The 143023-nt window shown below is 49.3% G+C and overlaps 1 protein-coding gene and 1 pseudogene across 1 annotated transcript; one reads left to right on the top strand and one right to left on the bottom strand.

Annotated features, from left to right (window-relative positions):
- The first annotated feature begins 56274 nt into the window (after positions 1-56274).
- On the top strand, positions 56275-99596 carry CLIC6 (chloride intracellular channel 6). Its single transcript, XM_049629257.1, has 6 exons — positions 56275-57734; positions 90357-90466; positions 91023-91148; positions 91718-91824; positions 92397-92578; positions 99181-99596. Exons 1-6 carry the CDS (start codon positions 56652-56654, stop codon positions 99340-99342), a joined length of 1770 nt encoding a protein of 589 aa, XP_049485214.1. The 5' UTR covers positions 56275-56651; the 3' UTR covers positions 99343-99596.
- A 36228-nt stretch (positions 99597-135824) lies between these two features.
- Positions 135825-135958, bottom strand: LOC125922283 (uncharacterized; annotated as a pseudogene).
- Positions 135959-143023: the final 7065 nt, after the last annotated feature.

Genomic DNA, 143023 nt, shown 5'->3' with positions numbered 1-143023 from the left:
AGTGCCCGGTGGTAGGGGACAGAGCTGAAAGCGACCCACACGCTTGCTCCCACGACGGGTGACGGGGAGGGGCCCAAGGAACCTCACGGATATAAAAAATCATTTGATTCATGTAAGAGTCAGAAATTCTAAAATTAGGGATATAGTGAATAAATTCTAAAATAAACTTTGCACGGATGAAACACACGGTTGGGGTTTTTGTGGCCTTTTTTTGTTTTTTGTTTTTAACATAGAACATGCTGAACATTTCCAAAGAAATTAAACCATACCATATTGGTTTACCGTCACTCTACTCTTTGGGGGTGGGTGTCGGGGCCGGTTTACACACGGTTCAAGTTTGAGAAACCACATGCCTCTGACACTCGGGTGAGGCTACAAATGGCCTGAGAATGCCTGGATTTGACACTGCAGAGGAAGCCGACTGCCGCTGTCCAGCTGGAATGTCGCATCTCACGACACGCTGCCACAGACTGACTTGTAACAGGAAGAGGCAGAAACACGGCCAAGGGCCCACAGTCTTGGGAGCAGAAGTCAGCCCCCAAGTAGCATCAGCCGTGCTACCCCGGACACGGACACTAAAACCATCTCCATCATCCAATTCCTATTGAATGGTATCCTGTCTACAAAAATCGGTTCTGGGAAGACAAGTCCAGCATGTGACATCTGGAGACTGAGCAGCCGCGGAAAGGGAGGCGCACGGAGGCGAAGGGAGGCAACCCCAGGTTAAAGCACACACCCCGATCCCGCGTGTCACCTCCCAAAGGCTAGGGCTCTAGGGCAGACAGCCAATCACCCTGCTTTCCAGCTACGAGGTCAGACACCACTCAGAGAAGGGAGGCGTCAGACCACGAGCCTGACTTCTAGTTTAGACATGAGGCAATCGAGGCACGGATCTGGCTCAAAATGGAACCCAGCGGCCAATTACTCAAGGATCTTTTCATGGCCCAACAACGCCTCCGGTCAGGCAAAACCCCTTCCAGGTAGGACAACGGTCCCCAACCTGGACTCCCCATTAGAATCACCTGGGGGAGCTTCCCGGGCAATTCTTTCCAGGCGGTTCCCAGTCCCTGAGACTGCAGCTGGTCAGGGCGGCCCGGGTCTGGACGATTTTAGAGCTCCCCAGGGACTCTCGTGTATGTAGCTAAGGTGCGATCAGTCGTCTCTGATAGACAGAAATCAAAGCCACCACTCAAACTCCTTTTAGGGCTCTCGGAATATTTCCTGTTATTAAAAGAAAGTCATGTCTGTATCACGAATCTTAAGTGGGCATCTGTTTTAAGGAAGGTGAGTTTATTCACTAGAGAAGAGTCATTTTTTTGATGATTAATATGTTCTGACTTAGCCTTTGGGCAAAGCGCTAGCAACCTAATACACAGGGGTGCCTGGGTGGCTCAGGTGGTCGGGCATCCGACTTTGGCTCAGGTCAGGATCTCCTGATTCACGAGTACAAGCCTCGCTTCGGGCTGTATGCTGCTGTCAGCACAGAGCCCGCTTCGGATCCTCTGTTTCCCCACACCCCCTCCTCGGCCCCTCCCCCCCCTCAAAAATCAATAAACATTAAAAAGAATCAAATATGCATTCATCTTGCAGACAACAGATAAAGCGGTATTCGTTTCTATTACCGTATGGAACTATATTTGCTGCTGGGAAACTCACAGAGCATTTTTTGAGAACTCCTCTAAGTTTCTAGTTAGCTTTTATTCTAGGGAACCAGTGGACCACTGCCGACAAGCCAAAGCACCTCTAATTACTGCTTCAAAGTGCTGCTTTGCTTTCTCAGTAAAGCAAAAACAGTCTTGCAGAAAGAGGACGGTAATGGGATATGCTACATTAATATTTGTACAACAGGAACTAATTTTATTTTCATAAAAGTCTTCATTCATTTGTAATGGTGCAAATCTCTAGTAATATTACTAATTGAAATTAATGACCATACAGCTTCAGTTAGGTGTTAGATAAGCATTTAATGAACATGTTCATTATAAATTATTTACAGCATCGATGATGACCCAGCTAATAGAAACAAATTCCACCTATCAGACCTAACTGTCAGGGCTAGAAAATGACCTCTGATATACATTCCCAAATGAATTGGTGCCTCAGGTCGATTTCTTTCTTTCGGGACTAAGAGAATAATACAAGCCTGGGTGAACAGTCCGGCACAGCCCTTTTCCTTCCCACCATCTGCCATGGTCTGGGTGTTTGTGGTCCCCCCAGTTTTGCATGCCGACATCTTAACCCCTGAAGGTGATGGTATTAGCAGATGAGGACTTTAGGGGGGTATTTAGGTCAAGGATGGAGCCCTCTGGCTGGGACCAGTGCCCTTATGAAAGAGCCCCCTGCCCCAGCTCCCCATCCCTGCCATGGCTTCAGGACACAGCGAGAAGTCTGCATTCCAGAAGAGGGCTGTCACCCGTGCTGGCCTCTGGAATGGTGAGGAATAAATGTCTGTTGTTTATTTATTTTATTTCATTTTTTAATTTTTTATGTTTATTTTACTTCTGAGAGAGAGAGAGAGAGAGAGACAGGCTGCGAACGGGGGAGCGGCAGAGAAAGAAGGAGACACAGAATCTGAAGAGGCTCCAGGCTGAGTTGTCAGCACAGAGGCCGACGCGGGGCTCGAACTCCTGAACTGCGAGATCGTGACCTGAGCTGAAGTCGGACGCTTAACTGACTGAGGCACCCAGGCCCCCCATGTCTGTTACTTATAAGCCACTCAGTCTGTGGCATTTTGTTCTAGTGTCCCCTAACAAGCTAAGCCACCATCACTCATCCAGGTGGCCTTCTAAGAGGCTGTTGAATGAGAGGGGACCACCAGACACCCTATCCCCTGCTGGCCCTGCGACTTCTGTCAGCAATGCAGTTAGCGGCATGCCCACTAGGGGTCAGACCACACTGACCTGATGGAGAAGGACATATTCATTACACCACCTTTGGGTGATCTGGCCCGGTTGGGAGAGAGAAAAGCCTTTAAACTAATAAGGCTGTCAGAAGCCACACCTTCCCACCTAGAGGGATGGTTTTAGCTAAAGGAGAAATCTCTTTTTACTGGAAGGCTCACCAAAGGCCACACGGGGATTTCTGCTCTCACCGCCTCGGTTGCCAGAACTATTTGCCCTCCGAGCCTCTGACTAGCCCAGTGCATTTTGCGTCTTTGCCAATTGTTTGACATCTTACAGGACCCTATGGATGCACAACCAAAGCTCATAAAGCTCCCCCACCCCCATTCTGACAGACTCAAATAGAGTCTCTGTCCTTTGGTCCATCTCCAACACCCCATCAGAGTCCAAACACTTCCAAAGCTCCCTGAGACAAGGAAAGGCAAGAGCCGCCTAGGGGGTCTCCTTGCTTCCTCTCTTGACCCCCCCACTCTCCTTGTCCAAGAGACCTTCTCCACTCGGCTTGGCTGTTAGAATAACATCTGAATCCCTCCCATGGCCACCAAGGCCCCTCATGGAACCATTCCCCCCGCTGTGTCGAACCTCAGTCTCCCCCTACCATCTCCCACTCGGCCACGAGGGCCCCTTTGCGCCTTCTGAATTCACTCAGCTCACCACTGCCTCGGAACTTCTGTACTGGCTGTTCCCTCTGCCTGGAGGCCAGCCACGCGAGATCTGCACCGGGAGCTTCCTCCTGCCAGCCCAGTCCGAGCTGTGCAGAGACACCTTCCAGGGCCACTCCATCTAAAGTGGCCCCATGCTGACTCCTCTCTGCACGTCCTCTTTGCCTGCACCGTCCCCAGGGCCCTTCTCTGCCCTCTCTCCCCTTCTCCGGGCTCTGGAAGGCTGAGCCCACCTATGGGACTGTATTGTTCGGGGACCCCTGCCTCCTGGCTGCCAGCTGGCTTCAGCCAAGGAGATCAGAAAGCCAGGGCAAGCGGGGGGTACTTCCTCCCTGCCAGTCCCTGCCACAGCATCTCAATCCCATCCCTTCACATCTGCCTCTCCTGCCGGGCCGCTGCTCTCCCCAGGCTCCAGCAATGCCACTTCCTCCCCTCGATACCCCCCCCCCCCCCCCCGGGGGACACTCTTAGTCCTGCTGCGATTAATCAGTTCTTTACTAAAACCCCTTCAACCACCACAGTGCTCCCGTGAGGACTGATTCTGACTCAGCCCCCATCCTCCCCTGGGTGGCTCTCTAGCCTACAATCCTATGTTACTTTCTCCATTGCACTTCATACTATCTGAAATGACCTTGTTCCCTTATATTCCTCTGTTACCTAACCGCCCCCCCCCAACCACTAGAACATCAGCAGGAAGCTCACTGTGTTCGCCCCTCTACTCACTGGGCCCAAAACAGTGCCTGGAACGTAGTAAGCACTCGATAAACCGCAAAAGAATAAATGAAGGAATGAACGGTAGCCCACTGCCTGTTCAAAATATCCCCTCCTTAGTAAGCCCTTCCCCGATCGTCATTACTAAAACATCAATCTCCCTCCCCTCCCAGACGTCCACTCCTTCCTCCCCTATCTCCTCCTTCCTACTTTTTCCTATAGCACTGTCGCCTCGTGACAGACTCAATATTTGTTCACTGTCTGTTGCCGCCCACAAAAAGGTCAGCCCCGAAAGGCAGACTTGCTGTTCCATTCACTGCTGTGCCCTCAGAGCCCAGAATAGCGCCTGGCCCAAGCAGAGTTGCCAACATTTGTTATAAACGAATAGCTGGCAAAGCGGACCAAATTTCATACAAAGCGATCTCAGGAATGTCCCCCACACTTAACTGGGAAAACTGGAAAACCACGAATTGCTAGACACCCAAGCAAATAAACGCAGTCTCACATGACCTGACCTGGCTCCATCAGAAGGACAGCCTCGGACCCCCGGGGAAAGAGACCTGAAATGCTAGTTAGACCTTGGCCGCGGGAAGAGACAAGGTTTGAGAGTAAGACGAGCGGGACCCCGCACTTACGACAACTGTTGCTTTAGAAAGCACGCACAGGAAGTTGCCTAAGCACACGGCCCTTGTGAATCCTTTCTGAAAGTGGATGGGCACATAAATTACAAATCAATGGGACTCCAGCACACCATTCTCGGCTCCACAGTGGCGTACCTCTTGGCAACAGCTTCCTACTACAAGTTCATAGACAGTATACGCAGACCCAGAGCCAAGCATGGAAAGCATCGCTTTTTTTGACGGCTGCTCTCCTCCTGAGACATATCTCTTAGAGACAGGCTTTATTCTGCAACGCCTGCGTTGTCCAAATCCTATTCTGCACACTAATTGTAGATTGGAAATAGATTCCTCCTCCCTGCCACCACCATTGATTACTCATACCTGCCCCCTCACCCTCCTAAATTTCTAAACTGGGTGGATTAAAAAAAAAATCAACTCCCCATGTATAGCGTGTCCCAATGGTGGCAAGTCACCCCTTCAGAGAGCAAGATTCCCGACTGTTCTAAAGGCCTAGAGAATGGGTCCCTTCCCCTCAACACCATTCGACCGAAACTAGCCAGCCACAGGATAATGAGCAACCACAGATCCTCACCCAAACATTGGTTTTTCTTCCAAGAGTGCAGATTGAGAATGCAGAGACGCTGTCCTATTTATGAACAGTGAGTCACGTAGCCGCTCCACGTCTGTTTCCTCCTCCCGGTGAATGAGGGGAGCCCCTTCCCCAAAGGAGTAAGTGCCTCCCGAGCTACCTTACATGCCCCGGGGGTGGCCCTGCGAGCTCCCGGACACGCCGGGTGCTAATTCATCCCGAGATTGTCTCTAACTTCACTCCCCCCAACCCCTACCCTCCCCACCCGAGTGGACACCCGGGGGCAGGCGCTTGTCTGCGAGGTGGTGACCGGCCACCGTCAAAGGCGAGGCGCTGAAAGCCCCCCTGCGGGTTGCGCGCGCGGCCCGGCAGGTGCTCAGGGACCCGGGACCCTCCTGGAGCGCGCCCCCGCCCCACCCGGCCGTGAGTGGACCGCGGCAGGGCGGCCGGGGGCATCGCCACGTCCCCGAGGGTCGCCTCCCGGCCCCGCCGGTGGCCCGGGCTGGAGAGGCTGCCCCGGGCCGGCCGGGACCTGGGCGCCGCGACCCGCGCCGCCTCCTCCGGGCAACAAGTGTCCGCCCTCCACCCGACGGCCCGCCCGGCCCGGCCCTCACCCGGCACAGGCCGTCCACGAACACGCGCGGGTCCAGGTGGCAGGCGATGGTGGCGCTGGGCAGGTCCTGCAGGTCCACCTCTTCCATCTCGCAGTCGATGAAGCTCCAGTCGCCGCCGCCCTCGTCGGCCTCGGCCGCCCCCGAGAACTGCGCGAAGGGCCGCAGCGTCACCCCCGGCTGCGCTCGCGCCTCGGCCGCCTCGGCCGCCGCCCGGAGCCGGGGCCCGGCCACGGCGTCCTCCATCCCCGCGCCCGAGCCCGCGCGCTCCCGTCGGCTGAGCCGGGCTCGTGCGCGCGCCCCTCGCGCTCTCCCGCGCGCCGACCCGGCGGTTAACCCCCTCGGGCTCTCGTCTCAGCCGGCGGCGGTCACCACGGCTCCCCCGGACGCGGCCTCCGCGCGCCGGCCCCGCCCAGCCCCGGGGGCGGAGCTCGGGAAGGACACAGCCGCGGGGCCCTTTAAGACCGGCCCCCCGCTGGGTGATTGTATCCCGCCCTCCCAGGAGAGAAAGCCAATAAAGAAACAGGATTCTCCTCACGTGATCCTCATTCGGCCGCCCTCACCCCGAAGCCTTACGGTGGCCATGCTGGTTAGGGGCACGGGCCTCGTCAACCAGTGCCGCTTTGCCGCCGCCTGGTGTCACCTGAAAGGCGCAAGGCTGCGTCTTGGGCGCCGGGATGGTAGCTGGAGAGGCAGCGCTTCTCTGGTTCCCAGGCGGTGACGCTTTGAGGCACAAAGGCCAACTTTGGGGGATTTAAGCGAGATTCAGTTGTGGCTGTGGCTCCGAGGGCATTGGCAAGTGGTTAGATGCTTACCGTATATTATCACATATAGTCGCAGTAAGGATTGAACTAGACCATGACGACAATACCTTACTGTTATATTTCAGCTTATTCGTCATAATATCATTGTTCAAAGTTTATGTAATCAGAAGTAAATTTTTGAGTTACCCCTTTGTGCTACGCACAAGAGGAGATAATGAAAGAAGCAAAACATTGCGCCCTACCTTTGGGGAGTTTATAGAGGGAAAGCACGAATTCTCAACTAAGACTCTCTTTTTCCCCCTGCAAAATAGGTAGATTTTTTTTCACCGTGAAAGACCACGTGGTACAGTCAAAACTTGGGTCTGAATATCAGCTTTGCTGTTAATTGCTTGGACGAGTAACCTGAGTTTTAGTTTCCTCATCTGTAAAATGAAGTCATGTATGGTAAGAATCCAGTAAGGGCCCAATACTTGGTAACTCTGTTCAAGTGTAGAGTTCTTTGGAAGGTGTGAAATTAGACCGGGTGGCCATTGTGACAATCTTACGGACGTTTTGTGGTCAGGAGGAGCTTAAATCCAAGTGGGGTAAGTAATCCGCATGCAGAGATAATTCATAAAATACAATGTGATACGGGATTCGAGAAATCTAGGAACCATCCTATACTGCTGGTGGGAATGTAAAATGGTGCAGCCACTTTGGAAAGACGGCTTGCAAGTTCCTCAGAAAGTTCAACACAGTTACTGCAGGACTCCGCAATTCCTTTCCTAGGTAGAAACCCCACAGAAATGAAAACATGTCCACACAAAACCAACATCCAAAGGTTCGTAGCATCATTATTAAAAATAGCCCCGAAGTGGAAATAACCCCAAATGTTCATTCATCAACAGATGAATGGGTAAGGGAGCCGGATAGCCATGTAATGGAATATTATTCGACCACGAAAAGGGATGAAGTTCTGATACATACGACAACATGATGAACCTTGAAAACATTATGCTAAGTGAAAGAAGCCAGTCACAAAAAGCCGCCTGCTGTATGATTCCATTTATATGAAATGTGCAAGAGAGGCAAATCCATAGAGACCGAAAGGAAATGAGTGGTGGTCAGGGGCTGGGGGAGGAGAGAAGACACAGCGAGTGCTACAGGGTATTTTTTTTTTGGGGGGGGCGGCGTGCGTGACGAAAATGCTGTAAAACTGGACTGTGGTGAGGTTTGCACAGCTCCGTGAATATACTAAAAGCCAGTAAGTTGTATTTTCAAGAGTGGATTTTATGGTATGTGAATTATATCTCCATAAAGCTAAAATTTACAGGAAAGAGAATGTGATAAAGGCCACAAGGGGTTAGATGGATCGTGGCAGAGTGGGTGACATTGCAGAGTCGAAAACTGTGTAAACTTGGCCAGACATTCTGAAAAGGGTGACAGAGGGGGTGAGGCACCAGTTTTGGAAAAACAACACCCAGCCAAACGGTTGCTGGGTGGGTCCAAGTTGTCATCACCCTTAGGACAGGATGCTCTTTGAATCCTGGCTTAACCCTAAGCCACTCAGAGCAGGCAGAGGGGGCCTGCGGACAATGCAATGCGTAGGAGGGGAAAGCACGCTAAGAAAAAGAAACCTGAAATGTACCCAGAGCCGGCCAGGTGCTGAGCTAAGAGAGAAAAGCAGGAGTTCAACCTCACGCAAGTGAGAAAGACAAAGTTACCTGTAATTGACTTTGGAAAGGAGTCCGTCATTTCTAAGACTCAACAGACAAAGTCACATATTCCTTCGGTGACTTTGGATTCCCACCACCGTATCTCCCTCTCCAAGCAGCAAAGTAAAGGTGGCGACATTTTCTCTTGGTTGTCTGTGCGATTCCAATAATAATACCGATTTCATTTAGGCAGCTTTTACTTAATGGGTGTACCCATAAACCAGCTGACATAATCCCCACCAACAGGTATTATTACTTCCGATTTTTAAAACTGAGGCTCGGAGAGACTGAATGACCTTCCCAGGAGCAAACAGGCAGCAAATGACAAAGCAGAACAGAGGCCCGGCTCTCATCCTGTGCCGCCTCCGCCCCTTGGGACTCTAGGACACAGAAAAAGGGGAAGGAACCAAAGAAAAACAGTGGGGAGAAGGAGAGGAGAGGGAAAAGAGAGCAGAGGAAAAGGAGAGGAGAAGAAATGAAGCGATGGGAGAGGTAGGAATTTGAGAGCAAAGGTAGAAGGTGCTTGTGATTCAAATTGGGACAGGGTGACAATCCTAAGGGCACACTCTCAGATACTCCGGGCCAGCCCTGGCCATGATGCTTGAGAGACAGACAGACTCTCTCGATGAAGGGCATTAAGATCACACCTTCCGCATCTAGCTGCATGCGCGGGGTTCCTGCCCTATTGCAGGCAGCACACTTCGTAATAAAATGTCAGATTCTTTCTTCCACTTAGAAAATAAGCTTTTAGGGGTGCCTGGGTGGCTCAGTGGGTTAAGCGTCGGACTTCAGCTCAGGTCATGATATCGCAGTTCGTGAGTTCGAGCCCCGTGTCCGGCTCTGTGCCGACAGCTCAGAGCCCGGAGCCTGCTTCGGATTCGGTGTCTCCCTCTCCCTCTGCCCCTCCCCTGCTCATGCTCTGTCTCTGTCTCTGTCTCTCTGTCAAAAATAAACATAAAAAATAATCAAATAAAAAAAGAAAATAAACTTTGACAGTAACTGCCATCTTGGTCATGCCTTATAAATTTCAAAAAGGCAGACTCCTGTGTCTTCTCCTCTCGTGGACACCAATGCTAATGATCAGTGGCCTCTCCCAAGGAGGCAAAAAACAGGGAAAGTGTGCTGTCCACAGCACAGGTGGAAACTAAGCAAAACACACTGCTTAAGTCTGCAGACATTTTTAGGGGTGAAGTCAATCAAACTCGGGGACAATCTCTTAAGCGCTGGCCTACCATCCAACATGTACAAAATTCCAAAAGTGTGCCTGGGAACTCTTACCTGTCCCTCTTTTTCTAACTGTGGCAACGGGATCGAACACCTCTCCCTGCTCCCTGGTGGGGCATCTGATAGAGAGCCTTCCCTTCTCCCTGGCTGGCGGGAGCAGATTTGATCCAGATCCTCGGATACCCCGAAGGGAAAGGAAGCAACGAGCGAGCGTGAAGAGCTGCTCTCGGGGATTCTTTTTTCAAATGAGGGAGGGGACAAAAATTCTCATTAATATATCCTACCATTTCCTGTTCGTTCTCGTCCCCTAACCCTTCCTTCGTGTCAGCCATTGTCATCACCGACTATAAAGAAGAGGCACTCAGAAAGCCATGTTTGGTTATTTTTGTTCTTAGCATCTGTCTCTTACAGTTAACGCAGCCCAGTTCTGCAAACATCCCTGTGCGCGGAGATGACAGCCTATTCTTTGCCAGGTGGGAAAATTTCACTGTGTGACACTTTTGATTGCTTTCTATTCTGTTCTGGAAATGAGAGGGGGCTGTGTGCAGTAGGCTCCCGCTGAATGCCTCTTAAATGAACCAGTGGCATTTCTGCACGCTCTTGAGACATTAAGGACACTTAAACATTTTATTTAAGAGGGAAGGCAAATAGCTGACTTTCTGAGTGTTTGCTGTCACAAAGAATGAACTCTTCCAAAGAGTGCTCAGAGGAGTAAATCCCTTAAATAACTCATTTGAAAATTTCTGTTTTGTTACCCGCCCCCCCATAAAACAAATAAAAATATATGCTGCTTCGTTGTTGTTTTGTTTTTGTTTTTTGGGGAAAGGAACGTTTTGCCCTGATCAAGCCTAATCAAGTTTCATTCTAAAATCCACTCTTTTTTTTTTTTACGCTTATTTATTTTTGAAAGAGAGCGAGATAGATTGCGAGCAGGGGAGAGGCAGAGAGAGAGGGAGACACAGAATCTGAAGCAGGCTCCAGGCTCTGAGCTGTCAGCACAGAGATCGACATGAGGCTTGAACCCACGAACTGTGAGGTCATGACCTGAACCCAAGTCAGACGCTTAACAGACTGAGCCACCCAGGCACCCCTTAAAATCTACTCTTAAAATCCCTGTTGTCTTCAAAAAAAAATCCCTACCGTTTTTTATGATTTTCTGATGCTTCTTAAACCAGAAAGCTAGAGTTATAAACTAGGTTTTAAGAGAGATACTGGAATTTGGTTCCTTTGCCTTTCCAGGTTTAGAAAATTCCCTGGTTTCCACATCATTCTAACTTCTCTTTTCAGGGTAGCTGACACCTGTGTGTGTGTGTGTGTGTGTGTGTGTGTGTGTGTTTTAATTTTTTATGTTTATTTATTTTTGAGAGCGAGACAGAGCACACGTGGTGGTGGGGGGGCGGGGGGGAGAGAGGGAGACAGAGAATCCGAAGCAGCTCCAGGCTCTGAGCTGTCAGCACAGAGACTGACGTGGGGCTCGAACTCATAAACCATGAGATCATCATCTGAGCCAAAGTCAGATGCTTAACCGACTGAACCACCCAGGCGCCCCTCCCTTGTGTGGTTTTACGTGAGTCGGGATTCTTCTGGTTGCAAGTAACTGAGACATCCGGGACCAGTTTAAACAGGAGAGAATTTGAACTAAGGATATAGGTGCCTTGTGGTAGCTAAGGGCAGCCATGCAGGCAAGCTGCAGGAAGGTCCTAGAAACCGGACTTCAATGGCTATCCAGAAGCCAGGCTGTCACTTTGGGCCATCTTGAGGCCATCAGGGATCGAGGATGGGTGCAGAGGAAGAGGGGTATCCACTTCTGGAACTGGCAGCCACGTATTTGCAGTGTGCACTCATTTTTCAAAATGTCTTCCTTTGCACTGAGCTCAAATCACGAGTCCTGTCATAGTATCACACAATCTCCTGCGTGGCTTCACAAGCCAGGGACGTGTGTTCTATGTTTCATTTCTGTCCCTTCTATCACTGTGGCTTTGGGGGACCACTCGCCCTCTCCCACTCTCCAAATCCTCCTGTGTAGAAAGGTGATGTAAACAGCTTCCTGACAGAAGTCTTGGGGAGCTAGTCTTGGGGAACTATTCAACAGGCTATGGCAGCTGCTGCCTCAGGACCATTGCACTTGCTCCTCTGCCCGGAATGCTCTCTCCTAGAAGTGAGCGTGGCACTCTCTCCCTTCCTCAGGTTTTTACTCATGGTCTTTCCTGGCTGACCTAGCTGAAATCCTTTTCCCCGTACACACACACACACACACACACACACACACACATCCAATCCCTCTTCCCTGCTTTATTTTTTGCTCCTTAGTGTTTATCATCACACATCTACGTTTTATATTTATTTATGACCCACATGTAAATGTTGCATAAGCACTAAGCTATTATTTAATACACTAAGCACTGCTGGGGTATCAGAGGCAAATAAGGCTCCTATGCTATAGGGTAAAATCAAAGAAGGAACCCATCACCACGGTTAAAAAACCATCTGCCCGGCACAGAGGAGAGGCTCAGAATGGACGATTATAATTACACTCCTGGTCTTGGGTCTCCCCCTTGAAGACCCCCTTCTCTCTTCTGTGTTAAAGTCCTTTAACAGTAGGATGACAGGATGATCCCCTCTGGCGAGCTTCTAGGGAATGAACACGGGTGGGGGGCGTGGCGTTCTGCACCAGTTAGGGAAGGTCACTGAAAAGATATAACTGCCCACTGACTTGTGAGCTGGCCCCAGGCACTCAGAGGTTCCTCATTTCCTCCCCTCTCCTTGGAATGTGGGTTCCCCTTGGCTTTCCTGCTCTCAGAGACTGCTCCAAGGACACGATCTTGAGATGGTGATGCGGTGTTGAGGACACCTATGCAGTACACATGACTGAAGCTGGTTAGGGCCTCTTTATCGGCTTCTAAGATTTGGTGGGCAGGTGCGGGGATCCATTTTTCTTGCTGCCACCCAAGACAAGCCTCGCGTCTAAATTCCGTTGCCTATTAAACCTGCCACCTCCCAGCCTGGAGTGGCCCGCGTCTTTCTTTGGTCTCTCCCCTCCCTCTGCATATGGGGGTGGGTTTCAGATCACGCCTGGGAAGCTCCCAAGAAGATTGCCAACCAACAGGGTCTAGAGACCAGTGAGCGCTTCTCTTCAGATTGCAGGATGGATGAGACATTGATGACTAGTCGCCCCTCACCCTTCAGTCTACCGACAGCCCGTCCTTGGAAGGTGCCTGCGTGCATTCCGCTGGCCTGTTCTGAGATCTAGCTGAAGTCACTGTCATCATTCCAACAGGAGAGATTTCCTTTTAGGGAGTGAGGTAGGATATCACTGGTACCTCTCCCAGGGCCTTTCCTCAGGGGTGTTTTTTTTTTTTAATGTTTTATTTATTTTTGAGACAGAGAGAGACAGAGCATGAATGGGGGAGGGTCAGAGAGAGAGGGAGACACAGAATCGGAAACAGGCTCCAGGCTCTGAGCTGTCAGCACAGAGCCCGACGCGGGGCTCGAACTCACGGACCATGAGATCATGACCTGAGCCGAAGTCAGACACTTAACCGACTGAGCCACCCAGGCGCCCCTCACGGGTGGTTTTTTAACCGTGGTGATGGGTTCCTTCTTTGATTTTACCCTATAGCATAGGAGCCCTATTTGCCTCTGATAGCCCAGCAGTGCCTGGTGTATTAAATAATAGCTTAGTGCTTATGCAACATTTACATGTGGGTCATAAATAAATATAAAACGTAGATGTGTGATGATAAACACTAAGGAGCAAAAAATAAAGCAGGGAAGAGGGATTGGATGTGTGTGTGTGTGTGTGTGTGTGTGTGTGTGTACGGGGAAAAGGATTTCAGCTAGGTCAGCCAGGAAAGACCATGAGTAAAAACCTGAGGAAGGGAGAGAGTGCCACGCTCACTTCTAGGAGAGAGCATTCCGGGCAGAGGAGCAAGTGCAATGGTCCTGAGGCAGCAGCTGCCATAGCCTGTTGAAGGAATAGTTCAAAGACCAGTGTGGCTGGAGCAGGTGATCAGGGCGGTGAGTAGTGCTGAGGTCAGAGAGATGGTAGAGTCAGGTCATATAGGGCTTTGTAGGGCACACTGAGGACTTTGGTTTTTACCCTCATTGCGACAGGAGCCAGTGGAGGGTTTGAACAGAGACCGACTAACACGAGCTGACTTTCTTACGACTGTCAGGAAGGCTCACTCAGGAGCTGTGCCCATGGGACACTGCGTGGGAAACCAGTCTGAAGTCTGTTACAATAACCCAACAAAGTGGTAAGACGCTCTCTTTATTTTGAAGGTTTAGCCAACGGAATTGCCTTCGTGTATTAGCTTCTTATCAATACAATGACAGAATAGCAAAAACTTAGTGGCTGAACAGCACACAAAAAATTAACTTACAGTTCTGGAGGTCAGAAGTCTAGAATGGGTCAGCAGAGCTGTGTTCTTTTTGTAGGTTCCAGAAGAAAATTCACTTCCTTGTCTTCTTTCAGGTTCTAGAAGCATCTGCATTCCGTAGCTCATGGTCCCACATCTCTCCAACCTCCACTTCCACCATTGCCTCTCTCTCTCTCTGACTCTGACCCTTCTGCCTCTCTCTTATAAAGACCCTTATGATTACAATTGGACCCACCCAAATAATCCAGGAGAATCTCCCCATCTCTAAGATTAAGGTCAGGGGGCTGACCTTAATCACATCCGCAAAGTCCTTTTTTTGCCTGTACGGTAACATATTAACAGGTTCAAGGTTGTAGCATGTGGAAATCTCTGGGGGGGGGGACCATTATTGTATCTACTATACTTAAAGAGAGGGGTCAAGGTTGACTCTGAGTCTTGGGCCAACACAGTCGCAGAGAAGGAGTCACCTCTTACCTAGTTAAAGACTTCGAGAGGAGCAAGTTTGGGAGGGGGTGTTATCAGGACCTCACAGTGGGGCTGCTCAGTCTGGAGAGACCACTTAGACCGCAGGTGGAGCCATCCAGGAGGCAGCTGGGTGGAAAATCTGGAGTTTAGGGGAGAAGGTTGGAGGTACACATGTAGGAGACGATGCTCTCGATGGAATGTAAAGGCGTGAGGCTGTCGAGGTCCCCTTCCGAGTGAGGAGAGGGGCCTGAGCTCAGACATCGGTCATCAGTGGTGCTTGCAGAGGTGGGCTGAGAGGCCAGGGAACCCGGGGGCAGGTGGGGGCATCCTGGAAACCAGAGACGGAAGGGCTTCACCAAGGACAGAGGGGTCTTCTGCGTCCCGTGCTGCCAGAAAGTCAGCTCTGAGGAGGATTGGGAACGGAGTCGTGGATGTCACACTTTGGAAGGCGATGCTGCCTTGGCGAGAAAAATTTTGATGGAACGACAGGAGATAAATGCCCAGCGGGAGGAATAATCCGATCCAATGGGTCGCAGCAACTCTTTCAAGCAGCTGTGCTATAGAGGCGGGCAGAGGAGTGGGACGGGGGATTTCTGGAGCCATCTCTGCGGGGATGGGAGGGGCGGGCACCTGGTACCCGAGTGGGGGGCGCTGTGACGGTGTGGTGGAGGCGGGAGGCATTCTCTGCGGCGTCCACTCTTGCTGCAAGAGCCAGACTGGCAGGTGTCACGAGGGTGCTCAAGGCACCCTGAAGGGACAGCGGGAGCTCCAGGTGGCACGGGGTGACACAGCCCCGCACACCTTCTTTGCTCTCAGGATCTGGCCGTTACTGCAGATCCCACATGGCATCCAGGGTTTAAGGCAAGAGAAGAAAACAAGAAGCCGTCTTCCAGGAATGCAGGGGAGTCAGTACAGTAGGGGAGGGTAGGATGATTACATAGGCACACAAATGTGGCATGAGTGCATATAATATGTAAATGTGTGATTATAATACATGCATATGCATTAGTAGATGTAAACAAATATATCTGTATACAATATGTGTAATATAACATACCACAAAATAATTACTATCAATAATATCTGGGGCGCCTGCGTGGCTCGGTCGGATAAGCGTCCGACCTCAGCTCACGTCATGATCTCGCAGTTCGTGGGTTCAAGCCCCGCGTTGGGCTCTGTGCTGACAGCTCGGAGCCTGGAGCCTGCTTCGAATTCTGTGTCTCCCTCTCTTGCTGCCCCTCCCCACTCGTGTTCTATCTCTCAAAAATAAGTAAATGTTAAAAAAATTTTTTTAATATCTAATATGTACTATATGTAATATGGTAGGTGAATACATGTTCATCCATCATCTATGAATATAGAAATATATGCAGATATGTATGTAATAACATTAATAAACTATGCTATATACAATGAAAAAACATTCATTTGTAAATTATCTCCCTCACTCTATTCATATGTGATGCTTATTATAAAGCATACATAGAAATAGAAATACTAAAAGTGTAAGAAAAGAGAAATAAATACAAATTTTTAAATGTTTCTTAAAAAAAGTTTTTTTTCATGTTTATTTATTTTTGAGACAGAGAGAGACAGAGCATGAAAAGGGGAGGGGCAGAGAGAGAGGGAGACACAGAATCAGAAGCAGGCTCCAGGCTCCGAGCTGTCAGCACAGAGCCCGACACGGGGCTCAAACTCGCGGAGTGTGAGATCATGATGTGAGCCGAAGCCGGATGCTTAACCGACTGAGCCACCCAGGCGCCCCTACATGTTTATTTTTTTTAAGTAAGCTCTACACCCAGCGTGGGGCTTGAACTCCTGACCCTGGAATCAACAGTCGCACCCTCCAGCAGCCGATGCACCCAGGAGCCTCATGTTGATTATGTTTTTACCCTCATCTTTTCCAGCTTGGAAGATCCAAAAGTCAAAGTCTTTATCAACCATCAAAAATCTTTTGTTTTCTTGGGGCGCCTGGGTGGCGCAGTCGGTTAAGCATCCGACTTCAGCCAGGTCACGATCTCGCGGTCCGTGAGTTCGAGCCCCGCGTCAGGCTCTGGGCTGATGGCTCGGAGCCTGGATTCTGTGTCTCCCTCTCTCTCTGACCCTTCCCCGTTCATGCTCTGTCTCTCTCTGTCCCAAAAATAAATAAAAAACGTTGAAAAAAAAATTAAAAAAAAAATCTTTTGTTTTCTCAAAATTCTTCTGTAACTCTCGATTACTTATTAACGATGTCTTACTGTGAGTGATGTGATTACCCAGGCTTCATCCTTTCGGGAAATCCTGATGGGCCACTTGGTGGGTGTTACGTACTCACTCTGCTTACTAAATCAGGATATTCATTTCCCAATCCCAAACATGCGAGAGTTTGTTACTATTTATTATTGTGATGCAGTTAGTAAATTTCCATGCTCCTTGGTGTCCGTGTGTTGTTCTTGCAAATTAGTTGGAAGTTACTCATTTTTATATGTTTCACAAATGGGTTTTTAAATGCACAGAATCCCCTGGAAGCTTTTTAACAGGGTGGGAAATGGAGTTTCCAAGTCTTAAAGTGTGAGCTACGAGAGGTTTGATAGATGTCACTGTTTGTTGGCAATAAAATCACTAATGATAGAAAGTTTTCTTTCAAAGTGCTTTCAAAGTGTTCTCCCCGTAGTACACGTTTCTGGCAGAAAGTGGTTACTTTCTCATTCACTGGTAAATGTTGTCTTGACCCTGAAGGGCCAGGTTAAGTCAATCTATTTGAACTACTGACAAAGCGCAAATTTCACAAGTTGGCTGGCAGTTGGTCACACCCAGAGTGAAGTGACAGCTCCGTCCCTTTCTCTCTGTCCACCTCTGGTTGCTTCCTTAGAAATAGCTTCATACTGCTGTTTATCAGGCATCTTTGTAAGGCACTTGTCCGTTTTCACGAGGATTAGTTTGGTTAAAAGCTAGGTAACATAATCTGCAAATTCTCTAATTGGGAATTTGGGATCTACAGTAACGGCCAGATTCTGAAAGCAAAGAAGGTGTGTGGGGCTGTGTCACCCCCCATGTCACCTGGAGCTCCCGCTGTCCCTTCAGGGTGCCTTGAGCATCCTTGTGACACCTGCCAGTCTGGCTCTTGCAGCAAGAGTGGACACCAGGACAAACCCACATGGCAAAGCGGCAGGGCATAATGTCTTCCTTCCTTCCTTCCTTCCTTCCTTCCTTCCTTCCTTCTTTCCTTCCTTCCTCCCCTCCCTCCCTCCTTTCTTCCTCCCTTTTTCTTTTCTTTTAAAGATAGAAACCAATATAAATAAGAGTCCCCATGTTTTTTTACTTATCCATTGAGTGACCTTGACCTAGTAGGGCAAATACACAGAATGGATAAAACTCTATCAGGGACAGCTCCTTCCACCTGAACTGTCTCACTCTGACCTGGGACTGATTTCTGGCTGTGGGGCGCACCGTGCTTTACCGAGCTCTGTCCCTTCCACCTTCCCAGCCTATTACTGGGGTCCAAAACACAGGCTAATTTTCAAACACCACTTCAGATCAAAAGGCCAAAATGAAAGTCATCATCTTTCCCATCAAAGCTCACTCACTCTGTTCTGTTTCAATTTGCACTCTGCAATCTGCTCTGCCACCAGGAAAGCGGGAGTTCTGTAAACTGCTCTCTCTCACTTACATTCCCGTCCCCCCCCCCCCCCATTTGCCACTCCGGACGGCCAGTCACCACATCCTGTCCAGGCCACCGCTTCCTGCGGAATCACACTGGCTCAGTTTACCCCATTGTCTTTATCCCTACCTCCAGTCTCTTAGTTCAGGACCACAGCATTTCTTATGTGGATCGCCTAAGCTGGGTAGTTTAGAGCCAAGGACTTGGGAGCCTTCTCTGTTCCTGGATGAGTCAATCACTGGGAACTTCCAAGGATCAGGCATCCAAATAAGGATCATCAAATTCCCTCCCTCTTCTCCCTGCCTCAGAGGAGATCTGGTGTCCCTATGCCATCCCCTATAAGTTACTCTGTTTATCGCCTTTATCAAATACAGTGATTGTACTGCATTGCAACACTTCATGGTCTTTCTTCCCCCTTGTATTGCAAGCAACAGGAAGAGTGGGGGTTCTCCTTGTATGCTGCGTGATGCCAGGCACACAGGTATTCAATACTCCGTAATTCTAGCACCTTCCTGTGAGTATCTGTGAATCCCAACCCTAAGCACTGAGTGACTGCCGTAGGAATGAATGGATGATCGGCAATATCCCTCCACCAAACAGAACAGCACATTTTATCAGACTGCTTCTTAGAGTTTCCATCAATTTGCAAGCTGGGGGACACAAACCAAAGTACACGAAGATGTGTATGATTCGTACACTGTTTGGTGAGGAAGCAGACACTGTAGCCCTCAGACAGTCTGGCTCAATCCAGGAGCTCGTTTTTTTAATGCATCCCGTAGAATAAACTATTCCACAGTAACAGTCGCAGTGGATGTATTGCAGACAATCTCTTCACCTCTCCCCCTGCCCAGTTTAGGGGGCAGCTAAACATGGTAAAGGGGTCTGTTTCCAATCAGTTTCCTCCAACTTGCTTTCATTTGCCAGTGCTTGCTTGGCTTTTTGTGGAGCAAGCATTTTTTTTTTTTTTTAATTGAAGGGTAATTAACGTACAAGGTTGTATCAGTTTTGGGTATACAATATAATGATTCAACAGTTCTGTACATTACTCTGCTCATTACAGAGCTTGAGGAAACTCCCTGGTAATCCCCCTTCCCAGGGCACCCCAGGTGAACCCTGACCTGCCCCCTGCCCCTTAATCTTCAAGGGCTTCCTTGTTCTGTCTTCTCTTTACATACTTTCCCCATTGTTTTTTTTTTTTTTTGGTAATTTTTTAAATGTTTATTTATTTATTCTTTTGAGAGACAGAGAGAGAATATGAGCAGGGGGAGGGGGCAGAGAGAGGGAGACACCGAATCCGAAGCAGTCTCCAGGCTCTGAGCTGTCAGCACAGAGCCTGAGGCAGGGCTCGAACTCACAGACTGCGAGATCATGACCTGAGCCAAAGTTGGATGCTTAACCAACTGAGCCACCCAGGTGCCCCCATACCTTCCCTGTTCTTAAATTATTGCTTTATTACCTGATATCTCTCCAGAGTTTTAATTCAAGTAAAAACGTTTGTTGGAAGAGGGGGCGCCTGGGTGGCTCAGATGGTTAAGTGGCCGACTCTTGATCTCGGCTTAGGTCGTGCGTTCACGGTTCGTGTGTTCAAGCCCTGAGTTCGGCTGTGCACTGACAGGGCAGAGCCTGCTTGGAATTCTCTCTCCCTCTCTCTCTATTCCACCCGTGTTCTCTGTCTCTCTCAAAAAATAAATAAATAAACTTAAGCAAAAGCTCATTGGTCTGCTGGGTGACCTCTGTGGCCTCCCAAGCAATTTTACTTTGATGATTATCATGCTTGCCCTCTGATGTCTAGTGAGCCTGACTTCCTTCAGGAAGAAGGACTAGGTGGACAGAGTTCATTTTCTTTGCTGTTAAATGACGCATTTTCTGAAGGTCTCTCCCCCCGTGGGGATGCCGAGTGGCAGTGCTGTGCGAAGGGGGACAGGGGTTCTGGGTGAGGTGACTGTTGGCCTGTGATCTAGGATGGAGCCTGTTATCGGCCCGTGGACCTCCAAACTGCCAGAGGGAGAGGCCTTCACTTGTGATGCCAATACTAACGAGTCAAGATTTTGCTTCCCTCGGAGAGTTTGTTCCATTTACTGGAAGAAGCATCTGGGTTTTTGCTGTATTCTGTTCACTGCGTGTGCGTGCCTGTGCACGTGTGTGTGCGATTGTATGGGCGTGTATGCGCATGTACATGTTTGCATGTGTGTGTGCACATGTATGCGTGTGTATTTATGAGCACATGTACTTGTGTGTATGGGTGTAACATGCATGTTGTACATGGGTACGTGTCTGTGCGTGCTAGGCATGTGTGTGTTCGTATAGGTTGCGTGTGCATATGCGTGTGTGTATGCATATCTGAGCAGGTGTGTCTGCACACGTGCATGAGTGTGTGTCATATGTACGTGTGCGTGTGTGTGCGTGCACGTGTGCATGCATACCCATGTGTGCATGTGCGTGTGCCCATACCCATGTGTGCATGTGCGTGTGTCCATGCCCGTGTGCATTGACTGGGAAGGCTGTTCCCTATACAGAGGCTTCAAGTAATCCCTGCTTCCACCCCAATCCTCTGGGAATCCTGGCCCTGGGGCCCCTCTCCGTTCTCAGGGCTACAAGGCTCCGTAGAGATTCTAAACTCCCTCCAAGGCCACACTTGTTGTTTGGGTTTGTTACTTTTCCTAAACTGGCTGGAGGAGGGGCAGTCTGAGCCCCGGGGTGTGGGCATGCCCAGGGAGTCTCCTGTCTCTCACCCCCAACTACTTTTCAGGGCCCATCGTGGTGTTTCTGGGTCCCCTGTGGGACCAAGGCCCTCTCTCTGAAAACGGGAGGCACCATTGCCATTTTGTTTTATGCAAAAAAGTGTTTTCTTCTATTAAAACCACTTCATCTGAGACTTTGAATTTAGCTTTAGCCAGGAGAGTCAGAGGCTAATTTTGCTCTGAATGTGGACTCCCACTTAGCATGTAAAAGGCAGATCCATTGATTGAGGTCAATGGAAGGCAGACTGAGTGAGTGGGGTGTGTGTGTGTGTGTGTGTGTGTGTTGGGGGTTTGCTTTTACACGGTGGAAGCTCCCTTTCTTAGACTTCCTGGGACACTTCTTTCCTGTTTCAGGAAGAATCAAGAGTTTCGCTAGAAAACAGCAAGGGCCCCAATGTCATAGATGTGTTGAAATTAAAATGTTCCAACCAGCCCTTTCCTCCAGCCAAACTTCTTGATAAAAATCACCTAATAACACGCAGTCTCACTGTACAATCCTCTAACTGTGCCCCTTAATATTTACACAAGTTGAAAACTTATGTCCACACGAAAACCTGCACAGGAGTGTTCATAGCAGTTTTACTCATAATTACCCCCAAATTGGAAGCCAATAAGATGTCCCGGAGCAGGTGAATGGCTTAACAAACTTGGGACATGCAGATAATGGAATATGACTCAGGGCTAAGAAGAAACGAGCTTTCCAGCCACAAAAGATCGGGAAGGATCTTAACAGCATATTGCTAAGGGAAAGAAGCCTCTCTGAAAAGCCTACATGCTGTGTAATTCCAAAGACGTGACATTCTGGAAAAGGCAAAACCAGGGAGACATGAAAAGACCAGTGGTTGCCAGGGTCTGGGTGGGAATGTTGGGGAAGGATGAACAGGGGTTACACAGGGGATGTTTTGGGCCGTGAAAATACTGTCTGACATTATTATTATTGAAAAAAAGTTTTTTTGATGTGTATTTATTTTTGAGAGAGACAGAGACAGAGCATGAGTGGGGGAGGGGAAGAGATACAGGGAGACACAGAATCTGAAGCAGGCTCCAGGCCCTGAGCTGTCAGCACAGAGCCCGATGAGGGGCTCAAACTCATGAGCTGTGAGATCATGACTTGAGCCGCAGTCGGACGCTCAGCCGACTGAGCACCCAGGCGCCCCCTGTCTGACATTATAATGAGGGGTATGTACCATTACCCATTTGTCCAAACCCATAGAATATACAACACCAAGAATGAAGCCTAATGGGAGCTACAGACTTTAGTTCACGATGGGATGGTAACGGAGATGCGCCTCACTAGGGCAAGATGTTACCAACAGGGGAAGCTGCGTCTGGAGAAGGGATAGATGAGAACTCCCCGTACTTCGCGCTCAGTTTTTCCTGTAATCTTAAAACTTTGTTTTTTATTTTACTATTTATTTATTTTTATAATTCTTATTTTTTAAAAAGCATCTAATAAGATGGCCACGGAACACCTGATGGAAACCAAAGAAAGTCAGGGAAACTTGCTCGAACAAACTAGTTGCAAATGGTACCTCTCCAGGGCAGCATTGGTGAAAACGTGTCAAAATGATGATTTGGTTTTAGAGTGGCTCATTGTAAAGGGGTGCGCCCCCCCTCCTCTCCCCCCAGCTACTTAAATATGGAGAGAGGGAAGCGCTCCCTCTGCTGAAGCCTTTCTTAGCAGGTGCAGGGGAAGGGCGAGCAAGCCGTGGAAACACTACCCCCTAGTGGTGGAAGGCAGACTTTCAAAAGCGCGGCTTTGCACAGTTCATTTTCGGTGATATTATCCTTATGCCCACATTTCTTTATAAAAGCCGGCGGAAAGAAGGTTTGGGGAAGGAGGGAGGTCAGTGGGAGGGATAAAGACAGCCTGGCTGTCCACGTGGCCACGTACCTAACATTGTCCATCTGATAGACCCACCAAGGCAGAAGGGGTGAGACGAGGGGAGCCCAGAAGGCCGCTCAACAGGTGTAAGAGGGATTCAAAAGGCACTGAAGGCTCTGTTTGCTTAAAAGCATCTCTGCCGCGTAATCCTGCTCGTACACACTGCTTGTTGTTGATTCCTGGTGTATACAACAGGCCAAAGCGCAGAGATACCCTCGTTCACTGAGTCTCTAGTGGGGGCCTATTCTGGCCAGGCGTTCTTGTGGGTGCTTGGGAGGAACGGGAGGTCTGGAAGACTGCCCGTGTCGGCTGGAAGTATGAGCAGCTTTCTAGCTCTTTCCTGGGTGCAAAGAGATAGACGCCCTGACTGGGAAAGGGGAGCAGGAATGGACACCTGGGGGTGTGACTCTGGAGCTGGAGGAGAGGGAGCTTAGGGCTCTTGGTCAAGAGGGTATGTTTAAACTTTTAAAATATTTATTTCGTTTTGAGAGAGAGAGGAGAGAGAGAACAAGGGGTGGGCAAGCAGAGAGAGACCCAGAATCCGAAGCAGGCTCCAGGCTCCAAGCTGTCAGCACAGAGCCCGATGCGGGGCTCGAACCCATGCCCCGTGAGATCACGACCTGAGCTAAAGTTGGACTTAACCGACTGAGCCACCCGGCAGTCCCTGGGTATATTTAGAGAGACAATTGCCAGGTGCATGGGAGACCCACAGGGCAAGAGGCAGGGAGGAGGGGAGAATGAGTCAGCCCCTCTCTGGCTCTGCTTCAGGCCTGCGGGGACCAGCCGATTCAGCAGCTTCCAGTAAAACACTTAGCTGGCCAAGCTGCTGGTTGTAGGAGGCTTTGCCTCCATGGAGGAAAATCCCTATTACAAGGGGCTCCAGGCAGAGTTTCAGCCCTGCAGCTCTTTCCCAGATTAGCCCGTGTATCCGTTTCCTAGGGCTGTGGAAGTGAAGCACCAGGCACTGGGAGGCTTAAAACAACGGAAAGGTACTTTCTCCCAGTTCTGGGGGCCCGGAGTCTGAAATCAAGGTGCCGGCAGCGTCCTGCTGGCTCTGACGCTCCGGGGGACGAGCCTGCCTGGCCTCTTCCAGCTTTTGGTGGCTTCTGCTGCCCCTTGGCTCCCGGCCGCCTCTGCCTCTGTTGTCACATGGCATCTCTGACTCTAAATTCCCCTCTCCTGTAAGGACCCCAGTCACTGGATTCCAGGCGCCCCCCTGCCCCAACCCAATGTGACCGGATATTGAGTTGATTGCCTCTGCAAAGACCCTGTTTCCAAACAATGTCACAGTCACAAGGGCTGAGAGGTAAGACCCCAACATTCCATTTTGGGATCACTCTCCCCCCACCGCACCTGCCCGATTTGCGTTGTGGAATAATCCCCCAAGAACTGTGTTCTTTCCCCTCGTGCCAGACCCGCGCATGGTTCGGTGTGTGATGTCAGGAAAATGATGTGGGAAACAAAGGCAGAGGGAAATGGCAGATAAAATGAAATTTCCTTAGAACCTGTAGCCCACTGACAAAGTAAAATGTTTCTCCAGGAACCCTTGCCATCTTAATGCTAATGCTTCGCTAGAGGAGAAAACAACCTTAGCTTGACAGTCCTGAGGCCTCCAGTCTCCCTTGAGTCTTCTTTAGCATATGAAAGGCTCATTGGAAACTTCCCCTGGACTATATCTCCCTCGGCCCCATGGTGTATAACCAGTCTCCCGGGGCAGCTCTTTCGTGCCCACTGGTCCTGTCCCCGTGGTGCCTTAATAAAACCACCTTTTTATGTCCGTCGATGGATGAACGGATAAAAAAGATGTGGTATATATATACAGTGGAGTATTACTCGGCGATCCAAAAGAATGAAACCTTGCCATTTGCAACTACGTGGAAGGAACTAGAAGGTATCATGCCAAGCAAAATCAGTCGGTCAGGGAAAGACAAATAGCATACGACTTCACTCCTATGAGGACTTTAAGATGCAAAACCGATGAACATAAGGGAAGGGAAGCAAAAATAACATAAAAACAGGGAGGGGGACAAAACAGAAGAGACTCTTAAATATGGGGAACAAACAGGGTTGCTGGAGGGGTTGTGGCAGGGGGGATGGGCTACATGGGGAAGGGGCATTAAGGAATCTACTCCTGAAATCATTGTTTCACTAGATGCTAACTAATTTGGATGTAAATTAAAAAAAAAAAAGTGTTTTTAATGTTTATTTATTTTTGAGAGACAGAGAGTGAGACAGGCTGTTAGCACAGAGCCCGACATGGGGCTCGAACCCACAAACTGCGAGATCATGAACTGGGCCGAAGTCACACGCCCAACCGACTGAGCCACCCAGGCACCCCTAACTTGGATGTAAATTAAAAAAATAAATTAAATGAAAAATAAAAAAAAAAATTAAAAAATAAAATCTAAAATAAAATCACTAAAATAAATGTTTGGTAGAAAAGAAACAAACAAACAAAACTCAAAAACCACCTTTTTGCACCAAAGACGTCTTCAGGAATTCTTGCTTGGCTGTCAGCTCCGGACCCCACGAACCCCACTGTCACCCAAAAAAACCTCATCAGAAAACACAGTGGTTTTTGGTGCTGGTGTTTCCGGCCCTTTGGTGTGCTGTGACTTTGGGCTCTTCTGAGTTAAGGGGAATCTCTGGTGGGATGTTTCTGTCCCAGCAGACGGCCAGGTGTTGGAAGCCTGCTTTTCTGCAGCCTGTTCCATCGCTACCCTGAAACCTGGTTGATAATCGGAACGGTTCTTCTAAAACGGAAAACCGCAAGTTGGTGTCGTTCTGTTCCCAAATGCTGGGTGCGGTCTTCTAGGAGGAGAGGGACTGCCCTCCCACCCCAGAGAGGCTCCTTAACTGCCGGTGATGAATTTGAACACGTTCTCCCCGCTGGATGGCGAGCAGGTATTGATGGTGGTCGTATCACTTCTGGGGGTTCCCACATTGGGAATTTTTTTAAGTTTATTTATTTTGAGAGAGAGAGAGAGAGAGAGAGAGAGAGAGAGAGAGAGAGAATCCCAAGCAGGCTCCACACTGTCCGTGCACAGTCCAACGCGGGGCTCAAACCCACAAACTGCCAGATCATGACCTGAGCCCAAATCAAGAGTCCGGCGTTTAACTGACTGAACCACCCGGCGCCCTTGGGATTTTTTCATCATGATCTTGAAACAAAAGATTTCTACCTAGGGGCGCCTGGGTGGCTCAGTCGGTTGAGCCTCTGACTTTGGCTCAGGTTATGATCTTGCGGTTCGTGAGTTCGAGCCCCGCGTCGGGCTCTGTGCGGATGGTTTGGAGCCTGGAGCCTGCTTCGGATTCTGTGTCTCCTTCTCTCTCCGCCCCTCCTCTGCTCATGCTCTCTCTCTCTCTTTCTCTCTCTCTTTCCCTCTCTCAAAAATAAATAAACATTAAAAAAAAAAAAAAGATTTGTAGCTAAAACCAGGTCATGCCCATTAGCCTACCCCACTTTGCTGCTTCCTTTTCTCCATAAGGCTTAGCATCGTATGCAGTAGATTTTTAATTTATAACATTATCAAGATTTTCAATTACTTTGTTTTGTCTATGCTCCTACATTAGCTTCTGATGGCTGCTGTAAAAAATTCACCACAAACGCGGCGGCTTAAACCAACACAGATTTACTGTCCTGTATTCCTAGACGTCGGCACCACGGTGGGTGTTACTGGTCTTAACCAAAACTGAGGTGTTGGCAGGGCTGTGTTCCTTTCCAGAGGAAAGATTTTCTTGCCTTCCCAGCTTCTAGAAGCTGTCTGCAGGCTTGTGACCCCTTTCCATCTTGGGAGCCACCACCAACCTTTGCTTCCATCATTCCATCTCCTTCTGGTACCCCTCCCCCACCTTCCATCTTTTAGGAACATGCGCCTTGACATTGGCCTACCTGGAGAGTCCCATATCATCTTCTTTTTTTTTTTTTTTAAATGTTTATTTATTTTTGAGAGAGAGAGAGAGAGGCATGTGTGAGCTCCTGCAATTGGGGGAGGGGCAGAGAGAGGGGGACGGAGGATCGGAAGCTGGCTCCACGCTGACAGCACAGAGCCCGAGGCGGGGCTCCAACCCGTGAACTGCAAGATCCTGACCTGAGCCGAAGTTGGATGCTCCATTGACTGAGCCACCCAGGCGCCCCCATCTTCTTGAAGTCCGTTGATTCGTGGCTTTAATTTCATTTGCAACCTTAATTCCCCTTCGTGATATGACATATTCATGGATTCCAGGAATTAGGGCGTGAACATCTTGGGGGGGGGGGCGCTATTCTGCAGGAACAACAGGAATTTTGGTCTATAGTCTTGTTAAAATACAAATGTGGTAATGTCATTTCCCTATTTGTCCTCCTTCACTATCTCCCCTGGCCCCCCTATGGGGTCAGGCACCTTGATCTGCCTGCGTCCCCCCCATAACGGGCCCTGAAGACAAGGAAATGATCCCAGGAAACACTGGGGGGAGTAGGGAAACGAGGCGGGGAAGGAGTTTACACTGGATGCATCAGTGAGCGGGTGATTGTGGTCGGCTCGACCGCTCCTTGGAGCATACCTCTCAGGTGCCCACCCACGGGTGTGGAAGCTGGGGAGTCCGACTGCCAGTGGAGACAATTGCTGGAGATGTCGACTCCCCAGCACTCGGGGCTGAGAAGTCTTCAGAGGGTGTCACAGGTGCTCGCGGAAGGACATCGATGCCTTGGAGCGTGGCGGGGGAGGGGGAGGTTGGTGGGGTGCCTGCTGACTCGGGGTGCCTGGTGGATCTGAAGGTGCCTACTTCTTTTTAAAAAATTGTTTTAATGTTTATATATTTTTGAGAGAGAGAGAGAGAGAGAGAACACAAGCGGGGGGGGGGGAGCAGAGAGGGAGGGAGACACAGAATCCGAAGCAGGCTCCAGGCTCCTAGCTGAGCTGTCCGCACAGAGCCCGACGCGGGGCTCGAACTGATGATCGTGACCTGAGTCACAGTCAGATGCTCAGCCCGCTGAGCCACCCAGGTGCCCCAAAGGCAAAGCTTCTGTCACTGGAAACTCCAGGGCTGTGCCGCTTCCTGATTTCAGAGCTTCCTATGGAGCTGGTTAAAAGTGGCAGCTCCCCTCCCTCTCTCTCTGCCCTTCCCCTGCTCTCTCTCTCTCTCTCTCTCTCAAAAAATAAATAGACTAAAACAATTTTTTTTAAAAAAGAGGCACCTGGGTGGCTCAGTCGTTTGAGCATCCAACTCTTGATTTCAGCTCAGGTCATGATCTTCAGATTTGTGAGTTCGAGTCCCACATCGGGCTCTGTGCTGATGGTGCAGAGCCTGCTTGGAATTCTCTCTCTCCCTCTCTCTCTGCCCCTCCTCTGCTGTCTCTCTTTCTCTCAAAAATTAAATAAACTAAAAAGAAACAAAAAGTGGTACCTCCCCTGGTGGGTTAGTTCTGAGGTATTGTTCTGGGAGTCCTTCCCGGAAGCCCCAGCTGCAGCCTGCTTTTCTGAAGATTTTGTAAGCACGTAAATCTGTTACGAAATCCATTTCTGCCTAGAATAGCTAGACCCGTTCCTGGAACCGCAAGCGGACCTGCCTGAAACAGATGGCGGCTGTCACACCCGCGGCACAGGTGACACCCGAGAAGATGAACAGCTCCCCGAGGCTGTAGAGGTCAAGTGTCTCCACTGGGGTGGAGTGTCTTCACCCGGTGAAGACGGGGCGGGCGAGACGGTGGGGGTGTGTGTCTGCAAAGTGGGGCGGTTCCCGCAGACACAGTGGCCTGAGGGTAACTACAGGAAGGCGACTCAGTGAGCCGAGAACAGCATGGGATGAGACGACTTCAGGGGATAAACAACCACAAGGGCACCTGAGCAAGCGCCTTGGTAGGAGTGGAATGCGAGCTTCACGGTGTTACAGGTGCAAGGATGACACTGGCGGCCAGGCAGAGGCCTCGGGTTTCAGCGAGCAGCCTGGTGACATCGGCTCTGGGTTTCAGGTGGGATATTGACGCAAAGCTGGTTTTGTGTGTTTCTGAAATTCCCGGGGGCTTGTGGACAGGGATGTTGTGACTCTGGTGCAATCTGGTGACCAGTGGCCCTCTTTCAGAGATGCACAGCTTAGAAATTTCCAGAGTCCCGCAGTTGTGTTGGAGAGCACCAACCCAGCCCCAGAGTTTGCAAGAGCTCACAGCGCTCAACCCACAGGTTCAAGGACACAGAGTTTGGATTTTTTTTTTTTTTTAAGTTTACTTATTTAATTTTAAGAGAGGCAGAGACAGAGCGTGAGCAGGGGAGGGGCAGAGAGAGAGAGGGAGACACAGAATCCGAAGCAGGCTCCAGGCGCTGAGCTGTCAGCACAGAGCCCGACGCGGGGCTCGAACCCACAAACTGTGAGATCGTGACCCGAGCCGAAGTCAGATGCTTAACCGGCTGAGACACCCAGGTGCCCCCAGAGTTTAGACTTTTTTAGTGAAGTTTACACACTCTACTCTGGTAAAGCAAACGTCCTAAGTCCCATCGGAATCAGGTGGAAGGTAAATATATAGATAAATACATGCATGTGTACTTATCCGTGATAGCATAAGACGGACTAGTGCTCTTTCAAGCTTGTGGACAAGTGTGTGGCTGTAAGACCTGAGGTGGCCCCTACCAGAGCCATCAGACGCCCTGGAGGAAAGAGCCAGGTGAACCTGGCCCCCTTCTCTTCCCACACTGACCCAAGCATGCAGGACAGCAGCCCAAAGCTTGTGCCCTCTGCTCAGGGGCTGCCAGACCCATCCCTTCACTCCTCAGATTCCTTGGAAAACATCCTGGGACACATATTAAAAGATCTGGTAGTCAGGGGCGCCTGGGAGGTTCAGTCGCTTAAGCGTCCAACTTCAGCTCAGGTCATGATCTTGCGGTTCGTGAGTTCGAGCCCCGCGTCGGGCTCTGTGCTGACAGCTCGGAGCCTGGAGCCTGCTTCAGATTCTGTGTCCCTCTCTCTCTCTGCCCCTCCCCTGCTCACGCACTGTCTCTGTCTCTGTCTCTTTCTCTCAAATATAAATAAACATTTTGGGGGCGCCTGGGTGGCTCGGTCGGTTAAGTTAGAAATATTTGAACAATGTGACCCAGCAGGAGATGGAGGGAAAAAGCGGGGACAAGGTCAGAAAGTGGCAAGTACGGGCGTCCCAGCACACAGGGCTTTGCGGCCCACGCTGTGTCGTCAGACGTCTCTCTCACAACCCATGATAAATGCTTCTCTGTCCCGAGTCCATGTTCAACACGCAAGCTACTGACTACTAACTGGAGTCCCAAATGGCTACACGGCAGACAGGAGTGCCTTGGCTGGTAGCCCAGAGTGCCCCGGGACCGTGTGATAAGAGTCCGTTGCTGGGTCACTGTTAGGGATGACGGCTCGCAACAGAGCACAGTCTGCCCACCATGGGCGGAGCTCTTGATGGGAACCCAAAGCCATCAGCTACCTGTCTGCTCGGTCACCTGCATGGCGATGCCACTCAGGGAAGGCTTCCTTCCCCCGAATCACAGACTTGAGTCCCACTTGCCCTCACAATGTCCAAGCGTCTCAAAACCTTGGCCTGAACCGGGACTGAATCCAAAGACCCGCAAAATTGAGCTTCGTATTGAAGCCAACGAGTCAAAAAAAATCTGTCTCGGTGGTAAATCCTGGGAATCCACGACGGTCACCACAGCCACAGCATGTGGCAAGACGCTGGCCTTGGATCTTTCTCTGTTCTCACTCCCTCACCTCCCCCCGTCCTTAATGGCTGCCACGCACGGGAGTGCAGGGTCCTTGGCAAACTGGAAGGGGTTCTCAAACCTACTGCCTCCCGGATTGATCCTCAGCTGGGGGGAGAGGGAGAGCCTCAGGGGCGACACCTGTCTGGTGCTGGGTGCTGGCACCCAGTGGGAAATGAGCGTTTTTGTAGCATACGGAAACACAAATGGTGCAATGGCATCCCAACCAAAGTTCAGAGAACAGGAAGGCAGATAGAGAGCACAGGCCTTTCACACCCATTCTGGGCCGAGACTTGCAGGGGGGGGGGGGGGGCGGGCAGGGGGTTAAAGGAGTTTCAGGGAAAGCACCAGTAATGGAAGAAGAAGGCTGAGAAGCATGGGTGGGTTGGCCAACGGGAGGCCTGAGGCTGAGGACTTTGGGATTTGTTCTGCAGGCAGAGAGGAGCTGAACGACATCCCTGCCCGGGCAGGGCGGAGTGCGATCCGTCCATCTGTGAACCAGCGTTTTGCTGTGATGGTTTTAAGGAGAGTGGGTCACCACTTTCTCCCTACCTTATCCCCCAGCTACGTCTTAAATTCTTTTTGTTGTGAAATACATACTAGATATAAGAGTATAAAATATATACATACGAGTTCATGAGTAATAGAATAAATATCTGTGTATTTACTACCCCCATTAAGAAACAAATCTTTCTAGAAACTTAGAGGCTCCAGTGTGCCCTCCCTGCTCCCATTCCCTTCTTCGAACCAGAGTTAATCACTGTCGGATGGCATAGAGAAGGGGTCGGGGGCTAGACAATATGGTGGAAGGCAGGGGCAAGTGTAGATGAAGAACTGCCCAGAAAAAAAACGAAAAACAAAAAACTAGAGCTTTCCTTTTGGGCTCTTAAACAAGCTTTTATTTTTATTATCTATTTTGAGAGAGAGAGAGAGAGAGAGAGAGAGAACAAGTGGGGGAGGGGCAGAGAGAGAAGGAGAGACAGAATCCCAAGCAGGCTCCACGCTGTCAGTGCAGAGCCTGATGCAGGGCTCAAACTCGTGAACCTTGAGATCGTGACCTGGGCCGAAAGCAAGAGTCAGATGCTTAACTGACTGAACCACCCAAGCGGCCCTCCTTTTGGGCTTTTTTGGCCGCTGGGACTGCAGTATAGCTGCATGGACCCCACCTGCAGTCCATGGAAACATAGGTAGCAGAAATGTGCTACCTATGTGTGTGTGCCATAGGTAGCAGAAAACCCAACTCAGACTGGCTCAAACAAGTGACTTATTTACTGACTCACTTAACTGTAAGTCTTGGGGCAGGTCAGACTTCAACTCCATGTCGATGGCTCTCTTGGTTCTGCCCTTTAATGAGATGGGAACAGTGTCCAAGGCCTCACCTCCAGGCAGGACAAAATCCTAAGGAAGAGGAGAGCATTTCCTTCTCTGGTTTTCTCTAAAAAGCAACGTTTTTTCCCCACAGAACCACTCCTCCCCAGCTTCCTTTCACGCCCATCACCCAATGGGTCCATTGCTGAATAATCTCTGGTGGAAGGTAACACCTGTTGGTTGGCTCAGGTTTGAGTTCTAGAATCCAGCCTGACTGGGGGTGGGCTGGGGGGTGGGGGGAGATGGGACGACCTCGACCGGTTTAGATTAAAGACACTCAGACCTGGAGTGGGGACCACAATAACCGAAGGAATGACTGAAATATTTACTGAAATTTACTGAAATATCTGTTCGCACACCACACTTCCCTCCAGATGCATGGTAAGGGGTTCAGATAGATTTTAGGCTGCAAATGTTATAGTGGAAGAATTGTACATATATTCATTTATTTCATCCTCCCAGCCTATTGCCATTTAGGGTCTTATAAAATGCCCCAAGTGAACAAGCCTGGATAATAAGACACCATCAGTGCCTTTCTAACTTTTCCTCTGAAGAGCTCCCTGGATGGTTCAATAATACTCAAAAGAAAGCGACACGTCACCACGATATAAATAACTAGATGGCTGCCCTTGGGACCAGAACCTGGAGGTGACGGTCAGAGTAGACGACCACCGAGGGACTCAGGGCTTTAGGATCAGCCTAGGAAAAGAGGAACCTTTCAGGGAACCCTAGAACTCCTTACACGCAAGTCCCACCCCAGGGCGAGGAACAGGGATCTACTGTGAAAATTAATGAAGGCAAACTGCCCTGCAGTGGAGTTGTGACGCCAGCAGGGGGAGCTCTCCCGCCCTCCCACGTGTGTTTAACTGACTCCAACCGGAAGAGAGGTGCCTGGTTGCCAGGATACTACTTTATCACACCAATGGGGAGGAAGGAAGGTTTTCTCCTCCCGCCCCGGCAACAGCCCGGCCAATGAGAGACAGTTACAATTCAGCCAATGAGAAGCCACTACACTTCAAACTGCCCAGTTTGCTCCAATGGACTTTTTGCTGAGAACAGGCCCTTTTCCTTTATAAAACAGCGGTCCTCTCCCTTGTGCTGTGGGCTTGCTATGCCTTTGCTGTACATTGCCCGCCCTGAATTGTGATTCTTTGGTATTCCTGAATCAACCCCCTTTTTTTTGGGGGGGGGGGAGGGAAGGCTGGGAAAATAACTGACAGTTTTTATTTTTATGTTTAACATTATTCATACATGGGTGTTTTCTTCTTCTCTGCATCTTGCTTTTTTTGGTTAATGCTAGATCTTGGAAGTCACCCCAGAGTCGCACAGGGAACTATTCCTCATTCACTTCTACATTGCATTGTGTACCTGTAACTGAGTTTATTCAACCAGTTTCTAATTTATTCAGCCATTCCCTTTTGATGAACATTTGGGTTTTTTTCCTGTCCTTTGCTATTAAAAACAGTGCTTCTGTGAATAGCCTCGTGCATATGTCTCCTTTGCATTTTGCTAGTATATCTTTGGGAGAGATTTCCAGAAGTGGGGTTGCTGGGTCAAAGGGCAAATGCATAGATAAATTTGCTAGATAATGTCGATTCTCCTCTATAGCATTATACCATTTGAGTCACAAGTTTTTATGTCTCTGTCTCTCTTACGTCAAACCAGAAGCCTTATGTTTAACTTACTGGCTCAATGTCCTATTAAGTCAAGAAAAAAAAAATCTCTTATTTTTCCCCACTGCCTGCCTACTTTACTTTCACACAGAACACTTCACTTCTGACACTTCTGGTCACCGAATCTGTGAGACTTTTCCCCACACCAAGCAATTCTGCAACACCAGTGTCCTACAATTTAACCCAGTTCTGACACTGTCTACACGGAGATAGCATCCGACCCCACAAGTGAAGGGCTCAGTCCCATGAGATTGCTCCGCATTCCAGATGGCAATTGTAAATCCAAGTTGTCACCTGTGCTTCTGACCCGTGGGACTATAAATCAGAGGTTCTCACAGTCCCCTCCTTAGGTTTGATTAATTTGCTGGAGTGGCTCACGGAAAACAGTTTACTTATGTATACCAGTAAGCAAAGGCTACGATCAGGGATACAGATGAACGTCCAGACAGGAGAGATGCACGGGGCAAGGAATGTTGGGAAGGGAAGAGCTCCCATGCTCCCTCCAGATGTGTTATATGTTCACCAACCCAGAAGCTCTCTGAACCCCGCCTTGGGAGTTTTATGGAGGCCTCCTCCAGGAGATGTGGTCAATCATTAACTCCATTTTCAGCCCTTCTCCTTTCTCAAGAGAATGGGGGGGGGTGCAGGTTGAAACTTGCAAGCTCGCAATCATGGCTTGTTCTGTCTGGTGACCAGCCCTCATCCAGGAGCCCAGGCAGGAGCCCACCCAGAGTCACCTCGCGAGAACAAAAGACACTCTGATTACCCAGGAAATTGCAAGTGTTTCAGGAGCCCTGTGTCAGGAACCGGGGTCCAAGACCAAATATTAGAACAAGAGATGCTTCTCGTGCCCTTATCACTTAGGGAATTACAAAGGTTTTAGGAGCTTTGGGAACGGGGGGCAGAGGCCAACATATATTTTTTCTAATTTTTTAAGTAATTTTTTTAAATAAAATTTTTGTAGGGGCGCCTGGGTGGCTCAGTCGGTTGGACATCCGACTTCGACTCGGGTCACGATCTCACAGTTCCTGAGTTTGAGCCCCGCATCGGGCTCTGTGCTGACAGCTCGGAGCCTGGAGCCTGCTTCGGATTCTGTGTCTCCTCCTCTCTCTGCCCCTCCCCTGCTCATGCTCTGTCTCTCTCTGTCTCTCAATAATAAAGAAATGTTAAAAAAAATTAAAAAAATAATAATTTTTTAAAATAATCTCACATCCACTCAAAAGAAAAACATGCTGACAGACTAAAATTTTGGCTCCCTTTACAAGGTCTATTCAATGCGTCCATAAAATGATCTTTATTGGTGCATGCAAACAAATCAATTTGGCTACTTAATTACCAGGCACTTACAAAGGTGCCCTCACGCCATATTTCCTACGTTAATGGCTGGCTGCTTCATCATCATTAAAACTATTGCACTTTGAAATTATTTCCATGGAAAAAAAATCATGCCGTCTCTAGGGGGAAGACTTGTGGCGCTAGAGTGTCCCTTGATGACGTTATATGCCACTCAAGTCCTATAGATGAGGGAAGGTCCCTCCTGCACAGGACGTTGAATATCCTTCTGCTTTGAGTCCCCTCTTTGCCTACTCCCAGAGATCCAGCAAGGACTCTGGATCCCCTTTGCCTCATATCACTTCCAAAGAGCTGGCTGAAGCCCAGCCCCTGGAAATGTGGGGAGGGCTTTGATTCCATTTATCTGGGCACAGTGGAGTTGTGCCAGCCCGCCTGATACAGACAGGTGCGTCATAAATTCCAGGGGCTGACCCCACGACTGGGGAGTTTGGGCCCAATGATCTAGGGCTTTTGGTAGCAAGTTCCTGGAAGTTGGTTACCTGCCAAAAACCCCGTTACAGGTGAGCATGTCCTGAAAGGAGGGCTTACGCATCTCGGATATATGAGCTGCTCTCCTAATGAGCCAGCCGGCCTTTTAGAAGACTTCTGAAGGGTTAGTAGCCGCAGTGGAAGAAAACAGGATTCTGACCTCTCAGAGCCTATGGATACCAGGGAGGGATCAGGTGGTGGGTTCATTCAAAAGCTTCCCTGTAGAATAAACGCATTTCACAGGTGAGTCCTGGAACAAAACAAGGTGCACTGAAACCAGATCACTGCTGGCTTCAGGAAAGATTAAAGGGAAAGGCTGAGCCTTTTTAAAGGAATAGGGTGAACATCAGCTGTGTTAATTTCACAGGAAGGGGATACCAGCCAGTACCGTGTTGTGATAAAGACGATACCAGTTTATTAGGAAGAAAGATCATCAGAAAAATCCGGAGTTTACGAATAAAGTTCAGAAGGGAAGGAAATTTGGAAATCTGAATTGCTAACTTCTTTCTCAAAAAAATAATAATTATTTTTGTATTGGCAATTTTTAAATTTTAATATTAAGACATTTTTAATATAGGGGTGCCTGGGTGGCTTAGTCGGTTAAGCATCCAACTCTTGATTTCGGCTTAGGTCGCGATTTCATTGTTGAGGGGTTCGACCCCCGGGTCGGGCTCTGTACTGACAGTGTGGAGCCTGCTTGGGATTCTCTGTCTCCCTCTGTCTCTGCCCCTCCCTCTCTCTCTCTTTCTCTCTCAAAAATAAATAAACTTTGGGGGCTCCTGGGTGGCTCAGTTGGTCAAGCGTCCAACTTCAGGTCACGTCATGATCTCATGGTTCATGAGTTCGAGTGCCACGTCGGGCTTTGTGCGGACAGCTCGGAGCCTGGAGCCTGTTTTGGATTCTGTGTCTCCTTCTCTCTCTGCCCCTACCCCGCTCACGCTCTGTCTCTCTCTCAAAAATAAACATTAAAAATTTTTTTAATAAAAAAAACTTCAAAAATCAATTAAAGAATTTTAATATAATAAATTGAATTCCAGGATTCAAACATCAAAGCCATACTAAAAAGATATTTGCAGAGATGACACATCCCACCCTCACCCACTTCGCTGGAAGGTGTATTGTTATTTTCTCTGTGTGGAGCCATCATGCAACCGGCCCTGCAGTCAATTACCTGCTGCCTCTTTGGGAACGTGGGAAAGGGGAGAGAAAGTCTTGATGAACACAACACTTCTCTCCAGCTCTGGCCAGGAGGCGGCACCTTTAATCCAGGCCACTTTCCACCAGAGGGGACAGAGGGGTCACCCTCCTTGCCGGGAAGGGTGGAGCCCCCCCCTCCACCGGCAAAAGGGAGTGAGGCCCCAGGATTGTGCTAGAAATGGACCAGGCTTACTGTTGAAAATCTAAATCATCTGCACAATTATTTCAAGTCTCCATTTGCCAGAAGCTGAGAAAGTTCCCCAAGAGAAAGAGTTGAATTTTGGGAGAGTAGGAAACCTTTGGTCTAAAAACACTTTTTAAGCATTGCAATACATAGAACAATCCCCAAGATCCATTCCTCTTCAAATCACTCCAATCCAGAGCTCATGCTAGCCAAAAGTCTATAGTCAATGCTAACAGGTTTTGACTGAGCACCCCATTAGCAAAAAAAAAAAAAAATTTTTAATGTATATTTCCAATATCCCAAGATAGGTAAATATATTAATAAATTTTAACCATACATTTATGTATATAAATATTTTATTCATAAATCCATATATTAGTAAAGGAATGTTATACTATATAACATATGTAAAAATATGTACTGAAGAGTGCTGATATTAAAAAATATCTCAGGGCGCCTGGGTGGCTCAGTCAGTTAAGTGTCCAACTTCGGCTCAGGTCAGTCTCACGGTTTGTGGGTTTGAGCCCCACGTTGGGCTCTGTGCTAACAGCTTGGAGCCTGGAGCCTGCTTTGGATTCTGTGTCTCCCTCTCTCTCTGCCCCTCCCCTGCTCATGCTCTCTTTCTCAAAAATGAATAAACATTGAAAAAAATTTAAAAAAACATGTATTAAAGAATGTTGATATTAAAAAATGTCTTGGGATGCCTGGATGGCTCAGTCAGTTAAGTGTCCAACTTTGGCTCAGGTCATGATCTCACAGTTCGTGAGTTCGAGCCCCGCATCAGGCTCTGTGCTGACAGCTCAGAACCTGGAGCCTGCTTTGGATTCTGTGTCTCTCTGTCTCCCTCTGCCCCTCCCCTGCTTGTGCTCTGTCTCTCTGTCTCTAAAATAAATAAACACTAAAAATTTTAAAATAAATACATAAATATTAAAAAAAAATGTCTCAATATGTGCCTGTATTTACTTCCTTCACCCTTGAGGTGTGGACACATCACTCCTTGGGGACCACTGTCTCACTCTCCCCAGATCTCAGAAGTGAGCTCCAGACTGGCTGAAAGTTCACCTTCCTAGACCTTCCTTCATCTCGTGTTCCAGACTTACAAGGAGGAGAAGGAGTGGGAAGGAGACGAATTCCTACCGAGTGTCTGTGATGGACCAGCACACGATCAACTCATTTTGTCCTGCCTGCATTTGTCAGGCCAGGTACCTGGGGCTCCCCAGTGGGTGACCTGCCATGCAGCACCCACAGGCAGGAACAGATGGGACCCCGGGCCTCGCCTGTCCCAGGAGCTCAGGGAGCTGTAGAATGGACTTGGGGGCCAGCACAGGGTCATGCTGATTTATTTTATTTTGTTTATTTTTTCTGCTTGGAATAATTTTTAGAGAATTGTATTTCTTTTACTTTTTGAATTTAGCCTCTTGGGAGGGTAATGTCCCTCCTTCTTTGTCCCATGAGAAACTTGTTCCGAATTGTGGACAAGTTGCTTTCTTCGGGTCATCTGTGTAGCGCAGGGATTCTCAAAGTGGGCGCTTTTGGCATTTGGGGTCAGATCATTCTTTGTGCGGGGGCTGTGCTGTGCCTTATACCATGTATCCCTGGTCTCTATTTATTACGCAGCAGTATTACCACCCCCCCCCCCCCCACCCCCCCCCCCCCGCCGCCCAAGCTCTGACCACCAAAAATGCCTCCAGATTTTGCCAAACGTCCACTGGGGGACAAAATTGCACCTGTTGGGAGCCAGCGGTGGAAAGTCACAGCCTTATAGTTGGGTGGGCCCTTTTCGGGCACCTCCTACTCTCTCACCCTTTGACGTTGAATCCAGAAGATGTTAGGGCCCTAGACTTCCAGGTTGGGCCCTGCACTACCCAGCAAGTGGTTACGTTAGCTCTGCAGAGAGTGGACCCTATCCCGGGGCACGGCCACATCCTGCCAACCTGTCTCGCCCTTGTGGACAGACCTCTGGGATGCCACAACGCTCTTTGGATAAAAGCCACACTTCCTGGTGGAACTTACAGGGCTCTTCAATGCCTGACCCTTGCCTGCTTCTGGAGGGCTCTCTGCCCTTCTCCCGGCCAGCCGCCCACCTCAGCCCATCCACACTCAGCCCCGTCCTCACTGAGATGACTTTTTCCCCCTGGTGTACTTCTTGCTGTGGGTTTTCCCACGCTCACTCCTCTGCCTGGAATGCTATCTCTTACCTTTTTTTGACCAGCTAAACTTCTACTCATCCTTCAGATGTGTGCCCTCGACCTGACCAAGCCTCGCTCCATACCTACCCAGCCCCAGGTCAAGGTTGGACACCCCTCCTGCACGGTCCTAACAGAACATTTACTCCCTCTGTGTTGTACTTGCTTGGCTGATTGTCTGAGGCCCTCCAGGAGGGTGGCTCCATCCGGGCGTGGGCTGGGTGGCCTTGGCACGCCGTGTCCCCAGCTCCAGCAGGGACACCAGCGGGTCTCAGGGCATAGCTCAGGGCTAAATACACGCACACACCACACAGTGCCTGGCACTAGGCACATACTTCTCAAATATTAGGAAGAGTTAAGTTCATAGGGTTAAGTTCACAGACTCCGGAGCCAGGCTGTCTAGGTCCGTTGCTGGGCTCAGCTGCTTTGCAACCGGGTGCCCTTGGGCAAATTACTTACCCTCTCTGTTCCAATCTCTTCATCTTTAGCGTGGAGTGGTAATAACGTATGTACCTGGAAGAACCACATGGATTAATGTATGATATGTGCTTAAAACTGTGCCTGGTATTCAGCCAGTATGATGTGAGTTTGCTGTCAGTGCCTCCTAATACTTGATAGAACTTACCCACACTACGAGGATAAGAGTTTGGGTTTGAGGGGGACGGTAGGTGGTTGGGATGAAGAGGGAAAGAGACAGCGTGGGCTGAGAGGCCCCATGTTGGTGAAGAGAAAACCAAGAGCGTGGACTTCCTGAGAATAACCTTAGGACCTTGGAGAAGAGTGCAGGAGAATGTGCGAGATTCTAGAAACTCATTCGTTTCATGAGAATTTGTGGTAGGTTAATTCTGGGTCCGGGAAAGGAGAATGGAATGCCCCTTCTTCCTTCCTCCCTTACTTGGCCCTTTTCCCCAGCACTCACATGAAGAAGCTTCTCTGGACACCTACCCTCCATTTGTCACATCGTTTTCATGGGACAAGTGCATTTCACGTTCCTACCTTCCGGCTGGTCAACACATCCACTAGAAAAGAGGAGACTGCCAGTTATGTAAAACCAGGACGAGGGTGGTTTCTTATTCTCAAGCATTTGGATACAATGGAAGAATTTAAACCTGCCTTGGGGACATTTCTAACTCTCTGATTTATGCCCACTGGATAGAAATTGAAAACCTGAATTCTCCATCTAAGTCTTCGGTTTGCATTCACAGGTCTGGAGTCATAGAAAAATAAGTTGATGTGGTGTCGAGTCTGAGTTTTCAAGTCTCAAAGGGAAATGACTTTGAACTTCAGAACAAGGTTAGCATGACTGGAGGAGAAGCCAAGAACAGGAATGTTTTCTTGACTCCTGAGCCCGCGCTCATAAGCTCACACCGACCTTTACTGATTATTTAAGTTCATGTCGTTTGAACGCAGTAGAAATAACAGGGTTATTTGTCAGCTGCTGAGTTCATTTGGTTGTTTAAACAGTTAAATCAAGCAGGCGGGTAGGCAGACACACAGCAAACATGTGCCTGACATTGGCACCAGGTGCCCTTGGGCGAGACAAGCGTTAACAGTGGCCGCATGTGGGAGTTAGCACGTCACCCGTGGACTCCAGGCTCTGCCGCTTACCAGGGATATTTGACGCCTCTGAATCTCAACCTGCTCATCTTTAAAATGGGGGTAGGGACACCTGGGTGGGTCAATTGGCTAGGGGTCCGACTCTTGATTTCGGCTCAGCTCATGATCTCACAGCTCTGAGGGTTTCGGTTTGAGTCCCGAGTCGGGCTCTGTGCTGACAGCTTGAAGCCTGCTTGGGATTCTCTCTCTCTCTCTCTCTCTCTCTCTCTCTCTCTCTCTTTCTCTGCCCCTCCCCCACTCGTGCTTGCTCTCTCTCTCTCTATAAATAAATAAATAAATAAATAAACTTAAAAATTTTTTTTAAAGTGGGGGTAGTAATTTCAGTTACCTCATAGAGTTCTGAAAGGTTGTAACTAGACAGTCCCCTCGAACTGTGTGCCCAGCATTAATGTGACTGCCTCTGTTTTGGAGCTCGTGAGCAGATAGAAGGAGAGAGAACTGATTAGCAGAAGCCTGTTGCTGGGTCTTTTGGGGATGAGTGTGAGGAAGCTAAGGGGGAGAATTCAGGACGGGGTGGAAAAAGAGAGTAGTGGATCTGTTACAAATAGCAGGGGTGAAACCTTCTGGGGCCAGGAATGACCTAGAGCCCTTAAAAATGTATATGGCATTTTTTGGACATTTTTGTCCTGTGTGGCTCTGATGTAACCAACTCCCCAACCCAGTGCCCATTATTAGCCCTGATTCATTCTTTTCTTTCTTTCTTTCTTTCTTTCTTTCTTTCTTTCTTTCTTTCGAGAGACAAACAGAAAGAGAGGCTCTCAAGCATGTTGCATGCTCAGCAAGGAGCCGGATGCGGGGCTCTATCACATGACCCTGGGATCGTCGTGGTATGAGCTAAAATAAAGAGTCAGACGCTTAACCCACAGAGCCACCCAAGCGTCTCTAGCCCTGATTCTTTCTTTCTTTCTTTTTTATGTGTATTTATTTTTGAGAGAGAAAGAGACAGTATATGAGCAAGGTGTGGGCAAAGAGAGAAGGAGACAGAAGATCCAAAGTGGGTTCTGAGCCGAGCACGGAACCTGATGCAGGGCTCGAACTCTTGAACTTTCAAGATCATGACCTGAGCCGAAGTCGGATGCTTCACCCCCTGAGCCACCCAGGCACCCTTGTAATTTACACCTGTAGTCCCAGCATGATTACTTTCACTTTTAAAAATTTATTTATTTATTTATTTATTTATTTATTTATTTAGAAGGAGGGACAGGGAGAGAGGGGAGAGAGAGAATCCCAAGCGGGCTCTGCACTGTCAGCAAAGAGCCCAACCCAAGACTTGAACTCACAAACCATGAGATCATGATCTGAGCCGAGATCAAGACTCAGATGCTCCACTGACTGAGCCACCCAGGGGCCCCCATTACCTTCATTTAAAAAAAAATTTTTTTTTAAACGTTTATTTATTTTTGAGACAGAGAGAGACAGAGCATGAACGGGGGTGGGGCAGAGAGAGAGGGAGACACAGAATCTGAAGCAGGCTCCAGGCTCTGAGCCGTCAGCACAGAGCCCGACGCGGGGCTCGAACTCACGGACCGCGAGATCGTGACCTGGCTGAAGTCAGACGCTTAACCGACTGAGCCACCCAGGCGCCCCAACCTTCACTTTTAAAAGTGTACAAGTTCGGGCTGTAAATTATGTCCTAACTATGCCCACTGCCTTCTGTGAGGTGGTGTTTTGGAAAATGGAGGAAAAGAGGTGGGGGTGAGGAGAGGAGACCAGCAGGTGGGGCCGGGCTGGGGGTGGGGCACACGTGGGAGCTCCGGGCCAGAGGGGACCAGAGGAACCAGCGACAGAGCGAGGGACGGGAGGTATGTGGAGCCGTCCTCCGTGCTCAGGATGGGGCTGTCAGTCACTTACATCTTTAGGTGGAGCTGGACGATGGGGGGTTTTCAGGCAACTAGCGGATGGTTCGTATTTATAGCATTTTACAGGTAAATTTACCTACATTGAAATACAAAAATCCCATCCGCCCCCAGAAATCCCCTTGCCCCGGTGCCAGCGATGCCCCCACTCCCTGCCCCCAGCCAACCACTGATTTGTTTTCTGTCTGCTTGGTTCGGCTTGCGAATACTGTCCCATGAATGGACCGATGCATTATGTAGCTTTTTGAGTCTGGTTTCTTCTGTTTTTCATAACGCATTTGAGCTTCATCCATGTTGTGCATATCAACAGCTGGACCTTGTCATTATTGAGAAGTATTCCTTTGTATGGATGTGACGCAGTTTATTTATCCGTTTCTCGGTTCGAGGACCTGACGTTGTGTTCATTAACTGTATGATGTTGACAAATCAATATACCTGTGCAACTGATATCCTAAGATACGCGTGTAGGTTTCATTTAAAGTACCAATGAGAAACCAAAAAGAGGTTCAAGGGTTCTTGACCTCTTCTGAACTATGGATCTGTTTGCTTGTCTGGTGAGCTCATCTCTGAATGCTTTCAGTGCCCAAGGAAAAATGCGGAGGATCTCCAAGGAAGCCAATTATACTGAAATACAATTATCAAAAAAAATAAGAGGAACTGTCTGATTAGGAAGAAATTTAAGAAGTAGTTAAGTAATAATATATTTATTTCTCTGTGAACCCACGTCATAAAATCCAGACGCAGGCTTGATAACTATTGAAATTTCAAAGTAGCGAGGAACGGAATGGAAATGAGACTTTAAGATAATTCACACCTGGAATGAGATACAAATATATCTCTGATTTGTACTGGGGACAAAGCCACGGGTGCAATTATTGCAATAGTCGTTTGTTCTTTATGTCCATAATTGAAAGAAATGTTAAATTTGAGTTTTGTGAATATAAAAATGTGATTTTTCCCCAGGAAGCTTCTGAATTCTATCCATGTGTCCTCTGGGGACTTTGATTATGGTGCCTTGTTGTAATTAGAATATTCAGCTTGCTTTCTTGCTATAACCCTAAAAGGGAGGGTGGGATCAGCTTATTTTTGCTGACTTCCATATTCACTGAGACAGAGCCTGGGTCTTTCTCTCCACTAACTCATAGCTGTTGTAACTCATAGCGTAATGCACCTATTTCGGGCAGGTCCCGAGTCCCGAGTCGCTTCTGTGACTTCAGAAACTGCTCAGCGTACAGCAATGTAACAATAATGCCTTCAAATTTCATGAAAGAAAACTTGAACAAAGCCCCCAAAGTCCTTGGGAAATTGAAACATCTCCTTATCTCGACTTAGGAGAACTGCCACCTGAATTTATAGCAATATACACACACTTAAAGCAAAAGCAAAAAAGTTAAAAAATTAAAAAAAAAACCCAAAATACTAAACAAGCAAAACAAACAACAACAAAAAGTCCCCCCCCAAAAACCAAATGAAGTTTAGCTAGGGGTAGAAAAATACAACTCGTAACCTGTATTTTGGGAGCTCTGAGTTTCTATTGAAACATGAGCCAGTATGATTCTGGGAAAATTCACCTTCCTGGTTTAAAGACAGGGTTATAAAACAGCTTTCAAGTTTTGTGTATATCGAATGCTCCCGAACTCACCCAACAGGATTTTTTTTCAGACGTAATGCATACGAGTGCACCAGAGACATGCAGACCGGTAACACCTTAAACCACTTAGATTTATAAGGAAGAATCATTATATCCAAAAAATACAAAATCTGCTCCAAAGATTTGCTTTGAAATCTGTTCACCCTTTTTTCTCACTCTTCCAACCAAACATTCTAGAACTGCCCCCTACCACCAAGTGCCGTGTGTCAGCATCGCTTCCGCACCCATCACGTTCCTTATTCACTCCTTCACTATCGACATCCATATGGCCAAAACGTACCTTCCTTTTATGGTCCCAGGTGAGTTACCTTGAGGGAACTGTCGAAGATTCTCTACCTGAAAAATTGTTTCTCACTGGCTCTTGGCTGCCTTAGCATTTTCACGGGTGCAAAGCTTTTATTTCCCAAATAGAGGTAGGGACTTAAAGTGTAGATCCTCTTTGGAATGGCCTAGAAGAACGTGAGCCATTCCTGCAGAATGAATGGAATAGACACCAGGGCTTCTTCCAGTCTGACCGAATGGATAAATCCTTTCTGGAGATAGGGCCTAGGGACCTTTCCTACTGACACACTCCCCCCGGCATCCCTGTCACTCTGATGCACAGCTGGGGTTAGACACCAACGCCTTGGAGCACTGAAGGTCCGATGTAGACGCCTTACCTTTGTATGTCCATAGTTCCTGGGTTTTTGTTCAACAGACTTCTTGTTTGGTCCCAAATAACCTCGTAAGAGGAGGGCAGGGATCGCTCCCTCATGGTAAGGTTGGGAAACTTGTCCAAAGACACCCCAGAAATCAGGTACAAGCAAAAGAGGGAGAAGAAAGGGCTGGATCTGCCCTTGGTTTATTTCAAAATTTTGTTTAAAGGTGATCTTGTATATTAATAAATGCCATTAGTGTCGTCTGTGAAATCAGGGACTTAAATACGAAAAGAGGTTTTATAAAAGCTGGCGTCCATTGGCAAATGTCGTCAGGAGCCTTCCAGAAGGAATCTTCCAGTTGGATGGTGAGGCTGTAATTTTTTTTTTTTCTTTTTTCTTCTTTTCTCTTGGTGAGAAAGTTGCCATCCCTGTCTCAGCAGAGGAAGGGCTGGTTTTAGACTTGGACTATCTTGATTTGGGGGCTATTTACCAGTGTAAGTGGGGTTGCAAATAAAGGGGAAAAAAAAAGTTTTACTAGGTATTTGAATCCTCAAATAATGAGGACTGACTATACTTTGTACACATTGACCCAAAACATCCCTGGTAGGTTATGGACTGAAGCCATGGAAGAGGAGAGACCAAGGCACGTAGGGGTTAAGTAACTTGCCCCAAGTCATATACCTAGTAAGAAAGAAGCCAGGACCATATATCTGGTAACAGTGCTCCCCAGAAACCCACCAGCTGCTTTTGGACGTGTGGAGAGTGCCAGGTGCAATGGAGACCTCCATATCACTTGGTGTTTTTCAAATTCCTCTGCCAAGAACACCTTCGGCCTTGGGATCTTTCCAGAATATTTTGCTGTTTTGAGGGCTACAGTACAGGGTCTGAGGAAGGCACTGGTGCCTCACATCATTGCTCCTGGTGGGGCAGTTGTTTACAAGCTAGAAGGTAGTAAAGACCTCAGATTCTAGGACGACAATTGGCCCTGTTTTCGAGAAGAAATAAATAAACAAGAGAAGAGAGAGCACAGTTTAGCGGCAGTGATTGGAAGGCTGGCAGGGGGAGGAGTGGGATTTGGGCATCAGGCTTCCTGCTGAGTCTGCAGGATGGAGGCTGTGGCCCAAAGCCAGCCACCTGTACAGAGAGGGAGGTAGGTTCCCAAAATAGAGTTCTACAGAAAAGCGGAGCACAACTCATTTGTAGTGGAATCTACAAATTCCTACAAAACTCTACAAAAGCTGGACTCGTCGAAACAGAGGGTACATTGGTGTTTGCCGGGGGCTGGGGCTGGGGAAATGGGAAATTTTGATCAAACGGTGCAGACTTCCAGGGAAAGGATGAGCGAGTTCTGGGGAACTAATGTACAGCCAGGTGATTACAGGTAACGATACTGAAACATACTAGATACACTCTTTTTTTAGTATATAATTTTTTTAAGTTTATTTATTTATTTTGAGAGATAGAGAGAGCAGGGGAGGGGCAGAGAAAGAGAGAATCCCAAGCAGGCTCTGCATGGCCAGCACAGAGCCCGATGTGGGGACTCAAACTCATGAACCGTGAGGTCATGACCTGAGCTGAAATCAGGGGTCGGATGCTTAACCGTCTGAGTCACCCCGGCGCTCCTGAAATATACTTGAAAATATACTCGAAGCGTACTTGAAAGTTGCTAAGAGAGTAGATCTTAAGTGTTCTCAGCACACCAAAAGATGGCAATCTTAGGTGAGGCGATTACGTGACCTTATTGTGGTAATCAGTTCGCAATACCCGTGTGTTATCAACTCATCTTGTACATCTCCAACCTTACACAATGTTATATGTCAATTATATCTCATTAAAGCTGGGGAAAAAAGTAGAGCATGAAATCTTATCTCGCGATTGTCAGGGATGATGATTATGATTTTATGTTTATAGAAAGCCTGAAAGGGATCACACTATCCTCAGGGGAAAGATCGTATTCAAATTTCCACAACTCATGATTTAATCTAGTTCAGTTCCATGTCACTTCGCTCTGTGGCATCCCCCATTTCTACTCCAGGACAGTGACCCCATCCCAGGGTTGTTGAGATCACTCAGTGATTTAAAATAATATATCGGGGATAAAGACTGCTCTGTGTAGTGGCAAGATGTGTAACATTCTATTTCTAAGAAGGAACTAGACAGAACAATCTTTAAGGTCCTTTCAAGTTTTAATATTCTTTTTTTTTTTTTAAGATTTTTAAAAATTGAGACAGAGAGAGACAGAGCATGAGCAGGGGAGGGGCAGAGAGAGAGGGAGACACAGAATCTGAAGCAGGCTCCAGGCTCCGAGCTGTCAGCACAGAGCCTGACACGGGGCTCAAACCCACGAACTGTGAGATCATGACCTGAGCTGAAGTCTGACGCTTAAACTGACTGAGCCACCCAGGCACCCCTTAAATTTCTAATTGATACTATAATGCTTTATTTGTAAGATGGATAATTATAATATATAATAAGTAGTTATATATAATTTATTTATATTAAATCGCTGTACCTGACATATTGACATATGGGGTTTTGTCCAGTAATACTGTGCCATTTCATAAATGAATATGATAAAATACAACCAAATATCTCTCTCTATTTTTTTTTCCCCAACACACACACAACTATCAGTCTGTTTTTGAGATTTTGGCTCATTATTCTGTACTATGTGCTGGGTATATAAGGATCTTTCTTTCTTCTCTTCCTCCCTCCCTCTCTCCCTCTGTCTTCCCCTACTTTCCTCCCTTCCTCCCTCCTTCCCTCCCTCTTCCCCCTTCCCTACCCTGGGTTCTTCTTTCCTTTCTTTCAATCAAATAAGTCATTTTCTTGGTTCATTTGAAACAAGAAAGTAAACCTTATCGCTTAACTAAAACTTAAAAGTATAAGCATTCTTTGCTTTTAATTTAAACATTTAGTTTTCACAAAGACTGTTTCAGCCTTCCTGTTTTGCTGTTTCTCATGGGTTCTGAATCAAGACACCGGAAAATAGGTTAGGTTGAATTTAGAATAGAGTCATGGGCTTGGAATGAGAGCTCAGTTGCTCATCTTTGGGGAAAGCATTCACACTTGAAGAGGCAAACTCAGTTATATTGTTGTTGGCTTGGGGAGACCTTTTCTGCTCACTTCCTGATTCTGAGCTTTGTTCAGCTCTGGCTAGTGATTTCTAAATACGTGAGGTGTTAGATCATAGGTTACAGAATTCCAGTGCTGAAGGAACCCTGTAATCATCTGATCCAAGGTCTTCATTCAGGGTGATGTCCCATCAAGTGAAAGGGACTTCCCAAAGTCACTGAGTTCACTACTTACCTGATCAAACACATACATTCTTGGGGTGAATGTGCCAACAGAGCCGAGGCTCTTCCCCCTCTAGACCCTCTTTTACAACCTTTATCTCTTTCTGGTCCAATCAGATTAAACTCAACCAAATTAAAAAGGGAAAGCTCAAATATTGTAAGATTTGGGAGTGTGAAAGTCGTGAGCTAAATGATTTCATTCTCAGTGTGCTGAATAAATAAACAAGAATACATTTCAAACATTTGACTCCAAGTTTTTAAGAAACATGATTCAAAACATGAGCAACAAAACTATTTTTACAAAGCAGGGCCTTGGCATGTTTGAGTTTATAGAGTGTGGTTAAAGATCTTAAAAAAATGTGTAATCAGGGTTATTGATGAGGCGTGGCATGAAATACCAGCCATGAACCGGCATGAACATCAGAACGTTTATAGTGTAGTAAGGATTTTCCACTCTGCAGAATTACACAGCAGGGTGGAACCCTTGTTCCATTTATGTTTATTTCTCCAATACTAGCTGAGTCTGTGTCACAAGAAAGGTCCTCAGAAAGAGTTTGTGGTGTGGTGGATGAATGAATGAATGATGGGTGGATGATGGATAGAGGGATGGATGGATGGGTTGGATGATGGGTGGATGGACTGGATGATGGATGGATGGGTTGGATGATGGGTGGATGGATTGGATGATGGATGGATGGGTTGGATGATGGGTGGATGGATTGGATGATGGATGGATGGGTAGGTCTTCTCAATTCTGTGAGTAGAATGGAAATGGTTTCTTTAAAGGGCAATTTCATGACTATGTTATAAAGGGATGATTAACTTAATCTTGTGATATGGCGCTCACTTTTTCCTGAACCATAGTTACAAGTAAAATGATAAAAACAAAAGATTGGCAAGTCTCACAATGGCCAGCTTGTGCTTCTCATGGCCACTTAGAGCTCACCCAGCTCCCGGCAGATGAGAGGTATTTTTCTGGGTATGTGGGGACACGGCGCACTCCAGTGTCATCCTTTCTCTTTAGCACCATCTGTTTTCATTCTGACAGATAACTTTTTTCCCCCCAGTATTTCCTATAAGGAATAGACGTTTAAGATGTTGGATTTTCTAAACCTTTGTGTCAACATATGCCAGGGAATCAGCCATGGAAGCTGACTTTTTGACAAGTATCAAGGGATTAATATTTTAGATAAATGTCCTATGTTATAGAAGAGTGAGATCCATTCCAATATCTGGACAGTGAAAACTAATAGGACCGACCATTGGATCACCACCCAAAAGCAAACCATTATCACTTGGTGATTGTGCAGAAACATCCATGTTTACAAAATACTTTACAGATTATCTCTTCAGGGGAGCCCAGGGCAGTAGGTTTATCACCAAGAAGTGGCTTGTGCACTATAACATGGCCAGTAAGCAGCCGAATGAGGAGTTGAGCCTAGGTTTGTAGATGCAAATCTCGCAATCTGTCTATCATTTCAAAAAGTTTCTCATCAGGATTCACTAGTAATCTGCAGGACATGTTTTAAGGAATTACCACCCCTCCCCCCTAACACAACACAACAACCCTTCATCTACTATTCCAAGCTCCTAGTAGATTCAATATATGGGATAAAGGCATTTTCTATGGAACACCCTGTAATTGGGGGGGGGTGCTGGAGGGAGACTGGTCTTCCTTTCAGGCAACAATTCACATTATGGGCTGGTTAATTCTTGGTGGTGGGGGGCTGTGCATGGGTCCTGTGCATGGGAGGAGGTTCGGCGACATCCCTGGCCTCTACTCCCTAGATGCCAGCAGCAGCCCCTAATCAGGACACCAAAAAATGCGTCCAGACATTGCCAGATGTCCCACGAGGGGCAAAATTGTCGTACGTATGTGAAGCCCAGTGCTCACGCACACCTCCATCCATCTCTGTAGATTTTTGGGTTCTGAAGGACTGGAGGGAGGAGAGAAAAAACTCGGGAGTTTAGTTTTTTTAAGTTTATTTATTTATTTTGAGAAAGAGAGAGAGAGAGAGAGAGGCAGAGAAAGGGAGAGAGAGAATGCCAAGCAGGCCCCGTACTGTCAGCGCAGAGCTTGACGTGCGGCTGAAACCCATGAACTGTGAGATCATGACCTGAGCCAAAATCAAGAATTGGATGCTTAACTAACCGAGCCACCCAGGTGCCCCGAAACTTGAAGTTTAAAGAAAGTCGAGTTTCTACAACATCAAAATGTTTAGAAAACAACTTTACAGAGTTGTCCAGGGGCCAGTGTGGCATGGGACGGGGGTCCACGCCCTTCCACCCCTTCCCTTGTCCCCGGCCTGACCACGGCACACCTGAAGCCTGCAACATGACTTCGTCTTTCCCTTCCAGATTGTAGGCTACCTTTCCAGAAGGGCTTTCGGCAAGTGGTTTGTAATCAAACCCTCCTCCTTCCACTCCCCTTCCTCCTCTTCTTCCTCAAAAATCTCTTCCCTCATCCAACAGGTATTTGTTTCAAATCTAGCTTGTTTTGAGAACAGTGCAAGATCATGTGGAAAGAAAACAGAAAAAGCTCTCACTAGCTAGGTGAGTTCCTGGTAGGGTGACCATATGAGTCATTGTCCCAACTGAGGCACTTTTGAGAGTGACAGGGGGTGGCTTGTGATTATGTTCCTGAGACAACAGGATGACTCAGGACTGTCACGGGCTAAGTGGGATGAAGTGTCACGGCTTTTCCAACACTTCAATGCACTGTTCTGTCAAGATGTGTCCTTTGGGACAATACTTACCATGAGGTCACAATGCCGACGATAACAAGTGCCGTGCTGGGTAGGATACGTACATTCTCTGACTTACAGCGGCCATGGTCCTACTAGAACTTCTGTTCTAGATGAAAAACTTAGTGAAGATCGCAGAGTTAATATGAGATAAAGTGGGGTTTGAATCAGGCAACAGTGTGCCCCGAGAACCCACTCATTTCACCATGGCATTATTCGTGTTGGTTTGCGTGATGTGCTTATTGACTTGCGAGAAGGAATATCAGTGTTTCAACCCCTGCCTTCCGATTTAGGTCTATTCTTCAGCAATAGCCTTCTTTTAAACTGAAATACACCTTTACAGTTAACTGGGCAAAGCCAGGAAAATTAGAGCAGGTTGGGGGCCATTCTTGGGCAAGAAAGACCAGCTCTTGGACGAGAGATCAGTGCAGGAAGGACTTTGGTTCAGGCATAGCATATCCCATGAGCTGAATGTTATACATACATTGAAATCCCAGGGGCCCTTCTGAAAGGACCAGACGCTCGCTAAAGCGATCTCCATGGAAATGAGTCTATCTGTTCCGGAAAAACCACAAAACAACAAATCCTTTAATTGTTTGTTTATGGGACACCTGGGGGGCTCAGTCAGTTGAACTTCTGACTCTTGATTTCAGCTCAGGTCATGATCTCACAGTTTGTGAGCTCGAGCCCCACGTCAGCCTCTGTGCTGACAGCACAGTGCCTGCTTGGGATTCTTTGTCTCTTTCTCTCTGCCCCTCCCCTGCTCTCTCTCTCTCTCTCTGTCTCTCTCAAAAAGAAATAAATAAAACAATAAAAAAATAAATTGTTTATTTATAAACCCTTGAGTTTTTCCTTGGTAATCCCTGAGCTGTGCTGTTTCATGAGTCCTTGTAATACATGGTAAGAAAGCTTTGTAGTTACTAGTAATTTCTAAAAGCCGCTTGATTACCAGTCCTTTGCCTCTTGTCTCCCAGCCTTGACTCTGTCACTTCTGTTTAACCCTCCTTGGTATTTAAATAGCTAATCTGGTGCTGGTTGCCGAGTTAACAATGTGCAAACCTCTAAAGCAACTTCACCTCGACCTTCACGATTCTGTTTATTTGGTGTTTCCTTTTGTGTTTCTGTTCATGAGCTGACTTGGCCTTTGCTAACGATTAAAAGTATTCGCTGAAGTATTCGCCAAAGCCAGCAGATAAGAATTTCTGCAAACAGTGTGTCTTGTGACATTAGCTTGTCCCCTGAAGTACAAAACCAACTGAGAAAAGTAGTTTTGAAAACAGGTTCGGGATGATACGTATGTATTTGCAAGCTTGCATGTATTCGCCTGCTCGGGATTTATTGAGTTTCTACTATGCGCCCAGTTTTGTTCTAGGCAGTGACAAACGAAACCTTTGGCTTCATGGGACCACCATCCTAGTAGGGGGTGGGGGAGGAGGGGGGGAGACAGACAATAAGGAAATAAAACACATTGTATGTCATATGGAGACAACTGTTATGGGGGAAAAATAAGGCAGAAAAGGCTGACAGTGAGTAGGGATTGTGATTTAGTTGTTCTTTTTTTTTTTAATTTATTTTGAGACAGAGAGAGAGGAGGAGGAGGAGGGGCAGAGAGAGAGGGGAAGAAAGAATGCTAAGCAGGCCCCAGACTGTCAGCACGCAGCCTGACATGGGGCTTGAACCCACAACCCATGAGATCATGACTTGAGCCGAAACCAAGAATCAGACACTTAACTGGCTGAGCCACCCAGGCGCCCAGGAATTGTGTTCTAAAATAGGGTGTTTATCCATGTTTACTGCAGCATTACTCACAACAGTCAAGATATAGAAACAACTTCAATATCCTTTGATGGATGAATGGATAAAAAAAAAATGTGGTATATGCCCACAATGGAATATTATTTGGTTTTTAAACAGAAGGGAAATCTGCCATTTGTGACAGGGACAAATCTAGATGGCATTCTGGTAAGTGAAATAAGCCACATGCAGAAAAGACAGATACCGCACGATCTCACTTATATGTGGAATCTAAATAGTCAAGTTCATCTAAACCGAGAGTAGAATAGCGGTTAGCGAAGGCTGGGGGAGGGGAAAAGAGGGAGGTGTGGGTCAAGGGTACAAAGTTTCAGTGATGCAGGATGAATACTGGAGATCTAATGTACCACATGCGACTATAGTTAACAATATGGTTTTGTATATTGCTAAGAGGGCAGATCTTAAGTGTTACCACCACACACACACACACACACACACACACACACACATAGGGTGCTTAGAGAAAAGAGCTTATGAAAAACCTAAACAAGGTAAGGGATGAGCTACAAGGATATAGGGAACATCCAAGGATGTAGGGAGCATCCGGGATGCCTAGCAGATTCTGGCAACAGCAGGAAGCCAGTGAGGACAGAAAGAGACTGGGACGCCTGATTTTATGGGAGCCATACTTGATGTGTAGGGACTTGACTTTCTCTTGGTGTGAGACAGGAAGGCTTTGAAAGATTTCAAGCATACGAGGCGACTGGTGGACTCATGATTTCGATGGGAGTCATCTGACTGTGCGGTGGAGAACAGACTGATGAAAAGCAAGGGTAAACCCGGGGACCAGCTGGGAGGTAATGGTGGGTTGGCCCAGTGGGATGGCAGTTGGGGGTAGAGAGAAGAGTTTGGATTCTGGATATGTGTCATTTATTTATTTTTTAAAATGTTTACTTATTATTTTGAGAGAGAGAGAGAGAGAGAGAGAGCAAGGGAGAGGCAAAGAGAGGGAGAGAGAGGGTCTCAAGCAGGCTCTGCACTGTCAGCTCAGAGCCAGATGTGGGGCTCGAACTCATGAACCACAAGATCACGATCTGAGCTGAAATCAAGAGTTGGATGCTCAACCGACTGAGCCACCCAGGCGCACCCTGGATATGTTTTAAAAAGTGGACAATAGAATTTATTGGCAGGTTGGATGGGGGGTGTGAGAGAAAGGACTTAAGGTTTTCAGTGTGTGCACACACGAGTGTAAAGTCTATATAAAGCTGAATATTATCTGGAAGTGTCTGGCTTAACTGCTTACTTATTTTTGCTCTAGCCCAAAGCCCCACGATGGAAGGCATACAGTTTGCTCATTGCTGTGTGCCTAGAGTCTAGAACAGCCTCTCTTTCTCAGCACAGAGCCCTACGTGGGGCTCGAACTCACGGACTGAGAGATCATGACCTGAGCCGAAGTCAGATGTTTAACCGACTGAGCCAACCAGGTGCCCTGAAGAAAGTGTTTATTGTGAGTAATGGGATTTCAGAAAAATTGTAAAGAGTTCTGTTATTTTCTGTCTTCTCTATTTTCAGCTTTGAGCCTGTATTCATGTAAAAATAATGCATTTGCTGAATTATAGAAAATAAAAGAACTTTGCAGAATTATGTGATATAAACATTTAAAAATTGTTAAGACTATTATTGAAAAGTGAAAGCTTCCACATTCTACAGAAGGCAAGGTGTTATTTTGTTTTTTTTTAATTAAAAAAATTTTTTAAATGTTTATTTATGTTTGAGACAGAGAGAGACAGAGCATGAATGGGGGAGGGTCGGAGAGAGAGGGAAACACAGAATCGGAAGCAGGCTCCAGGCTCTGAGCTGTCAGCACAGAGCCTGACATGGGGCTCGAACTCACAGACTGTGAGATCATGACCTGAGCCAAAGTCGGAAGCTCAACCGACTGAGCCACCCAGGCACCCCGGCAAGGTGTTATTTTGAAAGCCAATGTCAGTGTAAGTCAACGAATCCAAACACTATAAAAAATTAAATCCTAATCCTATAGAATAAAATGACCTTGTTTGAGATGTAGGGTCCATTGCGAGGACAGAATAGACTTTATGAATGCTGTTTCTCTACAAGGACACTCCTGGGGACCAGCTCTCAGCCAGCCAGTCAACTGTACTGAGTTCCCATTAATCATCTCTAGGCTTGATTCAAAAGGAGGTTTTTAAGAGATGCCAACCTTCCTATAATCAGGACTTCTGTTTTCTGGAACACACCAGGGCTCACGGGGTTTGCGTCAAGGGACCGCAGTCCTGTGCTCACGGGGTTTGCATAAAGGGACGGCAGTCCTGTGCTGTGTTTGCTGTTCGGGGCTGACTGCGCTGGCTTTTCTCCTTCCTTAAGCAATGAGGCTAATGGCTATCTCCCGGCCTTGTGAGTGCAGCAGGATTCCTTTCTCTAGGTGATGGGAGCTTTTGCAGAGCATGGCCTGTGTCTGACATGTCTGTCTAGCTCTCATGTGTGAGTGTGGGGCTTTGAGTAGATGTGCCGTGCTTTGTGGTGATGAACCTTCCGGTCCCTTCCTTTCTGGATAGGGCACAACCTTGAAGAAAGGTGGCATGAATCTGGGTGACACTGGGCTCCTGTCTTGTCACCTGTCAGTGGGTATTAGACAGAGACATCCCGGTGATTAGCCAAATGTGTGACTCCAAGCCCTACCAAAGATCCCCTCTGGTCTTTTAGTGATAACAGAGCCCTCTATAGAAGTGATCGACTAACGTGTCTCAGGACAGTGTCAAAGCCATTAAGAGCCCTATGACTCAAATCAGTCTTGAGTTGGGCTCCCTGCTCCACCGCACTTAGACTGGGCCATCCTGGGCCATCCTGGGCCATCCTGGGCACCAGCCTCCTCTCTGTAACCCACATGATTTAGCCTAGCTCATAGTGAACTTACCACGTAATTTTCCTCCTAACTTCCTTTTCTTCGGGAGAAGGTGTCCAGTTTGTGATTCCAGGAAGTTCCTGACCCAGGGAATGCCACAGCTCCCATCTTTCGAATCTTGTATTCGAAACCCCAACACCCACAGCTCCCCAAGCCCTAACACACAACTCAGGCTAAAGCACTGGCCAGGGGCTTGGAAAATCTAAGAGCATCTGCAAGATAGACTCTTAGAGAGTCTTTCAGGGACCAGAGAGGTAAAGGATCTAGCCTTTCCACAGTGCAAGGATGCTGTACTTGTCATACCTGAGAGGGGGGTCTCCCTCATGCACAACAGAGCCCATCTCTGATCAAAGTGCCTCGACGGACTCTTCCTTCTCTATAGGGGCCTCTGGAACTTCTCAGGAGGGTCCTGCAAAATTGGAAAGGTGTCTCCCTGTCTTCTTGCTTTCTGGGTTTACCACCTTTGTTTGGGGACACTGAGGCGGAACATGGGCATCTGCATTGGATATCAGCTGAGGAACTTAACCCTGGGCTCCCTGGGGGAGAGTGGAGATTGGGTACTCGGGTGCCCAGCGTGTGGTGTTGGGGGTGTGTGTGATTTAAATGGCTCTGGAACTTGATGCTGTTACAGAAAACACCCAAGCTGCCAGGAGAACCGGGATCTTTTCACTGAAATTCACAAGGGCCACGGGAAAGGCTGTCATTGGCCAGGCTCCCAGGCCACCTGAACGCGGGGAGAGGATGGGGTGCAAACCCCGCCCAAGCCCCAGGGGGACGGAGTTGGCACCGATGACAACTGGTCAGTCCCTGCACGGCGGGCCAGGCATTTCAAAGGGTGTGGGAGCTAAGAAGCCCTCCCCAGCCGCGCTCTCTATCTCGGTGGCCCACGCCTCCAGCGAAGCCGGGTAGGAATTGGAGTCTGGGTGGGAAGCAGACTTGAATCTGGGAGAAACAGTTGCGGTGGAGGAAGATAATAGAAAGCTTAAATCCGGGACGAGGGGCGCAGTGTCTTGAGGTCGAGCCCGTTTTGCGCCACCCGAGCCCAGAGCGAGGCGTCCCTTTGGAAGGGGTGCAGCGGCCCCTCCGGCACCGACCTCCTCGCCCAGGGCCCCTTGCCCCATCAGCAGTGTCAAGGAAGGGTCCCCAGCGGAGGACAGGGATCTGCGGCCATGGCCGAGGCAGCGGAGCTGGAGGGAGGGCCCCCAGGCCCCCAGGGGCCGCCCGAGGCCCCAGCGCCTGTGGCGGAGAGACCCGGTGAGCCGGAGGCCGCGGGAGGGGAGGCGGAGCGGGAGGAGGCCAGCGAGGGCGCCGCGGAGGCGCCGAGGGGCGAGGGGGCGGGCGCAGCCGCGACGGCCGCGGTGAACCGGGCAGAAAGCCCCGACCGGGACGGAGGGCGCGCGGGCGAGCGGGAGCCCGGCGCGGACGGTGGCCCGGCGGCCGAGACGCGGGGCGCGAGGGCGGCGCAGGGGGAGGCGGAGGCCGAGGAGGGCGCCCCGGGGTGCGCCGACGGCCCCCAGGGAGAGGAGGGGGCGAGCGGCGGGGAGCAGGCGGAGGACGCGAGCCCCGGGCGCGGCGCGCAGGGCGAGGCCGCGACGGAGGTTCAGGGGGAGCCCGGGGAGCCCGAGGCCCCCGGGGCGGAGGAGAAAGCGGAGCGAGGGCCGGGGGAACCGGGAGGCAGCGCTCCGGGGGCGCAGGGGCCCAGCATGGACGCAGCGGGGCAGGCGGGAGGGGCGCACGGGACCCAGGGTGAACCCCGGGACGGAGGGGACCGCAGCCCCCAGCCCCAGGCCGAGGCCACGGAGGCCGCGGCGGCGGAGATTGGCTGGTGCGGCCCCGGGGAGCTGGCGGGGGAGCCTCGGGATGCAGCGGCGGGGCCTGCCGACGAGGCGGGGGCCCCGGGGACAGGGGAGTCGGAGGAAGCGGCCCCCGGGGACGCGAGGGCGGAAGCCGTCGAGGAAGGGGACCAGGGTGGACCCCAGGAGGAGATGGAGGAGGCAGAGGAGGAGAGGCGAGAGGGCAGCCCGGAGGGGCCGGGCCAGGAGGAGCCCCCCGACAGCAGCAGCGCGCATCCAGAGGCGGCCGCGCCGACCGGGGCCCCGGAGCCGGAGGCCGAGCTCAGCAACCACCTGGCGGAGGAGAGCAGCGTCGAGGGCGCGGACGAGACCGCGCGGGTGAACGGCCGCGGGGAGGACGGCGAGGCGTCCGAAGAGGGGGCCCCGAGACAGGAGCACGACATCACCCTCTTCGTGAAGGTAAGTTGAGCTTTCCCCAGCTCTTAGCACGCCCCCTCCCATTTTTGGTCTTGGTCTTCCAGGGGTCCTCAGTGTCAAGAGGGTCACTTCCATTCCTAGGAGGGAGGCAGGACATCCTGGGTGTTTTGGGAGAGTTTTAAGGAGCGTTTCAGCGAGACACGATGGTTTGGAAACGAAGAGGTTGGGTGGAGGCAGTCGGGGGAAGTGGGGGGATGCAGGGCCAGCACCCCACTGTCCTTTGCTCTGAAAATCCAAACTGGCCCTTCTCCTCCGGAGGTTGCTGAAGAATTAACTTAAAGAAGAAAAAAAGCGACACACCCTACTGATGTTCAGAGCAGTTGACGCCAAAGAAAGCTTAATACTTGAAGAGGGGGGAAAATGCAAACAGGTTGTAATGCGAGAAGTATCCCCAGGACTCCGATTTCAGAGGCCCAGGGCTGGCCAGGGTTTTCAGCCCCCCAAAAGTATCCCTCTTTGGTGGGTAGAATCGATGAGGTCTATTTGGAAGGAAAGTGGAAATTTATGTAAGTATCAGGGTGTTTATTGAGCATTTTAACGTTTATTCTAGACGTTTACAAGATGCTGGTGGCTTGAACACTATCTGCTTTATGTCGTATTTCAAACCTACTTCAAATGGGAGGAGAACAGTGAATTTGTTAGGGACTCTGTAGGGCACGACTGAGTACGTTTTGAGGTTTGAGTTTAAACAGGCATTTCTACAAGGCATCAAAAATGAGAGGCAAGGTCCAGTGGTAGCCACCCCCACCCCCTGCCCCCTGCCCCCCACATGGGGATCTTGGTTAAAAAAGTCCTGTTCTGAAGACCTGTGGCCAGACCAGGAAAGCAGCAGATAATAAGGCCAAGAATGTGCATTGCATGTTGAATCATAATCCTTCCAGAATACTTTCAGGCTTATAGAAGCCAGTTAGGACCTAAAGCTCCTTGCGGGGAATGTAAGCAAATTCTAATAAGCAAAAGGAGAAATGTTTCCAAAGTGATTAACATCAGAATTTCAAGAATTGTTTGGGTGGCAAGGGGGTTAGGGAGGAGAGGGCATGTATTTCTTCACTAGTGGGAAAGGGCTGTTACAGAGCTTTTTTGAAAACCCTGGGGCCTTTTAAGATTATGCGTTGGGATAGAACCTAAGGGCACAGCCCCTCCAAAGGGCCTCTGGGAGCTAGAAGTTTGTAGGGAAGGGGAAGGAGAAGGAGGGGGAAGGGGGAGGGGAAGAGCCAAATGCCCTGCCTGTGGTGTGTGCCCCAAATCTGCTCTTGATCTGAAAAATTCCCATTGCTCTGGTCTCATGGCCACCTGATTCCAGCACATCTTTCCAGCCTCTTGTTACAGTTCGGAAATACAGTAACACCTTCCTACCTTGTCCTGCTTCCATTCTCCACTGTCTCCAACCCAGGCCCTTGGTGACAGCCAGTGAGCTACACGTTGTTTCAACGTGTAAAATTCTTCAGTTGTTTATTGCAGAATTTCAGATAAGTCCACACCCCTTAGCCCGGCCACAAGGTCAGTCCCTCATGATGTTATTCTTGCCTCTTTGGTGTTGTCTGGATGTCTCCCCCCCCACCCCCGCCCCCCTTTGTTACCGATGGTACCACTATGGCAGCCATATTGAACGAGTTACCTTTCCTTGAGCGAAACACATTCTTTCCTGCCCGGAGATTTTGCAGGTGCTGTACCTTCTGCCTGAATCAAGTTTTTTCCATCTCGACTCTCTCCCTGCCCCCTGCAGGGTGTCTGGATTCATCATGGGGAATCATCTCCTCTGGGGAGCCTTTTCCAACCCCAGTCTGGGTTGGGTGTCCCTCTGTTGAAAGTCCACTCACGTCCTGTGTGTTTCACCTCTTCCCTTGACTGTGTGAAATTCATCTTCTCCCCTCCATGTGGAGCACAGGTCTGGAACACGATGAAGATTTGAATGGGTGCCTGTGTGCACGACAGCCACGGTTACCATGGTAATCAATAGCATGGACCCACAGCCAGGGGATCAAATCCTGGCTCTGCTGCTCTCTTGCAGTGTGACCTTGGGCAAGCTACTTAACTTGTCTAAGCCTTTACTGCTTATGGATAAAGTGGGGATAATAATAGTACCTACCGGTGAGGTTGTTCAAGAATTAGATTATGTAAAGCACTTAGAATAGTACCATGGCTTGAGATAAGCATGGTGCAAACCTGTGTTCTTATGGTTATATCTGCTTAGCTTCCACAAACTTCTATTGCTTTTGCACAGAAATGGTCCCCTGTCCATTTCATCCCTGCCCTCCTTTTTTTCTTTAAAGGAAAAATCTCTCTAGATACCTAATTACCTCCATTCTCTGGGGATAGGAATGTTATGGAAAGTAAAAATACATTTTTCTTCTCAGATCCTGCTCGGGAGGCAAGGGGCTTTTTTTTTTTTTTTTTTTTTTTTAAATATATATTTGTTTATTTATTTTTTTGAGAGAGAGTGAGTGCGTGAGCAGGGGAGGGGCAGAGCCCCATATGGGCTATCCAGACTGTTTTATTCTGACATGATCATCTTGGTGATCATTTGTGCCCCCCCCTTTTTTTTCTTAAAGAAACAGATCTCCAGGGGAGCCTGAGGGGCTTAGTTGGCTTAGTTGGCTAAGCATGCGACTCTTGATCTCAGCTTAGGTCTTGATCTCAGGGTCGTGAGTTCAAGCCCCACACTGGGCTCTGTGCTGGGTGTGAAGCCTACTTAAAAAAAACAAAAACAAAAAAGGGTAAGAAAACAGATCTCCAACTAGGGAGATGGGTTTTTAAGCAACTACTTTTTGACAGAAATTCTGAGGGTCACTTCAGATGTGCCTCATAGGATTGTTAAGGCATCCCCTTTAATTTTTCCACCTTCAAATCATTCTACTTAAAAACAAAAAAAGACCCCAAAGTAGAAATCAAGCAAAAACCTTTCATTTATTTATTTTAAAAAATGTTTTAAAATTTATTTAGAGAGAGAGAGTGTGTGTGTGCACGTGAGCAGAGGAGGGGCAGAGAGAGAGAGAGAAAGAGAGAGAGGGAACTCCAAGCAGGCTCCATGCTGTTGGTGCAGGCCCTGACCCAGGGCTTGATCCCATGAACCGGATCATGACCTGAGATGAAACCAAGAGTCCAACACTTAACCGACGGAGCCACCAAGGGGCCCCCAGCAAAAACCTCTTAGACGCTTGTATCTTTTGAGTTTGCTAATTCTTACTTTTGATTTAAAATCCTTAAATTAGTTCAAAATAGAATTTCTTTGCCAGCTTTAGCTTTCTTTGGGCTTCTTCTCTGGGCTCTACTCCATAATCGGCATCTGACCTTCTGGGTTTTGTAAACATGTCAAGTTTTTCTATGCCATTACTGGAGTGCAGAATTCACAGATTTGTTTTTTCAGGGAGAGTACTGCAAGCATTTCAAACATCTCCTGACGGCCTGGCCAACACCGTCGTTATTAATTGGCCCATATTTTATTTGTGATTTTTAACTTTTGCTTTTCCCCCTGTTTTTTAAAATACATACATTGGTTGCAAACATACCACAAAGTAATGACATATGACCCAGTGACATGTGCTAATAAAATCTGCTTCTACTTTTAACCACCCGGTGGTTTATAATCTCCATCTTTGTGAAAATTCTCATCCTACTAATTTGCCATTTTGTTTTATTCCATAAGTACGCAAGTACGTATTCTTGTAAAAGAGCCAAAATCGTATAGAACAGGCCCAGGAAAGCTTCCTTGAATTATTGTATGGGAAATTAATTTCTGATCATGCTAATTCTTTTATTTTATTTACAAAGAAGTGTTAATTATTTGTCATCAAATTATAAGGTAACCCTGCAGTGTATTTAGTAAGAAAGAGTCATTTCTTCTTCACTCATAACAAAGGGTAACAACATAATAACATACCAACAGAACAATAACAAACGACAAACAAAATACTGACAACAAAGGATAAAGTAGGGACTTCACCAGCTGTGGGGACTTAGTCGCTAAGGAAGTCTTGCTTACAGATTTGGGGCTTCTAATCCAGCATGTGTACTTTGAGGCAGGGTCTAGGCGTAGGACAATCTGAGTTATAGATTTCCTGGCAAATGTCACATGACTTAAAAAAAACCTCAGTGTGACCAATGAGTAATCCTGGGCCAGAGTCTAGGAATTTCTGAAATTAGGTTTTTGGACACCATATATTTAACTATTACCATGCAGCATTGACGTGGAGAACTGCCCCCCAACATAAGTAAATAAGTAAATAAATGAATGGAGGCAGCCAAGCAGGGCCACACCACGTGGCCACCACGGCAGGAGAGGAGGGGTAGGTATGTGTCCAGAGCAGCAGCTGACTGGCTCCTGGTAGACCAGTTGGCTGCAGCAATCTAGGCACCTTCCGCCAGGAGAGAACATGTCAAGACCTGTCCTGCGGGGACAGGCTCCGAGGAGCTCGAGAGGGAGGTCGTATTTTCATCATCGTGTGTGGGCTGTGACCCCGCGCCCTGAAGGGAAATGGGCAAAGGTGCACTCCTAGGGCTTTACGTCTCCCTGCAGAATGACGTTTTTGTCCCTTGTGTTCTGAGCGTCTGATACAACTTGCCTGCAAATACATTTATGAAGTCAGTAGAGGTAGTTGGGGTGGAAACCAAGGTGGAATGCGGTGTTAAGCTAACGTCTGATACACCTGCACACACATGTGCACACGGGGTCGGGGCGGGGGGTGGTGGTCCCTCTCCCCACACTGGCAGGGCCGTGGGCTCATTGGAAGCTCTCGGTCGGTGCCTTTTGGTAATGGTAGGTAAATGCCCAGGTGGATGCCGGTGGCATCAGTCCAAGGTGACCCAATGAGGCCACTCAGATATCCTGTGGATATCTGTCTGTACCTGTAGATACCTTCAGAAACAGATACCTGAAGATGGGCAAGATACCTTCAGAAACACCACACCGGGTCCTTTCGGCATGTGAATTTACTCTTTAGTTTCCCATATGCAGAAAAGTCAAAACCCAGCCTTTGAAGGAACGTAGAAAGTACAAAGCTCTTGAGCCATGGTTTCGGTTCAAGTAGGTCACAGTGCTGTTGATGCATCCCTTAACCTAGCGCATGTGAATTTGTCACCTACTGTGTGTCAGACAGTGTGCTACAGTTTGGGGACCCAACGTCAGGCAAGACTGACAGGGTCCCTGCTCTCATGGAGTTTACCGTCTAGCCCAGAGGACAGACACCGAGCACTGAATGCTGGCGATAGCAGGGACTACACTGATGTGCTCACTTTTGTCCTCCAGCCCCCCCCCCCCAACACAGGGTCTGGCACACAGTAGGCGCCCAGTTAATGCTGGCAGGAAGGGGAAGAGGCAGCGAAGATGAGTAGGAGGCTGTAGGAATATATAGCGGGAAGACCCGCAGATACAGTGGTAGTCACTAAGGTGTTTGTCGATTTGATGTATTTGGGGAGACACAGGGAGTGGGTCCCTCCGATGATCCCTAGTGCAAGTTCTTGAAGATTTTTGAAAACAGGCTGCCTTTGCTCTCGCCACTCTGTGAGCTCCTGCGACGTTCAGCAAAGGAGGGTTTTCTCCGAGAGTTGGGGAGGTGGATATTGAAATCTCCTAGACTCCTTTCCCATCAATTTTTTCTACTTTTTTTTTTTCTGACAGAGTGCTGATTCATGAACTGGGCTTTGTATTTGGGCATAGTTGGGGGTAGAGGGAGATACTCTGTCCGCAGTATAGATGTCACCGTGTTTTCTGGCACACCATTCTCCTTCCCGTAGGGAGATGGTATCCAATTCCATGTTAAGCTGGATTCTGCAAAGCCTTAAATATTTACTCTCTGGCCCTTTAAGAGAAGGTTTGCTGACCCATAGTTACACCCCCTTTGATTTGTGACCTGGGACTAGATACATGGCCTTTGGCACAAAATTGGAGTTTTATTTAGCAAGGAAGAAGAGGAATGGCTGTTGAGTAAAGAATCAGCAGTGTCTATCACAGTGAAAAATATTTAAGACGCTGAATATCTTATACTTATTTTTGGAAATGTTATTTTTCTACGAGGCCCCTAATCTTGGTTTAGGTGAGGTTGAAATAAAACAGAGATTATAAATATAAAAAGATACTATGAGGGGCACCTGTGTGGCTCGGTCAGATTAGCGTCTGACTTTGGCTCAGGTCGTGATCTCCTGGTTTGTAAGTTCAAGCCCCACATCGGGCTCACTGCTGTCAGTGCAACGCCTGCTTTGAATCCTCTGTCTCCCTCTCTCTGCCCCTCCCCTGCTTTTGCTCTGTCAAAAATAAATAAACATTAAAAAAAGATACAATGAAATACAATACAATAAAAAGTCAGTCTTTTTCCACCCCTGAGGTCCAGCTTCTCAGTTTTTCTTCTTGGAGACAGTCGCTGAATCTCTTTCCAGGGGTATTCTGTGCATATTGAAGCTGGCATGTAAATATCCTCACTGCATTAGTTACCTATCACCGTGTAATAAATTAATTACTCTGAGACTTAGCACCTAAAACAGCAAACATTTGTTATTCACGGCTTCTCTGTGTTAGGAATCTGGGGTCTTCTTGGTCGGGTAGTTCTAGCTTATGAGATTGCTAGATGTGACGTTCACAAGGCTGTGGTCTCATCTGAGGGATTGGTTGGGGCAGGGGAGGATCTACTTTCAGTGTGGCTGACTCACATGACTGTTGGCAAGCGGTTCGAATCCTCCACACTCGGGGCTTTCTTCATGGGCTGCTCTCATGTTGGCACAACATGGCATCTGGCTTTTGTTAGAGCAGGGATCCAAGAGAGAAGAAGCCACAATGCCTTTTATGACCAAGTCTCAGAAGTCACACACTGTGATTTCTGTCTTATTTATTTTATTTTATTTTTTTAGATGTTTAATGTTTATTTATTTTTGCGAGAGAGAGAGGGAGACCATGCATGTGCACAGAGAGGCAGAGAGAGTGGGAGTGCAGGAGGGGCAGAGAGAGGGGGAGACAGAGGATCTGAAGCAGCCTCTGTGCTGACAGCAGAGAGCCCGTCATGGGGGTCGAACTCACGAACTGTGAGATCATGTCCTGAGCCAAAGTTGGATGCCTAACTGACTGAGCCACCCAGACATCCCTCACAGACATATTTTTTTAAAAGTACCACACCCAATTTTGTTTTCATATAAAGTAGTACACTGGAAATACATTGGGTTACATCTTGCTTTCTTTACTTAATGGTATATCTTAGATATCATTCCCCATTGTACCTGTAGCTTGATTAAATTCTGATCGAGCTAAAAATTTAACTCTGATGGAGTTAAAAATTTCATAGTTTTCTAGTGATAGATGTACTCTGTGGTCAGTCTCCCATAGGTGGATATTTAGGTAGTTTCCTTTTTTTTTTTTTAACAGAGAGAAAGCATGAGCTCGGAGGGGCAGAGGGAGACAGGAACTGAAGGGGGCTCCATGCTGACAGCAGAGAGCCCAATGTGGGGCTTGAACTCACGAGCAGTGAGATCATGACCTGAGCAGATGTCCCAACGGTTAGCCTACTGAGCCACCCAGGCGCCCCATTAGTTTCTTCTTTTGGATGTTAAACCACCCTGTAATGAATATCCCTCTGTGCATATGTAATCACATATGGAAGCTCACTTCTTTAAACAAATTTTTTAATGTTTATTTATTTTGACAGAGAGAGAGAGAGGGACAGAACATGAGCGGGGGAGGGGCAGAGAGAGAGGGAGGCACAGAATCAGAAGCAGGCTCTAGGCTCTGAGCTGTCAGCACAGAGCCCGACACGGGGCTCGAACTCACAGATCGCGAGATGATGACCTGAGCCGAAGTCGGACGCTCAACTGACTGAGCCACCCAGGTGCCCCAGAAGCTCACTTCTTAGATCATATCTCTTTTGGTGTATGTGTGGTTGAGTATACTTTTATATTTAACAACTATTGACATCTTTTTTGCTGTGAGCAGCTCGCTTTTGTCCTTTGCCCATTTTTCAAATGAATGTTTGACCTTATTTTTCCTAATTTTTGTATTAAGGAAGTTAGACCATTGTCTTTCATGTGGGCTGCATATATTTTTATTGGACTGTTTTGACTATTTGTACTGGAGTAATTTATCCTTTCAGTCTTGGTAACTTGTTGGAATTGATGCGCAGGAAAACAAAGCATAGGCTGTGACAGCACTCTTAAACTCTCCAACTTCAGGGGCGCCTGGGTGGCTCAGTTGATGAAGTGTCTGACTCTTGATTTCTGCTGAGGTCATGATCTCACAGTTTGTGGGACGGAGCCCCGTGTCAGGCTCTGCACTGACAGCGTGGAGCCTGCTTGGGATTCTCTGTCTCTCTGCTTCTCTGCCCCTCCCCCGCTCTCTCTTTCTCGCTCTCAAAAATAAATAAACATTAAAAATAAAATGACATCCCCAACTTAATTTACTGTAATCTTTTTTTTTTTAATGTTTGTTTATTTGTGAGAGAGACAGAGCATGAGTTGGGCAGGGGCAGGGAGAGAGGGAGACACAGAATCCGAAGCAGGCTCCAGGCTCCGAGCTGTCAGCACAGAGCCTGACACGGGGCTCGAACTCATGAACCACGAGATCATAACCTGAGCTGAAGTTGGCCGCTTAACCGACTGAGTCACCCAGGCGCCCCTTAATTTACTGGAATCCTCAAATCCTCTGTTTTACTTTATATTCTATAACTTCTTAAGTCCTGAGGGATTAGGTATTTCAATTCTTGCCTCTCTCCCTTTCTTTTTAATTAGCACGTTACACTTTATCAAGCACACGCCCTTTGAGAATTAAGTTCTTTCTTACATGGTAAGAATTCGCATTCAAAACAAAATTTCAAATATCTAAGATAGCGGGATCATTTCATGCCACACGGCTACATCACTCTGATCTTGGCATGCCACCTACTGGAATGTATTTGAGTCCCACAAATAAAAACCATCGTGAAAAGTAATCGTCTGTGATGCAGTGATATCAAAATATCATTTCTGAGGTTGTCTCCTCGCCAGATGTTCTATTTCTGCCTCCATCTGTCCAAAGAATTGACCAAAATGTACAGAGAATGATGCCATAGCCTATTTGTAGGGATCCAGTGAATTGTGAAAGACTGCTCAGAGCTTATGTTTAATTAGTGGGAGAGGGAACTGAAACACTCAGATATCAAAGATCATTCGGGGAGATACTTTTGAAGCTTTGGGGGAGGGGGTAGCTCTATGGAGAACAGTTGATATATACTTATTCACACAGCAAGGGAAGTCAAATCTTATATGTTTGTGTAAGAAATCATCAGATTAAAAATAGTCTCTAATTCTAGATTTTTATTGGCTTTGTGAGCTCTACCCCAACTCCCTGGTTCTCCTCCCTTGGGTGCTTGGTTGGCCACATGAAAGTTGAGTCTTTTGCTGTGGGGAGAGGTAAGAGGTGCCTTTCAGTCTTCTAAACTCCAGAGTGGTGTTTTGGACTCACGCGGCTATTTAAAGCAAATATTGATTGAGTGCCCGCCAAGTAGCAGACCCTGTGTTTGGGGCCGGGGTACAACAGTGACAAACAGTGATGAACACAGCCCCTGCTTTTCTAGAGCTTTCAGCCTAGAGAGTGATCCAGAAGCAATGGCTAGAGTGAGGAAGGGGAGTGTGTGTGTGTGTGTGGGGGGGGGGCGGTTTGCTGGAACAGGTGGGAGAAATAGGGTAGCAGGCTGGGCAGTGATCCCTAAAGGGGGGGATTTGGCCTCTAGACCTCAGACAGCCTGGGCTCTGCCCTTCTGCTGCAGTCTCTTGCCTTGGGAAGACTGTGCTGTGTGTAATAGACGGGTAAGTGGACGATGGTAATGTACACGCGTGGCTACCGCATCAGGTACAAAGAATTGGGTGGTCAGTTTGCAGAGTGTAAATTGGGTCATCTCAAACATTCTCAGTTAGCCGTGAATGCCTCACGCGTCACTTGGCACTCGCAGACATCGGCTTGTGTCTGAGCACAGTAATCGAACAGCTGTTCAAGCTGTGTGCATGTTGCAAATCATCTTTGGCTTTCAATTTGTATGGCAGGAGACTATAGGAAGCGGTACAGTGAAAGAACAAAACGGGGGAGATAGACGGAGGTCACTCGGTGGTGTTCAGCTGGTAGGGGGGGCCGATCTGAGGGGTCCAAGGCAGCTTCGCACACGTGTCCACTGTCCGGGCAGCATGGCCGGAAGGCGGGGCTCAGCCGGGATTGTCAAATGGAGCACCGGCAGGTGGTCCCTCCAGCTGGTGGCCTCCAGACACACAGTGAACGAGGCGGCAGGTGCACAGCCTTTTATAGCAAAAGCCACATAGCATCGCTCCCACCATATCCTGCTGGTGACCAGGTGGTCCCCAGGGGGCTGGCCAGATTCACACCCCGCTTCTCGGTGGGAGGAGGGTGAAAGAATTTGCAGTCATCTTTATGGGAATCGCGCAATCACGTGATTTCACGTGATGTCAGAGGGTGCCGAAATGCTCAGATCGTTTATTTATAGACACAGTTCTTTACTCACTTGAACTATGAAAGTGTCAGCGGTGCCTAAAAGCAACGGAGTTATTTATTTCTTTGTTTGTTTGTTTGTTTGTTTGTTTATATTCAGTGATGGACAGAGCAACCTGTCTGCAGGATTTACTACAGCAAATGTCAATGCCATATAATTACTGTAATTACAACACACGGACGAGGCGGGCCTCGAGCTGAGATCTGGGGCACTCCACGCGTCCTTTCTACAGTCATTTCTTTGTTATCTCTACGAAGCAGCCATTCATGCTTATGAAGGAGAAGGGTACCATGCCAATTAAATAGAGACTTGCCCCCACACCCCCTTTTGCTTCTGAGTGTGTGAGTCCCAAGCGGTTCTGGAGTAGCAAGAGGCTTGGGTCCCCTTTCAGAAGCTGTGCTCTCCTGCCTTTGGGCCAGCAAGACTCTCCCCCTAGAGGGCGTGGCCAGCTGCAGGGAGAGGAGAAAATCTGGACCCATTCTGCCCAAGGCGTTATCTTTTTTTTTTAATGTTTATTTTATTTTCAAGAAAGAGAGAGAGAGAGAGAGAGAGAGAACTAGTGAGGGAGGGGAGGGGGGAGCAGAGGACCTCAAGCAGGCTCTGCACTGACAGCAGACAGCCTGATGTGGGGCTCGAACTCATGAACCATGGGATGATGGCCTGAGCCTAAGTCCGGTGCTCAAGTGACTGAGCCGCCCAAGTGCCCCCAAGGCTTTATCTTTGTGTTTTTCTAACCTTCCTGGGGCCTGAAGATGCTGTGGTCCAGTAGGAAGAGCCTCATTATGCACCCCCAGCATCACCCCTTGGGTGCCCCAGGCCCACCTCTAACCATGGTGGGTGGAGGGAAAGACGAATTGGGGCAGGAAGTCGCTGTTCTCTTCCCTGAGTGGGGGCACACGAAGGGACTGATGGGGCCCTTAGGACAACAGCCAGAGGCATGTCTAAGACACTGCACATCACAGACATCACATGCTTTGAAGCCCACATAGAATAAAAGCGCTATTGGTCTGGAGATACAGGGACATGGGCTTTCTTCCTAAATGAGGGAAATTAATACCTTTTCAGTGCCTTTGGTGTCAGGGAGGCGGTGAGTTCGAAGAATCCTGGACTGACTTAATCCCCACCCCCAACTTTGTTCCCTTTGTTTGAGCCCCAGGCTGGCTGCCTTCGACGCTATTCCCATAAAAGGTCAGACTGGATGAAGTTTTGGGTTGCAGCTCAATGGTTTCTTTGTGTCGTTTAACTTTACAGAGAATTTAATGCTTAAGAAAACTCAGAGGTATTAACACATCAGATATGAGAAGGACATTTTTTTGTTAATTGCCACTTTAACCAATATATTATGACCCTGAGTCATAAGCAGCGGCAATAACATAAGATTGTCACTCTCCACATATTGACATTTGCTGTCGTAAGATCTGCACAGATGCTGCTCTGCCCATCACTGAACATAAAAAAATAACTCCGCTGCTTTTAGGCACTGCTGACATTTTCTTAAGCCAGTTCAAGCACGTAAAGAACTGGGTCTATAAATAAATGATTTGAGCATTTCCGCACATCGTGCAGTCACATCTTCAGGTGGTGGGTTAAGGATGGCTGCGAATTCTTTGGCCCTCCTTCCACTGAGAAGTGGGGTCTGATTCTCCTCCCTCTGAAGCTGGCCAGACCCTGGTGACTGCCTGGTCACCACTAGAATATGGAGGGAGTGATGCTGTGTGGCTTTTGCTATAAAAGGCTGTGCACCTTCTGCCTTGTTCACTGCCTGTCTTGAGGCCACCAGCTGGAGGGACCACCTGCCGGTGCTCCGTTTGACAATCCGGGCTGAGCCCAGCCTTCCGGCCACGCTGCCCAGACAGTAGACACGTTTGAGAAGCTGCCTTGGACCCCTCAGATCGGCCCCTCCACCAGCTGAACACCACTGAGTGACCTTTGTCAATGCCACCTGGAAAGGAAGGATCACCTAATCCAGAGCCTTGTCCAGATTCTTGACTTATGAGAGCACGAGAGATTAAAAAAAAAGCAGCCCCCTCTGTTAAGTTTGGGGTCATTTGTTCATCGGCGATAAGTAACTGGGATGTGTGGCTTATGTGTCTTCTAAGCTGGTGAAATCTGGTTGGGTCAAAAGATAGGACCATGGTGAGAGGTGTGGAGTAGTTTAAGGCAGGTCCAGGAGACACAGGAGGTTCCGTGTGGCCAGATCTTCTGTCTGCCGCGTGCATTTTTTCCCTGTGCAGTCACAGCAAGGATTGGAATATTCTCATCCATTCAAGAACGCAAACCACCAGGGTATATAAAAACGCTGCATTATTAAGCAGGCTTTCCAGAACAAGATGTTCCTTTGTTGTAATAATTCCTTGTGAGAATTTTACAAGGAAATAAGCTTTTCATGTCCGTGTAAAAGCTTCGGTTGGTATCCGGCCATATTATTAAATAAGGATTAAAAATAGCCCTGGAGTTTTTAAAGCATAATTCGTACACGAGGATAAATAGTAAGTTCCATTCTGTTCGTCCGTGTACTTCTTATGACTTGATTCCACCTACTGTGACAATGAATACGAACACGACTAAGCCTTTGGCCAGAATTTAAAGCTAAGAGCAATTTGACTCAGTGATTAAGTTATGTGGGTCAAGGGTGGCCAGCCACCTGATCCATGCAATAATACATCGATTGTTATGGCTGTTGAAAAGAATAAATACTATACATACCTGGGAACGTAGTTAGGATTAATAGGCTTTTTGAAAGGTTCAGATCTATGTTTCAAAAAGTTTTAAGACCGAAAACATATTTCTGAGGATCCAGGTATCAACGATGCATTAAATTGTTCTTAAGTTCTAAGGGTAGGAAGAGTGAGAAGCACATTTCAAAATAGAGCATATCTTTTTTGTGTGCGGACCGGAGTAAGAAACTTAATAAACATAATAGATGAATAAGGTGCAGCCAATGGGCCCATCTCTCCGCTCCACTGGGGACAGACAGCCTAAATCATTGGCTGGATGTGCCAACAAAATCAGTCTTGAGAAGCGTTATCAAGAGGGTAGGCTCGTATTTATGTAAGAAAAACAAAATACTCAATTTTCCTTTTCTAAAATAGGCTTTGCTGCACTGATGATACATTTTTCCTTTACAGGCTTACAAGAAGTGGGATGCGTGCGATTTGTGTCACATGATATGCTAGTATAACGATAAACTCTACCGACAAAGATACGAAAGCGAGGGGCTGAACGGCCTCTCTCTTCATTCCTCCTAAGTGTGGTGAAACAGAGGGTCTATCCGTTTGGTTCCCATTCTGCGAGGACCCTTCCTTCTGCAGTAGAGTTGGTTTGTTGCTGCCCCCACTGGATATCTTGTCGCACCACTAGATGGCGGAAGAGGGAAGGCGAGAGACACAGTGGGGCCGAAGGGGTGGTTTCCCGTCCAAGGAGCGTTCCCTCTCTGCCTTGCAGAAAATGTAAAAACCAGAAGCCTTCCGGATGGTCTGTACCCCACAGTAGTCATGGTGACGATACAGCTGGAATTATTGGAATCGTTGGCTTTTTGCCTGCAAGCAGCCGATAGGGCCCTTCCTACTGACCTTGGCAGTTGCCTTGGCACTGTAATCGGTGGTGATAACAGGAGCCCAGCAGGGCACGGTCTGGCTTTTCTGCTCAGCTGCCCACGGGCCCTCTTCCCTCCCAGCTGCAGGTGGCCAGCTCCCCGGCCCCACACTGCCAGGCTCCGTCCTGCACTTAACCAAGAGGTGGGGGTAGGACCCGTAAGAACTCTACTTTGCTGGCACACACTGTAGAGGAAGATGGGAGAGGGTGATGCTGAGCTGAGAAAAGCTTGTGCAGTGGGTGCAGGCAGAAAAAAGACCAGACGTCAGCAAATGGCTTGCCTTGTACCTGAGCTTCAAGAAGATTGGTTTCCCTCGGTTGAAAGGGAGACTGGAAAATAGGGACTCCACCGTTAGAGCAGGGGATATCGGATGCTGTGGCTGCCCTGGCAGAATCTCCCCAAATACAGAAATTGGGAAATGAGCCAAGAATTTAGCGCCTTGGGGACTGGCACTCTCTGTCCCATTTCTATTGGTTTTTCTCACGTTGTCTCTGTCACCCGCTTAGGGGGTTTATATATCCTTTAGAAAACTTTATCTTTCGTAGGCTCCTCCTTCCCCAATTTTGTGGTTGTTTGGGCATTTCTATAAAAGCTGTTCCGTTAGTTCTGGGCCAAGAAAATAATCTCCTGTTGTATCATTGTGTCCGTGGGAAAATCAGTCAATATATCAATTCAACTCACATCATCTTTCCCAGGAATGAAGTTTCCTTATTAAGCATGTCCTTCCCCTAAAAGGTATCAGTGAGTCACATTTCAGTAATGGATTTTTTTTAAACCGGTAGTCCAGATTTTCAGAACCACAAGCCTATGGCACACCTTATTCTGATGACTTAGGTGAATTAGCTATTCAAGGTTTGTAGAGTATTATTAAGTTCTTACTTCCTGCACCAATGGCATCTGAATCCAAATGGAAAGAGTTAAAAATCCCCTGAAATTATTCAACATATTCACCGAGAATACTGTGCGAAGTGGGTTTACGGCTCTGTATTTCTCCAACACCGTCCACTGTAGGCGGGATTTCAGAATGTTCTCGACACAGTGCGTGTCAACACTAGGTCAGGAGTAGAGTACAGCCAGCAAAACTCCAGAAGCTGACCCTACTCTGGTTGAGCCTCTCTTCTCGCCCCAATGGCACTGTCCCCTAGAGCTTGAGGATGTGTTGACAAGTCAAAAACACTGGAAGCCTGGATGCTTCTATTCACAGTGTGGTAGTGTGCTAACTATCAGTGTGTTTTGGGGATCCCTGATCCGTGGATTGACTTCTGAGTTCATTCGTTGGCTCAGCAAGCATCCCAAATTTCCTAAAAGAAAATCTTCTTTTATTATTTCATCTTTACATTTCATATTTACAATTTCATCTTTCGGAACGGGGCTTCGGGTTTTCTGGTTAAGGGCACCCAGTGTTTTGTGCCATTTCTACCCTTGTGCCTTATTTTGTTGAGTAGATCTTTATTGAACAGACTCATGGACAAGACAGTGTTAAACCAAACCCTTTTCAGCTGCCTCTTCTCTTGGCTTTAGTCGGAGCGTCCCTATGACCACGGTTCTGGGCAGTTAGTGTGGTTTGGGACAGAAATGGAATCCAGGGAACCAGAGCAGGGCTGGTTTAGATGATGCCGAAGGGTGGGCTGGACGAGCTGAGGCACCTAACCCACTTAGGGTCCCGTACCTAAGACATAGCCAGTGCCCACCCCTCCCACCCGCCCTTATTCCCCTGAATGCCCTTCTTTTTGTGTCTGTGTAGATGCCTTTATTTCAGCAACAAGTGAGAGCCCTCACAGAGGCCTGAATGTAGGGCACCGGCTCTTAATCCCATAGGACCTTTCTTTCCCATAACTCGGGGCATTTTTATAAAATTGCCTTCAGTGTGGGGTGGGGTGGGACAGCTGCCTGATGGTTCAAAGGGAGAGCAAAGGGCTCACTCTGCTGTCCCTCCCTTGCCTGAGGGAGAATTTTTCCCACACTCCCATCTCTAAAGCCCTGTCTGTCCTCCTTGCCCCTTCCAAGTGGGAGCAGGGAGAAGGGTCTCAATTTCAAAAACCAAACCTCTACTTTGGTTTCTCACCCCTCTGGTGGTCGTGGTCAGACCGATTGTGGGGAAGGAGTTGTCAATACTCAACACAACCCAACACGGGTGTGTCGCAGGGGGCTGTCCTCAGAGAAGGCCAGGTTAATTGGTGTTAGCAGAGATTTTGTTCAAGAGGGATGCTTTGCCTGTGGGGATTGGGAGGTGGGCGCAAAGAAAACCAGGGAGGGCTTCCAAGGTCTTTATGCTTCAAAGCACGTGCCTTGCACATCACCGTCTGAGTCTTATATGGTCCGATCCTTTTCTGGTTCTCGTTTCTGGTTCATTTGCTTCTACGGAAATGCTGGAACAAGGTTCTCATTTGGTGCGTTAAGGGGTGTGAGGTTCTTCCTTTTTTTTGACAACTGTCTCGAGGGGCATTGATGTCGGTGTCCCTCAGAGTTGCTCTGCACCACTCCACGAGACCCCCGGCACAGACCGGAGCACGAATGTGTCCACAACTGTCGTGCTACGTGGCCTTCTCTGTGGCTCCTGGAGATTTTTCTTTTGGCTTCCCTCCCCTAGGTTTGGTAAAAGCTTTCAGACGGTTCCATTTGTTGACTCTGACATTTCCCTGGTGCTTTTTGCTTTCCGCTTCACCTTCGACACAGCATAAAATTATGCTCCTTGTTTTCCCTCAACCCTCCGAACAGATGCCCACGTCCCGTTTGACCAGCCATCCTGCTCCCGGCTCTGCAGTCATGGGGCAAGACAAGTTTCTGCTTCCTTCTTCCTTCAGACGACCGTTCCCTTGTTTCCTGTTTCCTATAAGCAGATCATGGAGCTGCTCCTATAAACAGCAGGGGCATCCAGACTGTGGTAGGCTCCCGAGGGACAGACCTGGGGGCTGGAGCAGAGAGAGAGGCCTCTCTGATGCTGCTCAAGCTCATGGTGGGTGAGGGCAGAACACGCCTGGATATCCAGGTGCCCAGGATGAACCGCTGGTGATTGGTGGCATCCCCCAAATCACAGCCAGATTATCTTCACCTTCCCTTGTCTTCCTGAAACGGAGGGTGCTGGTCTTTTCCTGTGTCGTTATTTACCTACGGGCACCCTCGTGTGAACTCTTTCCAAGTTATTCTATACCAAAAGTCGTATTTTGTTGCCTCCTCTCTGAATTCCAGTTTCCCAAGCCCTACTTTGCCCCTCCACGTAAACCTGACATATGGCAATTCTATATTGGATTTAGGGTCATATATGACCATCTTTAGAAAACCCCAGCCTCTCCTCTTGTGTCAGCATGTCTGTCTCCACGGGGCAGATGAAGTGACTCATCACCCTGACATTGGATGGCTGTGGCCACAGGATGATTTGCAACAAATTAGGGACACCAGTTTCCCGGCCACTTACCATAACTGCCCCTTTCGAAAACAGGAGCCTCGGAATGGTTTGTTCCTGGGCCGGTTTGTGGACCACTCTGTGAAGCTGATCTCTGGCTCACTGTCCTTTTTTGAGTGAAAGGGTCAGGGTTAGGGAATCCTGAAATAGTATATGCCCCTCCTTCTCTTTTCCCAGGGGTGAGGGTGGTGAGGGTGGGGATGTTTGCCAAAAAAAGCATGTGGCACAGAAATGACTTCCTTATAATAAAGCCAGGGCGTTAGTCTCAGCCTTGGCCAGCCTGTTTGCTGTTTCTCTTGTCTGGAGAGAAGCTCGTGCCCTTGGCCTTAAGCCACAGGCCTTCCCTGTTGTGTGGGTCAGGCCAGGGCACGGAATACAAGTCTGAGGGACTAGCGATGAGGAAGTGGGGAAAGGCAACGCTTCCAGATAATTCTGTAATGTCTGAAGCCCCCAAATCTCCCCATTTAAATTGCGAACATCTACAAGTCAGTACTGCGTGTCCCTGCTCACTGACAAAGAACTTTAAAATTCGGCACATTTGCTCTCTGTGACCTAGGAACTTGTAAGGAACACACCGGGACTGCAAGGAAATGCAAAATAAAATCTAATCGTTACAATTGGGGTAGTTACCTTCCTGAGCATAGTTCCGGTAACATTTCGTCATTTTAATAAACCCTGTATCTCTGTATGTATATGTATATATGTGTGTGTGTGTGTGTGTGTGTGTGTGTGTGTATTTATATATGTGTGTGTGTGTGTGTGTGTGTGTATATAATGTGTGTATTTTGGACTCTGCCTTTGGTTTTCTTGCTTTTGAAGCTTAAAGCCAACCTTTGCTAATTTATACCTGATGGGATTTGGGGTCCCCCTGTTGATTCTTCTGTCTCCTCTCACCAATGCCAAATGATAGTCTGGTTTGAGCCCAAAGCTTGCGAAGCCTTTGGTTTCTTTCTATTTAGTCATGCGGGCTTACCTTCAGATCTCAGTGGGACAACAGGGTGGGTCAGGAAAAACGAGCAAGTTGGTGTGGCTCGGGTTTCTTATTAACCACAAAGATATAGGACAGAGTTGACTAAATTTGCACTGAAATAAAAATACCATCCCATTACACCCTTGATCTGGCCTGGGGTCCCATAGCGCCTTAGGCGATGACCTCTCTCCTCTACAAGAAGTTGTGTTTTGTGCTGGGAGCTGTTCATTTGTTTCCGATTCTTGCTGAAGTTCCAGAGCCATGCGGGGATAATCCGTCATCCCATTAGGCACAACAACTGCAGGAGAAACTGATTACCTAATGCCTAGAAATGGCTCCTACGTAGTACCCTCGGTTGCCATTTTGCAGTATACCAGATGTTTTTAAAAAAGTATTTAAATATAGTTGACATATACGTTAGTTTCAGGTGTACAACATAGCGATTCACCAAGTCTGTACGTTACGCGGTGCTCGCCACGGTAAGCGTGGTCACTATCTGTCCCCGTACCTTATTCCCTACACTGTACTTTTCATCTCTGGGACCTACTTACTTTATGGCTGGAAGTTCGTATCTCTTAATCGCCTTCATCTGTTTCGCCCACGAGTTCTCTGTATTGAAAAGTCTGGCTTTGCTTGTTTGTTTGTTCATTTGTTTCATTTTTTAGATTCTGCACATCGGTGAGATCAGGTGGCGTTCGTCTTTCTCTGTCTGACTTATTTCACTCAGCGTGATACCCTCTAGGTCCATCCATGTTGTTGCAAGTGGCAAGATCTCATTCTTTTATGGCTGACTAATATTCCATCATCGTTTCCCTAGTGACTTAATTCGAAATTGTGAGTATCCTTCATAACTCTAGCTGTGTAGTAGGGCTATGGCTGTAATAATGAATATGGCTTCTCACCAGTGCCTCGAACCTTTTGGAAGGAGATCTAAGAAGCATAACTTTATAAAGTGACATTTAACAAGACAAGAGTGTTGATCTGGTTTCGCCTCTTGAGCAAACGCTTGTAGGAAGGTGCAGAAAGGGTCACCAAAGTGGACATTTTCCTGTTGTGTATGAGGAAATGGATAGCGTCCATTTGTGGGAAGGTCAGTGGTTGCTGGGGCTGGTGCCCTCCTGGGGAAGAGAAAAGTAACCACCACCACTTATCTTAACAGTCTGTGGCTTTTTTCTAGACGATTCTCTGAGATTTAGGCTTTTGTGGAAGGCTGGTGTGGGCATTTGGGGCCAGGTGAACTCTTCTGGATGTCACAAATCATGCTGCACAGGTGAACCTTCGCCTTCTACCTGAAAGAGTAACCACAAAGCTTCTGATCTCTGCCATAATTTGCAATTTTTTTCTAATGTTTATTTTATTTTGAGAGAGAGAGAGAGAGGCAGAGAGAGAGCACAATGAGTGGGGGAAGGGCAGAAAGAGAGAGAGAGAGAGAGAGAGAGAGGGTGAGAGAGCATTCCAAGCAGGCTCCACACCGTCAGCGCAGGGCCTGACGCGGGGCTCGATCTCACGAACCGTGAGGTCACGACCTGAGACAAAGCCAAGAGTCGGATGCTTAACAGAAGGAGCCACCCAGGCATCTTTGAAATATTAAAAGGAAAGCATCCTAAAATCCGCATTCATCCTAAACTCTGTCTCACAAGAATTCTCTCCATGACCCTTAAGATACTTCTGATCAATTGGCTAGTTCAGAATTCTACCGAATGCCTAGTCCCCTTCCCTGTCCTGGTCAATAGAGCTTTCATATGTTGGTCATTGAAACCAACTGGTGTCTCTGAGGCCCTAGACTTTCTTCTCTGTAAATAGTCCTAGGCCTTTGTCTTCCTTAAAACTTATAGACATGACAAAGAAAAATAAAGACAAAGCAAATACCTTTTTTGTTTTTCAGGAAGCTACCTGTTTCTAAAGGCTTTTGCAAAAGAGCTACAGAAATCTGAGCAAATTGAGAAAAGCTGGATCAGGAGACTGCTAGAGATAATTAGAATTTTTTTGTTTTTCATTCTGCTCTCCTACCCACTGTACTTCCTCCCTCCTCTCTGCATTGTTCTTCAGTGAGAATCTAGAAATACGTTACAAATCATAAATGGTTGTTTTCCTAACATGAGCGAAGCACACACAATTTTGCTGCTGATCTCAAGTCTGGATGCCTTTTTAAAAGCCATACCGTTCAGCTCCCAACTGTGTTTGGGGCCTGGCTGTCGCAGTGCCTAGGACAGAAAGACAGTGCCCTCTTTGGTGGTGGTTTTAATGTGGGGTCTAAGAGGGAACTCAAGGGTAGGGAGACCAGTGCATCCTAGTTTATCCAGGACTTTGCTGTTTTTTTCTTTTAATAATTTTTAAGATGTTTTATTTATTATTTTTTTTGAGGGAGAGAGAGAGAGAGAGCATAAGCAGGGGGAGGGCAGAGAGTGAGAGGGGGAACAGAGGACCTGAAGTGGGCTCCAAGCTCTGCACTGACAGGCTGACAGCGGTGAGCCCGATGTGGGACTTGAACTCACGAACCACCAGATCACGACCTGAGCTGAAGTTGGATACTCAATCGACGGAGCCGCCCGGATGCCCCAGGACTTTACCGGTTTTAAAATAAAAAAATCCAGGTAGCCGGAAAACCCTGAGCGTCTGGCAGATCAGGAAGGTTAAGTCCCCTACAGGAGCTAAAAACTAACCTGTGACATTGTCCATCAGCACCTAGTTAGGGATGGATGGCGGGCACGTCTGAATGTGGAGGTGGACAGTCCTAATGTGCCTCTTAAGACCACGAGGGGGCGCCATCAGCCTCCTAAAGTTCCACAGCGTGATGTTACAGGGGGCTTTTGAAAAGGCAGGTCCTAAAATCCGATGCGGGGCTCAAACTCATGACCTGAGCTGAAGTCAGCTGCTCAACTGACTGAGCCACCCAGGTGCTCCCAGGGCATGCATTTCTGATAGCCTTAACCCAGCTCCATTTTCTGTCCCGACCACAGTTTGTCCCTTGCATTTCTACTGTGCATTTTCTTCTTCTTATGGATTCCCTTGAACCACCCCCAATGCTTACTGAAAGGAGATGGGGTAAAACTAACAGGCAGACCTTTACTCTGAGGAAAGACTTTGCTGGAGCTCCACTTAAACAGAGGCCAGTGTCCAGAGTGGGTAGCCGAGGACGAACTCTAGCCAACTCGCGGCGGGGGGGTGGGGTGGGGGGTGGGGGGTGGAGAGCTCAGATCCTGCTGTGTGGCCTTGGGCAAGTTACTGTACCTCTCTGAGTCTTAGTTTTCTCACCTGTCAATGGAGATAGTAATAGGACCTATGTCTAATAGGCTCGCAGTCAGGCTCTACATCTAATAGGCTCGAAGTCAGGCTCTACATCTAATGGGCTTGCACTGAGTTAATCCGAGTCAAGTGTTTCGAACAGTGACTGGTAGAGCGTAACTTGACGTTAGTTGTTACCAACAGCATCTTTGCTTTGCAACACAGCCACTCTGTTCGTGATGCCACTGGGAAAAGATTTGCAATCTGTGATCGTCTTCAGGACTCAGGCGAGTTGTTTTGAGAAAACGCATTCAATTATGTGTCTTCTTTTGAGATGGAGAGGTGGGACAGAAATTCTCAGGTAACACTTCCTGGCAGTGCTGATCTGGCCAGTCTAAATCCCAGGAGACAGACACTCCAGCGCGCCGGACTTTGTCCCCAGGGGCTTCTGACTTCGGGGAGACTGGGGCGATTTCCCTGCTTGATGGAGGTTCTTACTTTTCCTTCTAATCCCAGGGGTTCTATGGAGGATGAGAGAGAAATGGTGGCCTTTGTCGAGAGCGATGCAGGGATTTGCAGATGAGGAGATCCTGGTTTCTGGCCCGTTTCTGTGGTACCGCTCAGTCTAGAATATTCCTCACGCCCAGAGGTGGGCCGTTCGGGGGGGGGGGGTTTGCCCCGCGAACCCCAGCGCTGATTTTAAACTGCTTCTCTTTCCCAAAGGTGCCCTAACAGCTGGGAGGGGAAAGCCTGCTCCTAGAGTAGCGGGCTCTGCAGAACTTGGTGAGTTGGCCAGGCTCGTGGTAGTTCCCGCCTCCTCCCCCCACCCTTGCAGGCCTCAGCCCCTGTTTATCTGTTCACTCTTCCAAGGACCTTATAGTTGCAAGATTTCAAGGTATCAGCTACCTAATCTGAGCGGTTGATTACATCAACCTCTGCTGATGTTCTGCCTAGGGAGGAGCAAAGCCCTGCCTCTAGACAATCTGTGAGGACATTTATAATGTTGTTCCTCCCCCTAAAAAAAAAAAAAGGTTCTCATCTGGGCACAGAGTATGGTGACCAGCTGTTCCAGCCCGCCTAGGGCTTGGAGGCGGGGGTGGGGGGGGTGTGTGTGTGATGGTGCTGAATTTCCAGTTTGAAAATCAGGGCAGTCCTGGGGACACCAGGAGGAGTTTGTGACCCAGAGATCGTCATTTTGGGTGGGTGGGGAAGGGAGCCCCGTGACAGGCAGTCTGGGGGGAGATGCTTGAGGACAGAGGAGGCTGGCTGCGCTGCTGGCCCCGTGGGTGGGTGTTCTCGGGGAGAAGGAGTGGTTTCGCTGTCTTTAAAGGAACTGCAGGGGATGAGGAGTTTGCTAGAACTTCGGAGGACAGTGGCCGTTTGGCTCCACCATGCGAGTTTTTGTGGTTTTTTTTTTTTTTAGTGTTTCTGGGGGGAGGGGGGATTGGGGGGGGGGCGGGGAGAGGGGGGCAGAGGATCCAAAGCGGGCTCCGTGCTGAAGCAGAGGTGAGTTTTTATGAAGTGCCTTCCACAGGCCTGGCTCTATGCTGTGGACGCTGGCGGGGGAGTAGGCAGAACAGGAACAGTGTCACAGACACTGCAAGGGGCCAGTCAACCACCTGTTGTGCTCAGGAGGCTGACAGGGTCCGCCGGAAGGAATGCAAACCCACAGGAAGCAATCGGTAAATAATCTGGTGCTCAGCCGGGCAGAACTGACTCCCCTGGGAGCGGAATTCAGCAGAGGGCCAAAGAAATGCCCAGCAGAGAGTCAGAGAAAGGGAGTCCCTACCTGTGGGGAGGCAGGAGCAGGTGGACAAAAGGTATTGTGGGAGGGTGACATGGGATAATTAAGAACACGGCAGTTGGCCAGAGAGAGAACGGCATTTGAGGAGAGTGATTAGCTTGACTGGCATGTTAGACAGTGGAAAGTGCCAGCCTTGAACTCAAAACAGCCAGTTATTTCACCAGTAAAATGGGTGTATTCGGGAATGGCAGAGGGATTGCGATTTGGGACATGCAAGCTATGGCAAAACCTCGGGTGAGTCTGGAGAACAAAGGAAAGGAACACTAGGTTAGAGAGAAAGAGGAGGGACTTGCGAGGGACTGCTTTGAGCGAAATTCTATTGGAGAAAAGTGAGAGTTCTGGGCGGTGACGGTTTCTCATTGGCTGAGTTGTGGCAGTCTCTCATTGGCTGAGTTGTGGCAGTTTCTCATTGGTTGGGCTGTTGCTGGGTCGAGAGAAAATCTTCTCCTGCTGAGTTAGTAAAGCTGGCTTCTTTTGAGAGGGACAGAGAGAGAGAGGGAGAGAGAGAATCCCAAGCAGGCTCCACAGGATCAGTGCAGAGCCTGATGTAGGGCTCGAACTCATGAACCTTGAGGTCATGACCCGAGCCTAAATCAAGAGTTGATGCTTACCGGACTGAGCCACCCAGGCTCCCTGGCATGAGAACTTTAAGGTTTCTTTTATTCAGGTTCACAAAAGGAGAAGAAAGAAGGAAGGAGGGAAGGGGCAACCGATGATGGAAAGTTTCAGTTTGTCAGGCATTGTTCTCTGTAACATGTAATTAATTCTCACCCAACCTGAAGAGGTAGGTACTGTTATCCTTACATTGTAAATGAAGACCGAGCTGCAAGAGGTTGGGTACTTTGCCTTGGTCACACTGCTGGGAGAGCACTGTAATGTGAATTTGCATTTGAACAACATTCCAGCAGCGTGATCTAAGATCTAAGGAAAATGGCATCTTGTCTGGGTGGTTCTGGAGATAGAAAAGATCAGAGGGGCTAGGATCCTTAGGCTGACAGACCAGCAGGAGACTGCTGCAGGAATTTGGGTGGGAGGCTCTGAGACCAAGGCAGGAGTGATTGCAAAGGAGGAGCCATCGCTGTGCTGGGGGACAGACTGGTGTTCAGATAAAGGGTAGGAAAGACTGGGTTTCCATCTTGAGGACCGGGAAAGACGTTTGGGACCATTGCCTGGATCCAGTTTGGGAGAATAAGAGAAATCTTTGTTCACCTGATCTTGTCTATGTCTTAGGGCAAGTGACTTAGCCTCTCTGAGCCTCAGTTTCCTCCATCTGAAAAACGGGAGTAGTAAGTAGGCATCTTACAGGAGTTTGAGAGGATTCAATCCGATAATGGCTGTAAATGGTTTAGAACCATATTTAAAATCGGAGCAGGTGTTCAACGAGTATTTGCTCTTACCAGTTTTGAAAAAACGTCTGATTTTGGAAGACGTTTCCTTCAAAAACATTCTCGTTCGACAAGGAAGTGATAGGCTCATTTGTTTCTCTCCTACTTGGTTGTAATAATTTTTCTTCATTTGATCTGCAGCTCTAGCGTGTGGGACTTCAAATCCCGGTGGGGATTCTTCCACAGTGTGGAATTCACTCTCTCCCGGTGACAGTGGATGAAAGACAGCTGGCAGTGCTCTCGTTTCCTTAGTGCCAACTGCAAAAGTCAGAAAGGAGATCGGCTTTAGCTGTTACAAGCAGAGACCTTTGGTGTCGTTTCTAGAAAAGACTGTTCCCTTGGGCTTGTCGGCCCTGCCCTCGGTCAGGGCGAGCACAGCTCTCCAGATGTTCTTTCCTCTGGACCTTTCCCCAAGAGGTAACTCCCCAAGACATGCATGCCAGCCCTTTTGCATCCTGGCTGAAGATGTGTTTGCTTTTGCAATTAAGAAAACGACCTCAGTTGTTAATTTTCACTTGGAATACATAGAGGAGGCGTTACTTTTGGAGGGAAAAATATCTGTGGCTTTTTAAGGACTTTTCATGCCTATACAGTTTGGCATGAAAATCACACTAATTGAGCCTTGTTAAAAAGTTCCCTAAATTCCATAATTGTCTGTTCTGATGCGCCCCAGTTTGGAGGAGTAATAATGCTGATGCTGCAGATGATAATGACAATAATAGCCGCCTTTATTGGTGCCCGGGAGACCCGAGTGTATCACGCCAAGATCCTGCAAGGCATAGGCGTCCTTATCCCCGTTTTTAAAATGGAGAAACTGAGGCTCAGGGAGAACACATGAATTGCCCAAGGTCACACGGCCAGGGAGTGGGTCACAGCGGCTCTCCCTGGCTCCAAGGTCTGCTGCACTCATTCCCCTTGGCCATACTGCCTCAAAATAGAAACTTCCACTATCAGACAAATGGAAAGAACTACACAGTTTTTTGTCTTTTGTTTGTTCGTTTGTTTGTTTTGTAATTGACGGGAGTATTCAAATCAGAAAGTCTCAGATCTATTTAAATAATACATTTTAGGTCAAACCGTTAGATCAAGAGCCTTGGGAAAGACTTTACAGCGTAGCTCAGGCCCTCCCTCCCTCTCTCCTACCCCCTCACCCCCTCTCCCCCAACCTCCCTGCCTCCAGCCCCCTTCTGTTCTCTTCCCTCCCCTTAGCTGTCCCTCTTCATGGGTAATGTCATAGTAGGAAGGATTGGGAGCTTCTGGAAGGGAAAAGTTCAGAAAAGTTGGCTCAGAAAAAAGTGAGCGGGGAGGGGCTGGGAGGCACTTTCTGAAGCCGACCAGGCTGCAGGTGTACGGGAGCGACTGGACTCAGCACCCCCCTGCCCCCCGCCCCAGTCATTTTCTAGTGTTTACTGCATGTCAGGAACTCTGTCGGGGAGTGAGGATGGGTCTCTGACTCCACACACCCCCCTTTTCAAGGATTAGAGCGATCCTAGTCCCCCCCCCCCTTCCCCGACTTCCAAATGGGAGCAGGAAAAGACCCAGTGGGACACCTGATTTTGTACCATTTCCCACAAGGCTTTCTCCCTGGGAGGGGACAGTGTCCCCAGCCCTCCAAATGGCAGGCCTCGGTGCAGACAGGGTGGGCATAGGCTGGGTGGCACGGGGAGCAGTCACCCACTCCCACGGTTGGTGCTTCTGGCTCTTTCTCTCTGGCGATGCCGTGTCCGGCCTTCCGCTGGGGTCAGCTGCCACCAGAGGAGAGTCCCCGCCCATCCCTTCGACCACACTGTTCTTCTCAGAGGATCAGGTGGCTGCCCACGGCCTCCCACTCCCACTCTGCCTTCTGACCCCTGCCTCCTCTGGTCAGCTACTGTTTGTGTTCCGCCGAAGTTCCTCCGGAACGCTGGAAACAGAACAGCCCGTCATTACTCACTGCTTTTCTCCAAATCCCTGTGACGGAGCCCCATGAGCCGTTCGCCCCCAAATCCCTCCTGGTTTCCTGCAGGGACTGGCATACCTCCCTGCACACAGGATGCTCATCCTGCCCTCTTTGGTCGAAAGCCGGCCGTCAGAACAGGGACAATTAGAATATTACTGATTTAATCCCTCTTCCTCTACCTTCTCCCTGTTCGCCCCAAGTGTCTTTCATTACATTTGGGTAGAGTAGGGAAAGTGCTTACTCTACAGAAGGTGTTTAACGTTTAGGTCCACATAGAATTTTCTAGAAAGAAGGTAGAGCCAGGGGTGGCCGGCTGGCTCAGTCAGTGGAGCATGCGACTCTTGATCTCAGGGTGGTGAGTTTGAGCCCCGTGCTGGGTGTAGAGATTGCTTAAAACTCAAACGAAATCTCAAAAAAAAAAAAAAAAAAAAAAAAAAGGAAGCTAGAGCCAAATAGAGAATCAAGGTAGTGGGTGTGTGGCCTGCTCTGGAGGAAAGGAGAGGGCGGGTGCTGAGGAGCTACTAACAATACCTTGAAGGGGTGTCACCCCCGTGTCAGGTCTGGACCAGGATGCCAGGAGTCCATTTGGTCCCTTAAAGGCGGTGGCCGGGCAGGAGTCACTTTAGTGGAAGGTGGGGGTGGGGAGGGTGTCCCTTACATGCAACCCCAATGCAACACCAGAGAGGTCATTTGCTGGAAGCAAAAAGCAGTGGAAGGAAATTTGAAACAAACAAACAAAAATGTCTTTATTCCCCACAGATTCTGAACGTGCACAGGGTACGTGGGAGAGGTTCTAATTTGAAGAGGCCTGAGGTGAGGAGGGATTTTGAGCGTCATCTAGACCCTTCCGCCTCAAGCCCGGAGGGGCTCTGTGCCAGGGAGGCGGGCGCAGGCCAGGACCCGCAGAATTACAGAAATTCTCAAGGCCGCAGGAACTTCTCGGCACGTGTCAGCGGCATTAATGTCTTCCTTTCGAGAATTCCCATCACAGGTGCTCGGGAAAGTCGCGTTTGAAAGACAGATGTGCCATCCTGGGTTGTCCGGGTGCCTGGGTCTTCCCTGGAAACAAGACACTCCAATCTCTCAAGCTGCTTCACCTGATTTTTATCAGAAACATATACGTACAAGAATTTCCCCCTGCGGGCCGAGAAACCCTGCTGAGACATTTTTTTTTTTTGCCCAGAGTGTAATTAGCCCAAGAGAATGATCAGCAACGGAAAATAGAACTTTAGACCGTAACACGTCCCAATTACGGTGACCGTCACTTATTCACTCCTACCGTACGAGGATTTATCCCATCATCGCGTCTGGTTAATGAACATGACCAAGACGACCCAGGGCTCCTCCCAGTGTTGCTCAATCCCGGGCTGTGAAGATGGCCTGTCTCCGCCTTGATTTTGGCTGGCGCGTCCCAGCACTGAAGCACATTAAAGTAATCAAGCCAGGCAGCAAGGCATCTTGGGAACTCCCACCACGTTCCCGTGACCCCCTTCATTTACGACAGACCGAGACAGGGAAGTGTTTTCAGAGCCATTTAAGATGAGACGCCCCTGCCTATGTAAATCCTGTGTTGGCAGCTGGCTGATTCTCTAGAACAATTGGCAGCTTCCAGTTCACTAGCCGTGCTGGCTTGTGACAGTCCTGTTTGGAGGTCACACGGGGGTGGTGGGGGGGGCAGAGTGCACTTGTGGCTTTCCTCACTGCCTTCCAAGCTCTGGGCCCCGTGGCCTGCAGGCCACTGCCCCCCCCTCCCCGCCCCCCCCAGCCACATGTTTCTCTTAAGTTTGTGCAGTTCTAGAAAGGAACCTGTTACCAGGTTTCTGTGTGTGCAGAGCTAGGTGACAAAGGCAGGTTTTACTTTTTTTTTTTTTGGATGTTTTAATTTTATTTGAGAGAGAGAGAGAGAGAGAGAGAGAGAATATGAGTGGGGGAGGGGCAGAGAGAGAGGGAGACACAGAATCCGAAACAGGCTCCAGGCTCTGAGCCATCAGCACAGAGCCCGACTCGGGGCTCGAACTCATGGACCGCGAGATCATGACCTGAGCCGAAGTCCGACGCTCAGCCGACCGAGCCACCCAGGCGCCCCAGGTTTTACTGTTAAAGAATGTATTATCGCTTCTGATCCCTTTACTCTTCCTGAAGAAGGAGGTGGCCGGAAGGACAATTTCGGGGGGGGGGAGGAAACGCCGACCTGAGCTGGGGACAATGGAGAGACGGAGCTAGGCAGAGACCCGGGCGATGGAATTCTGCCGCGGCAGAAGGCAGCCTGGTGCAGACCGGCCTGTTCCCAGACTTGGAGTTCTTTGTCAAGGTGAGCTGCGTCCACGCACCAGTGACGGCAGAGACGCACGGGCTCAGCAGGGATTTTGCCGCATTCAGGATGAGTTATAACAGGATCTCCGAGGTTAGAGAGACAAGGGAGAGAGAGAAAGGAGACGGTTACCCCACTCCACAGAACTTATCTTAGACTTTACTGTGCTTACTGTAACCACTATAAAAATAAGAGGTTTAGAAGCTGCCAGCGAGTCAGGACTGGCCAAAATATGTGGCTCTGTGTCCTTGTGATTTCATGTCCCCGCCCCCCCCCCGTTGGCTTGATTCTGCCCAAACCTGCAGTGGTGAAGAAAGAAAGCGCCATGATTTAAGAGGTCCTTGCAGCGAGCCGCTGGGGGTTTATGTAACTCAGCTCTGCTCGCTCGTCTTGCTCCAGAACAGAGTGAGGAGGGGCTGGGTTGGCCTTCAAAATGGCCTTGGTCGGGGGGGGGGGGCACCCTGAGGCAGGGAAGGCGGTCCAGCAGGGTGCTGTTTCAGGGCCCACCTGCTGGGGACTTGCAATGACCACTCGATGGGGGTGTCCTGACCGGCCACCTCACCACCCCTCCAGCTCCCGAAGCTTCAGGCTCCAGGTAGGGGAGCCCCAGCCTCTTTTCCCTCATAGGTGGACAGGCCAGCACATGCCCAGAGGGGGAGGGAGAGTGCAGGGGGTGGACAGGTGTGAAGAGAGTGCTTGGAGTTTAGGGGACTCTGAATTCAGTGCCCTGAGTCTGTTGGTGCCGTTTTACGGGCACGATGTCCGCCTTCATGGATCCCTGGCCACCAGCATGACATCATCTTGGGCGAGCTTGTTAGAAATTCATATTTTCCCAGGCCCCAGGCAAGACTTACTGACTCCAACCCTCTGCAATTTTTTTTAATTAATATTTTTGCTTAAAAAAAATAACTATTGAAGTAACGCATGCAGTCAAGTAACCCTATGTTAAGGCTCCGCCACGTGAAATCAAAGAGAAGGAAATCTTGCCGTTTGCAACAACGCGGATGGAACTGGAAAGTATTCTGCTCAGTGAAATTAGCCAGAGAAAGACAGATATCATGTAACTTCACTCATGTGTGGAATTTAAGATACAAAACAGACAAACAGAATGGAAGGGAAGCAAAAATAACATAAAAACAGGGAGGGGGACAAAGCATAAGAGACTCTTAAATACAGAGAACCAACTGAGGGTTGCTGGAGGGGTTGTGGGTGGAGGGATGGGCCAAATGGGTAAGGAGCATTAAGCAGGGCATTTGTTGGGATGAGCACTGGGTTTTACGTGTAAGGGATGAATCATTGGATTTTACTCCTGAAATCGTTATCGCACCATATGCTAACTAACTTGGAGGTAAATTAAAAAAAGAAAAAGAAAACGAGACTCTGCCACTTCAATACACCCATGTAGCCACCACCGCCTTCGAGATGCAGGACATTTCCGGCACTGCGAAGTCGCCCTCCTATCCCTCCCAGATGAGAGTCCCCTCCAGGGACAGCCGCTCTTCTCACTCCCGTCATCTAGAGAAGCTTGCCTGTGTCTGAGCTCCTTTGAGTCGGCTTTCTTCCTCTCAACACTATGTATATGGGATTCATTCACATTGTTGCTTATACTAATGGCTGAATTTTCCCCGTTGTGATGTAGCGTCCTATTGTACGAATATACTACAGCTTATCTACAACGAATGGATAAGTTGTAGTATACAGATATTTTTTAGTATTTCTGTCTTTTATTTTTTTCTGTGCTTTTTAAAAAGTATTTCTGTCTTTTATTTACTTATGAATGTTTATTTATTTTTGAGAGAGAGAGAGAGAGAGACAGAGTGTGAGCGGGGGAGGGGCAGAGAGAGAGGGAGACGCAGAATCGGAAACAGGCTCCGGGCTCCAAGCTGTCAGCACAGAGCCTGACTCGGGGCCCGAACTCACGGACTTCGGGATCGTGACCTGAGCCGCAGGCAGACGCTTAACCGACTGAGCCACCCAGGCGCCCTTACTCGTTCTACTCTTGATGGCATCTGGCCTGTTTTCAGGTTTTGGCTGTTCTACCAAAGCTGCTAAGAACATTCCTGTGAGTCTCTCGTGCCCATCAGTACTCGGCTCCGTTGGGAGTAGAATCGCTGGGTCGTCGCGTTTACGCTTACTTAACGTTGGGAGATTAGTGCCAAACACTTCTCCAAGGTAGTTGTGCTGTTTGCACTCTGGGCAGCAGTGAATGGCGGGTCAGTTGCTCTGCACCCTTGTCCACACTTGGTGGCGTCAGACCTTTCCATTTTGGCCGTTCCCATTTTGGCCATTTGTGTGGCCCCGTCCCTCCGTGGCTTTGCTTTGCGTCGCTCTGTTGCCTAAACATGTTAGGAACATTTTCATGTGCTTATTGGCCCGTTTGGGTTTCGTCTTTGGTAATGGGGCCGATCTTTGATTGAAAATTGGGGGTCTCTTCCCCTCTTGATTTCTCGGGACATGTGGTTATTAGCAACCCCTCCGGGTGACTTAAGCACCCCACCTCTCCGAAGGTACGGTCTTCTCGCGTCTCCCTTTCCCTTTCTTCAGTCCCCGGGCCAGCAGCTCACTTCCTGCCTCGAATCCTCCTGGGATGCAGGTTGCAGGCACAGTGCGGTCTCCTCTACCTTCTCTTAATGCGTGTGCAGGGATGGGCCTCTTGGTTTGACCGTGGCTGTGTCACCGAGGTCTGGCTGGGTGCAGTGCTTGCGGTCTGGAGATGTGAGGAGTACAGCGAAGCCACCTCCTTGCCTTTTCCAGCAGGATTTTGTTAGCGCCACGAGCTGGTCAGGGACGTGCGGCCTGGTGGGGAAAGATGGCAAGAGACAGAAGGGTTTTGGACCTTCCTTTGTTGGCCTTGCTTCTAGCCCTCCGTTTCCCAGGGCTTGGGTAGCCGGGCGTCTCCTCTGTCTTCTCCAACCCCCGTGCCTTCCTTCTCGGCCACGAGCCCACGAGGAGGAGGACGTGCGTTCCGGACATGTCTGCCTGTGTGTGGGAGAGGCCTGTGTGGGTGTGACCTGCTCTGGGTCACCGGGGAGCGGCCGCCCCACCCTCAACACCTTCTCAGTATGAATGCTTCCCATGTTTCTGCCACCCCATGAGCCAGAGGAGGGGACATCAAGGTGTGACAGTGTCCAGGAGGGATGGTGTCTCGGGGGGAGAGTCTGCTGGCGTGTTTCCAAGCTGGAGCATCCTGGAAAGAGCACGTCTTTCCTTTGCACCTTTGGTGACAAGGAGAGTTCCCGCCTGCCTGTCCTTCCCTGTGGGAACCGTGCTGCTCAGAGGCCCAGTGTGACAGGAAGGGGTGAGCGGCGGGAAGGAAGAAGGAAATGCTCCGTGAAGCCTGTTCGACTTCACCCCGAGGGGGTGGCCGACTGGCTCAGAGGCTGAGTGAAATGGCCCCGAAAGGGTAGTGGCAGTGTCGTGACCACCAACGCAAGTTTGTAACGGGTTTGAGCCATGCCTTGCGGAATGTGGCACTTAGAATTGTGAGCCTCGCTCTGATAACGATTTCTTTTCCCACCTAGGCTGGCTACGATGGCGAGAGTATTGGGAATTGCCCCTTTTCCCAGCGCCTTTTCATGATTCTCTGGCTAAAGGGCGTTATATTCAACGTGACCACAGTGGACCTGAAGAGGTAAGAGGAGGTTTCCACGTTGTTGAGACTGGCCCTGCCACGTCCCTTCCCCCCCCCGCCCCCGCGCACGTCTTCCCACCCACTCACACCCCACGCCCCCGTAACCCCCACACACGCCCCGCACTCACACACTCCTAGAGCCCACAGGCGACATCGCGGGGAGTCCATCCACGTCGGGGCCCCGAACTGAAGCCCGGGTGTGGGCTCGTCAGTAATTACAGGACCCGCTCAGACATAACCAGGGAGGAGTTGGGGGCACCGTTAAGGAACCTGCTCCCCAAGCTCCTGGTCAGCTGAGCACCTCTCCAAAGCCCGTGTGAGCAGCTCTCCTGTGACCCACGGGGGAGAGTTGGCTTTCTTACCTCTGCGCCCAGACAAGAGCCACGCTTTCACTGTCGGTAGGACGTCTTGGGAACCCATGGTCTCCCTTGAACTTCTCAAGGGCTGCTCCTCGTAAACCGGGGAGGACGCGGCTAGGCTTTGGGGGAACGAATTCAAACCTTGGCGACCGTTCACAAAAGCTGCCGCTCCCCTCCCCCCCCTCCCCCCCCACCAGGAAACCCGCAGACCTCCAGAACCTAGCCCCTGGAACAAACCCTCCCTTTATGACTTTTGATGGTGAAGTCAAGACGGATGTGAATAAGATCGAGGAGTTCTTAGAGGAGAAATTAGCTCCCCCGAGGTAGGCCTCATAAAACCAGCATTCACCATCTGATCGTCCCTTTGGCCCTTCGCAGACAAGCCTGAAACTCGTGGCTTCGTGTATTTGGTTTTCTGCGGCCGTGGTACGTCCGTCCTTCCTTAGCCGTGCCGCGGTGTGCCTCAGAACACGCAGCAAGAGAGGAAGCCTCGGGCGACGGTGGCCCGGGTCTCTCTGCTTCGTTTGCACCTGCGGTGGGGCAATTAGGGTTTGGCAGCAGGAAGCGGGGAGGAGGCGGGCCGATGTCGCACGGGTTGGCCACTTCTTAGGTCTGCGGCTGGGAGGGGAAGGAGTGCACGTTAGCGTGTGCTGTCGCGGGGCGCCGGATCTAGAAGGAATCTTCTAGCGCAGTTGGAGGTGCCGGGTGGGCGGCTGTGTCCCGGGAGAACAGCAAAGGCCTTCTCCCCGGACTGCGCTGCTGCCACACCTTGCACACAAAGAGATTAGAAAACCATCCGAGGGGGAAGGTTTTTCACTTTTATATCCACTCAGAGAAAGACATGTTTGCCGCCCCCTGTTATCTGTGCTATTCCAATTCTGAATTTTTCAAGGTACCCTAAGCTGGGGACCCAACACCCTGAATCTAACTCTGCAGGAAATGACGTGTTTGCCAAATTCTCGGCATTTATAAAAAACACCAAGAAGGATGCCAACGAGAGTGAGTACCTGCCGTCTACCTGTTCAATGCTCTCCACCTGGGGTGCCCCCCGGCCTCTGGTGTGGCTTCTTCTAAGGTCCTGGGAATTCTGACTGATTTCCCTGGGGGTAGGGACCTGTGTCTAGAAATCAGGAAAAAGCACCTTCGATGTAGAATCTGCAGGTGCGTTTCAAGAGGTCAAATGCTTCCCCTGGAGGTTGGGAGCCCAGAAAACAATCAGTTTAGGGGCAAAGAATCACCGCCAGGAATTCCCCTGCCGGACCCCGGGAATCCGTTTCAATGAAGCTTCTGTTACTGCTTACCTCATTATGGGCCTCCCATAAAAAGTTTTGGATAAACGGATGAGTTCTAGAAGGAGCAGTGTTGTGTAGACAGCAGAAGTATCTTCCAGGGAGGAGTGAGTCCTTTATTCAGATCTTAGAAGTCCACATCCTTCCCTCCCAATTCCCCAGTGCGGCCCAGCCACGTGTCGGGAGGGAGAGGAGATCAACTCCTCGTTTCATGTCGAGAGAAAGGTAACCCTAACTCATATGGCTGGCTTATCTTGGTCATTTCTGGCCTTTCTGTTTTAGTTTATGAAAAGAACCTGTTAAAGGCTTTGAAGAAGCTGGATGATTACTTGAATAGCCCTCTGCCTGATGAAATAGATGCCTACAGCACTGAGGATGTTGTTGTTTCTGGAAGGAAGTTCCTGGATGGGGATGAGCTCACGTTAGCCGACTGTAACCTCTTACCCAAGCTCCACATTATAAAGGTTTGACGTTCCTCCTACTGTAGCTGCTGAACACGCGAATGGGGCCTTATTTTATTTCGGCCAGACATTGAAACAATCTAAAAAGCAGACTCCTGAATTAAAGAGTCCGTTGGTTTCTGTTTGAGGTGGTCAGATCCCAGACGTCAGATACATGGATATTCTCAGATATGCTTTAGGTAGTCTCAAGAAACTTCTGGGAAGTTGGGCCCCACCCCTCCATCCTCACTGCTTCTCATTTCAAGTCTTCTCCCCACATCCTAAAGAAAAGTTACACGAGGGCAACTTGAGGGCAACATTGATTATACCTGGCGTTTAATGCTCGAGGTTTGGAGACAATGCATGGAATCTGGGAGCACTGCAGTGTGAATTCAGTTGTTGGTGATAGAAACAGTTCTGTCGGGGGATGGCAGAGATGTGTCTTCTCAGCTCTTAATATCACCCCCCTACAGCTAGGGAGCAGCTCCTTGGCCGGGCCTCTGCCAGATTTGGCATCCAGTCTTGCCAGATAGTTGAAGAGGAAATTAGCGTTGTGGGTCATATATGTTAGGGTTTAAAGTCTCCCTAGACCAGTGGTTCTCCACCACTAGTAGGCATAAGAATTATTTGGGGAGCTTTCTAGAATTGCAAATCCCCCAGTCCAGCCTCTGGTCTACTAAATCAGAACTTCTAGGGGTGACCCGGAGATTCCAAAGTAGATGGCCCTACACCCGGCCTCTGGAGTTATGGTGGTCTCTAAGTAGTGCCCCCAGCCTTCAGGTCTCATCAGTTGTTATTATCATTATCGCCACTGCAATGTTCTTGACCCTCAGTAGCCTCAGAGGCCCCAGGAAGAAACCCAAGCCTTGTTCTGGGGCATCTTGATGATTAAAATCCCCTCAAGTTCAAACCTGGGTCCTCGGTATAAAGATGGGGGAGATGGGCAAGAGGGGGATACGAGTCAAGGACCCTGTAATTTAATAACTCATGTAATTGCCAGTTAGAAACCCACAAATGAGGATCACATAATCTGTGGTGCTGATGCTCCTGTAGGCTACCAGCTGCCCCTGGTTGTCTTGCCTTTCCTTCCTGTATTTCTTCTTCCTTCCTGATTCCTTTCCCAACTCTTGTCCCATTTCTCTTCCTTCTTCTCTCTTCCTTGTGGGGCTTGAGGGATACCAACTTGAAATCCCAGCCTTGAAGACATGGCTGAGCCCTCAAGTGAATGTTTTCTTCAATAGCTTTGCCAGGTCCCCAGCATCTAAAATGTAATGAAAGCATCTCAACTCGTCAAAACCTCCTCTGTTTGGGAGCCAGTTTCCAACCAGATATTTACATAGTCGTGTTTTGGTTTAGTCCCTTTAGCGAACGTGTTGTAGTCATTGCCATGACCAGTGTGGTCTCACAGCAGTACGTGGAGGTTGGGGGAAGCAGGAGAGATGCTCTGACCGTCCAGCTCTGATTCCCACTTGTTCATCTCCTATGAGGAAAGAGGATTTTAGATTTCAGTAGAACGAAAAGGGGGTAAACTTGAGAGTCAAATAAAACAGTCCATGGCTCCAATATTTGACTGAGAGCCAAATCTTCCAAAGCCATTGGACATCCAAAATACCAAAATAGCTTAATAATCTTTCAGGATGGAATACCTTCTGAAAGGAAATGAGACTCCGTCTAAAAGAATGTATGATAAAAGATGAGAGAGTAAAGGAATTTTTCATCTATTCTCCTTCTTAAAACCCAACACAAGCAATAGGAAAAAACAGAAAAAAGCTTCGTCTTTCATAAAACTGGAATAGGACAGGATACCAGTTCAGAGACTAAGAAACGTTGTCCGGTGTGAGGTGTCACAGGGCTGAGGCAGGTTTCTATCTTTCGTGAAGTTCAGATTTCTCTAAAAGTAAATAGTACAGTCTTGAAATGCCCAACCCAGACTTCTTTGAGGACCGGGGCCATGAGAAGAGAAGCAGGAAACAGCCCCACGCAGATCATTTTCCATCTGAGGTCTCCGGGGAGGCAGAGTTGAAGGAGGAACCGTACAGAGGCACCATATTTGCGTCCTGCCGTCCATCCCCTAATCTGAAGGAACAGGGAGAGGAGATGGAGAGAAGGAATGTGCTTTTGGCTGCTGAGCAGAGGAAAGAAACATTCCTGGAACCCGTCAAGAGAGGGACTGTAAATTTCCTGAGCTTTCTTTTTAGCCGTGGTGACCTCCTGCCTAATCTGAGGGCCTCGGAGTGGAGGGTGTCCTAACTCTAACCTTGACTCTGACCTTGACCCTAACCCTAATTTGTCTGTGGAGCAGCGCATAGAGCAGTGTTTGGTGAGAGAGTGTTTGAGGGTAAACATCCAAATTGGTCTTCCAGCTACCCTGTCTCACTCTCTTTGCCCTCCACAGTATTTTTAAGAAGTGATAACTCCGGGGGCGCCAGGATGGCTCAGTTGGTTGAGCAGCCGACTTCGGCTCAGGTCACGATCTCGAGGTCCGTGAGTTCGAGCCCCGCGTGGGGCTCTGTGCTGGTGGCTTGGAGCCTGGAGCCTGTTTCAGATTCTGCGTCTCCCTCTCTCTCTGCCCCTACCCCGCTCGTGCTCTGTCTTTCTCTCTCTCTCTCAAAAATAAATAAACATAAAAAAAAGAAGTGCTAACTCCAGTAGATCTGCCTCATTAAAAGACGATTAATAACCAGAAAGAATCCAAGTGGGACCTCTATGTGGATAGAGATGATCAAGAGGGAGGGGGAAAAAAGAAAGAGAAGGCACAGAAAAAGGAAAAGGCACGTGAGAAACACATTTCTGATGAAGCACTGCTCCAGTAGATGAGAATACATTCGAGTCAGATACTTCCCTGTGGCCTCTGAGACATGAAAAAGAACATGGATCTTTCGAGAAGAAGCTCAGAGACAGGAACAAGATATCAAAAAATATATATAATATCACAGAGGACATGAAAATCATGAAAAAAACCCCAAACACTTAAAGACAAATGAAGTAACTTCAGGGGCACTTGGGTGGCTCTGTCAGTTAAGTGTCCGACTTCAGCTCAGGTCATGATCTCGAGGTCCGTGAGTTCGAGCCCCGCGTCAGGCTCTGTGCTGACCGCTCGGAGCCTGGAGTCTGCTTCAGATTCTGTGTCTCCCTCCCTCTCTCTTTGCTCCTCCCCTGCTTGCACTCTGTCTCTCTCTGTCTCTCAAAAATAAATAAATGTTAAAAAAATTTTAAAAAATAGCTTCAGAAATAAGGTACATTACATGTAGCAAGACATAGAACAAGACATTGCAGAAATTCGTCAGGGGTCTGGAAGGTAAGCCCTAGAACAGTTTCCAAAATTGAATGGACAAGCACAGGGATAAAAATGCTCAGCAATTTCCCAGATGTATATAATCAGGAGCCAGAGAACAGGAAAGGGGGAAAAAAAAAAAGAAAAGGAAAGGAAAGAAAAGAAAAGAAGAAGGGAAAATTTATTTTGAACTAAAGGATGATCTGAACCTTCAGTTTAAACAACATGCCATGTTTGGAAAAATATAGTCCAGAATAATCAACACACGATGACATACCTGATAAATTACTGAACTTTAGGGGTCAGATAGGACACTCTGGGTGTCCAGACCATAATAATAATAATAATAATAGCAGTAATATTAGTAATAAATAGTAAAGCCATCTCCAGGGGGAAGAAATTCAGACTTGCCTCTTATGTCTTGATGACCACATTAAAACCAGAAAACAGTGGTTTAATAGTTACAGAGACTTAAAGGAAAGAATGCATGATGTAAGAATTTCCTATCCAGGTACACTGTTTTTAGCTGGGCTTCTGGTCTTAACAAATTAAGTACTCCTGGGCTGTTTTTTTTTTCTTTTTAAAATAAAGTTTCTTTATGATGAATATAGTAATAAAATGATACTGAAAGAACGAACCCCAGAACAGAGAAGGTGGGTGGTATAAAAGGGTTGGTGATAAACATAGAACCTATTTAAATCCAAAGACAGAACTAAGACCAAACAATGTTATAATAGTTACAGAACAGAATCAGAACATAGTAAACTTGGATGTTTTTACAACCAATGGAAGGGAGATAAGGAAGAAGAAATAGGAAAAACTTTAGTTGTACTAATTTCCTTATTTGTCATAATCAGGAGTAAGTAGATATCATCTAAACTTGACAAGTCAAGAAATAGAGAATCTCTGTTATTTAAAGCTATGTAGGGAGAGAGACAGAGTACAAGTCGGGGAGGGGCAGAGAGAGAGGAAGACAAAGAATCTGAAGCAGGTTCCAGGCTCTGAGCTGTCAGCATAGAGCCTGATGTGGGGCTTGAACTCATTAAAAAAAAAAAATCGATAAAGTTATATAGGAAACCACAGGAAGAGTTAAAACAGACCATAAGCTTCGAAGTTGCCAGAAAAAGAAACATACACAAACACAGAAATAAACACAAAAAGACAGAAAACAAAGTATTAAATTCAGGAAATGTACCATAAAAAGAAGATCACTTCTATAGGAGGCAGACACTTAAAAAACTTGCTCAGAGGGGCGCCTGGGTGGCTCAGTCGGTTAAGCGTCCGACTTCAGCTCAGGTCATGATCTCACAGTTCGTGAGTTCGAGCCCCGCGTCAGGCTCTGTGCTGACAGCTCAGAGCCTGGATCCTGCATCTCCTTCTCTCTCTGCCCCTCCGCCACTTGTGCTCTGTCTCTCTCTATCAAAAATAAATGTAAAAAAATTAAAAAAAAAAAACTTTCTCAGAAATGTTAAAAATTAGGAGCGCCTGGGTGGCTCAGTCGGTTAAGCTTCTGTCTCCGGGCTTTGGCTCAGGTCGTGATCTCACAGTTCATGAGATGCAGCCCGGCATCAGGCTCTGTGCTGGCAGCGTGGAGCCTGCTTGGGATTCTCTCTCTCCCTCTCTCTCTGCCCCTCCCCCGTGTGTGTGTGTGTGTGTGTGTGCATGCTCCCTCTCTCTCTCTCTCAAAATAAGCAAATAAACGTTAAAAAACTGTTAAACTAAAAAAAAATAGGCAAAGATAAACCAGGAATAATAAATAAAATAATACGTAAAAGGAATTCTTTTTAAATAGATTTTTTTTAATGTTTATTTTTGACAGAGAGAGAGAGAGAGAGAGAGAGAGAGGGAGCATGAGCGGGGGGAGGGGCAGAGAGAGAGGGAGGCACAGAATCCGAAGCAGGCTCCAGGTTCTGAGCTGTCAGCACAGGGCCCAACACGAGGCTCGAACTCACAGATCACAAGATCATGAGCTGAGCCGAAGTCGGACGCTCAACCGACTGAGCCACCCAGGCGCCCCAAGGAATTCTTAACGTTAATATCCCTAAAGTTGAAGTGAAGCAAGATATTAAACAATTGAGGAGGGTTTCTGACAGGCATCTGGTCTTGTTTTGCTGCATCAGTGGCTTCTAGCCTGCAAAATCTGCATAATCAGGTCCCAAGGTCTTCTAATTTGTGTGAAGTCCCATGTTCAGTTCATCCACACATCCCAGAAACCAATGCAACAGGAGGCAAGGCAGCAGAACAGGCCTTTGTGGCTCTGGGTTCCTGTTCGGGGATGAATTGCACTGCCTCCCCCACCCCCATTCATATGTTGAAGTCTGAATCCCCAGCACCTCAGGACATAACCTTATTTGGAAATGGTCTCTTCGGAGATGTAATTTGTTCAGATGAGGTCATAGTGGAGTAGAGTGGGACCCCTATCCAATAGGACTGGTGTCCTTATAAAAAAAAAAGGGGGTAATTTGGACACAGAGACTCACAGAGGGAAAAACTACCAGAAGCTGGGGAGAGAAGAGACCTTTCCCTAGAACTTCCGGAGGGAATGTGTCCTGTTGACTCCTTGATTTTGGAGTTCTGGCCTCCAGGAGCGTGAGAGAAGAAGCTTCTGTTGTTCTAAGCCACCCAGGTTGTAGTACTTTGTCACAGTGGCCCCGGTTAACTGATAGCGTCTCCCACAGTATCACCCTCCTGTGTGGCGAATTCCCCAATGGGGCCCCTGGAGCCAGAGGAAGCATCCCCCACTGTTGTGGTTCCCATGATGCTCACTCTCAATTGCCCTGTCGTCACATCTACCATTTCCGGGAGGACAAGGATTTGTGTCCATTTGTTGACAATGAGGTGATCTGTTCGGTGACAGAATGATGGAAATCTGCAGAAATAATATGCACAGATATCTGGGATTTCAGGAGGTGAGGCTCAGCAAGTAGGAAAAAGAGAGCATTTCACGGTGATCCCGGCACAACCTAAAGGGAAGATCTTCACGAATCTTTAGGCACCAAATAACACAGCAAGCAGAACACACAAAGTCAAAACTGCCAGCAACACGAGGAGAAGTCCACCAGAGGAGAGACCGAATTCATACCAGTGGATCCCAATTCATCTGGGATAAATGGGTGGGCGGGGCTGTGTGGAGTCGCTGTTTTGAGCCCAGTACTTTCATGAGCTTCCCCATCCCCCGTATGCCCTATGCAAGGTTGACGTGTAATTTGGGGTAACCCGACTGGCTTTAGGAAGAATGCGTCAGGACTCGAGAAAGCGAATACATCACACACCTCAAAAGAATGGATTGTCCGATCTGATGGCCTACGCTAGTGGGTTTTTCCTTTGCTGATTATTTCCTCTTGATTTTCAGATCGTGGCCAAGAGATACAGAGATTTTGAATTTCCTTCTGAAATGACTGGCATCTGGAGATACTTGAACAATGCTTATGCCAGGGACGAGTTCATGAATACGTGTCCAGCCGACCAGGAGATTGAACGTGCATATTCAGATGTTGCAAAAAGAATGAAGTGAAGCTAGAGTGTTTTCTGTCTTATTTCTCAGTGGTACGAGCTAGGCTGTGATGAGAATGTATTCTTTGTGGGGCGCCTGGGTGGCTCAGTCGGTTGAGCGTCCGACTTCGGCTCAGGTCACGATCTCACGGTTCGCGGGTCGGGCTCCGTGCTGACCGCTCGGAGCCTGGAGCCTGCTTCGGATTCTGTGTCTCCCCCTCTCTCTGCTCCTCCCCCTCTCACTCTCTGTCGGTCTCTCTCTCAAAAATAAACATTTACAAAAATTTAAAAAAAAAAAGAATGTATTCTTTGTGAGTGGTCTTTTGTTTTCCTTCCAATAGCCGTCGTGCCCATATTTTAATAACACCATATCGTAGTGAGATCCACTCAACCCAGATGATACATGGCCTGGTGACTTGTCAACTCACTTGTGTATCTGAATAATACCAGTATGTATTGTGACACATACCAGTTGTCCAGTTGACATTAACTTACTTCTTTGGCATTCGTGGACACTGTAACCCACGATGTTGGGGCATGTGATTTTGAGTTTCCAGTTTCTTTTAAGTTTTTTTTTTTTTTAACGTTTATTTATTTTTGAGACAGAGAGAGACAGAGCATGAACAGGGGAGGGGCAGAGAGAGGGGGAGACACAGAATCTGAAACAGGTTTCAGGCTCTGAGCCGTCAGCACAGAGCCCGACGCGGGGCTCAAACTCACGGACCGTGAGATCATGACCTGAGCTGAAGTCGGCCGCTTAACCGACCGAGCCACCCAGGCGCCCCTTGAGTTTCCAGTTTCAAAGCAAATTAGATTTGGGTTCAATTCCTCCTTCAACAGTTAAAAAATTGGTCTGTCCCTGATAGTTTTCATAGTCATATACAGCTTGTTTCTCTCCCCCAAAATAGGAGTTTAAGTTTCTTCAGAATGAAAAGATTGTTTTTGTAGTCACACGATGATACATGCCTATTTTAATATTTTAAAATGATGTCAGAGAGTCTAAGGAAGAAAAACCATCGCCTAAAATTTCACTCCACCTAAATAACTGCTAATAACTTGTTGGTGAACCTCTTCCCGTTTATTAGTCTCTCACAGACACTCGCACGGCATACGACTCCACTCATATGAACTTGGTGGCGGGACATGTTAGTAATGCCTTGATGATCATCCATAGGGGACCTGAGACACACAAAAAGGTTCGGCACTGAAGGGCTGCTGGAGGATGCTTGCGAACAGGTTCCACAGGTGGAGAATTGGAGTCCAGAGACCTGCAAGGACCCACAGGGACCAGTAGGGACCGGGAGCCGTGGGGCGTCCCTTCTCTGCCTTGTTTCCGCCCTGGTGATGCCAGCTGCCTCTGGGTTCAGGGCAGGCAGGAGAGGAGAGGGCCAATCATGTGTCTTTGGTTCCAGTTTCCTTTCTGATACCTTCTCTCGCTCCCCCCACCCCACTCAGGAGACCCCCCGACTCATGAGATGCAGCTCACAGCTGCACCTTGGAGAATCCTCCTGCCCTGGGATGAAGTGTGGGCCAAACACGCTTCGATTCCTTCCAAGGGTCGCCCTGTCTCAGACCCAACCCCGGGCTTCTTCGGCAGTGATGCGGTGTGGGGCTGGCCTGGTCGTCGTTGCTTCTCTGCCCTTTACGGTGGCATTTTGACGTCGGGCAGGGAAACTCCAGAAAGGCTGGATTCGTGGTGACTACTCTTGGGCAGTTCTGGTAACTGGTCAAGTTGGGGAGGAAGTGGAAACTATCGGCTCAAAGAGTGCTCTGGTGTATCTGTGGCTTCCCTGCCACCGTCCCCTGCAGCCAGCCTTCCACCTGCCGTGCGTGTGGGCTGGGCTGCCTGGCTCCACCTGAAGGCGAGGAGACAACACAGCAGATTCTGTACAGATACTCCTCAAGAACCCTTTGGGTCTGAGCATTCGCGACCGGACTGTGTTCCTTTGACGTTTATATACACTTTACAGAAATCCCCTTGTCCAGTTGGCTGTAGCATTTGGTTGATGCTGAGTGCTCAATTTTCTTTTTAAGTAAACATTTGTTCTCTGGGCACTTTTACATGAAACCAAGATCTTTGATCTTTTTTTGCTTTGCCTGCCTCACTTAGATGTCAAGAAACAAAATGGACAGGGACGGCTTCCTTTAAAACGACGAGAGCAATGTCAAACCAGAGATTTGGTTGGTAATGAAATTAGAAATAATCTGCATTTGTACTGTGAGCCACAAAGGCATTTTAATGGAGACTTACAGAGGTCAGAAAAGACACGTGTGACCCGACCTTGTCCAGGTGGCCACAGACGAGGTCCTCAGACTGTTTTAGGTTTCACTGTGGTTGTAGGAAAGTGGGTAGTCCCTGGCCAGCACCCACTCCTCTTTCCTACCTCCATGGCCCGTTCACAGGCCCCTAAGAGGCTATTCCTTTGTGGGGAAGGTGAGAAATATTCCAGGGCTGTTCGCTGGCTTAAAGTCTTTATCACAATGTCGGTTCTGAAACAAAATACGTTTGTTTTTCAAAACATACCGTACAGAATGCAACTAAGGGCACTCAGTGAATGAATCCCCGCTTTGAGGCTTCCTGAGAAGTTTCTTCATGACATCTACTCCCCGTCTCTTCCTCCCCCTCCCCTCCGTAATGGGTTCCCCGATGTACTCCCGGGCGAGTGGACAAGGACAGTGGCCATCAGAGACTGGCCGGGGATTACCCACTACTCAGCTAACCTGCTGGGCTCTGTCCCCGGCAAAGCCGTCCTTCCAGTTGGCTAACGCTTGTGAACCTGAGTCAGGCTCCTTTCTGAAGCCCCAACCTTCTACGACTAAATACTTTACGTCCACCTGCTAGAGACCTGGGAAGCTGTTAAATCTTCCGTATTCCCTCAGGACCCGGGATCATCATACCAGGAGGAGAGTAATGGTCATTGCTCAGGACATTCCTTGGTTTTGTAAAAGGGTGTTCAAATAGCATTGAGGTTTGTGTTTGCTTGCTTGCTTTTCCCTTATCTGGCATTAAGTGCTAACAAGTTCAACATGGCACTAACCTCTTCCCTGTGAGGAGCTTTGAAGCAGGGGTGATGTTTAAAAAACCCAAATTCCAAACAGCAGCAGACACAGGGTCCTAAATCTGCCCTCGATACCTCTGACACGTCTGAATAATCATTCAATCTCTCTGGAGTCTTGCTCTTCTTATCTGGAAAATGGGAACGATAGCTCACGGTCAAGGAGAAATAGGTGTACTTAGAAGTTCTCCGCGAAAGCTGTAATGCAGCTGGCTGCAGACGCCTAATTTTTTCCTGTATTTGCTCTTATATGGGTCCTGTCAAAATGGACAGGTTTCTAGGACCTTGGACTTTTCTCCAGGAGGGGCAGGCAGTTATGCCCTGACCTCCTGCTTCCGGGTAAGGAAGCCCCCTCCCCACCCCCCAACTCCCCGTGGGATGGTGGCCACTAACTGCTCAGCTGTCCCCTTTGGTAAGTCACTGTGGGCTGGTCCAGATACCTTGGGAACCGGATGGACTCCACAGTGGGCTGATGGCTCCATCGGACCCTTCCCATCTGGCCCCGAGACACAGTTTTCAGTTGTGTGACATGTGCTTGAGGCCCTGAGTCGTGGAAAAGCAGGTAAATCAATGTGAGCGGTGCTCAAACCACAGCCGGAGGTCCACCCAGGCCCCGTTGTCCTCATTCTCACCACTAGGTGGCGTTTCCTTTCATGCCCGGAAGTGGGCAGGGGGCGGGGGTCTCATCCCAACTCGGGCTTCAGGCAGGTACCAGCTGGGTTGACCCACATCCTCCCCCCCCCCCGCCCCCACCCTGGTCTGATGCAGATTCAGCTTCAGGACATCATACCCAGTCCAGCCTTCCTGGGGTCATTCAAGGGCAGCCCACCCATCAAAGGGGCTTTCCAGGGCCAGAGAAGCAAAGCATAAAATGCTCCTGATGGTCTCTGCCCAGCTTCCAGAAGGTCCACACCCAAGTTGGGCTGTATTTTCTGATGCGCTGCAGGATGTCTGTGGTGGGGCTTCTGCTCTCTCCTGCGGCTTTCTGTCCAACCACAGAAAGTGCTCTCGAGGACAAGAGGCTCCTGGTCAAGACTACCTCAAACACAACTCAGCCACTTCCTGTTTGTGAAACCAGATGGGGGTGGGGTGGGCACTGCCTCATGGTGCTTCAGGAGCCAAGGCCCCTTGGGCCCCTCCTTGGCCTCTTCCTCTCCAAGCCCACGAGCCCGGTGCTCCCTCCTGGAGCCCAACACGCTGACGGCTCAGAGATGCATGAGGGTTTCATAGAAGAGACAAGTCCCTAGGATCATGAGAAACCTTGCGGCGTCTGAGATTTCCGCTTCCTCTCCTCACCAGCCCTGGCTCTCGGGCCGGCACACCTCCCTGAACGGCCTTGTGGTCTGCTCACAGCCCTGGGCTTGGAAGGAGGGGGCCGTGGTCGGTGGGGGCAGGCACTGTCTCACCTCCATGCCCGGGCTGTGTCCCCACAAACCTCCCTTCGGTTACTCGCCCGCACCCAAGGATGGAGGGCCTGTGCCTTGGGCTGGGGCCAAGGGCTGGGGCAAAGTCTGATATCCTACTTAGTTGTTCCCCAATCAGTTGTCAAGCACTCAATAAATCCATCCATTGATTTCTCCGTAAAACTATATCAAAAAGCAACCAGGGAGCCTGGACGTGGCTCCCACCGACTGGCCCCCAGTCCTCAGACTTGCCAAGCGACCTGGGGCTCAGCTGCCGTGCTGCCTGAGAACGGGAAAACCCCGATGACCGTTTCGCGACGTGGTGCTCAGCCTCGACCCTCTCCGAGGTGCTTTGCACTGTTTTGCATCCTGGGGTGCTGACTTCTTGGAAGTGCTCCTTAGTAAAGGAAGGCCGTCGGACAGCCTGTGGTCAGACCGGAAGGCACCTTCCTTGCAACCGCACGAAGTGGACCAGGAAGGATTTTATCCACAGCCTTCTGCTCAGAAAAAATGAAAGAGCCGAAAGGGAGGCACACCTTGGATTTTTCCAGAAGAGGACTCACAGGAAGAAGATTAGGTGGAGGAAGGGGAAGAAGGGAAAGGAGGAAGAGGGAAGGCAGGGAGGGGTGAGGGACTCCCCGCAGGGGTGGAGGTGACTGTGGCTCACACCACAGGTATGTCAGTACTTTCTGGTGCCTGAGGGGTCTTTCAGGAAGCCCAAGAAGTAGACACAGCTACAAATTGCCTGGTGTTGAGGTTTGTGAACGGCAGGCGTGGGCTCCCGAGGCGCTGGACGGCTTGTGAGCTCTGGGCAGTGCCGGTTGCCAGGCCCTCTCTGGTCACGTGATGTGCCAGAGTTTTTGAAATGTATGCACGCGGTGGTCTTCTTAAACACGTGCACCCACTTTCCCAATGGTGTGGACTGGAGTAAAAGAAGCAAAAAAACCCAGAAGTTATCTTAACAAGGGTTTTTGCCTCTTGACGTTTCAGTCTGTCCGAGGCTGAGGTGTTGAGGCCTGGTCCTATCACGGGGTTCCCTCTCCTCGTCATCTTGGGTTCGACCAAGTTCGGAGCCAAGAGGAAGGAGAAAATGGGTTAGGGAGGCATCTAAGGTTGGAAAGGAGACGGGACGGCGGGCCTGGTCTTGCCTCCATCGGAATCTTTCCATTTCTATTTCGTCTTATTTTCTGTATGTATGTATGTATGCATGTGTGTGTGTGTGTGTGTGTGTGTGTGTGTGTGTTTCGTGTAGTTCACAAATGAGTCACTAGTCCCGAAAGAATATTCTTTGAAAGAAAGCATGAGGGTCATCTGGCAGTGCTTTGGATGTTGGATGGGCCTCCAGTGTGTACTTTGGGATTTTTTGCTAGCTTAGGCAGGGGGAAAGAAGAATTTGTTGTATCGAGTATGATCCTGGAATGAGTAGGAAAAAAGATGACAAAGAAGTGAAAAGAAGTGTTTCTTGCTTTTATTTCAGTATTTTAAATGTATTTTAAAGTTTTTTACTTACTGAGAGAGAGACAGAGAAAGAGAGAGAGAGGGAGAGAGAGGGGGAGGGGCAGAAAGAGAGGGAGAGAGAGAATCCCAAGCAGGCTCTGTGCCGTCAGCACAGAGCCCAATGCAGGGCTTAAACTCATAAACCATTGACATCGTGACCTGAACCCAAACCAAGAGTCGGATGCATAAGCGACTGAGCCACCCAGGCACCCCACTTCTTGCTTTTAAAAAATGTGTGGTTACAATGAGAAAAGAGAATGGTGGCCAGAAAGATGCCTAAGAACATGTACAATGGAGACCAATCAGGCAAGTGGGCACTTCGATGTTTACAAGGTTGCTGAGGGGATGTTGCCACAAATGAAATAAGAGAAGTGATAGAGCACATTCATGTAGCATTCACGGTTTGCAAAGCCTGCACAAGCGTATGCGGTCCCCTGGGCCCTGGGTGTACATTGCGACGCAGTGAGGGGACGGCCATCTTGCCTCATGGGCCTGGAGGAGCCTTACTTGCTTCTTTCTCATGAAAGGAGGGTGCAGACCACCGCAGAGACCCTGTTCTGTCGACTTCAGGGCCTCGTACCGTCTAGAGGGAGCGGGACATTCCGGTCAGAGAACTGGCAGCTTCCAGTTCGGAGATGGCAGTGAATGGAGGGGAGGGAATGGCTAACCCTTTGCCTGCTCCAAGTAAGCCGTTGGGCTAGATTGGTGGGTTTTCAATCTTGACTTCATGTTAGCATCCTCTGGGTAGCTTTAAAAATGATCGCCGTGCAAGCCACACCTCCGACCAGTCGAATTGGAATCTTTGGGGCTGGGTTTGGACACTGGTGTTTCCAAAATCTTCCCAGGTAATTCTCTTGTGCCTCCGGTGTCTGGATATTCTTTGAGTTATTTCCAAGCCCAAAGTCTCTAATTTCTGGGTCTGGGTTACGAGTCCTGGTAGGGGTGGGTCGGGGAGGGGAGTGATGGAGGGGTTGCACCTACAGTCTATCTCTACTCTCAGGGCAGCTGGTTGAACTAGCCTTGAACATACATATAACACGACTATACCAACTTGAATAGTGTCCCTCCCGATGCGTGCCCACTCAGAGTCTCAGAGCGTGGCCTTATTTGGAAAGAGGGTCTTGGCAGATGTAATTAGTAAAATTAAGATGAGGCCTTATTGGATTTGGGTGTCTTATTGGATCTGGGTGGACCCCAAACCTAATATGACTGGTGCCTTTATAAGAACAGAAGACGCCGAGACGTACAGACACGGAGGGAAGGGGCCACGTAAAGGTGGAGGCAGAGACAGAAGTGGTGTAGCCACCAGCCACGGGCTGACCAGGCTTGTCTGCAGCCAGCAGAAGCCGGAAGAGGCAAGGAAGGGTCCTCCCCTAGAACTTTCAGAGGGAGCACGTTTCTGCCAACACCTCAATTGCAGACTTCTGGCCTCCAGAACAGCCGGGGAATTCGTTTCTGTTGTCTAAGGCCCCTGACTCCGGGGTACTCTGTTACTGCGGCCCCGGGAAGCTTTACCCAGTGAGGTCTGGATCTTGGAGTGACCGGGCCATTTCATCCTTACTTAGTTCCTGGGGATTCCGGAGCTGACAGCACAGGCAGGGGGAGGCAAGTCGGCCCAGGGGAGCCGGCTTTGTGCTTCCGGGGCAAGGACGGCGAGGTACAGACTGAGCCAGGGTCTGTCTGCTTGAGGGCTGATTTAACCAATGGGCAGCTCTTGGGTCATTTTGTGCTAGAGGAAAGGTGACCGGACGGGAAATGGTTGAGAGCCCTGCGGGCTGGTCCTGCGCCCGCTGCTTCTGACTGGGGTGGGGGCTTGGGAGAGGCAGCCAACCTTCCGGGGCCTCAGTTTCCTCCTCTGGCCAACGCAGGGATCCGATGGTGGGTAATCCCATGAAGTTGCCCACCGATGAGTTGTAAACCATGAGCCAGCGAGGCAGTTAAGCGCCAGTAGCCACAATGCTTGGGGACGGGGCCTCCCCGCACAGACGAGCAGCCCTTGCCCCAGGTCTGGTTCTAAGCTCAGGCCTGTTTAGCTGCCTGCGTTAGTGATTACGGATAGATGTTTTGTTTTCTGGTTAGAGTCACTTGCCCCATTTAGGAATATCTCTGCAGCCTGTGACTACACTAGAGATATCTAGTCACCTGGTCATTTAATATGAAGGATGGTAACCCCCCACAAAGGGGTCTAATGAGCTACTTTTTCTCAGAACGCCTTCTACGGCGTCGACCGGACTTTCTCTAACCCAAAGGTGCCAGGCGTAGCGACGTTGGGAGGCCTTCTCAGTACCCGCTCCCCCATCCGTGCAGCAGCCTGCTTTGAACATTCACCTCGACGGGGAAAAGCGGGCCCAGAAAATATGGATACGGAGAAGCGGCGGGGAAAACGTCGGGCGCATTTTCTCTCTGCAATTCTAGGGCGATGTACGGGTTTTCTCTGCCACCAGCAGATGACCTCAAACTTAGCAGCTTAACACGGCACATGGTTGCTGACTCGTGGCAGTCCCACAGCATGGCAGAGCTGGGCTCTTTGCTCAGGGTCTCACAGGCTGCAGTCAAGGTGTCAGGCAGGCCTGTGATTCTTATCTGAGGCCCGGGGGCCCATTTCTAAAGTCACTGGTCGTTAGCGGAATTCAGATCCTTGCGGTTGTGAGACTGAGGCCTTCCTCTTTGAGAGACCATCCATCACTGCCCCCTACGTAGTTCTCTCCTTAATGTGGCCCTTTGCTTCTGCCAGGTCAGCAGAAGAATGTCTCTGCTGCCTGAGAACTCTCTGACTTCTTTTAACTCTGACCTTTAGTCCCTCACTCATCTGATGAAGTCAGGTCCGTGCAGGATAATGTCCTTCAGGAAAGTTGACAGAGCAAGGCCTCTAATAACACATGCAAACTCCCTTCATCTTTGCCATATGATGTAGCCTACTCAGATGAATGACACTCCACCTGTGTTCACGGGTCCTGTCCGTCCCCCCAACCCCCCGCCCAAGGGTGGGGGAATTATGCGAGGCGTGCACACTGGGGTCTAGGGATCCTGGGGGCTGTCTTAGGATTCTCCCGTCACTGATGACTTGGAGAATCTGTAATGGCCTTTCCAGAAGAAGTCTGCCGCCCAGTACCCAGCCCACGGGTTGAGGTCAGCTGAGAAGGTATTGTACACGTCTCAGATGGCCCCAGGCCTCACCAGAGCACCAAACGTCTGCTGCATATGTTCTTGGCAGGCTTCCCTGATATCCTTCTACTCCTAATCCTCAGGCTCAAACACCCATGGATCGAGAACGTATGGCGCTCCCATGAAGTCCGCTGACTCGATTTCCAGGTTCCTCTGACAAAGCAGGAATCTGTTGACCTTTAAGTCCTGGCACCAAATGTACCTATTTACCCAGGCTTTTGCCAAAGGGTGGGGAGAGAGGGTGAAGGAAGGATTCTTTGCAGTTGGTCAATACTGTGCTTTGTTTTTATTTTGCTCCATGGTGCACAGGTGGCCAAGTGTCCCACGTACAAGGCAGAAGGATTTCTCCTCCTTGGCCTTCCCTGCGTTCAGCCCTGAAGCAAGTTGTAAAGATAAAAATAAGAAACAAAGAGAGACAGAAAGGGAGAAAGAGAAAAAGACAGAGAGAGGGAGAAAGGGGGATAGAAAGAGAGAGAGAGAGAGAGCAAGAGACAGGGAGAGAGAAAGAGGGAAAGAGAGAGAGAAGGAGATAGAGGGAAAGAGGGAGAGAGAAAGAAAGAGAGAGAAAGAAAGAACAAAAGAAAGAAGGAAAGAAAGAAAGAGGAAAAAAGAAGGAAGGAAAGACAGAAAGACAGAAAGACAGACAGAAAGAAAGAAAAAGAAAAAGAAAGAAAGACCCACCACAGTTTCTCCTGTGGTAGAAAAAACAGTCTTTAGAAAGAAACCAATAGTCTGAAAGAAGTTAACATGGGCTTTGGGAAAACAAAACAAAGACACCTAACCATCTTCTATTCTCTTTGAGTTTCATTCTGTGCCATTTGTCCATGCCTATTTGATGGTTGCACCTTGTGATGCAGGGCAGGTTTTTTGTCTCTTTTGCTCGGGGAGACTCCCGGCTTATCTGTCCAAACCGGGCAGTCTTTCAAAGGATGATACCGGATTTGCTTTCTCTTGCTTGTGATGTGGGGCCCCCAGGAGTCCTAGGCCCCTGGACCTCAATGGAAAGCGAGCTGTCTGCCAGATCAGGAATGCCGAGGGGGGGAGAGGAGGCCAAACCGGACCTCGGAGCTTGTGTGCACAGGAGAGTCAAGAGAGGCCTCCCGGCCCTACGGAAGGTCACCAGAGCAAACGTCAAGTGGCTGGAACGCTGGTCCTCAGGCCCCGGGGTCCTTACTGCCAAGAGAGGAATTTGGTCTATGTAATCTCCATGGTGGTTTTCAGCAGCAAAATGCTCTGATTCTGTTCAGCGTGCAGTCCTTCACGTAGGCCGGTGGCTGTGACACGACTCCCCAGCTTTCACGAGAGACCACTGCCACATATGTCATAGAATCATGGATATCTCACGCCGGGACGAGCGAGAATGCGGCCGGCTTTCAAGGTGGGGTTGGTGTGTTTGTTTTCCCTAGGAGACCTCGCGAGAGATGTCTGCTACCTCATTCGCTAATGTTAAATAAGCTAAAAGCAGTTTCCTGGTAAGAAATGAATATACAGTTTCAGCCACAAGGCGTCTTCACAGATGAAACGATACCTATCTTTCTTCAGAAGCACATTTTCCAAGGGCTCTGGGCCTCCCTGAGGATGTGATCTTTAAGGCAGGACGACACGTTCACCTCGTCCTCAGGACCAGACCCCGGAAATACTCTCCGTGAGCACAGGAGGGATTTGATTTCGTTCCGCAAAACCTTCTGGAGAGGGATGATCCCTAGAAATACCTGTGTCTGCAATGGAGGTGGTGGGACATCTCCCCGGGAGACATGACCAAGGAAACGCCTCATCTCTGGGAGGCATCTTAGGGCGGCCCTGTCCGGAAATGGAAAATGGGCTAGGTCATCTAACAAAATGCCCCAGATTTCAAGGATGTTACTTTTCTTTTCTTTTTTTAAAAAAAAAAAAATTTTTTTTTTTAACGTCTATTTATTTTTGAGACAGAGAGAGACAGAGCATGAACGGGGGAGGGTCAGAGAGAGGGAGACACAGAATCCGAAACAGGCTCCAGGCTCCGAGCTGTCAGCGTAGAGCCCGACGCGGGGCTCGAACTCACGGACTGCGAGATCGTGACCTGAGCCGAAGTCGGCCGCTCAACCGACTGAGCCACCCAGGCGCCCCAGGGATGTTACTTTTTGATGAGAGAGCTTCTACTTGATATTTCTGAGAAGTCTGAAGATCCATTGCCATTGTTAAGGAGGAAAACTTCTTTTGTTTATGTATTTATTTTTGAAGAGAGAGAGAGAGAGGCAGAGAGAGAATCCAAAGCAGGCTCCACGCTGTCAGCAGAGAGCCTGACACGGGGCTCAATCTCACCAACTGTGAGATCATGACCTGAGCTGAAATCAAGAGCTGGACGATTAACCGACCGAGCCACGCGGGACCCCCCAAGGAGGAGAAATTTTGGAAATGCAGTGACGCTCACAGGTAAAATTTGAAGCAACGCCTTGTGGGGCCCCCCACCTTGGCAATGGCCATGTGGGGGCCTGGAAGACAGCCACAGAAGCCCTGTGGTGTTTGCCGGGAGGCTGGGGGCTGGGTTGGCCAGTACCGATTTGCCAGCCCAGGAAACTCTGTCCTTACCCGCTGGAGTCAAAAGAGGTCTTCCCAGTTTGCTCCGTGGAGGCTGGCCAGTCCTGGCTCTCTGGCACACTGTGGAACAACTAACAAAGGAAGTTTGCATCTAGAACCCAGAGCCTGATTCACGATTCATGCCCGAGGCTCATTTCTGTGTGGAATATTCCAAGTACTAGCAGGAGAAAGGCAATCCCCAGCTCCCCAGCTCTCCCCTCGGTGCTCCCCATCCCGAGACCCTCCCGGGCTACCGTTCGTACGGATTTGTGCGTGTGTATGGCCAGATCACGCAAATGCAGATGTCAGGTCCACGTCTTCAGAGGAGGTGAGGACAAGGAAGCAGAAGTGGATGGAATCAACAGACGGGGGGAGGGTTTCGGATGGGTGGGAGCAGCAAGATTACTCAACACTTGGGTTTTTGATCAAGGGATCTGAGTAAAGAACAGTATAGCCTTTGTGGGGCAGAAAATAAAAATGCAAAACAGAAGCCAGTAGAGATTTAATAAACAGAGCAATCAATAGGACGCTTTCAGGAGGACTTTGTCGCAACGACTGTTTTAACCCTGCCGAGAAGCGCCGCGGTGGTGCCTGGTCTGTGTTGGTCTCTGTCGGCACGGTCTCAGCCTGGCCCACGAGTCACTGCCGGAAAAGTTGGGTTAATTTGGGCGATTAACTCTTGCAAGCAGTAGTCCCCGGTATTAACGTTTTCGATGAACTTTCAAGAAGCCGAAAAATGTTTTTCAGGGTCAAATTGCTCCCCCTTTTTAAAATGCTTTCAGAAATGACTCGATGGGGGCGTGTCTGGGTGGCTCCGTCGGTTAAGCGGCCGACTTCGGCGGAGGTCACGATCTCGCGGCTCATGAGTTGGAGCCCCGTGTGGGTCTCTGTGCCGACAGCTCAGAGCCCGGGGCCTGCTTCGGATTCCGCGTCTCCCTCTCTCTCTCTGCCCCTCCCCCACTCGCACTCTATCTCTCTCTCTCTCAAAAATAAATAAACATCAGAAAAAATTTAAAGAAAGAAATGACTCGATGTACTCAAGTGAGCAGCATAAATGGGACCAGGGTGGGTGCTGAGATGACCCCACAGTTGTACCTGTTTCGGTGTAGACGATTTCACGCCATTGCTGGTCAGCCTATCTCCCGATGGCGGTTTCTTCCTATGCCAGCCCCCCACCTTGTTTAACCAGGACTTCAGATTACTGAGCAAACTGCTGTAGGGCCTTGGGCGAGTCGTTTAACTTTGCTGAATCTCAGGTTGCTCATCTGTGAGAGGCTTCTTTTTTTTTTTTTTTTTTTGTAATCCAACTCTTGGAACGTTTGTGAGAGAATATAGGCAATTGCCTGAAAATATGGAAATCTAGGTAAAAGCAAACATTATTATTCTTTCTGCCTGGTTACGGGGCTGGGCCTCAGAAGGTAGAGCAGCCTGGTGGCCAGGGAGCTGGGCCAGGAGTCAAGTCACTTCGTGGGTTGGGAGGCCTTGAACATGTGACTTTTTCTCCCCAAGGCCAATAAAGGTCACACCTGCCTTATTGAGACTACAAGAGGAAATGGAGGTGAAATCATACCGACTTCGTTTAAAAAAAAGGTGTAAGGGGATTGGGTCACTCCAAAATATTTCTTATGTTAACCACCTTGCTCTGTGCCAGGTGCCCTCTGTCCCTGAAGTCACCCCAAGAAGTCTCCATGACAGGGCACCTGGTGGCTCAGTTGGTTAAACATCTGACTTTGGCTCAGGTCATGATCTCACGGGTCATGGGTTCGGGCTCCACCCTGGGCTCCGTGCTGAAGTCGCGGAGCCTGCTTGGGATCCCCTCTCTTCTTCTCTCTCTGCCCCTTCCCCTGCTCTCTCTCTCTCTCTCTGTCTCTCTCAAAATAAACTTTAAGATAAATCAATAAAAATTAAATAAAACAAGACTTTTCCTGAAGTCCGTTAAAAAAACAAAAAGAAGGTTCCGTGACATGCCATCCTGCAAGGAGGTCCCCTCTGGGTCTGGGGTTGCTTTGAAGCCAGAGCAGCCACATCCAGTCTGATTTACTTCCTCCGGTTGAGAAAACACACGAAGGGTCTTGCGAGGCACAAACCACGTTTCAGGCTTCCTGCTTTTAGTCGTTTCCATTTTGTCGTCTAGATTGTGACCCACCATTAAGCATGACCACGGATCTTTAGAGAAGCCCATCATCACAGAGCAGTCGGGATTACACGAGATAACTCCTAGGAAAGCACTTTGAAAACTGCAAGCTGCAACACAAACGTTCCTTCTATCAACAGTTACCTGGTCAGCCACTACTTTCTAAATTGAGAAACTTTTTAAAGTACCAGAGGAGAGATGAACAACGTCTAAGAGAAAATGCTGACGACGAAAGCACAAAAACCCTACTTGAAGTTGCTCACTTATGGTTGAGAGCTAAACCACACTCACCTCTCAGGGGTAGTTAGCGGAAAGATGAGCTCTTCAGCAAGCGTATCAGCAGCTCCAGTCCTGAAGGGTGTGCTGACTTTACCCGGGAAGCAAGAGTGGCAGGCTCTACGATGGCCAGGGGATGGCTGAGGCTTGGTCCCAGAGGCTGGTATGGCCGGAGGACGGGCAGTGGCTGAAACCCTGGGTATTCTGACTCAACACTAAAGTGAAGAATGGGTATTGCATGAGATGCGTTGAGCATCCATGACCATCATGCCAATGTCCTAATGTTTGCATTATCATCTCCTGAAGATAGCCATGGGGAACATGACTTTTCGTTAACATCTCTGTAGGTCAACGTTTTGCATTGGTCCTTCTCTTTGAGGATATGAAAACAATCTTGGTCATTCTCTAACTTTGAAGTTTCCCCAAGGACTGATATCTCTTCACATACTTTCATGGGTAAAGATCCCATTCTCGATGGAGACCCTCTACTTGGTGATGCCAAAAAACAAAATAGATACCACCAATCTGGGAACATTTTGAGGCATCTTAAGGGCAGGGAAGAACCACTTGGCTATGACATCTGGTTATTCTCTCTTGAGACCTTGGCCATTGAGCCAACATTGGGCTCTGTGGAATCTGCCTCTGCTGATTTCTAAGGAAATCCATCATCCTTTGGGGCCCAAAGCCCATGAGAGCAACCAAACTCAGATCAGGCTCTAATTCCACACAAGAATCTGACGTGGCTTTCTTCAGGGCTGGCTCTTGCCCCATTGGGCTCCAAGTCTCTGTGCTTGTTGGCCTCAGTTTCCTCCCCTTTCAGCCTTTCAGTGGAACCCAGTGTGACTTCGGACTAAACTCTTGTGAGTCCAAGATTGGAAAGGTGGTCATTCTTTTGACTAGTGCCTTTGTTGCCTAAATTTCATGAAGATCAGAGCATTGTAAGTGACATCGGAAGGGTATGTTAGAACTTTTGTCCTCAGATCATTTTAGAGCTAAAAGTAAGAGCAATCATATAAGGAAAATTTTGTTTCAGGAAGCCTGGAGAGTTTAAATTACTTGCCCCAGGTCCTTTGTCCATCTATGGTAGAGCTGGGACTAGTGTCCAACCCCCTGAGTCATAGCTGAAGACCATGCGTCCAAGGCAGTGTTTCTCAAAGTGTGATCCTCAGATCGCTAGCATACACATCACTCGGGAACTTGTTAGAAATGCACACTCTTGGGGTGCCTGGGTGTCTGAGTCGGTCAAGCATCTGACTCTTGATTTCAGCTCAGGTCATGATCTTATGGTTTGTGGGTTCAAGCCCCATGTCGGGCTCTGCACTGACAGCATGGAGCTTGCTTGGGATCCTCTCTCTCCCCCTCTCTCTGTCCCTCCACTGCTCATTCTCTCTCTCACAAAATAAATAAACTTAAAAAAAAAAAAAAGAAATGCACATTCTGGAGGGCCTTTGAATCAGAAGCTCGATGATCTGTGTGTTGACGTGTCCTCTAGAGAGTTCTGATGCTTGTGAAAGTTTGAGAAGCACTTTCCATGGTATGACAAGTCAAATCTTTTGGGGGGGGGGCAGGTGGTGTCAATCCAATACTTTTCATCATGTGTAGAAGTTGAGTGCTGAACAGCGATTTTTATCACCCTTTATTTTGTTCATCCATACATTCATTTTGAGTGCCCATTCCCACATCAGGCACCACATGGATCAGAAGGACATATTGGGGGGCACCTGGGTGGCTCAGTTGGTTGAGCATCCGATTCTTGGTTTCAGCTGAGGTCATGATCCCAAGGTCGTGGGATCGAGCCCTGCACTGTGCTCCATGCTGAATGTGGATCCCGTTTAAGATTCTCTCTTTCTCGGGGCGCCTGGGTGGCTCAGTCAGTTAAGCGTCCGACTTCAGCTCAGGTCACGATCTCGCGGTCTGTGAGTTCGAGCCCCGCGTCAGGCTCTGGGCTGATGGCTCGGAGCCTGGAGCCTGCTTCTGATTCTGTGTCTCCCTCTGTCTCTGCCCCTCCCCCGTTCATGCTCTGTCTCTCTCTGTCTCAAAAATAAATAAAACGTTAAAAAAACAAAAAGAGATTCTCTCTTTCTCTCTCTCTCTGCCCCTCCCCTGCTCTCTCTCTCTCTCTCTCTCTAAAATAAAAAAAAAAAAGAAAGAAGGACATATTGGGTATAAATATTTCCTTCAAGTAGCTGATGGGGAGTCAGGGCATAGCCAAAGTTTTTATATTGGAATGCAAGACAGAATGTGATTGAATCCTTGAATGATACAGACATCCGGGGCAACAACCTGAGTTGGGAAACTTCCTGAGGCGCAGAGGTGAGGTTGGGAATGCCAACGGGGAGAGAGACCTAGCAGTCATATGGTGGAGATGGGCCTAATGAGTTCTGGAAACGGACACAGTAGCCTGAGACCGGTTAGGTGAGCGGAAAGAGCTTGGGCTGGACGTTACGTGATGGAGGACCCCAAAGGGGCTGGCCTTAGCGCCTGAGGGGGATGGGCACTTGGCCTCAGGTGCATTGCTCAGTGATTGACTCTGAAACCTTCCACCTGGTAGGGAGGTATTTTCAGACTCCTCTACAGTATAAGCCTCAAGCAATTTGGCATGACTCAGGTGGTTGGGAAACAACCGTGCTCCCAGGGACGGCCTGACAAGTCACTTGAGCAGCCGCCTGCGGCCCAGCTGTTCTTTTTAGGAGGCACGGGCTGATTCTGAACTTGGGAGTCCAGCAGATGGCAAATGGACACAGAAGGTCGAGTCACGAGCGCTTGCCTCGTCTAGGCCAGTCTTCCCTTCCAAGCGTGAAGCCGACCGCAAAGTCACATTGGCTTGCCACCATCTGTGCTTTCAAACTGGAGCAGTAAATTCTCTGCGATCCACTCCGTTCCCCGGCTCAGGGCATATCCCCGCACGATGCACACCTGCCTGGATATCAAAGCGGCGTTCACAGCGAGGTGCCCCTCGGTCCCTGATGGCTTTCTGGATTGGCCAAGAAAAACGCCTAGTTGAGTAGCCAGCTTCAGGGTATTTCATCGCGTTTTAATTTTGGAAACGTAGCAATTCTTTCGTGACGCATATCATAAATCTAGTTATCAGACTGTTTGATCAGAACACTTTATTATCAACCATGCTAAATAATAGAGGATTTATTGCTGTTACAACGGCTCTTATTTTTGAAGATAACCCCAGCTAACAGCGATCTAGGACAGTCGTTATTTTGTGTCGTACGCCTATGCTACGAAGTAAGCGTTCTTATCGTCATCTTACAAGTGAGCAAACCCAGTCACAGAGAGGATGGTGACATCTTCACAGTTCTGCAGTAACTGGCATCTCTCTCTCTCTCTCTCTCTCTCTCTCTCACACACACACACACACAGCCCATACACACACACACACACACACACACACTCATAATCCTGGTGGGATAATGGTATCACATCTTACAGAGAGGTAGGGATTCAAGCTAACATGGGGCAACTGAGTTTGGACAGGCTGAACAACTTGGGGAAGCCTCTTTTAACTCTTACAGCACTGGCTGTCTGTTTGTTGACACGAAGTCCCTTCCCCACAGGTTTGTGCTGAGGAAAAAACTGAGAGAATCCGTTGAAAAGTTCTGCTCTACAAACGATCTCCTCCCCCCTCCGCCTCTCTTTTTTTCTGCCCGTCGTATCCAGAAGTTAGATTTCTCTGGAAGGCCCTGGATGCAGACCTAGCCTCAGGGCCCCCTGATCTAACTCTCTTAGCCCAACTCAGATGGGCTGAGTCTGCTTCTAACCTGTTGGTTTAGTTCAGCAGAATCATCTGTCTGGCCAGGTGACCTCGGTAAGCAGTCGACTGGCCACGGGTTTCCCAAGGACCTTTTGGGACAGCTCAGCACTCTGACAGGTGGATGCCAGGATCCCCACAAATAAAGATGTCTTGTCTTGGGGTCTGTGCGTTTCGTTACTTGAACACTCTTCCACTCTGGGGGAGTCACATCTTCCTCTGCTTCCCCGGCAGCCCCTGCGGCCAGTGGTTTAGGGCCCCGGGGTGGGGGTGGGGCTCCATACTTTCTCCAGCGCCCAGTGTTTCAGGTACCCACTGACTACACCCCCTGACCTCCCATCCCGCCCACTGCCACCCTCACTCGCTGAATTTCAGTGCTTGATGAATTCGTGAAATAGGGCTTCCCCTGAGCTTGTGTCTCTCAAGGGGTTCACGAAAAAGCTTTATGCCTGCAGCAGAAACAAACCGGTGTGCTCCAGCTTTCTAGAATGAGTGAGATGTTGGAAATACTTCTCGAATTAAAAACGATCCTCAAATGAAGGCCTGTGAAATTAGAAATGTAGCTGTAATGATAGTTTTTGTTTTTGTTTTTGTGTTTTTACTCTTTTATCCTGGTATAATTGACATAACATCAAAGTTACCATTAGTAACGTTTACTACATTCCCAAGATTGTGCAGCCGTCACTGTTATCTATTTCCAGAAGATTTTCATCCCCAAAGGGAGACCCAGGGGGCACCTGGGTGGTTCAGTGGGTTGGGCATCTGAGTCTTGATTTCTGCTCAGGTCATGATCCCAGGGTCCTGAGATCAACCCCCGTGTTGGGCACTGTGCTGAATGTGGAGCCTGCTTGAGATTCTCTCTCTTTCTCTCTCTCTCTCTTCCCCTCCCCTGCTTGCACTCTTGATCTCTCTAAAAATAGAAAACAAAGACAGACCCAGAGGGCAACAGGGTGGCTTAGTCAGTTGAGCATTTGACTCTGGATTGCAGTTCAGCTCATGATCTCATGGTCATGGGATTGAGTCCCTCATCGGGCTCTGCACTGGGCGTTGAGCCTGTTTGGGATTGTCTCTCTCTGTCTGTCTCTCTCCCTCTGCCTCTCCCTCGCTCTCTCTCTCTAAAACAAAAAAAGAGAGACCCAGTACCCATTAAGCAATCATACTCAATTTCTTCCCCCACACCGCACCCCCCAGCCCCTGGAAACCACTAACCCACTGTCTAGTTCCATGGATTGCTTATTTGGGATATTTTCATATGAGGCAGACAAATTGGTGAATTCAAAAATTTCAACATGCTATGCATTCACATTTATTAAAAATAGAAAAGTCTAGAAGGGCTTCCTTTCTTCCGACCCGGCCCCCATCAGTCCACATCCCCTGTCCTTTCTTCTATGCCTTGGTCGATTCGTGTGTGATACAAGTCAATATGCCTATGTTATCGCCTGCTCCCTTTATCCCACAAAAGGTAACATTCCATACACAGTATTACGTACCTTGCTTTTCAGGCACGTAACAAAATGTCCCAGAACTTTATCCGTATCAGCGCACAGAGAGCTTCCTGCTCCTTTGTGCGGCCGCGCGGTGGCTTGGACGGGCCGTGCTTTCTTTAACGCATCCTCTCTTGATGGACAGCTGGGTTTGTTTCCAGTGGTTTCCCCTCGCCCCCCAAGCCGCAGTGAATCATCTTGTACGCGTGTCCTCTCGAAAGTGTCCCTGCGGCACAAATTCTCAGAAGCCGAGTGGCTGGGTCAGAGGGCGTGTGGATTTTAATTTTGTTATCTTTTGCCTAATGAGCCTCCAGCGGGGTCGTGAGGATTCACACTGTCTCTGGAAACCCCCGGGGAGCCTCCCAGCCTCCACCACGCTGTGTCCCCAAACGTGAGTAGTATTTTCAGTCCCGGTGTACAGATTTCATTTGAATATCTATTCATATGCTTAAGAAATAGGATGTAAAGAACAGCTATTCTCTTTTTGTCTCCTTTAGATTTTGTTTTTATTTATTTTTGAGACAGAGAGAGAGTGTGAGCAGGGGAGGAGCAGAGAGAGAGGGAGACACAGAATCGGAAGCAGGCTCCAGGCTCCGAGCTGTCAGCCCAGAGCCCGCCGCGGGGCTCGAACCCACGAACCGTGAGATCATGACCTGAGCCAAAGTCGGACGCTCAATCCACTGAGCTGAGCCACCCAGGCGCCCCTCTTTTTGTCACCTTAAAGGAAAGGAACGGTTGCCTGTTTGGCTCCTCAGGTGACATCCACCAACGCCTACAGATCCTTCCTCCACCCGGAAAGAACGGCCTGTGGAAGGTCTCCGCTTCCCTGGGCCAGAGCTCAGCTGAGACCCTCTCTGTTACAAGGATTTGGTATTTTCAGAATAGATTTCTTCTGCGTCCAACCTGAGCATGCTTCTCACATTCCCGGGCAGAGGCTGTGAAGTCCAAGCTGTCACTGTTGACTCCGCTCCCCGCCAGGCACCTGCTCTCAGAGCGCCAGGCCAGGGCTCCAGGAGTTCATTACAAAGCATGGGGAGAACGCTAATTATGGAGGTCAAAGCCGTGTGGGGTGCGGAGCCGGGCTCAGGTTGAAAGGGCCCCTTCTCGGCTCTTGCCCATGGCAGTAGAGTGTGTGCGTGTGTCGGGGGTGGTGGCTGGCCACCCCCAGGCTTAATTTTTGGGACCCACGTGCCAGCAAAGGGCGAGAATCCCTGCACTCGGGCCCTTTGACTGTTCCTTTAAAAAAAAGCTTTAAACGTGTCTGGACAGAGGGACTTTCAAGTTGCTTTAGGCTTTGGAGAATCCTATCTGTCTCCTTAATTAGGAGTCAAAGACTCCATTGAAAACTCAGACTTTTTCCGTTTGCGGTCACGGCCTCTGTGTGGCTCTCTGTCGGCTTGATGGGCACGCAGGGTTTGCCCCCGGTCACCTGCCCCAACTCCTCAATGCCTGGGTACTGGCCCCCCTCAGGCACTGCCAGCCAGAGCTGGGAGCATGCACACTGGTTAGCTGTCATGGTCAGCATCTGACTGCCCTCGAGGGACAGCTGATGGGCAGCAAACTTCCATCCATCATTTCAGACGCGGGGAAATAAACTCATCCCTTAGGGAGACCAAAGAGACCGAGCATAAGGTGAGTCCTCAGGGGGCCGCGTTCTCTGGTTTACAAACAGTGCAGGTGAGACCCTGCGTTCCTTCCCGCCCCATGAGCCCCACGTGAGCAACCCTGCCTGCCGCGTGTCTCACTGTGCCTCAATGGTCCTTATTTAAGCATTGAATGTGGAGTGGGCCGGAGGTTTTACACCGGATGGCTGTGAAGCAGGGACACCTCAGCTCCCTGCATGTGCGGCTAAGTGCATCCCCTACGTCCCCTAATCCGGAGAGCATTTCCTGTCCCTCATCTGCTTCTTATCCCTTAAATTTAATACCCTGAGCTCACTCAGCCATCCTCCCAAAGCTAACCCTGGTCTCCGGTTCCTGGCACAGGGCTCTGGTGACCAGGGAGATCTTGGGAGACAATTATAGATGGTCAAGTCCCTTCTTGGTCATTTATTTATTAAAAAAAAAGTTTATTGGGGCACCTGGGTGACTCAGTGGGTTAAGCGTCCGACTTCAACTCAGGTCATGATCTCACAGTCCGTGAGTTCGAGCCCCGCGTCCGGCTCTGTGCTGACAGCTCAGAGCCTGGAGGCTGCTTCAGGTTCTGTGTCTCCTTCTCTCTCTGCCTCTCCCTCGCTCATGCTCTGTCTCTCTTTGTCTCAAAAATAAATAAACATTAAAAAAAAAATTTTTTTTAATGTTTATTTATTTTTGAGAGATAGCATGAGCAGGGCAGAGGCAGAGAGAGAGGGAGACAAAGGATCCAAAGTGGGCTCTTTGCTGACAGCAGATAGCCCGATGTGGGGCTCGAACTCACGAACTTCGAGATCATGACCTGAGCTGAAGTTGGAGGCTTAACTGACTGAGCCACCCAGGCGCCCCCAAGTTCCTGCTCGGTCATTTAAAGTCCTGGAGTACTTTAATGTTTCCAAAATTCAGTTACATCACCTGTAAAATGGGCTAGCAATACCAATATCCAACAGCAGTGGGTGAGGACCGAAAGACACATTTGGAAAGTGCCTGGCCCCATAGAAAGTACTTTTGGCAGCCGTGAAATGTTCCGCCGATGGTTGGTGATGAACTCATTTGCTGCTCCTCTGGACCCACCACGAATGTGTGCAGAGCCACACTTGCCACGGGCTGTTCCCAGGCGGTGACCGGGCATCACAGGGGTGCTACGACAGGTGCATTCCCAAGGGATGTGGGCTTCCTCTGTCAGACAGCTTTGGCTCAAGGACGTCCCACGGGCTTGGCCAGAACTTCCTTAGAACTGTGCTACAGACAGACTTTGTGTGTCGGCTCCCCCGTCCTCCTTCCCAGGGTCAGACAGGCATCTGCTCTGCTGGCCCTCCCCCTTCTGGATCTTTCCCTTTTTTGCCATCACAGTGGCATCGACTTCCATCTCGGTCCCTGCTTCTTAGAGACCCCACACTAGTATGACACCCAACACATTTTAGTTCCCTCTCTTCTTTGCCAAACATACAGCTCAAAGGCCATTTCCCATCTAGATGTTTAGCCATTTCCCATCTAGCTATCATTTACGGGGATAACGATATGTGTTAATTATTTACTTTAAAATTATTTTCTCTCAACCTGGTGGACATCCCTGTCAGTACCTCGGTGACTGTGAATCCTGGGACTTCTTTGAGCATCAGCATTTGGGGGAGCTGCTTCACACGCAGACAGACAAAAGTCTCAGACAAAAGTCTTCCTCCCTTGCTGACCAGGGACTAGGTATTTTAAAGTGTGTTTTTCCCTACATGAAGATAAATGAGCAATGCTCCCACCTCTGCAAGTGCTGTGCTCCCCAGGACCAGCGTCTGTCTCCATAGAAGGTCTAGAGTGCGTGGGAAGGTCAACCGCAGGCCTGGGAACCTCTGGGTGTGTGCACAGAAGCACCTCTGTCTGTTTCTGGACAGTTTTCTGTTTTCTCAGCAGGCAGTATTCCTTTCCTCTGACTTTGCCTTATCTGATTTTTTCTAGGAATCTTACCTTCTTGGTGATGATAGGGGTGAGAGACCCCCCCCCCCAACCCTTACTCCATTCACCCCACAAATCAGCCTGGGGATCTTCGGCAGCTCAGAGTAATGAAACCATAAAAACATGGGGTGACAGACCATGGAGGGGTCTTAGCGAGCATTAAATTGACCCACCTCATTTGTTAGGTGAGGAAAGAGGCCTAAGGTACAGCAGAAATTGTCTTTCCTTTGTATTTCCCTTGACTTCCAACCATCCATCCATCCACCCACCCACCTATTCACCTACCAATCTATCCAATCATCTATTCATCCATCAGTCCATGGATCCATCTACCAATCCATCCATCCATCCGTCTGTCCATCCGTCCATCCATCCATCCATCCATCCATCCATCCATCCATCCACATATCAGGGCGAGGCTCTGAGAATTCAAAGAACAATACAATGTGGTGTCTCTCCATGGAGGCTCTCCCATTCTGGCACTTGCTAGATTTCATTCCTTAAAAAGGCCCAGTTCAACCTTGTCCCTGAAATAGCCCAACTATGTCATCCATCACTCAACCTCTTGCAGTGGAAACCTTTCAAATTCCATCGGCAACACTTTGGCTGTGGGTATGTAGGTCACGAAAAACAAAGTCAGCAACACATGCCTGCCCATTTCTTCCCGGAGGAAGGGACTCTTACGCCCAGAGTCTAGGCTGTGGGGAGCAGGTGCCTCCGGGCCTGGGAGCCTCTCCCAGCAGAGAGAACCTGCTTTTAAAGTTCTGCTTCCTTCCAATCTCCTCCCTTCTCTCACCCCCACCCCATTGCCCCGGTAACTCAGCTTTCTCCACCCCGCCCCCCTCAAGCACGACCGTGTTGGGGCCATCCAGCAATGGGTTCCCTTTATGGCCCTGCTTGTCTCATTGCCCTTCACATCAGAGACCCTTTCTCTCTTTGAGCAAACTCATTACCCTCTGTTAACCCTGCTTGCATAGAAGAGGCTCTGATGTGTGTTGTGAGGGCTCAGGAATGGAGGGAGGAGGGTAGACACTCGAACACACTACACATTCAGATCCTCAGCTGTGAGACGTCTAGTTCTTTCCTTAGAGACCATGAATGACCATGGCTACATCTGTGCTGCTCGTGACGGTGAAGAAGGCAAGGGTCCCTTGGGAGGGTTGGGCCCATCCCTTAGCTCTGCCTTAGACCTGCTTCGTGATCTTAGGAAAGTGCTTCCTCATTCAGGTAGGAGCAAACCCGCTGATCATCAGCTAATATTCACGGCTTGCTTTGTAGACAACTCCTACAGTGCCTGAGCACCCGGGGTTTCCCCTATGGCTGTAAAGCTCGGTGACCAAAGCACGGCCGACCTACCATCTGCCATGGTGATAGGCAGATGCCACGATGCTGCTTCCTACCTCGCGTCTCCTTCTGAGTGAAGAGCTGCTGTGCCTTCTGGTGCCTCTGCAGTAGACGTGTGCCAAGCAAGGTCCTGGCTCATGCGGGTGTCCTTGTGCCGGCGGTGGGCGTGCACCAGGGTGCCACGGACCTCGGGGACGTTCTGCAGTGTGCATGTACTTGGGAGTTTGGGTTGGGTTGCAGAGCAGCAGGCTATCGTCCTGGAGCCCCGAGCCCTACCTGCAGGATCCAGAGACATCTGCAGGCGCCCTGCTCCTACCCGCCCCCCCCCCCCCATTTTCCCTTTTAATCCCCTCCCCGCCTCCAGAAACATGGTGATCGCTGCCGACCCTCATCTTGCGATCTTGGTAAAGTCACTGATCTCCAGGAGTCTCAGCTTTCAAATCTGAGAAGTGGAGCCATAACCCCATGGACTTCACGGGGTAGGCATGGTGAATACACGAGGCCGTTTTTGTGAGGGTGATTCGCGAGCGGCTTCTCCCGTGTTATTTTGGCAAAGATGGGTTATTTAAGGTGGCTTGTGAGGGAAGGGAACAGAGAGCGAGGACGCATTCCAGGAGTCCGCTCTGGCACCCAACGCTTCCCTGAGGGTCCACATAGAAGACAGTCCCAGCCCCGAAGGAGCCCTTGATGCTGATACGCCGTAGGCGCAGTGTGGACACTTCTGCGTGCCCAGCGTCATCTGGCCTCCTTCGTACCCACGGAAGTGGTGCCGGCTTACAGAGGAAGAGACCAGAAAGGAGCTTCTCCCGGAGGTGGTATCGTCACAGTTGGAACCCAGGCTGCGTGGTTCTTGCCCAGCTCTGAACCACGGCTCTGCTGGACCTACTGGATGCAGGACGGAGCTCGGGGAAAAGCCCGCAGAGCCCCGCCCCACTGGCTCGTTCCCCAGACAGAACAGCCCGTGTGGGGTTCATCCCGTGGTCACCCTACCACCCGCTGCAGCCGTGAGGCTGACACATAAGGGACACCCGAGGGCTCTGGCTCACTGCTCCCTGCACGCTCGGCATGGGCAGCACCCCCCTCCCCCACCCTTGGGATCCCCCCGAGGGCCTCACGTCCAAGTGTGCAACCGAGGAGGCCCCGGGCGTCCCTCCAGCCCTGGGTGTCTGTGACACGTCCGTCACCGGCTGTGTTCGCTTGCTAGGACGGCAGTAACAAAGTTGCACCAACGGGGTGTCTTAAAACAACAGCAGTGGATGGCCTCACAGTTCTGGAGGCCAGAGGTCCTAGCTCAAGGTGTCACCAAGGCTGGCTCCTCCTTTGGAAGGATCTGTCCCCAGAGAATCTGTCCCGGGCCTCTGTCCTAACTTCTGCTGACAGCTGGCGACCCTGGGCACTTCTTGGCTTGTGGCAGCGGCTCCGCGATCCCTGCCTCTGTCTTCGCGTAGGCCCCGTGTCCCCGACTCGTCATGCGGATGGCTCGCGTGCCACTCTTTTTATAAAGACGTCCTCGTACTGGCGAGGGGCCGTCCTGCTCCTGCACTAGCCCGTCTGTACTAATCACATCAGCAACAGCCCTACTTCCAAATGAGGTCACGCTTGAAATACTGGGGGTTAGGATGTCAATGTATCTTCTTTGGGGGGGGGGAGGTGGGGGACACCACCGACCCATAACATCACTTTTGCATAAAACTGGCCCAACGGGGGAGCATCTTGTGTCTCGTCTGAACTTCCTCGGGCTGGGTGAGTTTGCAGAGAGGTTACGAGATTCCTCTGGCCTCAAATATCCAGAAGGTGTCTCCTCTGGGGCTACGGGGGAAGCGCTGGGTGGGGGATTGAGAGATGTGACCCGTGTCACCCGTGTGGTTTCACCTGCGAAGCCAGGCTTCCTCAGGGGTGCCCTTAGGCCTATTAGAACGTATCAAGGCCACTTTTAGGGTGGGATGGAGCTTTATTAAAAACCACAGGTTGTGGGGGCGCCTGGGTGGCTCCGTCCAGTCGGGTAAGCATCCAGCTCTCGATTTGGGCTCACTTCGTGATCTCGCGGTTCGCGAGATCGAGCCCCGCGTCGGGCTCTGCACCGACGGCACGGAACCTACTCGGGATTATCTCCCTTTCCCTCTCTCTCTGCCCCTCCCCTCCTCTCTCTCAAAATAAATATGAAAAAAAAAAAATCACAGATTTCGGGGGTGAGAACTAGAAACCTGTTTTTCCTGGCAGGTATTACAGGTTAAATAGTGTCCCTCAACAAGACACGTCGCCGTCAGAATGTGAGCCTATTTGCCGGTGTAATTAGGCGAGCTGAGGTCATGCTGGGGTAGAGCGGCCCCCCCCCGTTGCAATATGACTGTCCTTAAAAGAAGAGGAGAGACGCACACACGGTAAAGACAGCTGTGTGATGACACAGAGACATGGAGGGAGAAGGCCACGTGGCGACAGGTAGAGATCGCAGAGGTGTGGCTGCGAGCCGAGGAAGGCCAAGGCCAGTCACTCCCAAAAGCTAGGACGGAGGATTCTTCGTAGTCTCAGAAGGAACCAGCAGTCTCTTGCCCGCTTCCGGTGTGGGCACCGTGGGGACACCGTGAGGCGCCTTCCTTCCAGGTTCCTGGGCCCGACACGCTCCGGAAGCGGGAAAAGACGACGGGACACGACGGCAGCGGGTGGGAAGCATGACCGGTGTGCCCAGCGTTTTATACATGCCGTGCTCTCCGGGGGCCGAGATTCCTAACCTTGTCCCCACTTTGCAGATGGGAAGTGAGGGAATTTGTCAGAAGGTTCCCGGCTGGTAAGCGGCCAGGCGGGGCTTCCCACTGGCGTCTGTGGGTCTGACCTGGACCAGCTCTCCGCAGGGGTTCAGCAAACGCCCCCGAGTTGGGTCCCCAAGAGGCGGAAGCCGCCCTCACCGTTGCCTGCTTGGTGTGGTGCAGACTTCGGGGGGGGGGGGGGCAGGGGGATCTTCCCCACCCTTCAGGGCAGCTGGGCTCTGCCTGCTGTCCCCTTCTAACACCCTACAAGTGACACTTTTCTCAAACCTCAGTATCTCCCTGCAAACTTAAAGAGCAGCCCCAACTCAGGGCCACGGGAGCGGCCCTCGGTATGTCCTTCAGTGGACGCTGATTACGCTCCGGGCCAGGCAGCATACCCGGGACTCTGGGACAAGCCAGACAGTCCCAACGTGCCCTGTCCCTTAAGGAGGTGCAGAGGCTATGACTTCTGCATGCTTTCCTAGAAATGCCCCCAACTTGGGCCTTACCGTCCTACGTGGGGCGTCCTACGTGACTGTGAATCGCGTGCAAGGTCTCCTTGCGGTGACCTTGGGCCTAGCAAGACTCCTCGTCAAGATAGGTGTCAGGTCTTACACACTGCAGGGCCGTGGCGCCCTCCCCGTGCCCTGTTTATGGGCCTTAGTTACTGTACAGTTTCCTGTTGACCTGGGTGGCATTTGCCCCTTTGCATCTCTCTTGTCTGGTAGCCAAATCCGATTTTTCTCCAGGCCTTATCTCCGGGAAAACTGTAAAAATGAGCTCAGGTCAGCCAGCGCAGGCCAGGCTTCCTCCCCAAAGCCCTGCTCTGATAGCTTTTGGGATCACTTTGCTTTGTCTTTTGGGGCACAGGGAAGTCAGGTTGGTGCTCGTAGTAGCTTCCCTTCCCTTTATCAAGAGCTCTCAGACTCCAGACTGGCAGACTGACCTTTCACACAGATTTCCTAATTCAGTTCCTGCAGCCATCCAATTAGATAAGCACTCTGATGCTTCCCATTTTCCAGATAAACAAAAACAAAAACGAAAACAAAATGGAGGCACGGAGGTGTGATGTAACTTATCCTGACTTTCAGAAATTGGACTCTAAATAACTTACCCAACGTCCCTTAGCCAGTGACTTTCAGAAATTGGACTCTAACCCAGGGGGACTGAGAGTGCGTAATCAAAATTCCACGTGGCGGCTTGGATGAGACACGTGCGTGTAGGTAGGTCCATACGTGACGGGGCTATCGATCGATCGATAGATCGATCGATGGATAGATAGATGACAGGTAGATTAGATCGATAGATCAATAGATGATAGGTAGACGGATACTCTCTAGACATAAAAGGCTGGGGACTCCTACCAGAGAAAGATGTTTGTTATGATCGTATTTTCTCCCACATCAGTCTTTCAAAATTACCTTCAACCCACGCACCCAACCTCGTGATGGCCGCCTTCTAGAGGAGGAAATAAATGCCCAGAGAAGTCAAGCTCGTCACTCAGGTTCTATGGCCGAGGGGCCTCCACATGGCCATGCCGCATGCCGACCGGCACCCCGGAATGCCCTGTGGCGCGGGGCTTCGTGCGTCCCGTGTCAGGGGTGCTGGCGTGGGCGGCAGGGGACCAAGCGTCTCCCTTAGAAGTACCCCCGAGGCAGGGAGCCTCAGGACTCCACCTCACGTCTCCAGGACACTGGACTTTGGACGTGAGGCCTCACCCCCGGAAGCATGTCCCTTACAACCAAACACCCCCTCTGGTGCCAAATCCCCACGTGCCCTACCCTGGGGCCTGCAGCCGGGGAGGGGGAGGGGCTGGAGCGGGGAGCCCCACCCGGGGAGGCTGGTCTGGGGCTAGACCCACGGGTTCGGGCCTGCCCCCCATCCACCGTGGGGGCGGAGGCTGGTCATCCAACCTCTTCTGCTTCCTCACCTGTAGCACAGCCCGTGTCCCAGAACGTTTCATGCGGAGAATGAGTTTCTGTGTGAAAGATGCTTCAGCGGTGTGTGGATGTGGTTGTGTGCGATGCCCCCGGGGTGCTGGAGGCCGACATTTGTGGCCCCCCCCCCCCCCCCCCGGAGGACGACGTCTGCCACCAGGGCAGCAGCTGCGGCTAAGTCAGGCCCGGGGTTTGTCTTGGCTTGACTTGTTTCCATTTTCAATTGAAAATTAAATTTGGATAGACTTCAGCCTGACGAGGTCCGCTCCCTGGGCCCCGGCCAGCCTGCTCTGAGTAACTGCAGACAGGGTGGGGTCACTGGGATTTGGTTATTGGATTTTTTCCCCCCTGCGGTTTCGGGCAGCCTCTCCGCGACAGGCAGCGTCGTCGTCTTAAGACTGGACTTTCCGGGAGAGCGTTCGGGTCACTCCAGGCGTCAGTTGGAAAGGGCTGCTCGTGGACGGGGTCACGGGCCCGAACTGGGAGCTGCCTCCTTCGGACCTGCAGCCTCCGAGCCCATCGAAGTCTAGGTGACACCCGGCCCCAATAGCTGTCGGTCCACTGCTGGGCAGTGGGCATTGCTGTTTCCGCGTCAGGCCTGGGCTGTTCCTTTGCGATCATCTCTCTGCTTCCCTGGCCGCTGTCCCTTCTCCAGCCCCCTGATGCCTCACCCACGGGAGCTCTGGGGGAGGCAGAGGGGGGGCCCCCAGCCAGCCATGTCCCTGCTCCAGCCACGCAGCCCGCCGACCCCCACCACAGGGTCTCCTTCCCCGGCTGGGATTCGGTTAGCTGGGCTGGGGCGCCCACCCTTGACTGGTCCCCTGCCGTCCCCAAATACGCTGTGACCCCTCTCTCCACGACCCCCCTGGAACCACTGCAGACCGCTTCCCCTGACAGCAGCCCTGCCCAGACGGGGAATCCTGTGAATCTAAAACTTGAATGAGGGGCACCTGGCTGGCTCAGTCGGTTAGATGTCTGACTCCTGCTTTCAGCTCAGGCTCGCGGGTTCGAGCCCCGCATCTGGCTCTGCGCTGACAGTCAGTGCGGAGCCTGCTTGGGATTTTTTTCCTCTCCCTCTCTCTCTGCCCCTGCCCTGCTCTCTCTCTTTCTCTCTCTGAAAAAAAACAACTAAACTAAACTAAACTAAAGTAAAAAAAAAACTTGAAGGAAGAGAGCTTAGTTTGGGGCGCGCATCGCAAGGTCGTGTGTGTGCGTGAGGGGGCTTTTTAATGTGTCTATTTAAACATTTTTGTCTAGGGCAAGAAGTCACTAGATATGCCAACCCCGGGGGCACTAAATCATGAGAACATGGAGGCCAGACAGCCTTTAAGGTGTAGACTGAAGAGTCCTCGTGGGAGAATCCAGTTTACTGGTCTTCTAGAGGATGGAGGCGCCACAGTCTCCTGAGGTGACCGGGTTATGAGCAGCGGGGGGCACTCTGCATTTTGTCAGCGATGTAGGGACGACACCCTCTTCTGAGCGCTTTATGAGGCTTTGTACCATGCTGGGCCGCTGGCGTCTGATCGAAACAGCTTCGATAATGCTGCAAAAAGTTGCCAGACGATTTATCCCATTGGCACGAAGCCTAGAATTATAATCAGATCTTGACTTCTTCAAAGCCTTCTCGCTCCGGACTTTCCAAATCGAAAATAAATATCGAGGGCAATTACCCTCCTTTCGTCCTCTGCTGTGCGAAGAAGGGGAGTTTTCATCCCTTAGTTCCAGTAACCTGTCATTTCATTCGGAAGGTATTAGCCCATGGAATATCAACACGGTCCGTCTAGGTTTTGACTGAAAGGAGGGAAGATTTATTACGCCCCGGGTTCATATTTTCCTCTCTTTAAGAAGTCCCGGGCACGCCAGACACTCCTTTTCAGACAAAATCGGCTGTTTTCTTCCCGTTACTGGATGCATTGTTTGTGTGCCCCGTTTGCTTGCTATACTCAGAACTCCCTCAAGGGGGCAGCAAACCACAATGCCTGCCGCGTTTCTGGGGCGGCCCCTGGGGTTGCGGAGAGGCCTTGGGACTTGCCTCCAGAGGGGGAATGATTATTGGATTACTGCTCGCCTTCTCAGGAGCTTCCCCGGGCTTGACACGAAAGCACTTCTCCCGGAGTGAAAGCCAGAGCTTCCCCAGTCTCGTTTTTTAGAGAGCTGCGAACATGACCAGACCTATTAATTACTTAATTGAGGTTCTGGGCTTTGAAGATGAAAAGTGTGCGTAAGTGGTAAGTTCTGTTGTTTCCAGACTGGGAAGCTCTTTACTGAGGGGGGGAGGGGGGGAGAGGGCTCCTGAGCGTCTCTCCAAGTTATCAGGTCCGCTCCGGTGACCCTCTCTGGTGACACGGACCACCCAGTCCTACCGCTGTGCATGGAGGAAGTGTCTCCTAGGTGAACCCCCTTGCAAATACTTCCTCCGTCCATCTCAAGCCACACCAGGCTGCCCACAGAGTCCCAGCAAAGGGTCTGGTCGCCCTCAACGTGTGTCCCTTTCGCCCTGATCCAGTCGCAGGCCCCCCTGTGGTGGCTGAGAATCTGTAGGGGGTGCTGGGCCATTAGGGACCCTGCTTGGGTCCTGCTTTGTGGCCCTGCCGGGGGCGGAGAGTACTGGTCACATAAATGAGCAGCGCCTCCAAGCACCAGGCCAGCTCTGCCTGGGGCGAGCAGTGTCTGTACCTGTCTTCGCCCATGGGGATGGGGGAATAGGAGGGGAGATGGGGAGGTCTCCCCACCGGGGGGCCCAAAGTCATGGGTACTAAGGGAAGCACCGCAATGTGGCATCGATGCTCTAGTTTACGGAGAACTTTCACATCGACATCATCTCCTGGGAGCCTCTGGAAGGCTCCTGCGAAGCTGCTGAGGCCCGGGTAGGAGACACCCAGAACAGGCGGAGGGAGGGGCAATGCAGGAGGAAACGCCCCAGGAAGGCTTCTGGACACCTCCAGCGTCCCTCCCTCCCGACCCTCCCCTGCTCCTTCTAGACTGGCCTGCTCAGTGGTTAGAAGGCAAGCACCCCACCGTGGCGCCCTAACCTGAGATATTAGCCTTCATGTCACCAGCATTTGAAATTAATTCCTGCCACGCGGGGTGCTGGTCACGCTCCGCTGCTCTGCAATTCTTGCCGACGTGTAAGTAGTTTTCCTCTGCATCTGCACCCAAGCACAAGAGAAATCACTGAGGAAAGTCAAATTCTAGACTCCCCGCGAAAGGCTGTGAGGGGAAAGAAACCCCCAAATCCAGGGCGACGCTTCCTCTCCCGCGGGGACAGGCGTCTCCTTCCCTCGCCCGGAGCCCAGGACCTAACACGGCTGTTTCATTTCATGTTTTGAGAGTGTGTACCGCCCTCTTAGCTGGAGAATGACGACCTCCAGAGCAAGTCCTTGACCCCCACCCGCTGAAAGTCCAAAAAGCCCCCCGCGGTGGTCTGCCTGTGGCCTGTCTGCCGCACAGGCTTCCCCAGAACGTGGGCGTGCAGGTGAGGGCGGGGAGGAAGGAGGAAAACAAAACAGCCGTGTAGTCGGCGACGTCCTCTTGGTTACAAACCACAGAAATGGATTCTGGCTTATCAGTTTAATCAACATGTGATCGAAGAGGGGCGTGTACGGGAAAGAGACAGAGGTTTTCACGGGCCCAGGGTGGCGGGCGAAGCCAGCTAGGTTGGCCCTTCCAAGCCGGGCTGTCGCAGTCACGGGAGAGGGGTCCTTCAGGTGGCCTGGCCTCAGCTCCTGGTGTCTGGGTCTCGCGGGTCCAACCTCAACCCCTCAGGAGCCCAGATCGGATTAGGTGAATGGGATGGAGCCAGTGGGTCAGAGCATGTATATATCTGTGTGTGTGTGTGTATATGTGTGTGTGTGTGTGTGTGTGTGTGCGCGTGTGTGTGTGTGTGTTTGCGCGTGTGTGATGTTAGACAACCAGTAGCTTCTCCAGGCGAGGGCCACTGTTTGCTTCATGTGAACTGAATGTTACATGGGGATTTTCTTCAGCTAAAGCTGAAGCACATTTCTTACAGGAACGGCAACCTTTCTTTAAGGGTTACCAGGTTTTCTGTTAATAGAGAGTTTAAAAATAGAGAAAAATACCGAGAACAAAATTAACTGTCTGTACTACCTCCATTCGGAGAGAGCAATCATCACATTTGGGTCATATCCATCAGATAGATAGATAGACAGACAGGTAGATAGATGATAGATATAGATGATGGATAGGCAGGTATACAGATGATAGAGAGATGATGGGTATTATACATAAAGTATATACATACTTTTAATAAAAATGTGATTTTAATGAGCACATTGTTTGGTGATCTTTCTCTTCATTTGCCGAATGTCCTTTTTCATTACATTTTTTTTCCCATTATTTTTAATGGGTCCTTATAATATTCTGTCAGACACATGTGGCAAAATGTATTTACTCAGTCCCCCACTGTTGAAAAGTTAGGTGCTTCAAATGTTTTTTTTTGCCGTCATAAGCAATGAAGTGATAAACATCCTTCAATAAGTGTTTTTGTACATCTGTGTGGTTATTTCCTTGGGATAAATTTCTTCAAGTGAAGATAACTGATTAAAGGTGGGCACTTTTAAAGTGTTTGGGTTAGGAGGATCACCTGTCCTTCTGAGATGTCCCCGAATACTCCAGCACGCTGAGTAAGATGCCCGCGCTGAGTTTATTCATTTCCCAAATACTTTCCTATTTTACAGTGACATCTCATTGCTGTCTCAACTTTTCTTCTAGGTTTTTACAATACTTTTTCATTTAGGTGTAACATATAAAACACACAGATCTTTTTTTTTTAATTTTCAAGTTTATGTGTTTATTTTGAGAGAGAAAGCATGAGTGGCAGAGGGGTAGAGAGAAAGGGAGAGAGCGAATCCCAAGCAGGCTCCTCACTGATAGCTGATAGCACGGAGCCCGACGTGAGGCTCGAACTCACAGACCGTGAGGTCATGACCTGCAGGCAAGAGTCAGACGCTTAACCGACTGAGCCACCCAGGCGCCCCAACACACAGATCTTATATGTACAACTCAGTGAATTTGTACGTATAGAGATGCCCATGTGACCACCAGTCTGATCAAGATGTAGAATATTCCCGTTACTCCAGAATGTTCTCTGTGCCCAGATAAGGTCACACTCACAAGTACTAGGGGTTAGGAAGGGGAGATAAATTTGGGGGGCTACCATTCATCCCAGTATATTCTCCTCACTGGATTACTTCCCACGAGTAGCTTACCTGCTGAGGGTAAGCGAGCCCATTTGACCTTCCCTCAGATTACAAGCGTATCGTTGTGTTTTACCTTCTTAGACACCAGGAAGAGGAAGCATTCCATCTTCTCTCCTGTGACACGTCTTGGTCCACAGCTGGCACGGATCCTTGCACAGATCCTTGGTCCACAGCTGGCCTGGACTCTTGCCTGTGTTGTTGGGACAGAAATGTAATAAGCTGTGAATCAGCCTCTCTTGCCAGGGGTGCCTTATGAAGAGAGAGCATCTATTTGAGCAAACAGGGATCTTTAATTTGGGGACGGCATTTAGCAAGATGACGCGATGATAACAGGGAATATGTTTATGAGTGTGAGTGTTAAGCTATTTAGACACAAGAACCAGATCTGTAGGTGGCTGCCAATAAGTTACCGTGTGTTTGAAAAAAGTAATCTGTGTTTTTCCATTCATCCCTTGAATGAATAAGGAAGCTCAGACAGGTGACAGAAGTGACATTGTTTATTGAGTCTTAATTTGGGTTTGCCTTTGTCCTTTTCAGTTCTTCAACACTCAATTAAAAATGGCTTCTAGGGGTTCAGTTATCTGCGATGCGTAGCACCTACGGCAGGTGTCAGATGTACCTGTGCGCAGTGATATAAAGTCACAACTTGCATCGTTGGAGTACGGTATTTAAAATTTCAGCAGTTTTGAACTTAAAGTTCAAACATCCAAAAAAGAAATTAAGATGGTAAAGCATGCACGCAGACACACGCACACGCGCACACACACACACACACGCACACACACACACACGCACACACACACTCATGCATGAGCACACACAGGCACAGGCACCCACATGCATGCACCCACATACACGCCTGCACACACATACACATGCACGCGCACACACGCACACACAATGCATGCACACGCACAATGCACACACACACGCACACACACACGCACGCACACACACACATGCACACACACACTCATGCATGAGCACACACAGGCACAGGCACCCGCATGCATGCACCCACATACACGCCTGCACACACACACATGCACGCGCACACACGCACACGCAGTGCATGCACACGCACAATGCATGCACACACACACATGCACACATGTGCCACACCCATCCTAGGACCTGCTGCAGCCTGAGGGCGGTGCCTGGGCCTGGGAGTTGGGGACCCGCCCCGCCGGGCACTGTCACTGTCACAGTAGAACCCTGTCTCCCATTCTCCAGACCCTGTGCCTTGGCTCCTCCTCCTCTCAGGGCCTGGTGACCACTCATCCTGTTCCTGCTGGAACCACCCAGATCCGAGGCTTCCCCACTGGCCCCTCGTCTCTTGTAACTGCCCCTCCCTGCCAGGCCCTCTCCTCTGAAACCAATCCTTCGAATCCTGCCTGCATTCACCTTTAAACAACCACGTCAGCAGTCGTTACTCAAAAGCCACATAAAGAAATGTGTTTTCGACTGCGACCCACTATTGTGTAAGTACACGCATATGTACATACTCCTCGTACGCATACATATATATGCACCACCCCCGAAAACCACAAGACAAGAATCATGAAATAATGTTTACCTTTCTTATATGGAACCTTCTCTGACATTTGCTAGTCCATTTCACCCCATCCTGTTTTATTCTATTCCATTCCAGTTGACTTGATCCCGCTTCATTAAAAGTAACGCGTCCGGTGCCCCAATACCTTTATCTCACGTCCCCTTAATGGCTTGTAGCCGCGCTTCCTCTCAGAGGGCAAGTCTGAAATCCTTAGCCTTGTTCTCAGGGCGGCTCCCGCCACTTGCCCCCCACTGTCCCTTCAGCCTTTTATTCAGGACTCTGTGTAGGAACCTCTAGGCTTTATTTCCCCAAAGCTCTCCACCCTTAGTGGCTCCTGAAGTTCAATGCTCATTTCTGCCTGGCCTGCTTTGTGTCTTTCTCTACCTCCTCCTGCTTGTCCCGTGGACCCAGGTCAATCCTTGCCTCCTCTCTGAAGCATCCCTGACCGTGAGCCCCCGCTCTTGTTTCCTGCCCACACATCTGGCATCTAGATCAAGACGGTGAGCTCTGCTTTCATAACCCTTCATTTACGAACAACCCACCGCGTCCCGGCTGGTTTCTCAGTTCAAATAATTGGCCAGGAGAAGGACACTTAGCACTTCAGCAAGTTACTGGGACCTTGAAAACCCAGCTCTCCCTTTGCCCAAGCCCCTGCCCTGGGGCTGCCCGTGGTGGCGGGGAGGAAATGGGAATGTTTTGGTAACAAGTTGGAACCAGAAGGCTCTTTCCTGCTGAGGTTTCATCGCTAGATAGGCGGGTGCACCTGAAAAGGTGTTTGGGGTGCTGTGCTTGTTACATACTTTACGGTTACTTTGGCTTTTATGAGCCAAACAACCTACCCTCTTCTCAGAATGCTGTTTTTCACAGGAAAATGCATTACATTGCATACAAGTCCTACACTTGATCTTAGCCAAAAGGCCGAGAAGCGATGCATTGCAAGTCCGAAACTGCTGACCTACCGACAGCTTTGGAACTCTCCCTGCCCTGTGGTCGAGCACCTCCTGTACTGCCTGGTCTCACCGCCTTTCCATGTGGACATGTCTTATCTTCCTCACCGGATGCCAAGCCTTGGAGCACAAGCACTATGTCCCCAGCCTCCCTCCATTTCCTACAGGGCTGAGCGCGGTGGCTTGTGCCCGCGAGCTCTCTCCATGATCACTCGTCGGGGATATCCCCGGCCGCACCCCACTCCCGGCCTGCTCTGTCCTCATCTTGGTTTGTCCCAGAGCGAGCAGCTCTCTATTGTTTGGAAGATTTTAAGGGATACTTAATAGGCAAGAGAGAACAAAGGGAGAGATGGGGAAGGGAGTGGGGCGGGGGTCGGGGGAAGACCAAGAAAAGGGATGGTCTCCATCCAGGAGGCCCAAGGGACAGAAAGGGACTGGGGGGAAGGGAGGGGTGGGTCGCTGGGGATGGGTGGGGGAGGGTGGGGGCAGGTTATATTCTGCAAGATGAAGGGATTATGGAGATGCTTGCACAACATTGTGGGTACATTTAACACCCCTGACCTGCATGCTTAGAAATGGCTAAAGAACGAGGGAGACGTCATCATGAGGGAGACCCAACCTGCATGTGCTAGATTTGAAGAGGGAGAAGGGGCCATGAGCCCCGGAAAGCGTGTGGGCTCCAGGAGCTGGACGAGGCGAGAAAACGGATCCTGTCCCCGAGCCTCTAGAAAGGGACATAGCCCTGCGGATACCTGAATTTTAGCTTAGTTAGACCCATTTCAGGCTTCAACCACCAGAATACATTTGGGTTGTTTTAAGCCACTTAGTCCGTGATATTTGTTACAGCAGTCACAGGAAACAAATACACACATGAATCTTTGAAAATCTACTTGAAAGGCTCAAAACTCTTTAGTACGTACAGGCACCATGAGTACCTTGCTTTTGGGCAGCCTCTGACTTTTGTGTGTGTGTTTCAGAAAAAATACAACCCTGATAATTGTCTACAGACCAACAAGCTAACCATTGTGTTTTAAAAACAGCTGTTCACTACGTTCAGTTGAAAAGTTTTAATTATTTTCCAATTAGTTGGGTGTGTATTTGTGTGTACGTGTCACCTCAAAGCCACATTACACAGGAAACTTGAGGGGTGGTCTAAACTACGGAGAGCTGTGGAGAGTCAAAGATCGTCTGGGGAACTGCAAGTGTAGACAGTCATTTTCCTTATTCGCTGCCTTCCCACATCAGTGAAAGCCTTCATCTTCCCCTCGGTGAAGAGCTGGAGCTTCCAGAATTGTAATTCTTTGGTTCAGAGAAGCTTAGAACCAAGGTTTCTGACCCCGGCTGCCCGTTAGTACCCAGAAACTTCTAGAAAGCCTGATGGCCAGCCCAGACCATGTAAACTGGAATGTTTGAGAATGGCACCAGGTATCGGTACTTTGTGAAGCTCCCCAAGTTCCTCTGGTTCCTCTGCATCAGCCCAGGTTGGGAACTGATGCCTTAGGAGGATGTGAGGAGCAGATCCCAGGATCCTGTGGGGACATCGAGGCAGGCTTGCTTCCTGTGGACTGGTTGCATGGACGGAGGCAGAGAGGGGGACAGTGAATGGTATGGGGCTGATTGGAAACCTGCATGACAAAAGAATGCAGATTCAGGTCGCACGCGGTATACCAAGTATTAATTAAGGATGTAAGAACGCTTGTGAGAAAACCTAGACGCCTTGGGAAGGTTTCCAACAACTGCTTCCTCCGCCATGAGCCTCAGACCATGACGGTCTTCGGGACTCAGTACTCAACACAAGGACCGGGTGTTGACGAATGCCTGTTGACAGATAGAGCTCACAGAGGTAGAAGTCCCCCAAGAGGTTCACAGCCGGGGTGGACAACTGCCAGGTGGCTCATGGTTGTCACCATATCCTCCTCGGTTACGGAAGTCCCTCCAGTCCCCCGGCTTCCCTGCTTTGTACGGTTATGGGAGACAAGATGATGAAAGTCCCCTGTCAGAGAATGATGGTCCGGACCCTCAGATGTCTGTTGAGCAAACAAACAAACGTGGACTTGGAATTGTGTTGTTATCCCACGTCATTTTCTCTGCCCTCAGAAGAAACTAATTGAGTCCAGGCGCCGTTCTTTCTTCCAAGGTAATTGTCAAAAGAAATCCAGCTATAAAATTCTATTTTCCTTGTCTAAAGAAGCAGGAACTTCATAACCCCGAGCAAGTGGAAAGTTGGAAAGTTTTCTCAGTAAAAATCTGTAGGGGCAGGAAACTTTGAAAGAACGAGAATCTCTCAGGTACCAGTCGCTGATATCGCTCCAATAGTATTAATTTGGATTCTACCAATTTGGAATTTGCAGTGATTATTACTTGTCCCGCTAATTCTTCTTGCAGAAAATGTTCAAGATAATTTTTTCCCTGATGGAAACAGCACGGAGTCCAAAGCTTGGAAGCCTGGGGTCAAATCCCAGATTGGCAATTTATCAGTTATGTGATGCTGGCAAAGTAGCGGCCTCTGTAAAACTGAAATAATAATCCGCAGTTTGTTGTGGGCATAGAGGTGCTGACATGATAGGCAAACTGTAGAGTGCTTTGTAATTGTTTAGAGTCCGTCTTAGAGTCCAAATCTAGTTGTTCGTTAGTTCTCTCTTAACCTCAAGAGGCATGAGATTCTTTAAGAGGCTTCAACTTCTGGGCTTAGCAATTCTTTAAAAATTTTTTTTAATGTTTATTTATTCTTGGGAGAGAGAGAGAGAGACAGAGTGTGAGCAGGGGAGGGGCAGAGAGAGAGAGGGGGAGACACAGAATCTGAAGTAGGCTCCAGGCTTCGAGCCATCAGCACAGAGCCCGACATGGGGCTCTGATCCACGAGATCATGACCTGAGCTGAAGTTGGACACTTAACCAACTGAGCCACCCAGGTGCCCTAGGGCTTAGCAATTCTTTATAAATATGTTTAGCATTACAGTGTGTGAAGTAGAGAAAGGCACCGCCTTTCTTTGTCAAATAGACCCTTAAAACCTGGGGATAGTGTGTGTCTTTAAAATGTATTTGATCATCTGGGGCTCCTGGGCGGCTTAGTCGGTTAAGTGTCTGACTTTGGCTCAGGTCATGATCTCACGGTTCATGGGTTCAAGCCCCGTGTCAAGGTCTCTGCTGACCGTAAGAGCCCGCTTCAGATCATCTGTCCCCCGCCCCCCACCTCTGCCCCTTACTTGCTCACACACACACATACACACACACTATCTCTGTCTCTCAAAAATAAATATTTAAAAATAAAGTGTATTTGATCATCAAAATCACCGAAGGAACACACACACACACACACACACACACACACACGTGTATGTGTATGTGTGTGTGTGTATGTGTGCACGTTATGTGTAGGTGTGTGTATGTAGGTTTATGTGCGTGTGTATGTGTAAATGTGTGTATGTATAGCCAATGTATGTATGTGTACATACATGTACATGCGCATATATATAATATATAGGAGTATTTATGAATCTATGCAACATATAGAAATATAGTATGTGGTATATAAATCTTTAAATACGCCTCTATGTTCATATATAGGTATGCATGCACATATACACGTTTATATGCATATACAATATACAAAATGTACAAAATGTATAGTACATATGTATATACTATATATAGTAATTGTATGGATGTGTGTATATAGCCATGGATAATATATGTATATATTAGGTTTACATGTATATGCATATGTGTGCCACAGTGTCCTATCTTCTGATTCAGCAAATTCTGGGCGAGGCCCAGGGATCTATTTTTAAGTTATGCATGAATTCTGATTATCAGCAGTTTAGGGGATGACCCCCCTCACTTTTTACTCGTGAAGAAACAGAAGCCCCCAGAGCTGCTGACTTGGCTGAGGTCGCGCGGCTGGTTAGAGGCAAAGCCGAAAACAGAACCCTGTTTTCCCGGTTTTCTGAACTGATCTCCCGATCTGGCTCCTTGCGGATGACAATGAACCACACTGTCACTCACTATACTCATAATTGAGCTCTAGAAATACCATGTCTGGCGTATATTTGGCTCGTCAGACTAGATTCCTCTGCCCTTTCTGCACTCAGTGCTCGGATATCAGGAGCAGCGAGTGCTGTGCACGGAGGGGCCGCGACCCCACCCCCTCCCCGCTTGCTCTCCTCAGGCCCAGCCCTCTGCGTCCCGCTCTGAGCCTCAAGAAGGCAGGGGGACCCCCGTCCTGGGGACAGTCTTTCTCCCTGGTGTGTGAGCTTCCCCGGGGAGACTCCATGTCTGGAGCAGGCCCTAGCATTCCAGGCCACTGGGACGGGAGGGCACTGGAAGGTTTTAAGCAGAGGCGTAAAGACCAAATATAGTCTTTACCAAGGTCTGCCTGGTACCAAGTGGAGGACAGACTTACTGGGAACAAGAATGGAAGCCGGAGAACTGTAGAAAGATGTTTCAGTACCTTGGCAAGGTATTTTGGTCGACAGCGGGGGTCTGTTAGCTACAGCCATGGGTCAAATCTGGCTGGACACCAGTTAAGCCTGGCGAATGTTCTTTTTTTTTTTTTTAATTTTTAAAAATATTTATTTATTTTCGAGAGAGAAGGAGACAGAGCATGAGCAGGGGAGGGGCAGAGAGACGGAGAGGGAGACGCAGAATCGGAAGCAGGCTCCAGGCTCCGAGCTGTCGGCACAGAGCCCCATGCGGGGCTCGAACTCATGAACCGTGAGATCATAACCTGAGCTGAAGTGGGACGCTTAACCGACTGAGCCACCCAGGCCCCCCAGCCGGTGAATATTCTTGATTCGGTGGCAGAGAACACTAGCTCTGAATCTCAGTTAAGAGGAATGTTATGCCCCCCACAAAAGAATTCTATTCTTCTCATTTGTTGACTTGCATCTGAAAAAAAAATTGCACTCCGTTGTTAATATCGTTATGTTTTAAATGTCACAACAAAAATGCACGGAAGTATATTTTCTCTTTTGTTATGTAAGTACCTGCATGATGTCTTTGATTTTGCCCCTTTGTCCACAACACCTAAGATATTTACTACCCGGCTCTTTCCGGGAAAAGTTTGGTGGCCCCAGAGCCAGGTGTTGGCACTGAGGCAGCTAAAACGGGATGGACTCGGATACAGTTTGGTGGGAGAGCCCATAGGACTTTGATGTTTAACGCCGGCAGAATATAGACCATGAGGCTGGTGGGTGATGTGACATTGGGTTATCTGATCCCGAAGACCCCTCCTAAGACTGGGAGGAGCCAATGGGCAACAGCCTCCGGGGTCACGAGGTCCCCATCGCGGTTGCAAAACAGCCCTGACGGTAGATCACTCTCGGCTGGATCCTTCTGGCTCTTGCCATATCCAGGCTGGGCCTGCAGGTCTCATGTGTGCAAACAGCACTGTTGACCGGGACAAGCAGTGCCTGGTGTGGATCCTGGATGCTCCATGGAACAGCCAGTATGCAACGAGGTATGTTTTGATCAATTATTATCATTGTCAAGTTTCCAGCCACCTCCCTACCTCCCAATGACCAACACGTTGGCTCATGGTTGGCACCAAGAATGAGCGGCTTAAAAATGTAATCAGGTTCAGGTAACAGGTAAGGACTGGTTCTCCAGTGAAGGGAAAAACACAGCAAATAGTTTGGATTAAACTCTGTGTGCTGTATCTTGCTGGAGCTTGCAGGCCCTTTGGAGGCTCTCAGACGGCTTTTAATTAATTGCCGGAGCCAAGTAGGGCAATCTTGTGAACGCGGCTGCTTTTCTAATCTGATCCAGCCATGCGCAGGGGGGTGGGGGCAGCGCTGGCCTTGGGTTTGGGGGATGAGTGGGGCAGGCTGGGGCGTGGGAGGAGCCCAGCCCAGATGGTTGGGACAAAGCTTGGAACAGCCAACCTGCTGGTCAAGGAAACAAACAGGCCTTCCCTTCTAGGCTCAGTTTCCTGGCTTGGCAAGGAGGGATCTGAAATCGAATCCTAGCTCTGCCACTAAGTGTCCCGGGGACCTTGGGCCAATTAATGCCTTTGAAATTCAGTGTATCATGTGTGCAATGAATATAGGATTACAACCTGCAGGATTGTTGTGAGAATCAAATAAGATGACGATGATGCCATGTAACCCAAGCCCCGGGTCCAGCCCTGCAAGGCCACTGATTAGCTGGGCACGTGAGCAGCCAAAGGCAGTGCTGACCCTGGACTGGGGAGACGGGAAGCGATCTAGGGTGGGCACATTTCTTGGAGAGCAGAACAAGCTGTAGGTCCCAGGGGCACCTAGGTGCTGGGGGTGGAGGGTTGCCGGTCTCGGGGACCATCTCCCTAACTCCTCCGTAGCAACGGAGGCAGCTCCTGTAGGGGTTGGCAGAACTTGGGCCTGGGGGAGGTGTTCCTGTCTACCTAGCCTGGGCCTCCAGCGGGAGCGAGGGGACTTTCTCTTGGCCCTGGTCCCTGTGGGGCCCCATTTTGCTTTCACTCCTCGTGGTGTGGCCCGTGCCCCGGTCACAGAGCTTGAGAGTTTCTTCCCCGTGCTCCCACAGAGGGCTACAGGTAGAACACAACTCCTGGGGAATCAGGATGGGCTGGAGCTCAGGGAGGGCACATGTTCAGCTGCATCTGATACACCTCTCTGGCCCATGCTGATGCTTCCAGAATCCATGGTGCTTGGGCTTCCCTCCTGGGCCCCGGTTATGCCTTTGCTTGCTCTTCTCTTTGCCTGGACGCCTCCTCCCTCCCCCTTCTGCTGCAGAAAATCTTCCCTGAGCACACAGGTTAGGGACCAGCACTCCTGAGAGTCACTTCTGTGGCCCTGCCACATTCTGTTGGCCTTGTGCTTTTCTTGACTGCCTCCTCCAACCAGTCCTCGAAGTGCTTGAGGGCAGGCACTGGATCTTAGGCAGCTCTGAGTCTCCAGGATGGGAGTCACCTCCCAATAAATATTTGCTGAACTGAACTGATTCCTTTCCTTATAATGTAAGAATGGAAGCCAAGAGAGGGATGGTGACCTGCCTAAAGTCACATGCTACTCAATGGACTCAACCCTATTTCTGGCAAGGTCAGACATAACCTT

This window comes from Panthera uncia, chromosome C2, assembly GCF_023721935.1.
Source record: "Panthera uncia isolate 11264 chromosome C2, Puncia_PCG_1.0, whole genome shotgun sequence".
Lineage (NCBI taxonomy): Eukaryota > Metazoa > Chordata > Mammalia > Carnivora > Felidae > Panthera > Panthera uncia.
Note: the sequence above shows the minus strand (reverse complement) of the source record. Positions and strands in the feature narration are given on the sequence as shown.

Coding starts and splice junctions, on each gene's coding strand:
- CLIC6 (XM_049629257.1), top strand. CDS start 56,652: ATGGCCGAGGCAGCGGAGCTGGAGGGAGGGCCCCCAGGCCCCCAGGGG. Junction 90,467..91,022: donor ACCACAGTGGACCTGAAGAG/GTAAGAGGAGGT, acceptor CCCCCCCACCAG/GAAACCCGCAGACCTCCAGA. Junction 91,825..92,396: donor CAAGAAGGATGCCAACGAGA/GTGAGTACCTGC, acceptor TTTCTGTTTTAG/TTTATGAAAAGAACCTGTTA.